General features: G+C 46.1%; 1 protein-coding gene and 1 long non-coding RNA gene across 9 annotated transcripts; both read right to left on the bottom strand.

The window, feature by feature from the left end:
• Window positions 1-3,073: 3,073 nt before the first annotated feature.
• On the bottom strand, window positions 3,074-13,612 carry LOC118848977. Its single transcript, XR_005010275.1, has 3 exons — window positions 13,511-13,612; window positions 8,494-8,733; window positions 3,074-3,445 (listed from the first exon to the last, which is right to left on the bottom strand). It is a non-coding gene; the product is annotated as an uncharacterized LOC118848977 (long non-coding RNA).
• Window positions 13,613-75,318: 61,706 nt separating this feature from the next.
• MEF2D (myocyte enhancer factor 2D) lies at window positions 75,319-121,453 on the bottom strand. 8 transcript variants are annotated; one of them, XM_036754249.1, is made up of 13 exons: window positions 121,107-121,453; window positions 98,699-98,912; window positions 96,220-96,423; window positions 95,361-95,498; window positions 94,077-94,211; window positions 92,574-92,784; window positions 91,897-91,953; window positions 89,227-89,417; window positions 88,647-88,667; window positions 86,622-86,751; window positions 80,942-81,188; window positions 80,350-80,659; window positions 75,319-79,939 (listed from the first exon to the last, which is right to left on the bottom strand). In XM_036754249.1, exons 2-13 carry the CDS (start codon window positions 98,750-98,752, stop codon window positions 79,928-79,930), a joined length of 1,710 nt encoding a protein of 569 aa, XP_036610144.1. In that variant the 5' UTR covers window positions 98,753-98,912; window positions 121,107-121,453; the 3' UTR covers window positions 75,319-79,927. The 8 variants fall into 8 exon arrangements, with proteins under 8 accessions (XP_036610144.1, XP_036610150.1, XP_036610145.1 ...); XM_036754255.1 differs by lacking the exon at window positions 80,350-80,659; XM_036754250.1 differs by lacking the exon at window positions 88,647-88,667.
• Window positions 121,454-144,179: the final 22,726 nt, after the last annotated feature.

Below are 144,179 nucleotides of genomic sequence, written 5' to 3'. Positions count from 1 at the left end.
TCTCACCCTTCCCCTCTTTTTCCTATATCAAACAGTGATGTATCTCCTACAATTAAGTTTCATCCTTCCTGCTACAGAGCTGGTGGCCCTTACTCTACCCTCTTTGGAAGGGGAGACATTTTAGAACTCCCTCCCCTCCCTGCCTGGCTCTGGGGCCCTCCAAAGAATGGGGTGGGGGTGGGGGGTGAAGAAGGGGTCCTAGATGGGTGAGCTCTATGGTAACCCTGAGAAGAGAATGCCCCTTGGTCTCATTTGCATACAGACAGGTCTAATTTGCATACAGACGGGTCCCATTTGCATACACATGGTGGGAATCTGGGATCTGCATTCCAACATGTCCCAGACTTCTCCCCCTGTCCCTTCTGGAATTGAAGCTCAATGGGAGGGGGTGGGGCAAGGCCCCATTGACCCTTGTAAGTGCTCCTAAGGACACCTAAAGAACCAGTTCTTCAGCCATCAGAATTAACGTTAGGACCAGAGATGGAGGGGGAAGGGTAGTAGAAGAGGAAGGGATGCAGGGAGCAGTCCAAGACCCAGGCTTCTCACGCAGCTCATTCTCATGATTTTTAGGCCCAACTCTCTCCTCCTCAAAGTGGTCATCCAGATTCCCGTTTGTGGGGTGTGTGTCCCTTTACCCTCCTATCCTGTCCTCAGGGTCCCTAAATTTGGGGGGGGGCAGGGAGGTTGTACTGGAAAAGGTCCTCCCATGGGTGTCATAAACTCCCTTGTGGAGTTTTGAGGATTTAGACCAGATACGGGATCTCCCCTTGCCTCTTGACTGACTTCACAGTAGAGCAAGGTTCTCAGTGGGAGGGACTAGTTCCTCACAAAGCTTCCCAAAAGACTCCTGGAAAGAAAATGAGATGGGGTTGAAGGTGGGGTCCTGGGGATAGGAAAGTAGGCCCCAGTGATGCCTGGGATGGGGATTTTAGTTGGTCCTAACCACCTTTAAGAATAGCACCCCTAATTCTTTGTGACAGCTGCTGCATCCTGGGTATTCTGGATTTAGGACTGGAATGAGACCTCAAGAAATTAGACGATTTATCCAGGGTCATAAAAGATAGTTGGGATTTGAACCTAGATTTTTTTTTTTGGCACCAAATGAAGCACTCGCTTTATTCCACTGGCCCCTGTTAGAAGACCTGGGTTCCAATCACACAGGTTTTGTTCTGTGACTTTAGACAAGTCAATTAGTCTCTATTTCCTCCTCTGTAAAAGACAAGGGTTTGGATATGATGTTCTTTAAGTTCCCTTCCCAATTTTTGGAGCTCCTTCTATCTGCTAGACCCCTACCCACCACACACACTGGCTGAAGATTGATGCTCGGCTGAACAAAGGGTATGTGTTGCCGATGACAGACGGTCAGGCCAGCCTGCAGCGTTGGGATTCCGGCACATTTACACTCTGGCCAGACACTGCCCAGCCTGTCTGCCCTCCCTCCTTAATTAGCACCCCCCTGGCCCTGCCTGACTCTCCGAAGTCAAAACTCCTTGGCTCCCTGGGGCTTTGTGCCTGATGCTTACCCTCCACCCCCATCCCCTTCCCACACATCCCAACCACAAATCTGGAGCTGCAGAGCTGGAAATTAGGTCCTGGCTAGGAGAGCTTCAATTGTGTTATAAATTCAGTCTCCAAACCCACCCCCAAAAGAGTGGGGGAAGGAAGGGGATGGCTACCCTCTCAGGTAGAATTTGGTGATCTGGCGTACCATTTCCATCTCCCCTCTTTATGGTTAGGTAGGAGGAAGGACTTCTTGAAGGGTAGATGGAGGTCCCTAGGAAATAGAGGCAGTTTAGAATCATTATAATCTTCATCATCATCATCATTGTAGGATTTCCAAGCACCTTTTCTTGGCATGGGAGGATTTCTGAGGCTTTTTTCTGGAGGGAGGGGAAAAAGTAACTGGAATATCTTGTAGGTATATTATGATGTAGCTAATACAAGTGTTATCTTTGTTTTAAGGAAATTCTCCCTCAGAGGGGTTAAATAGTAGCTAATATTTCCATAGCCCTTTAAGGTTGGCAAAACCCTTTACGTATATTGTCTCATTGGATCCTCACAACAGCCTTGTGAAGTAGATGCTCTTGTTAACCCTATTTTATAGAGGAGGAAACAGAATAAAGCAGGAAAACGGCTCATTTAGGGTGAGGGAGGCAGGTCTTCTGGTAGGCAAACCAGTTTTCTTTGAACTCCACCAGTAAGTGTGTAGTTTCAGAAGCCCTTCTCTCACTGCCACCCCTTCCTCCTTTTCATGCCAGTCCCCTTTTTCAAAGTGTCCAGGTGAGATTTCTCCTATTTCTCCATTGCTGGCAAGCCAGACCTGCAATCTAACCCCCATCCGTTTTACTGCAGAGTCAGACAACGCCCTCTCTGATTTCATGGGGGTAGGAGGAAGGAGGGAAGCACATTGATGCTTCAGCAGGAGAGATGTTGGTTAGATTGTGGGGAAGATTTCCTGATCACGAGGGATGAGGTGACTTAGTACCTGTGGGACTGTCTTGTCTCTGTAGGATCGTTCACCCTAGGAGAGTTTTTCCTATGTGGATCAGGTAAGACATATTCCCCTAGGGAGGCAGATGGCTGGTGTTCATGACCTTCTGAACAGGAGGCCTGTATCCACACCTCTTTTCCTATTCTTTTGATCCCAAGGAATGGTATCTAGTGCATTATGGATTCTCAAGGCTTAGATTCTCCTGGAAAAAGGAGGAGTTTTTTTGGCAACCTTGACATGAGGGACCTAAGGAGGGAGGGTGATGTTAATTTTTCTACCATCCAGCACTGTCATGAGTAAGACCCTCTAATGTCTAATATCCATGCTCCTCCAATAGGGTCAGCTCCTTCCACTAGCATCTTCATAGAAAAGTAACTCAACACACATTCCCTCTACATTCCTCTTTAGAACCAGGAATGTTCCCTATTCTCCCAAGACTTTTCTTCTCTAGGCAGGGTCCTTAGCCCCTCCTGCCTCCTTTCTTTTCTTCTTACCCCCAGCTCTGAGTCTCTGGCCTATAAAACCTTCTTCCCCAAGGACACTTTACCCCAACCCTGATCCCAATATAAACTTCATCAGTCATCAGGATCTAAGAGCTTTTATTCAACACAGACTCAGTTCCTGCCCCCATGGGGCTCCCAAGCTAGTAAAAATATGCAGAAATGGGCAATGTGTAAAGTTCAAGTACTCCTATCCCAGACAGGAACTGGGCAATTCAAGGGTTGGTGTTCTAGGAATCCTGAAAAGCTTCCCAGAGGAGGATGGATGTCAGCTGATAGGGTGACAGGAAGATCTCTTCTCTTTCTCTCTCTCTCTCTCTGGGGTTGAGTGGCTGCTGTTACCTGTCCTCCAGTCAATCCTGGAAGTCTGCTTAAGGGATGTGGAGGCCAATTGTGTTAAGGCTTCTCCCCACATATGCTACTGACTCCTTGCCCCTCAAATCCTCTTTTTGGTCTGAAACAGAGAAAAGAGACAGTTGAGAAAAGCACCACTTGCAAAGAGAGAATTCAGTAAGGGAGATGGAGGGCAGAAAGCAGGAAGGACTTCCTGGCAATTTCGGAGGAACCTAGCTCCCATGTCTGAGGTCCCTGGCCATTTTCACCTTGCCCATCAATGGATGGATCGGTAAACATTTATTAAGCATCAACTATGTGCTAGGCACTGTGCAAAGTGCTGGGGGATACAAAAAGAGAAAAAAAGATTAATCACACACGATGACAGAATCATTGAGTTTCAGCGAAGGAAGAGATTTTAGAGGGACGGTGTGGTGGGGAACAATCTCCATGGTCTCCCCCCACCCCAGTGAGAGGGGTGGATTGGATGGGAACCCCTCCTGCTCAGAAGGAGCCTCCCAGGTTAGGAAGAATGCCTTGGGGACGGTGACCTTCGATCTAAAGCATATGAGGGGATTAGATCTAAGGAAACAACTCTAATGAGGCGGCAGAAGCTTAATTCCCTTCTTTTACAATTCCCCTAACAAGGCTGTAACAAGGCTGGCTTAAACACGGAGCAGGGAGAGCCAGTAACTGGATGGGATTGTAGGGAATTTAAGCAGCTCCCACTACTGCCCTTTGCCCCACTTTCTGTCCTGGACCTGCCTGGGGACTTTGACAATTCGCCAAGAGTTCCTGCCAGGAACACAGTGACAATAATCAGGACAGCTCATCTCTATACAGCCCTTTAAGGCTATATCCAACGAGGTAGGGAGCACAAGGAGTACATGTGTTAGTACACCCATTCTGTGGAGGAGGGAGATGAGGTAATAAGATTTTAAGTGATTGGCCCAAGGTCACACAGCTAAGAAGGGTTGAGGGCCCCAGAATCCAGGTCCAGGGCTCTCTCTATGCTACATTATTGCCTCCCGAAGGGGCACACCTTCCTCATTTCGACCATGGATCAGAATGTTTCCCTTGCTGGTGGTTCAGCCTTTCTATTGTCTAACCTTAGCCCAGCGGTGGGGAACTTTCGGCCTCAAGGCCACACGTGGCCCTCTACCTCCTCAAGTGTGACCCTTTGACTGAATCTCCTTTGAGGACCTCAAGGCCTCAGGTCATCCCTGCCATAGTCTTTCTTGACAAAATTAGAAATTTTTGTTTCATAAGAATTGTAGGGATTTAACAGCTAGAACCTCTCTGCCTCTTAGAAGCTCTGATTTCCTTCAAGACTCAGTTCAAATGACACCTCCTACATAAAGCCTCTCTTGACATGCCTAGATGTTAGTGCCTATCCCTGTCTCTATCCCAAAATTAACTTTGTAGATGTTCACACACACACACACACACACACACACACACACACACACACACACACGCATACATACATCTTATATTCCTGTCCCCCCTAATTAAGATGTAAGCTTCTTGAGGGCAGGGACTGTTTCATTTTTTGAGGCTGCTGGTGCGTACAGTGGACAGAAAGCTGGGCCTGGAGTCAGGAAGACCTAAGTTCAAATCCAGCCTTAGACACTCATCTGCTATATGCCCTTAGACAAGTAATTTAGCCTCTGTTTGCCTCAGTTTCCTCAACTGCAAGATGGGGACAATAATAGTGGCTACTTCCCAGGATTGTTGTGATGATCAATTGAGATAATATTTGTAAAAAGTCCTCAGCACAGTGCCTGGCACATAATAAATGCTGTAGAAATGTCATTTATTCTTCTTCTTCTGTAGTCTCTGCATCTCCATTACCTAGAACAATGAGTGGCACCCTCATTATCGGATGGATTCATTCATCCATTCTCTATGACCATAAAGTGTTACAGACATATGAGCTTTATGTTTGGGGAAACTTGGGTCTGGAATTGTTGGGTGATTTGTCCAAGATCATTCAGGTGGTCAATTTCCTCATCTACAAAGTGAGGGGGTTTGGAAGATCCTGCAAATTATAGACCCTAAGGGGCTCCATCTGTATTCAAACCCATATCTTTGGACTTTATATCCCATGTTCTTTCTACACTGTCACACTGCCTCTGTCCAGCCTCTCCTTCCCATTCACAGTATCTATTCTGTGTTCTCATCCGAGCCTTTCCTGCTCCCGATTTGTCCCTCCCTCTGCAGTAGGTCAGTAGAGTAAGGAGAGGTGAAGACAAAGGTGGGGGTGATGGTGATGGAGGGGAGGGGGGAATTCCTGCCTCAGTTCGACTAGAACCCTCCAACATGAACCCAGACCAAATAACGGGACTGCAGAGAAATCAAGCATCAGAGGAGTCCTGTATTAAACAATTTCAGACCTCAACACAAAGGTTCCCCAATTTCCACTTCTTGAAGCCCAGGAAGTAAATTGGGGAGTTTTGACATTTGCACAAACTCTACATATCCTTAAATCCCTCCCTTGGCCTCTCTCTGTCCCCAGTGGGAACACATCTGAATGAATTTAGAGGTGGAGGCCCCTCTCCAGTCCGCTCTCCCATGACTGGGGTGGGGTGAGGAGGGACGAGTCCAGATGGAGTTGTTTCTGCCTGTTACCACTCCCTCCCTCCCCCCCAACCCCAGCCATACATAGTGAGGATCTCCTAGCAACCATACAGTAGCAGGGGGCTGGGAAGGGGAAAGGGAGTCAGGAATATGGGGAAAGAGGAACAATGATATCATAAATTATCCCCCTGTCCTTGGGCAGCAGGGGAGGGCTGAGGAGCAAGGTTTCTTTCTCTCTTCCCTCCTCCCAGCTTTCATTTTGTCCTGGTTCTGAGAGGGCTTGGAGAAAATTACTCTTCCCACCCGCCCAACTTGTGAGAGCCTTCTGGGGTCATCACAGTGCTCACTTAGCTTACCTGCCAGACCAGAGCAAGGCCTATAGTGTGCCAGACTATAGTGAGTCCTAGAGACATAGTCAGGTGGAGCAGAAAGAGATTTGAATCCTGATTCGGTTACTCTCTGGCTGTGTGATCTTGGGCAAATCCTTTCCTCTCCCTAAGCCTCTGATTCCTCATCTGTAAGTTGAGGGAAAACTCAAATTATAGATGAGATCATCTCAAAGGTATATTTCAACTTCCAAATACTATGGTCTGATTTCATAAGGACTTTCTGTGGCAAATGGAGAAATCCTTGCTGACATCTGCCCTCCCTTTCTTAAGATGGAAAGTGGCCATCTCTGGCTTCGTCAGGACCTGCTTCCTTTCCCAGACAAAGTCACTGGATGGTCCTGTTCTCTGACTAGAGTCTTTACTTTTGAGAACTTTCAATGGTGCCTTCTCCTCCCAGAGGCAGAGAGAAGTGGACTTGACTCGGTACCCACATGCCCTAAAGCCTGGGCTCCAGACTTCCACAGCAGAGCCGAGGAAGCCAGCTTCACAGATGGAGGCTGGACTGATGGGGTATGGGATCCACTCCGCCTCTTTCTCTTGCTTGGTGAAATCAAGATCCAAAGAACTCAGTGCAATAGAAGGGCTTTGGGCTATATTCTTATTGCTGCCCTGAGTAATGTCATGAAATCACCTGGCTTGTGGAAAGCAAATTCTGCACGGATGCAGGCAGGGGGATGGAATGACTCCTCAAGTTTCTGAAGCATAATGGTTGATCCTGAGTTCATTAGAACTGAATATACATATGAATGCATGTATGTTTAATAGTAATATATTCAGTGACTACTAAACAGTACAATAAGTAGCAATGGTGACAGCTGTTAAATATTTATAATGTATAAATGTTACACATATACACACACATATATATATATATAAATGTTGTGTAATATTGATATTATTGTTATACAAAAATGGCACAGAGGGTGGATTCCCAGGTGTCTTGTCTCCCAGCCTACAGGAACCCCATGGGAAGGTCCAGGCAAAGACAGAGCCAAGTACAAGATGGCGGCCAGTCACCATAGCAACAGTTCAAGAAGGGGACTGGTTGGTTAAAGAGAGTGGGGGGCGGCACAGGAGAGCCAGCTGGTCCCAGATGGACAAAGCCAAGCAGATGGCAGCCCCGCCCGGGTGAATCCCATGCCCCCTGTGCCCACATCTCTCCTTCCATATGCCAGTCCTAGCCTAGCCCTCCCCCACTAGGCTCAGATGCCCCATTGCTATCTATATGGTTTGATGCCAAACCCTTCCCCCTCCCAATCCTGGCTCTTGAAACCACATGACATGGGGTTCCTGCTTAGAGACAAAAGACCATCCATATCCAACTCCCTTGGCCCAGGGTGCAGAAGGGATATGAATAGATTTGAATTCAGTTCAAATCCTAAATGAGCCATACACTCAACTCCTCAGAGTCACAAAATGGCCTCCTGGGCCTACAAGACATGATTCTGAGGTGCCATCTTGGATCTCTTCAAAATGGAGGCTTAATGTGTTTCCTTTTTCCCATGGCTTCCCCTTCTCCTCCCCTCTCCCTACCCCAAAAGGCTTTGGATTCCTCTGAGAGTACAGAGATGAAGGACTTGTAGGAAAGGAGAAAATCTGCCCAGATGGGATTAGGGGTGGGAAAAAGGCAGGAGAGGAATACCCCACTGCTGTATTCTAATATTCCTGGCCAACTTCCCAACCAGCACCACCATCACTACTACTAATCATTATCCCTCTTAATATAAGGAAAGATGAAAAGAGCTGGAGTAATGAACTCTGGAGATTGGGAGTGGGACAAGGAAAGGAGGAAGTAGACTAGGAAGGACCAGAAGGGATAGAGATAGAGCTGGTGAATGACTTCTTAATTTCCTTTGCACAAACAACTGAAATCCTGTCTCTTTGATGGTCTTCATTCAGCTCAGTCCCATCTCTATCTCTCTAGTTGCTAGAAGCAGATCTTTCAAACACTGTTTTTATCCTGTTGCTCAGCTACTCAATAATCCCCCAAATGGTTGTAGCCCACCCATCTACCACTCTGTCCTTCCACCAGCCTAGAAGCTCCCTGAGGGCAGCAATCGAGTCTCAATCATCTGACCAGGATTTCCCAGAGGGAATTCCAGAGGCCCATATCTCTCCATCACACAGGATAGGATCCTGTCCACAGAAGTTACTTAGAACAAAGAAGAAACCAATGGACTAATTTTCCCTTCACACATACCTTGTCTTAGTCAAGACCTCCTGTTCTCTGGTCTGCATGCTCACTGTATTTTTTTCCACTCATGATCCTTTATACACACTGCTCCCGCCTGGGTCTCTCTTCTTTTCTCCACCAAATCATGGCCCTCACGTGGTCTTATTCCACGTGGCCCTCGTATGAGTGGGATGATATCTGGTCCCAGCTTTGCTTGTGTGAGCCCATGTCACCCACTAGCACATGTCACAGCACCTTGTACAGGGCCTTAGATACAAAGGGAAAAAAGAAACCTACTCTCAGGAGGACATAGACACAAAAGTCTATGGGAGGAGGGGGTGGTTTGGCAAACTTCACCAAATCACTAACCTTTTCCTTTCTGAGCCTTGGTTCCCTCATTTGTAGATGAGATTAGAAGGGAATAAGCATTTATAGAAAACCTAGTATGTGCTAGGCACTATGCTAAGTGCTTTACAATTATCTCATTTGATCCTCACTATAACTCTGCAAGGAAGGTGCGGTTATGATTTTCATTTTACAAATGAAGAAACTGAGGCAGACAGCAGTTAAGTGACTGGTCCAAGGTTATACAGAGGAAGGAGGGAAGGAAGGAAAGAAGGAAGGAACTGATAGGTTCTCCCTACACACACACACACACACACACACACACACACACGGGGGCGCACACGCGCCTCCTTCTCAACCCCTTTGTCTTACATTTGGGGTCCTCATGAGAGCTGACTGTTATCCACAAGAGACTATCACTCTGGGCTAAGGACAGGAATCGCTTTCTGACTCCAGTTGAGTCTCCCTTTTCTTCAGGTGGGCAGAAGGTGTGCAGGGAATACGTGGATAGTTAAATAATAGGAAGATAATTAGAGATGGAAGGTAGCTGGGTGGCTCAGTGGATAGAGTGCTAAGCCTGCAGTCAGGAAGACCTGATTGCAAATCCACCTTCAGACACTTACTAGTTGTGTGAACCTGGGCAAGTCATTTAATTCTGCCTCAGTTTCCTCATCTGGGAAATGAGCTGGGAAAGGAAATGGCAAACTACTTTAGTATCTTTGCCAAGAAAACCCCAAATGGGGTCACAAAGAATCAGACACAACTGAAACAATTGAACAACAAGAAGTTAGAGGTGGAAGGGACCTTAGAGATCATTTAGTCCAATTCCTTTCTTTTACAGCTAGAGAAACTGAGCACCAGAGAGGTTAATTCATTTGGGGTCATACAAATAATAAACAGCGATGTAGAGACTTGAACTCAGGGCCTCTGAGAACCAGATCTTTATTAATGAGAAAATCCACAAATACATAATGGCCTGTGTATAAGGGTAAAGGAAGCTGTAGAGTACAGTGGAGAGAACATTCAGGAGGCCTGAGTTGCTGCTAAAGTTCTATGTGGCTTTGAGCAGGTTGCCTGGGTATCAATTTCTTCCTCTATAAAATAAGAGAATTGAACTAAATAATCGGGTCCCTATCATTTCTAAAAGAATATTCTGTGTAGTTCTATAAATATAGTGAAAATGTAATGTGTAAGTGCAAAGGGGGCAGAGAGGAAAGGGGTCTTGAGAGTGAGGGAAGGGTTCAGGCTTCCTAGAGGATGGCACAGGGTTAGGAAGACTTGGAGAGGGGTTGTCCAGGGAACAGCCTGCGTAGTCACCCTAAGGGAGGAAATATGGCCACAGGCCAGTTCTCTGGTTGGTGGGACCATCTGAATGGGCAATCCTGGGGGAAGAGGAGAGTCTGTGACCTGTGAGCACAGGACTCTCACAAATCCCTAATAGTCCAAAATTTGAAATGTCAGAGGAATTTTTTAAATAATGGTTCCCATCCTCATTCTTCCCTAGGCTTCCCTCTTTGTTCTCTCCTTCTGCGCAAAGTCCTGCCTATGTGAGCTACTCTCTTGACTCTCTTAGATGAAAGTTTTGGCAGAAACTGTTAGGTGAGATGGAAAAAATGTCGACTCTGAGAAAGGATGGTAGAGTGGAAGGAACCCTGGATTTGGAGTCAGGAAGACCTGAGTTCAAATATAGCCTCCAGCACTTACTAGCTGTGTGACCCTGGGGAGGTCACTTAACCCTGTTTGCTTCAGTTTCCTCATTTGTAAAATAAGCTGAAGAAGGAAATGGCAAACCACTCCAGTATGTCTGCCAAGAAAACCCCAAATGGGGTCACAAAGAGTCAGACACCACTCAACAACAATAATTCCTAACTATATGCTTTTGGGCAAATAATTTGGTTTCAGTGTCCTCACCAGTAAAATGAGAGGCTTGGACTTCATGGTCTCTGAGGTCTCTTCCAGATCTATGATACTGTGATCTCCTAAGATCTCTTCCAGCTCTAAAGATTATTCATTCTTCAAAAAACAAAGACTTCCCTGATCCACCCAGCCTGAAATGATTTTTATTTCCTCTAAGCAACCATAGCATTATGTTTCTGCCTTCGTTGTGGTCCTTGTTACAAACTGCCACACGTGATAGCTATTTGTGCACCTTTTGTCTTCCCTACTGGACTATAAAGTCCTTGAGAACCAAGGCTGTCTTATTGATCTTTGTATCAGTGCCAATCATAGGACCTTGAACAAATAGCTCACATTTATAATAGACACTTAATAAGTACATGTGTTTTTTGAATGAATCATAGAATCTTAAAGCTGGAGGAGACCTTTAGAGACCCAGCCCTTACAGGTGATTGATTAGTCAGGGTGACAAAACTAGATATCTGCCAAAAGTTCGATAATAATAAAAGACAGCATTAGAGTGAATTTCAAATGAGAGACAAAAAATTGCTCTAAACTCAGAGGATGTTCTTTGCTTGGAAGAATCAGGGAAGGCTTCATGAAGCATTAGAACCATAAGGGACCTGAGAGCTCTTTCAGTCATAAAATCATAGATTGAGATTGGAGAGGGATGTCCAAAGTCATTTAATCCTGTCCTCTCATTATATAGATAGGGCTCAGATGAAATGACTTGACCAAGGTCACATAATGAGCAAGTAGCACAGCCAGAATTTGAACCCAGGTCTCTTGATTTCAGATCTGTTTCTCAAGGTGGGGCTTAAGCTTAGATTTGAAGGAAGGGTAGGACTCAGCTAGGTAAGTGGGATGGGAAGGGCATTTTAGGTAGGGGGCACTGTGTAAACAAACATCTAGATGTGGAAAAGGGGTAGGACTTTTTGGGTGAGTTAAATGGGAAGTTGGAATGATCCCCACCAGTAGTTAGGATTCTCTCTCTGATCTTATGATCCTCTATCTACTTATTTGTGCACGTATTTCCCCAGAAGAATATAAGTTCTTTGAGGCCAGGTACTTGTACTTAATAAATACTTAATAAATGCTGGTTGAACTGAATTGCATTGGGTAGACTGGTCTTTCTGGAATATAGGCTTCATAAGAAGGAAAGTTGGAAATAAAAATTGGGGACAGACTATGGAGGACCTAGAATGCCACGCTAAGGAATTTGAACTTAAATCTGTGATTCCTGAGCAGGAGAATGACTTGGGGAAGATAACTGTGATAGCCTCTGTGAGATGAATGGTAGGGGAAGAGACTAAAGGCAAGAAGACAAGCGGGGAAGTTATTATAATAGTTGAAAGGAGAGATGACAAGGAAGGTTGGCATGATGAAAGTGAGGGTAGAAAAGAAGGAATGGACACCAAAATATTCATGACAGTACTTTTCAAGGTAGCAAAGAACTGGAAACAAAGTAGATGCTCATCTGTTGTAGCATAACCAAACAAATTGTGGTTCCATGAGTATAATAGAGCATCACTTCTCCATAAGATGGATATGAAGAACTCAGAGAAACAGAAGACATAAATTGAAGAAGGCTTTAGTCAGCAGAACCAGGAAAACAATATACGAGGGACCACAATAATGTAAATGGAATAGATAAAAGAAAAGCAAAATGGAATGTTATGTAATTATAGTGATGAAGGTTGGCCCCAGAGCAGAGTTGAGAAAATGTACCTGCCCCTTTTTTTTGGCAGAGGTAGAAGACCATGGAAGGGGAATACTGCACATGAGGTCAGAGCTGATGTGAAGGTTGGCTTTGCTTAACTGCCTTTTTTTCCTCTTCTTCCTTTTAAAATCTTTGTTACAGGGATGGTTCTCTGGGTGGGGGAGGGAAAAGGGATATACTTGGAATTCAACATGATATAAAGACAAAATGCATCAGTAATTTTTCAAAAGAAAAGAGGAAATGGGATGCAAAAGGAGTTATTTGTTCAAGGGGCTTAGTGGTGGCTTAGAGTCCAAGGAAGAGAGAGGAAGTCAAGCCAATTGAGGTTTCAATCCTAGATAACATATCAAATGGTTATGGTATTGATAGGGCAGGGGAAGTTAGGAAGAATATCTGGTTTGGAAGAAAGGATAATTTGCTGTTATGAACATATTGAGATGGAAGTTCTAAATAGACCTCTTTGTGGAGACAGCAGGGGGAGATGTAGGTGTGGTGCTCAGCAGAGATCAGACCTAGAGAGGAAGTCATTAACATAGAGGTGGTTGTGGAAACCATAGAGGTTATTAAGGTTGCCAAAGGAGAATGTAGAGAGACAAGAGAAGAGTAGAGGGGACAGAGAGGCTTCAAGGGATAAAGACACTTAAGGGACGGCAGGGAAGAGGTTCCACAAAGGAGCCAGAGGGTCAGTCAGAGAGGAAGGAGGAACCTCATGATAGTACATCACTGAAAGCTTTTAGAAAGGAGGAAGTGGTGAATAGTATCAAAGGTTGAAAATCAAGGATGAGGACTGAGAAAAGGCACCTGTATTTGGCAATCAGGAGGTTAGTAGTGATTTGAGAAAGAGTAGGGTCAGCACAGTGGTAGGAGATTTCAGGGAGGTCCAAAAGTTGTAGGGAGATGGAGGCAGTAATGAGTAGACTGAGTATTCATTGAAGAATCTTGGCAGAGTCACTTCTGCTTATCCCATACCCCTCACTATTCTTCCTAACCCACCCTCAGTCCATCATATGGGTACCCAATACCAGCTTCTCTCCTGTTGGACAAATTCAATTCAATTCAATCCCACATTTATTAAACTCTTACCTACAAGACGCAAGATCACTCTTGCCCACACCACACTTCTACCATTCCTGTGGCCCAGCTTCACGTGGTCTGGATCACTCGTTTTCTTTCTTCCTCACTTGTCTTCTCCAGCCTCATCTCTCCCCATCCTCCCAAAGATACTTCTCTTCCAGGAAGTCTTTTCTTGGGTCTGTTCTTCCAAATCCCTCCTCAATGTATAGAGATCTGGCTGGCCAGATGGAATGCCCTTGTCTTTGTGTCTTTCTTGCTGTGTTCTGGAATTGGGGGAAATGGAGAAGGTATCCTGATTTCCCTATCGGACTGGAAACTCCCCTTGGTCCTCTCCTCAGTATGATAGTACTTTGAAAACTACACCCTGACTACATGCTACAATCAAACCACCAGCCCCTAGGGTGTCCACAGTTCTCTTAGCTATGAAGTGATGGTATTAAATGACCAAAATGCCTCATTAACTCTTCTGAGAGTAGACATTCAATTGTCTTGGCAGCAAAATATAGTGTGAAACAATAGGTTTGTCTATTCCTTGCTTCACCTAGATGGAGAATCCCCTGTTTCTCTGCTCTAAGTCTAGCTTCCTAGCTCCTCTCTTACCCACCCCTCCTGGATCCTTTCTCCTTTTTCTCCTCATTTTCCTTTAATAATTCTTCAGTCAGAAGGATTGCCAAAAATTCCCTCACTTCGGGGGCTTCCAGAAGGTCCTTCTCATTGTCCTACCTGCATTAGTTAGGTTGAAAACCAAAGCCTCCTTGGAGACCCACACCCACTCACAGTCGGCCATTTTACAGTTACCAGCTGTCTAAGATGGTGGCCTTCTGCCCATGTCTTCTCTCCTATCTCCTTGCCCTCCCAAAAGACCTCTAGCCTTCTATTCCTGCCCATTTCTTCCCCAGCTCTGCACCCATCAGGGTGGGAGGGTGGCAGTGAAGCCAGGGCTGCAGGGGGGAAAACAAAAAGGGAGAACAAAGTCGGTCCCTTGGCATCTCTATTTGGTGTTTGTGTCCATCAGAGGGAGGGAGGGAAGAAAGACAGTAGTGTGAGTTGTTCTCTCTGCCTTCTCCCCCCTCAGCTTTTATAAAACAAAATCTCTCCCCTTTTTTCTCTACGATACAACCCCCCACCCTTTTCTGGCTCCCACTATGAGCCTCCTGGAATGCAAATGAGCTTCATTATGCAAATACATGCAAATCAGGCTTAACGAGCGGAAGGAGGGGGCAGAATGCCTAATGAGTGATGGCGGTGGGTGCAGATGGAGGGCGGAGAAATGGCCTCCTCTTCTCTTTTCCCACAGCACCCCCCCTTTTTTTTTTAAAGGAGGTGTCCACCATGTCTGGGGAATATGAAGTTTAGGCCTCAGCCTCTCAGTGGAGAAGGCGCCTTGGGTCTGTACTTGGGGCTACGTGCTGAGGATGGGGAACCATTCACACAGACCAGGGGTTTGGAATGGCATAAGTCCTTTCCTCTAAGATTAAGCATCTGTGTGAGTAGGGGACTGAGCAGAGGAACGTGGTCAGGGAGGCGTACAGCCCCTCGTTTTTATTGGAGAGCGCATTTTATGTATGATCATATCTCATATATCAGAAAATATGGTAGCTAGAAGCTCTTGATTTCCATTGGAGGATTCCATTCAGGCCCAATTCTCCCATGGGATGGGATGGTGTGTGAGGGGGGTGGGAGTTTTCTCTCTTTGTGTATGGGAGGGCTGCCATGGCAACAGGGCATGGAATGCCCAGCTCCTTATTCCCCCAGAGGACATGGGCATGGAGTTCCGGGGGAGGAGGGAATGCCACCCCACCACCTGGCACTGCCAGCCGGAGACGGCTGCGTCAAATCCTGGAGAGAATGGTCCTTTGTTTCTTGGCTTGAGGTGGAAGGGGGGAGGGAGGTCAGGCAGGCCCAGGCACACACAGAGGCCTCCCCTCGGCTCTATTCCAGCCTGGGTGACCCCCTCCACCCCCACCCTGGCATCCTTTGCTCATCAGAAAATCCTTTGGAACTTCCCTGGCAGTCCCCCTGCCTCCAAGCTCTGCCATGTCACAATATTATTCTCCTTGCAAGGAGGAAACTCTTAGATACTCCATGGGAAAGAGGTTCTGCAGTTCCCCTGCCCTGTTCTCCACTCTTAGAAAGTTTCATCTCTATCCTTCCCACTGAAATGATCACCAAACCCTGATTTTCTACCTGTCTTGTGGAAAAAGAAAACAGTTCTAGATATTGAGATTGTAAGCTCTGTGGGAGCCCAGTCTGTGTCATATCTATCTTTGCATACTCAGTGTCTCACTCCTTGACTAGCCACACTTAACACACATTTGTGTGTGAATTGAATTAAAATATTCTCTCTCTCTCTCTTTCACACACACACACACACACACACAGAGTCCTCTTTGAAAAGGTGTGTGTGTGGATCCTTTGCAAGGTCTTCTTGTCTGGGGCAAGACTGCCTCCCTACATCCCCATGCCAGAGGAAACTACTAAGTTGATTAGTTCCCAAGGAAGGAGATCACCCCAAAGATATCTACAGCATAGAGCAGAGGAAAATCTTTGTATTATGTCAGCAGTCCTGGGTTCTAGTAGTGGATATAATACTAATCTACTGTGTGGCCTTTGGCAAATCACGTCCATTCTCTAGGAATCAGTTATTTCATCTCTAGAATGAGGGGGTGGACTGAACGATATCTAAAGTCACTTATGGCCCTAACAATCTATGATCCCAGGGTCTCATACTCTCAGAAAAAAAGTTTCCCTAATATAACCCCATTAACTCATTTTTTTTTCATTCAAAGCCCCACTTGGTACATTTCCCTTACATGGAACCTAGTTATCTAGCACTAAGAATGACAGTACCCACCAAACCTTATTTGCATAGAATTGTAGAATCACAAAAGCTCAAAACTGACATTATTTGACAGACCAAGCTGAACACATAAGTACTTGGGCAAGAATCCTCCCTCTCTTACCTTGGAAGGGGAGAAAATTGTAGTCTCTTCTCAAGGACTTAGATCTTTAAAGTCCCTTCCAAGGCTAAAATTTCTGGGAGAAACCAGCATTGGCTACAAAACGCTTTTCTCAGATTCAGAAATTTATGGTCTCAGCCTTTGATTAAATAGAGACGTCCTCCCACCCTAGCTCTCCCCATCAACTCCACAGTCCATGGACTCACCACCCTAGTGCTGTCCAAAGTGCTGAATCCTGATCCAGAGTTTGTGCCGCAGAATGAAGAGAAGGAAGAGCAATGCCAAGGCCAAATCAAATAGGAAGCTAGAGGGAGGTAAAGAACGAAGGTATTTGTAACAGGCAAGGACTGAGGGAAAGGATACAAACAATTCTCCAAGTTTTTTCTTTAACCTTGGCCGAATTAATAGGGAGACAGGACCACAAGCTTCCCCTCCCAATATAAACAATCCCCATTCCAATTTGCCTACAGGTCCCTGTTTACTCCCTATTGGTAGAGCTTTATTCTTGGCTCTGTTTTAAGATGAAGAGGGAAGAGAATCTCCTCGATTGATCAGGAAGACACCTTCTTCCTTCGGGAAGCTCCAAGTTTGATGAGGGAAAAACAGTACTTGCCCTCTCCAGTCTGGTGAGAGAAACAGGACATATAACCATTACCACTCCTTCCAGAAAACAGATCTCTAAGGTTCCTTCTAGTCCTAAATTTTATGGCTATAAACAAATCTGAATAATGGGCATGAGATAGAAGCAGATAGATAAACACAGAGAAAGGTAAAAAAGAACAGAGGAAATTCACCCTGATAGAACTAGAGCCATCAAGTACTAGAGTAACTGGGGCTGTGAATCCTTCCTGGAGGAACTGGGGGATTTTATGGACCAGGTGTTCGAAGGAAGGGTAGGTATTGAAGAGTGCCTCAAGTAATCTGCCTGGATGAAGATTTGAAGCTAAGAAAATATGAGAGTGGACAGAGGATAACTACAGGTTTGTCGTCCTATATCAGAGTCTAAAAGGGGGGGGGTGAGGCATAAAATGAAAGTGTGTAATGAGAAAGTGAGAAAATAAAAACTGAGGGACCCAAGCTCTGTCTCTCCCTTACTTCCAAATTTCTCCCTAAACAGGATCTATTCAGATAGCCTGGTCCAGACTGGTGGATCATCCAAGGTGAAGGACTGCATTGTCTATGGGTCATAACCAATAGGTTGTGAGTACTTGCTCCACCAGTAGCAATAAAGTTGGGCCATCTTCTCATGTAGGTGCCTAGCAGGAAGGCAAGGGAATGGGTGCAATGACCCTGCTGGGGCTCAGCATCAGCCTTCACCCCTAGAGGTTCCCAAAGGAAGGTAAATACAGTAGTGACAATGATCCCTTTCAGAGTGTCCAGACTGGAGTCCTTCAGCCCAATTAGCAAACACAGCAAACACATCAATTCAGCTGCCTTCAGCTGCTGTCATAACAAACCCAAAGCCGCCTTAATAGTGGGGATTAGGACTGGGGGAGGAGAGGAGGGGGCCATTCTGAGACCTAGGAGAGAGAGTGGAGTGGGGGCCCCCTCTCTTCCTTCATACCCTCTTCTTACATAGCTTTCCCTTGTTCCATTAATCTCAAAGCACTAAGAATGATAAATTTTTTTAAAGGATTTTCTCCCTTCAGACAACAATCTCAAAGCACTCACCCAACTTGAATTCATTCAACCCTTAGTGTGATTAGCTTTGGCAGGAAGTAGAATTGTCAAAAGTCAGAGTGTCATAAAATAGTGGGTATGAAAGGGAGCCTTACAAGATCATCTAATCCAATTCTTTCATTTTTATAGATAGATGAGAATGAATTCAAGAGCAGAAGTGACTTACCTAAGGTCATACAGCTAGTTAGGTATTCTATCCATTCCCCTGCCTCTAGGTATAAATCTTTTTAATCAGCAAGTATTGGAATGCAGCAAAGGGTAAAGAAGAACAATTCATCCCCATGGTAATGAGAATGGAGATGGAAACATGAATACCCAGAGTTCCAGTGCTCAGAGCCTAGTAACAAGGGAAAGTAAAATGGAAGGGATTAAAGACAGACTTCAGGAAGCATGCTTTGACAGAGAGGGGTGCAGACAGAGTTTCAACACCAAGAATCTGGACTTTGAATCAAAAGAGGAGGGTTCAAGTCTGAACTCTGACACTTACTAGCAATGTGACTTAGAGCAAATTAATTTTCTGGACCCTGGTTTTTTTCTTCTGTAAAATGACCTAGATGCTCTAGATAGTCCTCAAGATTATCTTTAAGGTCTGTCACTCAGATTCTATGAGTCTCATCCATGGGTGGGAATGGTTAGGCAATGGTAGAACTAAGATAACTTCTCATGGAATTCAGTGGTGAAGAACAATCCAATTGCTTATGGTTACGTCCTTGATTGTTTCTTTTATTAAATCCACCATAAAATTGGTTCTCCCACATAAAGAACCATATTTCTAAAAAACGCAGTGACTTCAAAGCAAAAATTGGGGATTTTCATTCACACACATTATATTTCACAGAATTTCAGAGTTGGAAATAACCTTTAAGGTTATCCAGGCTAAGCCCTACATGACCAGGGATATTCTGTACAATATTATGACTGCTGCTAATACTTGCTGTCTCTTCTGGGAGATGTCCAGTACTGGGGACCCCACTCTCTCCTCAGGCAGGTCATTTGCTTTTTAGACAGGGCTGATTGTTAGGAAGCTTTTCCTCACATGTAGCCTAAGTCTGCCTTATCCACTCAATCCACTCATTACTTAGCTCGGTCCTGATTTACATGCTGCATTTTTCTATACACAAATTGAAGCTCTAAGCAAATGGGGAGAGTGGCTGTTAACAGCAGAAAGTAATGGTAAATCCCAAGTATCCCCAATTCCTTTCTCCTGGCTAAAAGACATTCTTTTCTTCAGGTTCCTTCCTCCTCACCAGGGACTAATCCCCTTCAGCTGAGGATGCTAGTCTTCTCTATCCTCTACTGTTCCATTCTTGTGTTCTAAAGAACACTCCACTGAACTCTCAGGGCTGGTAAGGAACAATAAAGCATGTTTATGCTAAGTGCTTTGAGATCTTCAGACTGACACGAGGTAGGCGATGTGATTTTCCCAAGACAAAGGGATTAATATCTGGCACTTTGTCTCCAATTGTCCACACCCTGCCCTCTCCTATACTCAAAATGCAGCCTCTTCTTCACTTTCTCCAGCCAAAGCAAAGTCATCACCACTCCAAATGTCTGTCTCCCTCTCTGTGTTGGTTTTAAAAGCCTTTCCTCGTGTATGAGTCTGAACACGGGGAGCACATATAAAAACTTTTCCTCCCAGCCCCCAATTATCCATAGCAGAGTCATCCATCAAAGATGGTGATTTTAGATAAGAAATTCAGGTAATTGAGGGACAGAAAACTTCTCAAAGAAGATAAAGTGGAAATGTTGTGGGCAATGCAGAAATTGCATTTAATACCATTATACCAAATCTTAGAGGCTCAATTTTTTGTCCTCAAAGAGAAGAGGCCACCCCCTGAATTTTTTAATGCTTATTTTACCTCATATCCAGGAATATAGTTCAATAGCAAATAATATAAGACCTTTCTTTAAAAAAAACCATACCTGTCTATACTTGCTTGAGGCTGCCTGGCAAGCCTATTTTAAGTAGAAGACATGGTCTTCAGAATCTGTGAGCATTCTATCCTGGGGGCCCAAAATTGGTCAGAATTTGATAGGAGATTGGAAAACTTGAAAGGATGAGGGAGTCAACCTAGGCCTACTATTTGATGGTAGATGGGATAATAGTTAGCCAGTCATTGTTAAACTCGAAGGACAGAACAGGAGAGAAGAAAGTGCAGTAAGAGGAATTGAGATTCAACTGTATGAAGAACTTTCTGATTTGAAAGGGTGTGAGGCCAGCGGTGGTAACTAGAAGAGAGGCACCTTTCCATGGTGCTTCTGTCATCAGGTTTGGCTGAGGGAGGAGGTGTCTGAGGGATACCTGGGTTCTACACACTGCCTTGATCCTTGGTCCCATGGAAAGTTTCTCATAGGAGCCTCTGGCTCCAACTCTACTGGTTTAGTATAATCTGAACCTGATGGGAAACAACAAATCCCTGGCAGGGATAGAGTCATATACACAGAGCATAATAATAACTCACATTTCTAACATGATTTAAATAATTTAGAACATTTCAAAACAATTTTCTTAAAACAACCCTATGAGGTAAGTAGTATTGGTGTTATTACAAACTCTATTTTACGGATAAAGAAACTGAGACACAATGATTTCCCATGGTCACACAGCTAGCTAAATGTCAAAGACAGGATTTCTTATTTCTTCCCAGGTACAGTATTCCTTCCATTGCACCATGATGCTCCTCTATGATAGTACACCATAAAGTAGTCACATAGTCACACACTATACAGTCATACAAATAGTATCACTATACATATTACACCATGAATAGTCCCAAATTGAAATGGAAAGATCACTGAACGTGAGGTCAGAAGAATCCAGTTCAAGTGGGCAATTTACTTTGCCTGACTATGCATATTTGTTACAAGGGTTTTCTTTTTCTTTTTCAATGGTGGGGATATGAGAGGTGGATTTTTGTTAATTAAAAAAAAAATTTTAAAAAGATGATGGCCCAAGACTTTATTCTAACAGTTACTAGTACAGTTACTAGTTGTATGATTTAGGGCAAGGGTCTTCATTTCTTGACCATCTGTAAAATTGGGATAATAAGACTGCTCATGTTACTCACCTCACAATGTTGTGAGAAGAATGCTTCCTAAACCTCAAAGTGCTACATAAAAGTGAACTATTATAATTGTTTCACATCACATACAGCCCACAATCACTCTCATTCCATCTCACATCACACAGTTTCCTACCAAAATTACACTCACAGTCAATATGCAATAACAATCACCTAGACCCTGATATTCAGGGTCGTATCTACCCCCTTCCCTACAGACAGACACATACAAGAGAGAGACAGACATATAACTTATTCCCTCAACTCTTCTATTCTGCCTTTCTAAGGTGATTCTCAATAGGTGTCTGTTTGAGACCAGGGGTGAATTCTCAGACCCTCTACTACAGGGATAGGGAACCTGCAGCCCTTGAGGCCATATGTAGCCCTCTAGGTCCTCAAGTGTGGCCTTTTGACTGAATCCAAACTTCATAGAAGAAATCCCTTTAATAAAAGGATTTGTTCTGTAAAACTTGGACTCAGTCAAAAGGCCATGCCTGAGGACCTAGAGGGCCACGTGTGGCCTTGAGGCTACAGGTTCCCCACCCCTGCCCTATTCCTTTTCCCAGTGCCTCAGGGCCTTCACAGTCCCAGGCTTTGGTTGTCTTCATGAGAACAGAGCCTGCCCGGGATGATGAGAGGATATGTAACCTAACAGGAGAACTAAGGATTTACAACAACAATCTAGGTCCTATAAACTTCATTGCTTAAGTATCTGTGATTTCATCCATGAGGATATGATTCTTCATCAAACCTTAGTAGATGATGAGTCACTTTACTTCTTTGTGCCTCAGTTTCCTCATCTGTAAAATGAGAGGTTGATCTAGATGGCCTCTGAGATCCCTTCCTAGCTCTGAATCTATGATCTTATAGTCTCTGAGAGTTTCTGTGACTAAAAAAATGCTTCTCTCCATGGCCAACCTGGCGATGAACCTCTCAGAACTTAGCAGGCTGGTCCTTGAGAAAATAGACATCTCTATTTATCTATCTTCCAGCTTTAAAGCCACGATCCTATGATGCTATCTATCATAGCAATAAAAGTTTACCAGTGCTGAGTTGAGTCTGAGCAGATTCCAAAGATACGTTTATAGCCAGACGTATAACAAGGTCAAAAGATCTCAAATAAAAAATAACCCTTCTTTCTTGGCGCCCCTTTGCCGAAAGCCTTCACCTCACCATCTCTGCCTCTGGCATCCTTTACCCTCCTGATGCCCAAACCTGCAGTTACTCTAGTCACCTCTCTTTCACTCCCACTTCTCTAGTCTGTAACCCAATTTAATCTCCAGTGTGGTAACTTTCTCTGGCCTTTCACATCTCTTCTTGTTTTAATTCTTCTCTCCTTCCATGCTCCCCTCCTTCAAGAAACCTGATTTGGCTGCAGAAGGATGAAGGTTAGATAGCATTAAAGACTTCCCAAAAAAGAGACCCTAGAGTAGAGGAATAAATGCTAGGAGATAAAGGGAGGCCTTGCTGAACACTATCTAGCTAGAAAAAGAAAGGACTGGGTTGCAAGTGGCAGAATGGAAATTAGATATCAGGAAGGACTTCCCCAGTGAATAGAAAAGCAGAGAATATCAGAAAGCCAAGAGACCTTTTGTGATTCAGTGATTCACATTTCCTGGGGCCCCCACTACCAAATTTGTTTCTCATACTTCTCACTATAATAGAAAATTAGTTGGCTAGGAAATAAATCTATGCCTTATGATTTCAAGTGAGCCACAGAATCAACTGGGAACCTGGTTATTTCCTCTAAATTCTTCAGTTTCCTGGGCAAATACGGATGCCAGTTGGGTTAATTAATTCACATTCATTTTTAAGCCTTTCTTCTCCCCCTGTATCCATTTGATTTTATCTGGATGTGACTTCAAAGAAGGAAGGGGAGGGTGGATTTTAGGTCAGTCAGTTTGGTCCACAAAGTCCCAGTGTTTCTATGGCAGATTTCAGGCCACAATCCGGATGGACAGTGTTTTTGAGATATCGACCTGGGAAAAGGCAGGGGACCTGAGTTGGAGAAGGTGCAGTTCCCATTCTCACATAGACCTGTCTCTAGGAGACACCACAAAACAAAAGGAAATGTGATATAATGAAAAGAACATTGAACTAAAAATCAGAAGTCTTGGGTTTGACCTAGCCCTGTCACTAACTAGCTTTGTGACCTTGGGCAAGACACTTCATCTCTCTAGAACTCAGTTTCCTTATTTGTAAAATTAGAAGGTTGGATTAGATGATTTCTAATATCTCTTCCACAAACCTATAAATCTTCTTTTGACCCTTCATCCACCTTGCTGGAAGACTGAGGGGGAAAAAAACTTCAGATCTTCAATGACCTTCCCTCAATTAACCATCCACCAATCATTCTTCGTTTTTGCATCCACTCTGAAAAAGAGTGGATGCTGCTAGGGAACAAAGCAAAGGCTACTCTCCCTCCCAACCCTATTGAAGTCCATCCCAACTTCGCTGGGTCCCCATTTTTATCTTTGCAGGATCCCGAGTTGTTTGGAATTTGGGGGACATCATTTGGAGCCCCAGTTCTGGGAAGCCTGCCACTTTGGGGACAGCAACTAGAGCTAGGGAATAGCATCCTGGAAGTAGAAAAGGTTTGACCCTGAAAACTGCTGTTTGAATAAAGTAAACCCTTAGTGGGATCGCTTTGGGATTACAGAATGGAGATTTAGACTGTCAGAGCTGGAAATACCTTAGAATAAATACCTTTAGAGTGCTAAAGCAGGAAGAGAAACAGAATGTCTATTCTAGTGCTTTCATTTTACAGATGAGGACACTGAGGCCCAGAGTGGGGAGATTACTTGCTTGAGCCCACACAGCTATCTGTAGATCGAGAGCTAAAAACCCCGACTCCTGACTCTCAGGCCAGGGCTCTTTTCAATACATCAATGAGGATATTCTCTCATCATCTCAGTGTAAAAAGAGCTTGCTGCAGTAGCAGAAGGGTCGAATGGGACAAGCTAAAGGAAGAAGGGAGGTCGACTAGAATGGCTGTTCCACAAGATGCAGAGATTGCCAAAATTCTGGAAGATTGTAGATACAAGAGTGACAAGGAGAGGGGGTGAATCCTACCTTGGAGATGGGGAGGGGGGGACTGGGTGGCTGCCATCTCGGAAGTCCCACTAGAAGCAAGACGTTTTTTCCTCCTCTTCTTTTCCTTCAGATTTTCCTTTTTCGTCTCTTGGCTCTTCCTTCGGTTTTCCTCCCCTCCGTCCCCTCCCTCCCCCCAGCATCAGCCCGGGGGCGCCTAGCTCCGGCCCGCCTTCCCTCGGGCTCGTGCTCCGCAGTGTATGGGGTTATTTTTACTTTCGGTTATCTAGCTTTATGAAGACTCGACACCACTCATACAGCTAGATAACCAAAGATAACAACCAACCCCGCCTCCCGGCTGCAGCCGCTGTCAACGCCACCGCCACCGCCACCTCCAAGCAGACCCCTGGGCTCCACCGCTACCACTACTTCCGGGCATTCTCCCGGTTCTGATGGTTCCCGGCCCTGGGTGGGTATGTGGGGGTGGGGGGAATAGGAAGAGAGAAAAAAAAAGATAGGGGAACAAGAGATATGACAAAGCCCTACTCAGCTCTGGTACAACTCGCAGCCCTCCGTCCACTCTCTCATCCCCAATCCCAGTTTCCTCTTCTGTAAAAATAATGGTTTGAACTAGAGGATCTCAAAGGGCCCTTTCAGCTCCTGAGCCTATGTTTCTATCTCAATCCCGAACCAGGAATGAACCTGGCTTGAAGAAGCGGGGAGCTCACGAGTGCTGGCTTGGAATTTCGATTTAGCAGGCAGGCTGAATGAAGGAGTCACGACGGAGAGGTCCCCACTGTGCCGGCTCCTTCCTCCTTCTCCCCTGAAAAAAAGGGGTGACCCTGGAAACCTGCACCTTTGCCTCGGTCAGGAGCTGAGACCAAGATCTCAGACCTAGTGAGGACCCAGTGTTGTACCATTGGCCCAATGAGGCGGGAATTCCGATTCTGAGTTGAGCCCTAAAGCCGAGGACCAGCGAAGCCTGGGGGAGAGAATAAAACACCTGGGATTGCTTACACCCACTCCTCACGCATGCAGAAGAATCAAAGGGAGACTCTGAATCCCAGCGAGGCACAGGCAGGCCCGAGAGGTCAAAGAGTCGGGAATGGAAACGGGTATGGAGATGATGATGACTGCGATGGTAGGGACGGGGCCGAAATTGGAGATCCTGGGGTTGGGAACGATAAGGGTGGAGGCGGGAATAAGGATAGTAGGGAGGAGGATGAGGATGTTATCTACTATAAGCCTTGCATATAGTGAGTCTATAATAAATGTTTGTTGATTTGAACGGCAAGAGCAGGAATAAGGATACGGTGGGGAAGGAGTGGATGGGAAATGGAGATGAAAACAAGTAATTATCGGAACCGGGATGATGAGGGTGATGGAGATGGTGATGGGGTACGGGAAGACAGGAATGGGAGGAAGGCCGAAAAGATCCGGCACTAAACTGAGAGGTGAGAGGCAGCTGCAGAAGTCGTGGAGAATAAGGACCTTGCCTCCAGGGGAGCAAGAGAATCGGAAAGACGGAGGGTTTCGTCTATATAACTGCAATCCCTCACTAAAGCCACGTGTGGACCGTTGCGGGACGCAAGGACCTAAATAAAGAGGAGTTGGACGGGATTGATAGTCTCCTGGGTCAGAGGGCCGCCGGGGCCAGACAAATTCCCCACCTCTGGCATCCGTCCCCAAGTCTGTCCCCTGAGTCCACCCTGCGCCCAGAAAGACCACTTACTCTGTGCTCCCTCTCCTGTTGATGGCTTCTCTTCTGCAGCGTCGGGTTCTCCAACCCTCCTTCTCTACGCCCCACCCCCAACACCGCGCACGTAATTCGAAGGCTCTGGGGTCGCAGAGGGGTGTCCAAAGCCTAGGAGAGGTGTATAAGACTCAGGAAGAGGAGCGTTGGTTCCCAACCCCCTGCAGTCCCCCAATCCCCTTGCCTCGCCTCTCTGCTTGCAGCTTCTGTGCCCGGCGCGCTCTGGGCTCGCGACTTTTCATTCATCCTTTCACACTCCCTCCCGAGGTTGGCCTCGGATTGGCTCCATTCAGCCTGACGTCACCACTCCCTCTTTTCCCTTCTCCGCCCCTCTCCCCTGCAGCGTTCTGGACCAAGGAGTGCAGAATTGAGTTGAGGGGTGGGAACTGGGCTTTACAGAGGGGTTGGAGAAGATGAAGATCCGGTCTCTCATTACCTTCTTCCACTCCCAAGAAAACCCACTCCTCACCTCCAAATCAAAAACGGTTGATCGCACAATGGATCTCCAACCCTCCCTGTATTTTTGTAAGAACTACCATTTACATTTGGACTCACGGCATTTGATGTAAGATCTTGACAGGACTGGATAAAAAGAGGGAAACAGGGAAAGTTGAATTTTTATTCAGATAACCTTTCCTCTACTGTCACAGTCTACACCCCTGCCCGCCCCGCCATTCCCCACCAACACAACCAAACGCCTGTTGACTCTGCCAAAACACCACTCCACCCCCATGCCCACAACACACTCCAATCTAAGGAAATAAAGATCTGCAGGTTTAGGGAGCACCCAGACAGCAGTGAAAAGCGCCGCCAGCCCGCCCCCCCCCACCCCCATCCTTTGGTCCCTGACTGAGCTTCTAACATCTGTTTTTAATGGCAAGCACTGGAGAGAGAGGGATATGAGGAATTTGGATTTAATAAAGAGCGGAGAGAGATCTAGTAGGGCAATCTGGGAGGTGGGGGAGGTTCTTTGGAGCTAAACTGGTTGATAGCTAGCGGGCTAGGGAGCCTGGCCTCCGACTTTGGAATGGGTACTGGCCCTTGTCCTTTCTCTACGGGTTCTAAATGTAATCCCCAGCTCCAAGGCCTAGCTCTGTTGTGTTTCTCGCCCCCTTTTCTTCGGATTCCTAAATTTAAATCTAAGGCAAGCCTACGGGGAGGGTAGTGAAGGGAGGCTATAAACCACTTTCTGGAACACAGAAGAAGCCAAGACCTCAGACGCCACTTCGGCCCCGGCACAAATCTGTCTTCCCGTCACCCTCAAATGTTAAAGCTGCTGATAATATGCCTAAACGTTGATGCTCAAGCCAGGGCCTGCCTGGGCCTCTCCAGACAGAAATAGGACGCAGGGGTGGACGGTTGACTCCAGCTCCGGAAGAACTGGCTCATTTCACACACTCCCCTATCCTTGGGCCCTCTGCACCACACCAAGGGTCAGTAAGGGCACAGGGCCACTCCCCCTCCCCTTCGGCCAAGTCCTTCCCGCCCTTCGGATAATCCACCCCTCTAACACAAGCACACAAAGGGGATGGGGGTGGGAGCGCAGCATCTCTTAACATCATCCTGGTCTTGTCCGCTGCATAACAGAATCCATGTCTGGGAGATTCGGCAAGGTGAAGGAAGGGGAAGTCGAAATCCCCTGCTAGACTTCCTTAGGGAACCAAGAATGGAGGGGAAGAGGGTGTCTTGTCCTACTCTCCGCTCCCTTTCCTCCCACTATTCATTCCCACTATTCATTTCCTGTATAATAATGCGCCTCGTCCACACCCGCGCGCCTCAACCTCAGCCCCAAAGAAAGACGTTGCTGGGGACCGCAGTTCTAAAATCGAAGCCCTGGGCTCGAACGCCAGGAGGTTCTCCCCCTTCTTAATCCCTCCTTCCAGGACCAGGACTCCTGTGGACTCTTCCTATTTTTCCGGAGGCAGAAAACGTCGGCCAGAATCGTTGAGGCTTTGGCTCCGACATTTGGGTTGGGGGATTGTGAATCCCTCCCCCACTCCCAGACCCATAGACGGCGGGTTTTATATTAAAAATGTCACTAGGTTCGGCGGATTCTGCTTCCTACTCTGAGGGCCCTGCATTACACAGCTCTCCACTAGACCTAGCTTGGGCAAGAAAATGATTGCTTGGATCGGTGTAGGTGTTCAATTCGTTTTATGTTCATACAAGCACCTCACCCGGCACCTCACGAAGGTTTTGGAAGATGCAAATGATGAGCAATGATGGCTGAGGAGCAAGCAGCGAGAGGCACGACTAGGTCCTGTAGGTCTCCCTACCATAAAAACGAACCCTGGGCTGGGCTAACGAGTATCTGAGGCCCAGTGCCTTTTCCAACCCCCGGCCCAGGCTAGGAGGAACGGAGCTGTCCCTCCGGCCCCGTCACATAGCCTAGGTATCTTTGTTCCTCTCTCCACGAGGTTCAGTCCTCTGGCAGCTTCCCACTGGGAAGAGGCAACCTGAATCTCACTCATTTTTAGCCCTTGCCGAGCTCCCATCGTGGAGGCAGAAGAAAAGAAAGAGGAGGGCGACAAAAATAAAAACGTGAGGGGAGCTGAGGTGGGAGTGAAGAAAAACAGGGGAACCTGTGAGACGACCTAAGGGCCTCACTCGCTCATCCTTTATAATCGCGCTGCGTTTGGCCTTTCTCGCCCAGGCCTTGGACTTCTCTTACCCCCTACACTTGGCTTTCTTCCACTAATTCCCTGAAACCTACAGCTCAAGCCTGGAATTGGGGGCCAGCAGCCTTCGGTCCCATTCCCTCCCTTAGGGCTTGGCGTGGCAGCCTATTGATAAGTCCTGGACTTTGCGCTGTCCTCGGTAGCAAAGACCTCCTATCCATCTTTGCAAGGAACCTTAACTTCTATGCCCAAATGCTTCCGTAAATACCCTTCATTACTGCCTTTGAATGCCTCCAAAATACTCTTCCCCTCCTCCCTAGAGGACACAAACACCCTTCACACAACACACATACATATGTACATACATTTACATACACACATACATGTATGTATTATCTCCTGTTACACACCCCAACACCACCTTTAATGTCCAGAGATGCCCCTCCAAAAAGTCTATTAATGCTCTGGATGTCTACTTCAAAATATGCTCTCTATATTACTTAAACACCCTCATAGGTAACTACTCCCCTCATTTCCTCCCCAAAACACCCCACCCAAATTTGGCAATATTTCCTTAGATACTCCTTCTACCCTTCCTCTCTCACATTCTTGGAGGCTGGAAGAGGAGTTCAGTAATAAACTATCTTTTACCATCCTTGGGAATGTATTTCCATTGCAAAACCTTGCCCGCCATCTTTAGAGGGAGAATGGTGAGAGCAAGGAGCTTCCCACTCCTTCTGCATGTCCATTGACAAAGAATCCTATCAATCCTTCCACATTCCAAGGCAGTGTCTACATGGGCAAGAGGAGAGTTAAGCTGTGATTGGCATGAATCTAGCTACTTTAGTGACTTTTCCATTACCTCATCCTCTCACCACCTTTGTAGGTGGTGGGGCAATGGGGTAGAAGATTCAAAAAGGGATTATTTCAATTTCCAATGGCCTATGGACAGACATAAGCAAATCTCAGTGAGGTCCAATCTCTGGAATTTTTTAAAAGGGCACATTTTGCCTGCAATCTGGATTTTTCTAAATACCTAGATTTCCTCCAAATAATCCAGCTGCCACATTTGAAGGCTTTTAAATAGATATCTGCTTTACAATGGCCTCAGGATGAAAGGTAGTTCAGACTAGAATGGGTGGAAGCTTTTGGCAGAAATATCCATAGAATCTGGGCTCTCCTTTGGATCTATTAGTGGAGAAAGTCTCTTCATCTGGGGTACATTTTTGAGGCCTGCCTCAAAAAAAAGGAATACAAAAATTGGCATATTATACTGACTCCAGGCCCCTATCATAGTCTCCATTCCCAAATAAGTCTACTTTCCACTTGGCCTTGTGTGGACAGATGCTACTCACTATCTCAAGGATGAAGGAGAAAGAAATGTGCCTTCATTTTAGAAAAAGAGTAATGACTACTGAGTCACAGGTCATGACTACACAGCCTTAATGAAGGGAAGATCTGCCAACCAAATGATCATTTGCTATTATGTTAGGTTAAAAATTCCATTATTTTGTGGAAAAAAAAATAAAAATTACCTTGGGTCCTAAAACATCAAGTATATTTGTGTGTGTTTGTGCATCTGTGGTGTGATATTGTGAATCTACATTTTATGTATTGTGTTTCTGTACACACACACACACATACACTATGTATATATATATATATATATATATATATATATATATATATATATATAGTGTATGTTTCTGCATATATGTCAAATGTATTTGTATTTTATGTTGTGTAGGAGAGAGGAGGGATGGTACTTGAATTACATTTTCCAGTACTTTGTACTTTGTTCTATCTCCCCTTTACTTTGTGTAGTGTAAATACGATTCTTTCTTTCTGTGTGTCTAGGCTGCTGTGTTGCTGAATAAATGCGTTATTTAGGGATTTGCACAGATTTCAGGATGGTGTGGTGTCTGAGCTCTCTCTTCTCCATAGATTTCCTTGTCTAATGAGACAATATTTGACATACTGGCACTTAAGATCACGAACCTTTAAATACCCCACACTATCAAACTATATTTCCAATAAATGCTCCTTGGATTAGATAGTTACATCATTCAAAGGAGACATCGAAGATCAGGGCAGATAATTCAGTGTTGATTCCTAGTCTCAATCCTTGAGCTTCCCCAACAGTGAACACTCTTTTTGACCTCTATTCCTGATGTCCACCCATTGTCTGTGTTCCTGCAGAATAACATTGCTGTCTAGGTGCAGCTTTCATCCAGGTCTATAGACATAAGTCATTGAGGTAGATCGGATACTACTCCCCCCCCTCCAAAAAAAAGCCACACACACACACACACACACACACACACACACACTTTGGTCTCATGCCACTCTCTCTTGAAATATTAGGGTACTTGAAGCAAAGATGTATTTTTTCTTGCCTCAATTAATTAGGTTGATTTGAGCCTATGTAGTTGTATTTAGAAGAAAATTGTCACCGGAGAGGGATTTGTGTTTATCTGTGTTATACATAAACCACTATCACATGTATTAACATGTGCTAAGCTAAGAGAAAGTATATAGAATATCTATGGGTTATTATTAACTATCTAGGATTGCTGTTGGTTAGCTGCAAAAATCTAGAATGAAAGCTTTTTGAGACTCTAGAGTGGAGCGGAGAACTGAGATGTAATGGGGATAATTTGACTCTTGTAGATGCTACCCTTTCTTCCCCTAGGGACATTTTTCCCCTTAGCTGCAGAATTTTGGAGTCTGACTTATCCAGAGAATTCCCTCTGCTTGTTCAGACCCTTCCCCATGCATCTAGGTCTCCAGCCTTTTGGACTAGGTGTCCCCATCCTCCCTTCCTTCTCCCAGTTCCATATTGCAACATTCACCAAAACCTGAAGCATAAGAAGAGGTCAGCAAAAGGTAGAGGACAATGGCTATAGGATGATCTAAGGACCTCTCTGACTCTTTGTAATTGCATCTCCCTTCAGCCTCTCCCACCCAGACTTTCTTTACCTTAGTCAGGGATGGCTGGTTTGGGTATCAGTCCCTCTACACTCTCAGCAATCAGTGAAACCATCCCCTTGAGGGGCACATATACTCAGAAGCTCACACACAGCCACATACATCCCACACTCATGTAGACAGGAGCACACACACACATAGACAGAGAAACAAGGCACACACATTTAGACACATAAAACATACCCTTACAGCTACATGCAACATACAAACACAGACAAATGCAGTTATCCACACAGATCAATAGAGTAGCATACAGACAACCATCCACACAACCAACAATAATCCACCCCAGATATACACATCCTCACAAACACACTCATTCATGTATGACAGCCTTTCAGCACTTCTAGATTCCTGTTCACACCACCCTGCCTTTCTCTTTCTCTCCCAGTTTGGGTTTCTTAACCTCCCTCTCTATAAGCACATCCCTTCAGGAGGGGAGGTAGATGGGGAGAAATCTAAGGGCTTTATTCACCACAGCAATCTTTCTTCTGTTTCCTAGAAAGCTAGACTTCATTTGCCAACTGCCCTTTACCTCTGTACCCCATACTATTTACTGTATAGATCCTAATGAAAATTGAGTTAGCAAAGGAACAGAAGCCAGAAGATGGAAAAGACAGGGGTTGGAGTGAAAGTGGGGTTGGACAGTGTGAAAGGCAGAAAAAAATAGGAAATGTTGACTAAGTCATCCTTCCCCTCACTTCCCTCCATTCCCCCACCCTAAAACCCCACAAGAAGACAATAAATACCCCAGCTGGAGAGCCGCCTACAGTGGTATCAGAAACAAATATGGTTGCTTCATCTGGGTGTTGGTCCCCTGTCAAGGAGGAGAATACAAAGGTTAATCAGGCTCTCTGGAGAGGCTCTCACTCTCATGGCCCTTCTGGCTCCCTACTTCTCTAGCCACTCCCTTTCTCCCCACTCTGATGTCCCATGGTCACCCCACCCCCATCTTTTTGCTAATCTCAGCTCTCTTCCTCAGATCCCACACTTAAAAGAACACCAAATTAGGTCTCCTGACAGAAAAAACCCTATGGAGACCAATAAGCCAACCCAACCCAGGCAAAACCATGATCCCATGCCCCTTATCATAGCTTATTTCCACATCCTTCCCAACACTTCCTACACAGAACCACAAGGAACTTCCTTGGACCTATTGGTTTGACCCCATAGCATTGATTCCAGGCCTACAAGATCCTGCTTCTCCCTCAGAGAAAGGCAATCATTGACCCCTGGAACATCTAGAATAGAGATTCCAGAAAGGGTAGGATGGTAAAGCTGGGATTAAGGTTGCATGCCTGTCTGTCTATCTGCCCGTCTCTCTCTCTTTTTCTACCTATATATCTAATCTATCTTTTTCTATGTCTTTCTCTATAAACACATGTATAGCCTATAAAAATAGACCTCTATCTATTGATGTATATTTTTCTTTTTCACATACATATACCCAAGGCATGACTACAAAGTAAGAAGACTGATTTCTATGTGTGGTTGACAGAGAACCAGTCTCATTACTTTATAGACATGCTGCCTACATTGCCGACTCCAGGGTAGAGCTGGTTTGGGATTAGGACATGGATTCCAAAGATAACTCAGCCCCCGGAAAGAAAAAAAAAAGAATAGAAAACAAGGGAGAATAGGACTGGATTAATATCTTTGCTCTTCCCATTACCCCAATCTCAATCCCACATCTGGGATTTTTCAAATGAGAGACCATTTTATTGAATGTGGGGGAAGAGATAGGAGGCGGGAGGTGGAGGGCAAGCAAAGGGATGTAGCAAAGGGATGAAGACATTCCTAGTCCTACATGAACACATGAAAGGAATGAAAGAGAGCTTGGAACAGGGGCTTATACCCAAATAAATATTAAACCTGCTTCTTCTCTGGACCTTTGGCTAGGGATGGAGGGCTGATGGGTAGGGGTGCTCTAAACTCCCACTCCCCCAAATTATCCAGTACCTTATCTCTCACTTTTGCTGACCTATCCCTCTTACAAAGGTATTTCTCAATCTGAAATTGAGGTTTTCACCCCAAAGGAAGTAAGGGGAACACCCCCCACTCCCATCTGCTGACATATTGGAAAATAGAAACAGAGAGAGCTGGAGAGACATCTCCCTTCCTCCACCCCAATGCAGTGTCTAAAGCAGATTCCATCAACCTCCACCTACTGCCCTGACTCTTCCCCAAGACAAAATGATTTTTTAATTGTAAAATCCTAGATATGGGATTGAGATTGAAGTGGCACAGAGAGGATGAGGGAAGGGCAAGGAGATCAGGTTTGCCTTAGCTCCCATTTTTTCAGGTCCTGGGGTGAGAGGGTGCATCTCTATTGTTATCAGTTTCCCACATGCACACATGCACCCCCAATATGCCCTGGGTACCATGCTACTGAGAAACATGAGTTAGGTAGCCATGTAGCATACATAGACATATGTGATATCTGGCATCCAGTGCCTCTCTCTTATCTACACCATTCTGAGGTCCCAGCAGCATCTTATTAAGTTCCTTATTCCCCCACCCCACAAAGGTCTGATTCTCTGCTCCCAGCTTAGGGGAGGTCATGTCTCTTGATCAGATCTCCTAGTCCCTAAGAAAAGACTATTGGATGGGCCTTGAAGAAGCCCTATCAGCCTCTATTTCTTCACAATTCTTAGCTTTAGCTATTCACCCCCACCCTCTCTGCTGATGAGCTCCCCTCAGCTCTGGGTAAGGGGGATGGAAACAGGGATAAACCCAATGCTGTAGGATTCTTTCCTAATGCTTGATTCTACCTTTCTTGTAAAACCCCACCCCCACATTCCATCGGAGCCTAGAATCCACGACACCTCACATTCCCCCTAAGGTGGGGGGAGGAAGAAAGAGGAGAAAGAGAGAGAGAGAGAGAGAGAGAGAGAGAGAGAGAGAGAGAGAGAGAGGATTGAAGACAAGAGTCCAAATTCTGACTCTGTTCTTCCTCCTAGCTCCTTGACAATCTCCCCTCCTAGCCTCCTCCAGTGGGAGCATTAAGATGTTCACTGTCTGTCTTGGGTGGGGGGTGGAGGGAGAGAGAAGGAGGGGCAGATTAATAGGATCAGTAGCACCGTGACCCTAAAGCCCCCCTGAATCCGGTTGACAAACTTAGTAAGCTGTCGGCCCACTGTTGGGGGTTGGAGGGGAGGGCTGGGTTACAGAGGCTTTCTGAGTCGTCTGGGGAGGGTGGTTGTACCTAGCCCAATGCTGGGAAACAGGAACCAGGCGACAAAATTCTATAGGTTCATCGGCTGCCCATCTCACCTAATTCTTTTGGATTCCCCCCTCAAATTATGGACCAGCATTTCCTGTCTGTCACCCCAGCCCCCATCAACCTCTGGGAAAAGTGGGGAGGGGTGGAGTGGGAGCTGATTAATTTTAGAGGATTTCCCCTTCCTCTCCCAGTCCCAATTCCTGAGAGAGATGGATTTTTCCAGTATGGCAAGGGTCACTTACCCAGTTCCTGTGAAGAGGAGGTGTCTGTCTCTCAGGGCCCCACGGCTGGTCTGCTTCTCTTCCCCCCCAGCTCCTAGCCTCTTGTGGAGTAGAGGCTGCAGCCCTGATGACGTAGCATCTGTCTATCCATTCAGGAATTTCGCTCCCCTCTCTTTCTTTCTCTTGCAGCTCTCCTTGGCAGATAGCAAAAAGGGGGTGCTGCCCCTGCCTGAAGACCTCCCCCCTTAAAAAAGAAAAGCCCATCCCACTCTGCCTTATTGAAACCCCTTTCTCCTCCCTTCCACTACATGGTTGAGAAGAGATCAGTGTCACCTCCACCCTGCTACCCCTTACCACCACCCCACCCCAACACAGCCCTTTCCAACCTGAGGCAGGAGGATGGGGGAGCGGCGCAACAACACAGCTATTGTTTCCCCCAACACCTCCCTGCCAATGTAAAAGTAGTCAGATAAGGGGTACCCACTCTGTTTCTGCCGCCTACCCCCAGGGTCCTCTTCAATTTTTTTTATCCACAACAGACTTAAGAGATGAAAATGTGGTGGTGATTTGGAGGAGCCATGAGGACAGAAGTGCTTTGGAGATTTGGGGGATTCCCCATGGCATTCAGAACTTGACTGTGAAGGCGAGGGCAGGGAATAGGAAATAAGTAAGCTGGGTAGGGAGAAAATAAATTTTCATCCAAATCCTCTCTGGTGTGTGTGTGTGTGTGTGTGTGTGTGTAGATGCAGTGTGCACAGACAAGAAAAAAGTCTAGACAAGAAGTGGGGCCACAAATTCAAAGTAGAAGATAAATTATCTTGTTCTTGTAGGAGGGAGTGAGCTTTGGGGGTTGGTTTCCAGGGCTGGGGTCCCAGGGCTTGGTGGAAGCTGGGGACCAGAATGGTACAATGGGCCGGTCTCTTTTCTCTTTCTCCTCTACCTCCTCAGCCCCTCCCCTTTTCTCCCTCCCTCCCTCCTTGGCCTGCATGGGAACTCGGCCGGGGCTCAACTTGACAGACAGCAGGCCTGCATGCTAATGAAGTCTGTCTCAAGTTCATTGTCAACCCCCCCAATCTCCCCCTAATGCCCCCTCCTTGTGGCCCCCTCCTCTCCTCTCCCACACACAAATCTCCCTCCAACTTTTGTCCCACAGACCCGGAGGCCACTTGAGCCTCTGCCTGCTCCCCTCTCCCACCCTCCCCCACAACCCTCAGCTCCAGACTCCCCCCCCACCCCAGGGGCTCTCTCCACTCTCCACCTCAGTCCCCTTTACACCACCCTCACCAATACCAGGTTAAATTGAGTTATTCTGAAGGAAATCATACAGAATAAGGCCTAAGTCTATAAATCTGACCCCCCCCCCACACACACTCTCCTCCCTACCACAAAATGAAGAGAGTCTGGGGAGATGGGGGATAAAGAGAGGGAGAGGAGGTCAGACTCTTACCACTCCAGGTACTTTGCCCCCCAATTTTCTGTCCCATCCTGTCTCCTGCATTAACCTTCCTCCCCCCCAGTTCCTTTCCATTATGATTATTTTTTGCTCTCCCCTTGATTACATCTGCTTCACTAGCTCAGAAATAAAGATCCTTTGAGACTAATTTCCCCCCCCTTCCCAGTTCCCCACCCCTTCCCTCCCCCCCCTTCCCTCAGACTAGGGCTCCTATTTGCTCCTTTCTCACCGACTGGAAGACATTGAGTTCCTTGTCTAGGGAGCTGGGGGGCTGGTGTGTGGAGGGGGGGTGTCAGTGAGATGAAGGGGGGGGGTCTCTCCAGCTCTGGGACGTGTCCAGCAATCCAAACCTGTCCCTCTTTTGTTCCTGCAAATCTCTTCACACTGTCACCTCCCTTTGGAGTCTGCCTTTCTCCCAGCAACCATGGAATGGGAGGGGGGAGAGAAAGGGGAGGAGGACCCTGTGCTCACCCCCATTCCACCCCCAATTCCAGGGGAAGGGGGAGGGGGAGAAAAGAAAATTTTTTAAATCCCCCCTCATTAGCAGAAAGGAAGCGAAAAGGGGATAATTATAATTAAAAGCAGACAGCTGTAGATTGCATCTTTTATGTTCTTCATAGCTCCTCCCCATCCCCCCCAACACCCCCACACAACACCCTGCAGATCTTCCTCTATGAAAAATGGGATGGGTGGAAGTATTGGGTGCTTAGGGTGCTAGAGGGGATGACTGAAAACACTGTATAAGGGAAAGGGGCCCTGGCTGCAGGAAGGCCCTCCATTACTTCTCCCCATTGGGATGCATGGTCTTAACCATTCCAGTAAGCTATTGGAGCTCTGCCTTCTGTTCTTATCCCTCCCACCTGTACCCCAAAGTGGGGGCTGCAGCTGGGCTAGGGAAGTGAGAAGAGCCAATTATCAAGCTCTTGGGCATCTCTGGTTTTCCTAATAGCATTAAGTAGGTTATTAATAATCATTTTAATACTGTGAATTAATTATAGCATCATACATACATCCATTCACTCTTCATTTTCCTTAGAAGTTTCATGGAAACACAAGAGTGAATGTCAGGAAGCCCAGAGACTAGGTTTTAGAAAAAATCGGGGGAGGGAGACAGTCTTAATAAAAGGACAGTTTGGATATAGGCAAGAGGCAGGCACAGCACGCCAGACTTGAAAGCTTAGTCCATACACTATTAGAGCTAGATGGAACCTTAGAATTCTCAAACATAATAGCCAGTAAGGTCCGGATGGGACCTTGGAGCATGGAATAGTAGATCACAGGATAGCAGAACTTAGAAATCATAGACCAGTCTCCTCGCTTTGAAGATATCTATATGTGCACATATAGAGAGCAGGTGTAGTTTGTTGGGGGAGGATATGGGGTGTGTTGCTAGGCCCAGATATCCTGCCCCTATATATTTATAGAACTTGATAGTAGGCCAGAGCAGCAGGGTAATTATGAACTAATTAGCATATATGCAAATGAAGTAACCTATATACACTGAATGGAGGCAGATTATTATTTATTTCTTTTTCTTTTCTCTCCCCCTCTTCCTTCCCGGGCAACAGCTCCTGCTCCTCTGAGCTCATACCAGCAATTATCTGACATTATAAGAGAGGCTGGAGTCCGGGAGGAGGGAGTAGGGACAGAAAAAAAAAACCCAACACTCGATTTATCTCATTTTACTTTATGTCATTCTCAGAAGAGTGGGCAGAGGCTTAGTTAGAAGCCTCTGCATAAACAAAAGGGGAGAAGGGTCAGGGGACTCAGGGGTGAGGTGGGAGTCAGAGAGATAGAATCGAGGATAGAGGTGGACAGGAAGACAGAGACAGAAAAACCCAGAGACACGAACAGAAAGGAGAGACAGAGAGACAGGAGATCTAGAGAGACATGGAAATGGACAGTCTACAGATTTGGAGATCACCTTTCCAGACTAAACTCAGGCTGAAAGCAGAGGAGTGTGAGGGATTGTGACCCACTCTATCCTTCCTCCTAGGCTGGGGCTCCTATCTTTCCATACCTTGTCTCCACCTTCCTTTTATCTCTACCCACAATACTCCCACCTATAAAACCACTATGGGATCAACAAAGCACTGAGGGTGAAAGTGGGCTTTATTTCTCTCCCATAGGGCCGAGCTGGGGAGCTTAGATTCACGGAGTACTAGTCTCATTTGCTTCCCCCACCCCCGCCAAGGCCCCTCCCTACATAAAGAGCAGCTTCAGGGCTATGTCCTTCCCTCTGTCCGTCTTCATCTCTGAGCCTCTGAATGTTTTTCGGCCTCTAGGTTGTCTTTTTATATATCCCTGTCCACCTCTCCTCAGAAGGGTATTGATCCCCGCTCTTACGTTGGGGGCATGGAATCTTTAAACTGTCAGCTACTCTTCCCACCACCACTCAATTTAAATAACAAGGAAAAAGACTCGCTGCCCATCTCGTGCCTGCAGATCCCACCGCCCCCTGGCTTGAACCTCTGAGCCCTGGTCAGCTCCCTTGACTGAGACTCTGAAACTAGTGACTGGTAGCCTCTGCTTCCCTCTCAGCCCTCTGACTCCTACGAAGCTCCCCAGAGATCTTTTCCTTGTGGGGACTCTTTGGGGGAGGTAGTGAGGTAGAAGGAAGAAAGGATCCCCATTATTCCCAACCTCCCCCCCACCCTGCACACATATTTCCTCCCTCTCTAGTTGATATCCTCCCCTCTTCTGTCGTTTCGAACCCGTTGGGTCTGTGTGTACGTAATTTGGGACAGAACCCTCACCGACCGGATCCCTCCCCCACAAAAAAAAATCCAATCCCTCCCACCCAAACTCCAGAGAAGTGAAGAATAGTGCGGGAGGGGGCTGGGGGCGCTGTGGCAGCAACTTCGTGCCGGTCCCGGCCAGAAGGACCACATTAAATAGTAAACTTATAGAGGAGGATTCCTAATACAGCTCCCGAAATACTGACAACAAGGAGACAGTGACCCGGTCCGGACCCGGATAAGCCGAAGCAGCGGCTGAGTCTACGTGGCGTCAAACTTCCTCGGCAAAAAGGACATCTTTGGACAGGGGGGAAAGAAGGGAGCGAATCGATAGCATTATTCTTCAATATCTAGATGTTCGACACCCGCAGAGACGCAACTCGGGCTAGGTAGGGCTAGACTACTTGAACCCGAATCAATGCGGGTGAATTGAACGCTCTGGGCACCTATATTTGTTTATGAGTGCCGGGTACTCCAGAACCCTTTCGAGAGTTAAAATTCTCCTTGGGTGTCTATCTCCCACTTCAGAGATCTGGATGCAACCTGGGTTTGTCTCTTTGCTCTGGACGAGCATTTTCGTACTGTTATAAGTGGGGCATATTAGCCCCTCTGGACTTATGGGTCGCTGCTCCTAATGATATAGACATCTGAATATCTTCGTACAAAAGATCTACATTCTGCCCGTTAAGAGATTCTTTATATTCTCTCTCTCTCTCTCTCCTTCCAAACATACATACATATAGGTACATCTAGGAGGACATCGAGAAAGATACACATAGACGGAAATAGAGTAAGACAGAGAACTAAGTAGAAAAATAAAATGATAGATAAATGATAGAGATGTGTGATACAGTATTCTAACTCCCCCCCCCCCAACTCACACAACACTCGTCTCCACATGGGTAAACTGTCTGTGTTTGTACATATAGCCCACTTCCCACAGTAGAGACTCACTTGGGTTCCTATCTATATTCATATACAGAGATATTTTCTATATTTCCTCCCCTCCCCCTCCCAACCAAACTCCTCCACAGAAGTATATCTCTGAATAGATGCGACTAGGTGGTTATTTAGAGGTCCACATCCCATCTTCTAGATAAGGAATGGTTTGAATTTATATAAATAGATCTATTTCTGCTAATGCCTCTCCTAGATAAACACATCTGCATAGAGCCAAAGCTTTGGTAACTAAAGATTCCATTATTTCATGAAGTCTAATTATCAGGACCTTGTCTGTACATGCTGTGTACGTGGAGTATGTATATGTTTGCATTCCCCACCCCTGATTCCCCTACAGATGAGCGGCAGAACTACTACGGGGGCAGTAGGAAGCTGTCGCTTTAGCCATGTGGCAGGCTAAAATGTTTTTTTCTCGGCGTGATTTTCTGGGGAGGCCAGCTTGGTCTTGTGAGTGAGCCAGGCGCATACTACCTTCCCCTCCTCCCCCACCCTCGTGTGTCTTAGGACATGACCGTAATATCTGTGAATTCCGTGTATATGTGTATATATGGAGGAAAGAGGTGAAGTCTTCATGTAAACTGATCATTCCTCTTCTCTAACCAGGGCAACTGATCTATTCCCTGCTCTGTGGCTGTCCCTCCAATCCAACTGGCACCTAGACTTTGTCACATCTGACCGAATAATAGGTGGTATATATACCCTGCACACACCCTCATCTCCAGAGAAATGTCCACAGGCTGAATAAATCCACATATATCACAATCTCTTTATCGCATATGTGAAATATAATATATTATTGTATACTATATGAAATATGTGAAAATATACACTTATTTCTCCACCTCCTTAAATCTGCTTTGATCTTTATAACCCCACCTACTCTCACAAATACAATTGTCTCTAGCTATATCTGGAGAGATATTTGTGTGTCTTCTATATACAGTATGATGTGGTAGCACACTTAGATATGATGTAATTATGTAATGATTATATAATTTCCTCAATGTAGCTCCAATGTATGCTTATGTTTATGAGTCCCACATCAGTTTCACGTAATTGTCTCTAGATGTAAATCTGGACATAGTTATATATGCCTCTCTTCTTTCCCATTGGCACATTCTCCCCTTAATGCAGAGATGACTTTCAGAGAGGGACACATCTGACAACAGCCAGCAATCTACTGCTTCCCTGGGTACAGACACCTGTATGCGATCTTTGGTATTCAAACACGGAGACAAACTATAGATATCTTGGGTATTCCCGGCTCAGAGCAACTGCTATCGCTCATCCACATTATATTCTCTTCTCTCTCCTTTCTCTCTCTTTCTCTCTCTGTATGGATAGTAACATACATCTATATAAGTGTATATGTAGCTGTATATATTTACATGTTGATATTCGCATATACGCCCGGAGTGCAGGCTTACTTGACGGTAACTCTTGTCCAATCTGGACATCCTGAGAATACCACTGGTCTGCTACATGCTTTTAAGAATGGGTTTATATACTCACATATGCATGCATATGACTATGTGTGTGCGCTCTTCTGAGGTGAAGTATGGGGTTAGGTTTGTGTGAATGTATGTGTGATTATGCATTGTGTAAATGTGTGTCTAGGTGTCTGTGATTGGGTATGTATCCCTGTATTCCTAAGTATATATAATATGCATATACACACGTACATATATATGTCTCTGTGGCACACGGTGGGGGGAAGGAGAAGGTGAAAGTGTACCTGAGGTACTTAATGTGCCTATAGGTGGATGCATATGCCCTCTCGGTGCCCAAACACTTTTTGCAATGGCTCGTGGGCTAAGTCCTGGCATTAAGTTTGCTCTCCTTGTCTCAGCTTCTGTCTGCTCCCTCCAGCTTCCTTTATCCTCTGTCCTCCTCTCAGTCTCTTTTTTTCCTGTTGTCTTTCCCTGTCCCTGTCCCCGCTTCTAAGAGTGCCTTCTAAGAGAGTCACGCCGCAGCTGCCCGGCTGCCCGCGTCGGACAAAGTGAGACCGATTCGCTCGGTCCGGGGTTTGGTCAGAGTGGTTGGGCCGGGGGAGGAAGTAGAGGCAGGAAGCGCGGACACTTTGTGGGGGAGGGTTGGCATAGAGGAGGGAGAGCAAATCAATGGAGTGCTGCAGGGACCAGAGTAGGAAAGAAGACTAGAAATAAGGTAGGGAGAAAGGGAATAAAACCGAACGAATCTCTTAAAAGCAAAACAACCCCCACCCCCCAAACTCGAATGAGATAAGCGTGCAGAGAAAACAGTGAAACGAAATCCAGATGAAATGAAATGAAAACCAAAGAAAGAGTCGCATGATAAATCTGAAGGGAGAGAAGCGCAGGAGAGCCAACCGAGAAAGCTGCGGGAAGGCAGGAGGCAAACATGCCGGGGTTGGAAGCTCCAATACAGAGGGTGGCAAAATTTAGCCAGAAATCCCGGCGAATCGGGAAACCGAGGGAGTTAGGGTAGAGCTAAGGGACTCTACCCAAACCCAAGCCCAAGGCAGACAACCCGCCGGCAGTTTCTAGTAGACCTTTTTGTATTGGAGGTGGGGGGGGGGGGTCGGGGTTGGGAGGGGAACTCTGTAAGAGTCCCAGAGTTCTAGGGTGCTGCACCTGGATCCAGCAGTGGTCATGACACAGGATTTCCTCCATCCCGTCACCCTTAAGTGTGGCCACTTTAAGCCTTGTTCTTCCCCTCCCTCCACCCCCGGTCCTGCGAAAAAGTATGATTAGTAGGCATTTTCTGAGGATTTATGTGAGATGATGCCACATTTACAAAAACACCCAGCACAGAGGCTGGAACATGAGTTGCTGCGGCTAGGCAGACTACTTGTGTCTTCGGCATCCCGACACTCATCACTGCCCTCCTAAACCGGACTGTTGTAGGCCTTAATTTCCCCAGAGGGCTCATCTACAAGGGCTATTGGTAAGTGTAGACACCTCCTCTAGGCTGTGAGATTAGAGCTGGAGCCCGGGAAAAACTAAGCTGGCTCTGGCCCGAAGGACTCGGGTTTGATGCAGCCTCACCTGTAGGTAAACTTTCGGCTAACCCCAGAAAGAAAGGCAGAGGTTGGTAGGCGAGACGGCAGTTCCATAATTTCGGAACCTGCCTCGCCCCTTCTAACAAACCCTGTTCCCCCTTCCCTGCCTGGACAGAAAAGATGGGGTGCAGCTTCTGACGATCCTGGTGAGGGGAATTGTACGGAATTGTTAATAATGAGATATGCCGGGGACCGGGGTGGTAGTGGGGAGAAACAGAGAAGTAAAGAAGAGGAGAAAGAGGAGAGAGAGAGAGAGAGACAGAGAGAGAGAGAGAGGTCAAGAGAGGGAGAAGAGACAAAAGGAAACGAGAGAGGTCGAGAAAAAAGAGAGGAAAGAGACACAGAAAGCTAGAGACAGAGAGGAAAGAGTGACAGAAAAGAAGAAAGACCAAATGTAGTCAGTGTGGGATTAGTAGATAAGGGTACTAGGCTTAGGATCAGGAATACCTGGGTTCAAATTCTGCCTCAGGGGCTTGCTAACTGGGTGATTCTGGTCAAGTCACTAGGCCCCTGTGCCTCAGTTTCCTTGTCTGTAAAATGAAGGAATTGGCGTTGATGGCCTCTAAGATCATTTCCAGCTCTGATTCTCCTTTGAAAATCAGAAACCTAGAAGAAAGACAGGGAAGAGATAAAGACATGGTAGAGAGACAGAGATAGGAGAGAGAGTAACAAAAAGAGAGGAATCTAAAGCAAAAGGAAAAGATAAAAAGAGAGGCACACGCTGAAATGGAGTGGGGGGAGAATGTTGGCAGGGAATGGAGAAATTAGAAAAAGAGGAGAGGGAAATCAGAGGATATTGTGTTGAGTGCCCCCCAGCTGATTTCAGATGTACTGTAAGAACCCTAATTGCAGGAGGATTCAAGCCCCAAATGCAGAGGAAACCCCAAAGCATGAAAATTCAGAAACAGTTACAACCTGATGGGCCAGCTGGCATCACTTCCCTCTGCGGCTATTTCCTTTATTCACTCCGCGTCTGGCAGGGCACTTGCCCGGCCATCAGGAAGGATGGATCCTGAGAATCTACCCATAGACCAGTCTTTGCTTCAGAGGACTAACAGAAAAGATTGGGGGAATGAGGAGGACTTGGGTAATCTCTGATGGGGAGAGACAAACTTGGACTGAAATAGGGCAAACACAGACTGAGAGACCCAGAGACACCAGAAGAGGGGAGAAAAGGGGGAAGGCTATACTTAGGGATAAGTACAGGGTAGGGGAAATGTGGGGGGAATGGCTGAGTCTGAAGAACATTAGTCTTCAAAGAGTGATGCTTTGAAGCCATTGCTACCATTGGGGATGGCAATAAGCATTTCTTTACACGAATTTCTCCTTTAAAGGTGTTTTCCACCTTTCCAAATGTACTTTCCCACTCACCCCCTTTTCTTTTCCTGTGACACAGATATTGGGCCTTGGGGTGGTGATAGCAGGTCTGTACTTGGGGAAGAGGTAGGATGAGAAACTGTTACCAAGGGAGGGATAAAGGGATAAAGGAAGAAGTAAAAAAGAGGACAATTCAGGGGGACAATAGGTCCCTGATTCATCTTAACTCGTGCTGAACTGAGGGCCAGTGTTATTAATAACTTAAAATACTTATACATTTTAAATAAAATCCTATCAAACAGACAACAATGACTTGTTCAAGAAATCATTCTTTATGATCAAGTGGAATTTATACCAAGGATATAAGGGTGGTTCAACATTAAGGAAACAATCAACATTATTAATCATATTAAAACCAAAACACCCCAAACCACATGATCATCTCCATATATGCAGAAAAAGCCTTTGACAAAGTACAATACTCTTTTATGCTAAAAACCCTACAAAGTATGGGTAGAGAGGAATCTTTTAAAAACATAATAAAAAGCATTTATCTAAAACCAAAAGCAAGCATCATATGCAATGGGAATACACTAGAATCTTTCCCAATAAATATGGGAGTAAATCAAGGATGCCCACTCTCCCTACTATTATTTGATATAGTCCTGGAAACGTTGGCAACAGCAATCAGACATGAGAAAGAAGTTAAAGGAATAATGATAGTAAAGAAGAGATAAAGCAGTTTGCTGATGATATGATGGTTTGCTTGGAAAATCCTAATGAATTAGTAAAGATATTAATTAAGACAATGATTTAAGTGAAGTTGCAAGCTACGAAATAAATCCTCAAAAATCAACAGCATTTCTATATAGCAACAAAACACAAGATGCAATAATAAAAAGGGAAATCCCACTCTAAATAACTACAGAATGCATAAAATATCTGGAGATCAACTTATCAAAGCACACAAAAAACTTGTATACATTGAACTACAAAGTTCTCTTTAGAGAAATAAAGAACAACTTAAGTAGCTGGAAAAACATTCAGCGATCATGGTTAGGTTGTGCCAACATAATTAAAATGACAAAACTACCAAAATTAATTTACACTTTTAATTATATACCAATCAGATAACTAAGGGATATTTACAGAAGCTAATAAAATAAAAAAATTCATTTGAAAAAAATGAAAGATCTAGAATATCAAGGGAAATTATGAAAAGAAGCAGGATGAAGGGAGAATAGTACTTTCAGATCTCAAATTATATTATAAAGCAGTATCATCATCAAAACCACCCAATATTGGTTAAAGAATGGAGAGATAGATCAATGAAACAGAATAGACAAGAGAGCATCAGAAATAACAGAACTCAATAACTCATTATTTTATGAAGCGGAAAATATAAATCACATAGGAAAAAACTCTTTATTTGATAAAAACTGCTGGAAACACTGGAGAGCAGTCTCGAAGAAATTAGGTTTAGACCAACATCAATACTACCTTCCACAATACATTCTAAATGGATATGTGACCTTAATATTAAAAACCATACTATTGAAGAAAATTAGAAGAGAAACAGATCATATACCTCTCACAGTTATGGGCAGGAGATATATTCTTAAGAATAGAAGAAATAAAGGCAATTACAAAAGATAAAATAGAAAACTTTGATTACTTAAAACTGAAAATCTTCTGCATGGACAAAATCAATGCACCTAGGATAAGAAAATTCAAGTGGAAAAAAAAACTTTGTATCAAATTTCTCTGATAAATGCTTGGTATTTCAGCTATATAAAAATATGTATATACATATATATATAATACATAAGATTAATATCCAGTCCTCAAAAGATAAATGGTTAAAGGATATGAGCAAATAGTTCTAAAAAGAATTGTATTCACAACGACATGAAAGAATGCTTCAGATCATTAATAATAAGAAAAATGCAAATCAAAAGAACACTGAGATTTTACCTTACACCTTGAAAATTGGGGGGAAAATTTTAAATTACAATAATCAGTATTGGAGGGATTGTGAAAGGTGGTGGAGCTATGAAATGGTACAACCATTTTGGAAAGCAATTTGGAATTATGCAAATAGAATTAATAAAATGTCCATACCCTTTGAACCAGAGACTCCATTACTAGGATCATACTACAAGGATACCATTGATAAGAAGGAAAATTGCCTGTTCTTATCCTTTGACCCATTGTCAATTGGGGAATGGCTCTTATTTTTATAAATTTGGCTCAGTTCCCTACATGTTGAGAAATGAGACCTTTATCAGAGAAACTTGCTATAAATCCTCCTCACCCCCAGTTTCCTGATTTTCTTCTATTTTTGGCTGCATTGGTTTTGTTTGTGCAAAACCATTTAATTTCATGGAATCAAAATTATCCATTTTACTCCCAGGATCCACTCTATCTCTTGTTTGATCATAAACTTTTCTCTTATCCATAGATCTGACAGGTAATTTTTTCCATGCTCCTCTAATTTGTTTATATCATCCTTTATCTCTAAATTATGTACCCATTTTGATCTTATCTTGGTATATGGTGTAAGATATTGGTTTATGCCTAGTTTCTGCTTGACTGCTTTCCAGTTTTTCCAGTAGTTTTTTGTAAAGGACTTAGTTCTTGTTTCCAACGCTTGGATCTTTTATCAGACACTAGATTACTGTGGTCATTTACTTCTCTATTTTGCTTACCTAATCTATTCTACCAGTCTACCACTTTATTTCTTAGCCAGCACCATATTACTTTGATGATTGTTACTTTAAAATATACTTGGGGGTCAGCTAGGTGGCACAGTGGATAGAGTACTGGCCCTGAAGTCAGAAGGATCTGAGTTCAAATCAAATCTTAGACACTTACTAGCTGTGTGATTTTGGGCAAGTCATTAACCCGGACTACATTGAAAACAAACAAACAAACAAAAAAAAACAAATGAAATATAGTTTGAAATCTGGTACTGTTAGGTCACCTTCCTTCACTTTTTTTCCCACTGATTCCCCTGATATTCTTGGCCTTTTATTCTTCCAGAAGAATTGTTATTATTTTTCTTAGCTCTATAAAATAATTCTTTAGTAGTTTAATTGGTATGGCACTGAATAAGTAAATTAGCTTCAGTAGAATTGTCAGTTTTATATTGGCTGGGCCTACCCATGAACAATTACTATTTCTCCAGTTGTGGAGAGGTCTTTATTTGTACGAAGTGTTTTGTAATTGTGTTCATAGGGTTCCTGGGTGTGTCTTGGCAAGTATTTTATACCACTTGCAGTTATTTTAAATGGAATTTCTCTATCTCTTCTTGTTGGTAATATATAGACATGCTGATGATTTATTGGCTTTATTTTATATCCTGTAACTTTGCTAAAGTTGTTAATTGTTTCAACTGTTTTTTGGTTGATTCTCTAGGGTTCCCTGAAAATATACCATCATATCACCTGAGAAACGTGAGAGTTTTGTTTTCTCATTGCTTATTCTTATTTCTTCAATTTCTTTTCTTATCACTACAGCTAGCAAAATTTGAACAATAATGATGATAATGGATATCCTTGCTTCACCCCTAATATTATTGGGAAGGCTTTTGTTTATTCTCATTGAGGGCCACAGGAGTTGTACATTGCGCATATTTTCAGATTTTTTCAACGTACTGATTAGTTGTGCTGATAATTTTACCTTTCTAAAAAACACTATTTGTCATATGAGATGATTCTCTTGGGAGGTGCAGGGTAGGGAGAGTTAGGACAACTATGGTGATGTAAGAAACAGGAACTATAAATTAAAATTTATTTTAAAATAAAATACTTTTAACAGTGTTTCATAAATGGTAAAATGCATCCCTCATAACAACCTTGTGAAGTGGCTATAATAAGGGGATTAATATTCCCATTTTACAGATGCAGAAATTGAGGTTTGAGCAAAGAAAGTGACCTACTCATATTTTCTTAACTAACTTAGGTTCTCTGACTGGAAGTTCAAAGTTTTCTACAGTTCCAGGATGAATTGGCCTACAGTTCTGAAATGATTTGGGCAGTAGGAACAAAAGGACGCCATTTATTAGGCTCTCTTTGTCTATTTTCTTTACTTCCACTTCCCTTAGTACCAATCCCATAGACTGGTATGGTGGAAGGAGGCCTCAGCTGGGATTTAAGAGACTGGGGTTTAGTCCTGGTTCATATACTTGAGGGAAGTGTGAATTTTAGCAATTCAATTTGATATTCTTTAAAAGTCTACTGTGTTCAAGGAACTGTGCTTGGAACTAGCAATGCAAATGTGAAAAATTGTAAGTTTTGGCATTACTATATCTACATGTAGCATATATGCATCTAAACTGTATAACTCTGAAATGACTTCCAGTGCAATAGCAGCAAAAGAAAACCATGGACAATATGCTCTTAGAAAACTTGAGAATGAAGAGGTTATTTTTAGCTGTGGGGATCAGCGAAGACTTCATGAAGAAGATGGCACCTGATACTGAATGAGAATAATTTCATGTTGTAGGTGTGGAAGGAAAAGGAAGGAAGGCCAATCTAAGCTGTAGACTCCCTGAGATTCCTTAAGTACTAGAAAACAGCTATCATCTATCTTCATAAGTTTTCTCTTATCCAAGCTAAACACTTCTAGGTCCTTCAATTAATACTTGCATAGTACCATCTAGAAGTCTTTCAGTGTCCTGGTTGCCTTTCTTTGCGTATTTTCTAGCTTATCAATATTCTTCCTAAAATATGACAACCGGAAATACATTCATATATATTCTGAAGAGAGCAGAATACAACAGGAGATAATAACTTCCCTGGCCCTGGACACAAGGTCCCTCATAATTCAACCTAAGATAACACATACCACACTTTTGACTCATTGAGTTTGCAGGTCCCTAAGACCTCCAGATATTTTTCAAGTTGGTAAGCCACACACCACCCCCCAACCCAGTCTTGTAGTTATGGAGTTATTTTTCTTATGACTTTACATTTATCTCTATTTAATTTCATTTTATTTAATTTAACCTGATGTTCTAGTTTGTCAAAATATTTTTGGATCCTGGTCCTGTCATTTAACAAGCATGCCATCTTTGCCTTTATCCAAGTCATTGATAAAAATCATAAATGGAGGATTGGATTTGATAGGGAAGAGAGCTAATGATAATGTCACAGAAAATAGAACAATAAACAAGGTTCATTGAAGGATCTCAAAAATTCAGAGAAGAAAAGAGAGGAAGTTCAGAGGGAAACAGACAAGTGGGACAACTCTGAAAATAAGTTGAATTTATTATACACTTTTTTAAACAGACATAGAAGTTGAGGCACAGAGAGTGGAAGTGACTTGACTACAATGACATGGCTACCAAATGGCAGGACTAAAAGCCCCAACCTTCTGACTCCCAGGCTAGTGATATTTCCCTTATGCCAGGATACTTTTATTTGCTACACCATACCCATCCTTGAGATAGGACATATTATTGGGAAAGGGTTGCCATAATTCCAAAGTCTTGATTTTCCAGCTGGAGCACCTCTGAGGCATTAGAAAGGGGGAGGCATCCCAGTCTTGGGAAACTAGGATCTGGAAGGTTCACTGACCACCTTTAGGGTCTCTGTGTCTCTTTTTTTCCCTGCCCCTCCCCAATTAACACTGTCCCCCTACCTACCTCTGTAATAGCTCCCTCTCCCATCTGGACTTCAAGTTTCTGGAGAGTTCCTTTCCTCTGGGATAGGCCCTGTTGGGCTCTATCTCCACAGAATGAGAAAAATGGATTGAATTGAAATGGCCTCAGGAGAAATGAGGCTCAGACTCCAAGAACATTTTTATTGGGTGGGAGGGAGGAGAGAAAAGAAAGAGATAGGATTGAAAAGATGTCCCAGTCCCAGGGGGATGAAGGCATCAGGGACAGTCCCCTTCCTTTTTCCAGGAGGAAAGAGAATAGGACAGGTGGAAAGGGATAGTCCCTGTGCAGAGACAGAGGGATGGCTTTGATGATATACACATAGCAGGGTGTTTGTGAGAGTATGGGGGAGGGGAGTCAGGGGGTGCAGGAGAGAGCATTTTTACTTCTTCACTCTCATGGGGAGAGGGGCCAGCATCACTCAGCTAACGAACCTCCTCCCAAATTCTCCAAGTTGGATTTGGCCTGTCCCAGAGGGGGGTCTTTTATAACAAGGTGCCCCCCCTCCAGCCTTGCCCCTCCTTCCTCAGGAGCTGAAGCGTCCAAAGGTTCCTGGAATATAATGGATCATTTTCAATTTACCAGAGTCTTAGAGATTACGCCGCTAATCCCATCAAAGACCATCTGCTTACATTGTCCCTCCCGAGCCAAAATAAATAGATCCTTTACTCCCTCCACTTCAGCTCCTCTGGGGTATTGTCAGGGAGAAAGTTCGACAAGGCCCTACCCATTTCCCCCTCCCTCCTGCTGGGGGCTGGACAGAAAGGGAGAAAACACACTTAGCTAGTTGGAGGTGTGAAAGGTCACTTATGCCCCTGACCCACATTCTTCTCCAGGGCAGAGATGATGGGAATGGGGAGAGGGGCAGACCAAAGGGCTTTGGGGGTCTCTAGGGCTCAGTCCCCTGCCGAGGCAAAGGGCAGGACTGTTTATGAGATGAGGTATGGTTCTGCCATTCCCCTGCCTCTGCTCTGGGGCTCCCTTTCCCCCAGCCCTCTCCTGGGTCCTCTCTGCCTTGCTCCCACACCTTTTCCACTATTTCCCAGCCCTAAGTGTGGGGAATTTTTTTCTGAAGTCTAACCTCCATTTCTCTGTTAGGAGAAAGCGTGTGGCTGTGAATGGAGAGTTGTACAGGATTTATAAGGAAAGCAAGATAAATATCTACACAGATACCAAAAGATCATAGTTTTTAAAGCTGGAATGATCCTTAGAGATCATCTAACCCTCCATTTTAGAAAAGAAGCTAAGGCTCAGAGAGGTTAAATTGCTTTCCAGGTCACACCAGGTTGTAGATGGCAGAATTGGGATTCAAATCCAGGTCCTTGGGCTCCAAAACTATGACCCTTTTTACCACACTGGATACCTATGATTTTGGTTCCAGTTTGAGGTCATTTGGTCTATGGGTCCATAGGTTCTATAGGATTGTGGATAGAAGGTAAATGTTGAAGTCAGGAAAATCCAGGTTCAAGTCCTGCTTCTGATCTGGCTATGAGATCATGAAGAAATCATTTAACCTCTTAGTACTTTAATAGATGGAGTTTCCACAATGGAAGTTCATATTGATCACAAGGTCACAGGTCTGGACATTAATGTCCCATTAAAAAAAAAAACCAAGATGATAACTACACTAAATCACAGAATATGTCTGGAAAAGACCTTAGAGAGCTCTTCAATTTCTTTATTTTGCAGGTGAGAAAATTGAGGCCCATCACAGTGACAGAGTGAATGAGTTTCAGAACTGGACCAATATCTAACTCTCCTGACTCATACTGTGAAGGAACGGCACAGAAAAATAGCTCATGTTAGTTTCTTTCCCTGGATTCTAAATGAGAAGATGAAATCTGATAGTGATAAGTATAAAATCCTGTATTTAGCTTCCCCAAAAGCAAGCTGCATAAGGAAGAATGGGGGACACCCAACTCAACAACAATGCACTTAAAAAAGGATCCAGGGATGTGAGCTGATCTCAAATTTAATGTAAACTATCATTTTGATGAAGCTGCTAAAAACATTTTTCAATCTCAAACTGCATGTAGTTAAAAGGATGGTGTCCAGGCCAGGAGAGGTGACACTCCCACAGTCTCTGCATGCCCAGGCCACATCTGCAGTATTATGTTCAGTTTCTGACATTATGCTTTAAGATCTAAGGAGATAATATGTGTAAAGCACTTAGCACAGGGCCTAGCACATGTTGTTGTTCAGTCATTTTCCATCATGTCCAACTCTTCCTGACCCACTTAGGGTTTTTTTGTTTTGTTTTGTTTTTTAGCAAAGATACTGAAGTGGTTTGCCATTTCATTCTCCAGTTCATATTACAGCGGGGGAAACTGAAGCAAACAGGTTTAAGTGACTTGCCTAAGGTCACACAGCTATCAAGAGCACCTGGGTCCCCAAGCACCCTAGCTGGCATATAGTAGGCACTTAAAAATTGTTCTCTTTCCCTACCCCCAAGAGGAAAACAGACAAACAGAAAAGTATGGAGAAGAAGGAGGCAGTCAACATGGTCACACAAGGTTTAGCTGGAAAAGCTAGGGATAGTTTTAGCCTAAAGCAGAGGTTCCCAAACTTATTTGGCCTGCTATCCCCCTTTTCAAAAAAAAAAATTACTCTGCACTCCCCTGGAAATCTACTTTCTTTAACCCTTTAACAGTTGTTTTTTTTTTTCATTTGCATCATTTCAAAAAAATGTAAAATATTTTTTTAAAAATGGCACATCTTAAATTTAATAATTTATTGTAAATTTGTGGGGCTTTTCCTGCATTGAAATTTTGATGACGAAATATTGTGTCAAGCAACCATATGTTGTAAACAAGCCATTACATGCATATCACATGCTGGACTGCCCAACAATACACAACATGCTCAACACCACTTTTTCAGGAAAGTAGTGGACCTAGGTTTGAGTCCAAACTCTTCTATTTACTACATGGATGACCTTGGACAAGTTGTTTAACTTTCTTGAATCTCAGTTTCCTCATCTATATAATGAGAAACTTGGATTAAATTATCTCAAAGCGGAAACAAAGTAGATGCCCATACTTGCTTGTTAAGACCTGTCAGCAAACTTGACCATTGATCAGCTGTAACTGACATTTTGTGTGTTTATTTGGAAAATAACATAATCACTATAACTTTAACTGTTATACAATAGATGAAACATGAACAAATGGTTTTTCAAAATTTTCTTCTCTTCTTTCCTTATGCTTCCATTGCCCCCTTATTTTTATTCAATGCCCACCACCACCCTCAATTGCACCAAGGCTACTACTGCCCTCCTGTATCATTGCAGCTACCCTCCCCCCATGTGGCAGTATCACCCACTTTGGGAACCTATAAGGCCACACAGTAGTTGCCTCAGAGTTTATGAAGCATTATAAAGGAAAAGAAGAGTTCAATTCATTCTGTATTGCCCCACAGAAAATGAGGGTGCTGGATTAGCTTGTCTCAAAGATAACTTTCACTTTTAACTTCTATGAACTAGAACTGATACTGTACTGGGATAGCCTGCCCCTGAGGGAGTAAGCCCTTCCAACAGTGAAGGTATTTATGCAGATGCGATATTCCAACACCGGGTGAGTGCTGGATTAGGTAACTTCAAAGATTTCCTTTAGTTCTAAAATTCTATGTATGTAATAGACGCCTACAATATGTATGAGATGCAACAAATATTTATTCAGTGTCTGCCATCTGTAAGACACCAAGTTAAGCAGTAGGGTTAGTATAGGCACAAGGAGCCTTAGGGGAATGGTAAAATAAGAAGCCATTTTTTGAAGTTGGATGTCTTCTCTAACAAGAGATTCATGTCCATCTCTTCCTCCTTTAAAACCTGGCCAATCCTCCTGACCTCAGGCTATCTTCCCTGATTAACCCCACCCAAATCTTGATGGAAAGCTCCCTGAGCACATGGACCCTGAGTTTGTCCTTTATTCTTTTGAACTTTTTGGAAATTGCTTTGTAAGAAGCAGCATGGTTTAGTGGAAAGAGCACAGGATCTGGAGGATGATGTCTCCCAGTAAGAAGAAGAGTGGAACTCCGGGACAGGTGAAGTAGAAACTTGGTAGATTTTTTCAAGAAAGTGGTGGACCTAGGTTTGAGTCCAAGCTCTTCTATTTACTACATGGATGACCTTGGACCTTGGACAAGTTGTTTAACTTTCCTGGATCTCAGTTTCCTCATCTATATGATGAGAAAATTGGATTAAATTATCTCAAAGTGGAAACAAAGTAGATGCCCACAAATTGGGGGAAGGTTAAATAGGGTTACATGAATGTAATGGAGTATTACTGTGCTGTAAGAAATGAGGAATGTGATGAATATAGAGAAGCATGGGAAGATTCACATGAATTGATGCAAAGTGAAGTAAGCAGAAGCAAGACAACAACATACATAATGTCTATAACAATGTAAATGGAAAGAACAAAAAAATCAAAAGTGAATGATGCAAAACTACAAAGAACAAATATGGTACAAAAGAAGAGCTATGCAAAGACACTCCTTACCACCCATTTACAGAGGTGGGAAGCTCAAGAATATGGCACACTGCAGATATTTTAGACTTTTCTGATGTATTGATCAACTATGCTGAATTATTATTATATTAGTATTATAAGGCCTTACCTGGAGCCATATGGTATAACAAGGAAAAAGAGACATCCCTCCACCCCCACCCCACCTTCACTGAAAGCCCAATTGTTTCTTCATTGGTAGGGAAGAAATCAGGTTTTTGGAAAGGTCTCCCTCTCTATCAGCATGAGGCTAACAGATATTGGGGAGAAAATGAACTTATTACCATTAACCCAACTACCTAGTTTGTTTCACCTAAGGAGAGAGGATGAGAGGTTGCAAGCTATGTTGAGAAAGGCAGGAAGAATTCAGCCTTGAGACAAGAGATGAGAATTTCTTCTATCTCTACAATTTTCAGCCAAACTCTTGAGGTCTAGTTAAAGTGGATTTAGCCTAGCTTTCTTGAAAATCTAATCTCTATCCTGCCTGCTCTGAGAAAGTTGCAGAAAGGCAGATTTTTACTCAATATAAGTAAAACACTTCCTAACAATCAGAGCTGCCTCCAAAATGGAAGAGATTGTCTCATAAGGTAGGGAGTTCCCCATTACTGGCGGTGATTAGGGGTTGGAGGAGGAGAGTCTTTTATCGGTAGGTGAATGACTGCTTGTTGTAATGTCACAGAGAGGATTCTTTTCTGGGTATGGGTTGATCTAGATGGCCCCTGAGGTCCCTTCCAACTCTGAGATTTCACTATTTTTTATCTTCCCCTCTGGCAATATTCTCATCTGTCTGGAATGGATTACTATCAGTCTGGGAGTTCTTTCCCAAAGACAAGAAGATGGATGGATGAAGGCTCTATTCTTCAGGGAGCCAGCTCCTTATATGCCTTGTAGTTTGTAGCTCTGGACTGCCCCCTAGTGTCCCAAGACTATTGTCGACCTGTCCTACAGAGAACGACTATTTGTATCCCAGAATCCTCAAGGCCCAGGGAGAGGTCCTATGGTTTCTTCTCACAAAATTACAGAATATGAGAGCTGGAAGAGTCCTTGATACACAACCTTTACACAACAGGAATTCCTCACTATAACATAACATACCTGATAAGTGGTTGTCCAGCCTCTGCTTGAAGAACTCCAAGGAGGGAAACCTGCCACCTCTCAAGGGAGCCCATTCCACTTTCGGACATCTGTAATTGTTAGGGGAAAAAATTTTCTAGCTATTAAGCTTGAATTTGCCTCTTTGAAACTTCTACCTATTGTTCCTCATTCTGCCTTCTGGGATTAAATAAAACAAATCTGATCCCTTTCCCAAACGACAGCAGCTGAAATGTTCCCCTTGAATCTTCAATCAATCAATAAACATTTATTAAGCACACACTACGTGCCAGGCACTCAGCTAAGCAACTTCTTTCAACTAATTCTCCTACATCACGGTCTTGGGGAACTTCACTATAGTGGTTACCTACTTAGGGACATTTTCCAACTTATCAATATCTTTTTAAAATGGTGCTGCACAAAACTGCAATATACCTGTGTGTGTGTGTGTGTGTATTATCTCAATTATATTATATAGAAGTAACTGTTCCTGTTCCTGGAAGCTGTACCCTCTTCCAATGTATCTCAGATTGCATGAGCTTTTTTGGCTGCCTCATCACACTGCTGAATCACATTGAGCTCACAGGCCACTAAAAACCCCGATATTTTTCAGAACTGTTGTCTATCCAAGCCTTATCTTATATTTCCGAAGTTGATTTTTTGGTACCTAAATGCAAGACTTTACATTTTGTTGTTCAGTCACGTCTGACTCTTCATGACCCCATGGATCATAGCATACAAGGCTCTTCTATCCTCCACTATCTCTCAAAGTCTAAGTTCATATTAGTTGTTTCCGTGATAGTATCTTTCCATCTTGGGCAGCTAAGTGGCGCAGTCGATAGAGTACCAGCCTGGAGTCAGGGGGACCTGAGTTCAAATCTGATCCCAGACAGTTATGAGCTGTCTGACCCTCCAGCAAGTCACTTAACCCTGTTTACCTCAGTTTCCTCATCTGTAAAATGAGCTGGAGAAGGAAATGGCAAACCATTCCATACCATTTAATTCTCTGCTATTCCTTTTGTCTTCAATCTTTCCCAACATTGGGGTCTTTTTCAGTGAATCCCATCTTCTCATTATGTAGACAAAGTATTTAAGCTCCAGCTTCAGTATTTGACCTTCCAACAAATAGCCTGAATTAATGTATTTAACTATTGACTGATTTGATCTCCTTGCTGTCCAAGGGACTCTCAAAAGTCTTCTCTAGCACCACAATCCAAAAGCATAGATTCTGTGGTGCTCAGCTGTCCTTATAATCCAATTTTCACAACCATACATTGCTACTTTACATTTGTCCCTATTGAATTTCATCTTATTCTAGGCAGCCCAGTGCTCTTGCCTGTCCAGATTTTGAATCCTCACTCTGCCATCCACTGAGTACTATGCCTGCCAGCTTTGTGTCATCTGCATTCTTATCTATGCCCTTATCTAAGTTATTGAGGAAAAAATGTTAAATAACCCAGTCCCAAGCACTGATCCCTGCAGTATTTCACTGGAGACCTTAATATTGAGTTATTATAACTATTCTTTGAGTCAGGCTATCCAACCAGTTCTGACCCTATCTGATTGTATTATCTATCACCCAATTCATATCTCTCCATCTTCTCTAATCTACAAGACTGATAGGAGAGATTTTTCAAAAGCTTTGCTAAAATCCAGGTAAGTTATATCAACAGAATTTCTATCATCTCACTAGTTTAGTAACCCTGTCCAAAAAAAAAAAAAAGAAATGGGGTTAATCTGGCATGAACTATTCTTGAAGAAGGCATGCTGGCTCTCTATCAGCACTGCTTCTCTTTCTAAATCTTTTCCAAACATCTCTTTAATAGTCAGTTCTAGAATCTTCTCAGGAACTGAAGTCCAATTCTTTGGCCTGCGGTTTGCAGACTTAGTAGGACATTTGCTTTTCTTTATATTTTTGTCTATACCACTATCTTCTTCTCTGGAGGCTAAGAAGTCATATTTAAAAAGAAGAGAGTCTCATTAAACAAGAGGCAGTAGAGTAGTAGTAGAAAGAGTACTAGGTTCAGAGTTAAAAGACCTGGACTCCAACCTCTCCTTTCCTTAGAGAGGTGAGAGTCTATGGGTATAGAATGTTGCATACTCCACCAGACACCATGTTGGAGCACCTCTTCCATTTTCCAAGACCTTTTAAATATCCCTGACTCAGCAGGCTCAGCAATCACATCTTGCCCATTTCAGGACCCAAGGGAGAGTTCATCTGACCTAGGTGACTTGACTTCATCAAGGGCTGCTAGATGCTTTCTTACTATATCCTTGCTTATTTTGGGTATCAGCTCCCCTGACGGTTATTTTCAGGACAAAGGTCATTCTCTTTTGTAGAGAAAATAAAAACAAAAAGAAGATTGGAGCAGCTCTGCTTTCTCTCTGAGGTTAGTTATCATCATCCCAAGCAAGATTCTCATGTCTTCTTTGATTTCCCTAAAACTCTTTTTATTGTCCTTAGCTTCCCTCACCAATCTTGCTCTTTCTGAGCATTAGCATTCCTGACACCATTTTTACAGGACTGTGCCACTCTCTTATGTTTGTCCTCTGTTACTTGGCCTTGCTTCTATCTTCTTTGGGTTTCTTTTTAAAATTTCAGTTGGTTAGTGAGCCCCCTGTGCATCACATAGGTCTCTTCAGACAAATCTCAAGTCTGTTGGCTTCAGGTGTCAATGTCCTCAAACTATATATGTTCCCTCTCTCTTTTTTTTCCTTACCCTGGTCCTTCTCTCCTTCTCCTTCCAGAGCTCCAGGTCAGTCTAATTCTAATTCATCTGACTTCATTTGAAAGTCATTCCTTCTTGAAAGTAGAGCCAAAGACTAACTGTTGTATGGTCCCTTCTCAAATAGGTTTCACTGTCTCCCTCTGAGGTCTGGGTTTCCAAAAGAGGGAAGAGGGAAAATGTATTTCCAATCTTCAAATCACTGTAGAGTGATCACATGAAGGCAAATAACTTCATCTCCACTGCAAAAAGAACAAGATAAAGAAAGAACTGACAGCAGAAAGGCAACTCATATTTTGATAGTTCTTCACCATTTACAAAGTTCTTTCTTTATAATAGCCTAGTGAGATAGTACAGAACCAGAATCATTTAGGAGTATGTTGATAAATGTTTCACAGCTGGCTCCCCAGGGGGAAAATGTACACCGGAGAGACTTTTAAGTTTGATCTCATTATTAACATTTTCTACATATTGGACTCCATCCTTTCCTTTCCTTACAGAAGCGAGGAACTATGGGTATGGAATATTGCATATGTAACCAGACACCATCACTGTGTCATTGGTTTTGTTTAACTTTTTTTCTGTTATAAAGGAAGACTCGCTGGGGGAGAAGAAATGACAACAACATAAAAAAAGTGGCATCAATAAAACTTTAAAAATCAAACATTCATAATTATAAAAGATCTGGGTTCTAGTTCCAATTACAACACTTACTAGCCATGTGACCTTGGGCAAGACAATTGACCTCCATAAAGGGAGAATAATATTTGCTCTACCTACCTGAAATGGGTTATTGTGAGGATCTAACAAGACGGCATGTGTAAAGTGCTCTGAAAATGGTAGTAAGCCTATATAAATGCCAGCTTATTCACTTCCCTGGGACTCAATTTCCTCATCTATAAAATGAGGGTTGGAAGAGATGATCTCTAAGGTCCCTTGTAGATTACACTTTATGATTCTATTAAATAATTCCTACACTTTCAGATTCTATTAAGTTAGAAGAGATTCTGCATAGAAGCTGGGCTACAGAAGAGAAGACCCTTACCCTGAAGCATCTGTAGCTCTAAGGTTTGCAGATCAGGTCCCAAGGGGCTGAGACCAGGTACGTGACCTTTGACAAGTTGCCTCTCTGGGTCTCAGCTCCCTCTTCTGTAAGATGAGGTGATCAGGCTAGATGTTTTTTTTTTCCCTGGTCTTTTTCATAGTCCTAAGAACCCAACCATCAAATGCTGTCTTCTGTGGCAACAATGCTCCCTCTTGTGGCCACAGGGTGTCACGGCAACATGTCATTTTTTTCTTTTCTCTTTCTTCCTTTTAAAAAGACCAAGTGGCAATGTGGGGCAATGGAGTGAGTGTTGAACCAGGAGTCAGGAGATTCAAATTTTTTGTCTCAGCTCAATCACTCAGTTGTTTTACAGTTTTTGAGTTTCTTTGTAGCAGGAGGGAGAAGAGAGCCCAGGGAGGGAAAGGAATAGGGACAGGGAACAGTGGAGGCTACTGAAGGGAAAAGAAAGGCTTTGAAGGGGCTTTTCTAGGAGTGGAGAGCCCAGAGCTGTCCATTTCTGAAAATAGCAGAAAGTGGGGAAATAGATTGACATAGCATAAAAAGTATGGAGGTTAGCAAGCAAGAAAACCTTTCCAAATGATAAAGGGGTTAATTGACATGAAGTGGTATGAATTCCCAGAAGGTATGCCTAGTTAAGCAACCATGTTAAATATGTACATCTGCTCTTGTTCTTGAGGACTTCAATATTTAACACACATATTGATGTCCCTTCAGATGCTCTAGTGTCATGGGCATCAACAGGTGAAGCCCCCTGGGAAGTAGTAGCCCATGGTCCAACAAATACTGTACTAGTACTGTACTATTGTAAGGAGAGGAGGCCTTTTATTTGCCCCCATTACACAGGCTTCCTAATTTATTTAACCTCTTTAATTCTCATGGCCCATGCCTTCATTCAACTCATTTACATACGGGGATGGCCATAGCCTTGATCACACACACAAGCATGCCATTGTGAATTCTGAAATCCCTCTTTTTGACTGTAATCTCCTACCCATTTCATCTCTTCCTGTGCCTCACCCCTCGTAAACCTATTTTTTCTCCTCTCTGCAACCTCTCCGGAAAACTCTCCCAGTTTTCCCAGTTACTCTTGCTCTAATCTTACTTCCTCTTTTAAATATTTGGAATAGTTCAATTATAGCCTGTTTTCTACCTTTGGATCTCTTTCTAAGCCTAAACTTTGGATTAACCCCATTATCCATCTTCTCAGATCCTAGTCACAGGTCACTAAAAGTACTGGAGGAAATGACAAAACTGCTAACTGGGCCCACTATAAATTTATGTTAATCTCAACTTTGTCCCTCACTGCTGCTCCAGAATGCTTTTTACTGCTGGACTGCCTATCTCACTCCCCACATAATCTGTTCCAAACCCTCAATTTTTCTCCATAAGCCTCCTCTGCCTGCCTCCCTCCCTCTCAGGACTTTACCTCACATTTTATTTTACAAATTGAGACCATCCATGAAGATTCTGTCTTTGCCCTAAATTTATACCTCAAAGCCATTCAACATCACCCACTCTCTCCTTCTTTGCTCCATCTTGAAGAGAAGTTCCTTCTCCCCAAGTCAAGCCTTCTACTTATGCTCTTGATCCCTTTTCCTTCTGCCTCCTCAGAAGCTTAGCTCTTCTTCAATCACCCCTCTCTCTTCATCAACTCGCTGCTGCCTCATCACCTAAAAACATGCCCATCTCTTCCCCACCTTCCTAACCTTACCCACATTTTCCCACTCTTTAATGAAGCCCTCCCTTTCTTTCACTTATGCTTCTTCATCCTAATTCCTCCACTCCTCCTCTTCTTCCTTTTCCTCCTCTTCCTCTAGGACCAATTTTCTCAATTAATCTCTAGGAAAAGGTATAAAAACTGGTTTAACCATTCTGGAAAGCAATTCGGAGCTATATTCTTCCAAATCACTGAACTATACATATCCTCTGACCCAGCAACACCATTGCTAAGTCTAATATACCTTAAGGAAATTAAAGACATATGTACAAAAATTTATAGTAGCATATTTTGTTGTATTAAAGAACTGGAAACAGAGCAGGTTCTCTTCAGTTTGGTAGTGGATGAACAAATTGTAGTAAAAGCTTTTGCTTCTTTTCTGACAGATTTTCCTCCACATCAGTATTTTTGAGTTCTAAATGTCATCTCACTTCCACCAGAGATTCATTTTTTTTTCTAATTTTGTAATTGAGCTTTTCAATTCTGGATCTGGAGCTCTAAATTCTGATTTATATTTATTCCTAATTTCTTCTTTTATGGATTTTTTTCCCTTTTGCATCATTCTGGAGTTCCACATTGTTTTATGTCTTCTTGGCAGTACATGGATTTCTGTATTTCACCAAGAATTAATTTACTTTTGTAGTATTTTCTAAGATCATTGTAATTTTTTTTGAGGATTTAGTATTTATCCTTTCAAGATTTTGAGATCCTCTTTATTGATCTGCTTGTGCTCTAGGTTTTTTTTTTATTGTTTTTCCTTTGACGTCTTTAATGTTTGTTTTGTTTTTTTAAGAACACTTATATCACTCACTTTCTAACTCATCTCCTTTTATCGGTGGGTATACATACCCCTTAGGCTAGGCAGACACTTTGCAATTTCAGGACACAGAATTCGCTAACAAGGGTTTCTGCTATGAATACTCTCTGAGAGGACAGCTATGTTCCAGCCCCCTTTCCTTCAGGTCCAGTGAGGTCCGTCGCAACTCAATTAACCCCTTGGCTCTCCTCTTTTCCTTCTTGTGGCTAGACTGAATGAGTATTTGTTCACTTTAGCTCCCAAAATAGAGGGAGGGTGGGGAAGATGTTTCTGGCAGAGTGTCTACAACCTTGCCTGTCCCTACTCTAGGTCACAGCCCCAGTCAGAAGGCAGCAAGTTTTCAAACCCAGCCCAGCTGTGGCTAGGCAGAATTAGTGTCTGCCTAATACTTGTTTTAGAGTGTTGGGAGAGTTGAGTCTCTGTAGCAGAGAGATGTCACATGATGGGTCCCCTTAACAAACCTTTGGGCCAACTCTATCACTAACCCAGTAGTGTGGAGGCTGGTGGGAGCAGGGTTATGAGTACTTTCAAGGATTAGAATTCAATGTTAATGCATAAGGATTTTATGATGTTGATATTCACACTTCACCCTGAAACTGCCCTGGGTTCTAACAGGGGAGTTTTCCTCCATATCTTGCCTAGAACCAGGTGCCCTTCCAACTTCCTGGACACTAGTTTTGTAAGTCCTGCTCTCCAGCTTCCACTTATGTCTTTTCTCCCCCCCTAAAATGTAAGCTACTTGAGTTAGGGGTGTCTTGCTTGCTTGTATTGTATCCCCAGCACTTATCACAGTGCCTGGCACATATTAAGAACTTAAAAAATGCCTTATTTTTGTCCTGTGGATTCAGCTGTAATTGCCCTAAATCTAGCACATAATTCCCCCCACCTCTTTTTTGGCAAGTTGAGCAATAAAGGAATCTGGAGAAGGCTTCTATTCTGCTCTCTTATTAATTATATCATTCAGAAGCCCTCAAATTACGTAAATGTAATGGAATATGATTGTGCTGATGATAAATATGATGGGCTCAAGGAAACTTGGGAAGACTTGTGTGAACTGATGCAGAAATGACCAGAACCAGGAAAACAATTTAGAACAATTTATACAATATTTCAAAAGATAGTAAGTTTGAAAGACTTCAGAACTTTAATTTAAAAAGTAACCAATAATGATTTTAAAAGACCAGCAGTGAAGCATACATCTTACCTATTGCCATAGAGATCATAAACTAGAAGTGTATGAAACATGTTTTCAGATGTAGCCAAGATGTTACTTTGTTTTGCTTGATTATATGTGTTACAAGGGAGGACCTTTATTCGGAAGAAGCATGAGTTAGTAGGTAGTGACAGATGAAAAAACCATCAATAAAACATTCAAAGTATACAGAAGAAAACAGAAAAATTGATAAGGGCATAAGTGCAATGTTGTTACTTTTTTGTTAAGTTTAATATACATTTAATATACTCATTAAATACACGTTAAAAACAAATTTCACATCAGAAGTTCACAATTTAATACACTAACCTTATTTTTGTTCTTTATATATTGAAATGTTTGCTGATAATTGCTAAATCCACAATTTAAAAAAAAAAAGATCTGAGTGAGAACTTCTTTCCTGGGGATATCTTTATGGAGAGGATTCTTATTTAGGTTTGGGTTGGACTAGATCTCCTTTGTGGTTCCTTCCAACTCTGAGGTTCTGTGATTCTGTAAGTTTTTTGATCTAGTCAGTCTCCATTTTCAAATGAGGTGAGATCAAAAGGATTCAGTAACCAAATTTTGATCATAGTGTCCTCCCTAAATTTCAACTAAAGAAAAGTTCTATTTTCTAAATTATGTCCCTAATCGATCAATTAACAAACATTTATTAAACCCTATTATCTGCCAGATGAAGGTCAAACACTAAACAGTTCCTGCTTTCAAGAAGCTTACATTCTATCTGAACACACAGGACGGGCATATGTGTGTGCATACATTTTTTTATATTTTGCATAAATACCACACACACACACACTCCAAATATAAAATAGGGGATAACATTAGCAACTGGGAAGGAACAGGGAAAGGTTTCTTGTAGAAGGTCACTAGGGCAAAATTTTGAAAGAAACAAAGAATTCTAAGAGACGGAGGTGAGGCAGGACTGTATTCCTGGGACAGGCACGGGCACAGCCCGCACAAAGGAGCAGAGACAGGAAATGGGGTGTCACGTGAGGACAGCAAGAAGGCTTATTTGAATCTTCCATTACCTCTCCGCCCCCTATACCACCACATCACTCCTTCGCTATCAGCAGCTGGTCGAGCTGGGGCAAATCACTCTACCTCTCTGGGCCTACGTTCACTCACCTCTAAAAATGAGATAACAGTAAGATTATCGACCACAAACGGCTGAGTGGGGTGAGTTGGGGACTTTGATAACCTTAGAACGCTTTAGAAAAGATCGTCATTATGGTTACCGGCGAAGACTTGTGAGCACGCATGCGCCTTGCCCCGGCTCCGGTTGGTGGGGGAGCCCCGCCCCTTGCCGAAAAAGCCAATGGAGTGGGGCGAACGTGCCTTGCGTCCCCGTGCTCGCTCAGTAACGCGTGCCGGCGGTGGTCGGTTGGGCTTGCTGGGTGTTGCGCTGCGCCCTGGCGGAAGCCCGGCCCCACTTAGGGAAGCCTGTAACCTCTGCCCGTCAGAAAAACGGTTTGTTAGTGGGGAAAAGAGGCCGCGGGGCCATTTTCCCTGGAGACTTGTCACTCCGCCGCCTCACCCCTTACCGTGAGGGCTTTAAAAAAAGTATTCCTCCCTGTCGGCCTCCTTTTTCCATGCCTCCTAGGCTTGCGTCACTTCCGTCCTCGGTCCCCATGAAGAGGGCGGGGCGCAGCACGCGCTGAATACCTCCTCCTAGTCCCTGGGGCTGGGGTGCGGTACGGTAGCCGAGCGGCCCCGCCGAGCCTCCAGCAGGGCGCGGCCTCAAGTGAGGTAAATTACTCTCGGGCCGCGGGCCGCGGGCTCACAGCCCCCGCCCTCCCGGACCTCTGGCAGGCGTTGCCTACTCACGTGGCCTCGGGGCGGGCCTGCCTGGAGCACGTGCGTAGCGCGTCACCACCGAGGCGCCTGTGAGCCGAGAGCGGCCTGGCCTGGGCTTGAACGATGAGTGAAGTCCGGCCTTAGCGGCGTCCACCGCCCCATTTTTATGGAATATGTGTTGTCCGTGACGCTGTCAACCGCCGCGATCGTGGGAGGTTACGCGGCCTAGGTGGAGACGCGCAAAAGACACAAAGTAAACAGTCGGAGCGGCCCTAATCGAGTGGTAAACAAGCGAGGCCAACTGCGAAGCAAAGCAAACATCCACCAAGTGCCAACCAATCCGGGGGCAAAGCCGAATGCTGAGGCAGGCTTCAGTTGGGGGCTGCGCGATCTGTGCCCGACGCGGGCAAAGAAGGCCTCTTGGGTGCTTTGGAAAAAGCCTTGACTTTGCAGTCGCAACACCTGGGTCCCGGCTCTGAGGCCCGCACACTTAGTAAACAGCTGTGTGACTAGGAATGTTGTCAACCTTAGAGCCTCAACTTGATCATCTGTGAAGTGGGCATGATGATGCTTGCACTACCTGCCTCAGTCCCAGGAGAAAAACGCTTTTAAACGAAAGGCCCAGAGGCTTCCTTATTAGCAGTGTTGGTTACTGCACCCCTTCCCACACAACTGGCATTAGTGGTAGGCAGCTACCCGGGGTGTCATATGGGAGTGATGCATAGTAGAGATAATGGTTCGTGTTTTTAATAAGCATATTTTTGAATTCCTGAAACCCCCATCCCCTTGGCCCTTAGTATTTATTTTCTGATTAGTCATGGCTCAAAGCCTCAGGTGGGTGATTCAGAGACAGAACAATTTTCAAAACTCAGGATGGGCAATTTATCCTGGCTTTGCTTATACACGTGCTGTATCTGAACTGAGATTTTATAATCACAGATCTTGGGAAAATGGTTGGGCCTTTGGGGACACAGGGCTTGAGTGTGTCTTTTCTCCAACCAGACAGCCCCAATTACCACCAACATCATTAGAAGCAAAGACAAAACCTGAAGAGAAATATTCGTGTGTCTGCTCAGGTCACTTATGTAGATGAGGAGAATACCATGTCTCCTACCCTTACAGCTTCCAGAGGATCCCCACCTTGAAGTTGGAGTCTTAGGAAAGAAAGTGTAGCAAGGAAAACAATATACACAATCGCTACAACACTGTAAATAGAACTGCTATAAAACAAGTGAAATTACAAATAATAAACTTGGTCCCAAAGAAGATAGGAGACAACTCCCCTCCCCTGCTTTGCACTTAGCATTGCATTAAGTGCCAGACTTTTTCCATTCATTGATTGGTTTTACTGAATTTTTTTCTATTGAAAGAAATTGTTTTAAGGAATAGCTTTTTGGGGATAATTATAGGAAATGTAAAAACATCAATAAGAATCTATTTTTAAAATATAAAGGAGTAATTAACCACAAAAGAAATTTTAAATGGCGGTTGCGTGGGAGTAAAGAAGGCTCAGATTTTTGGAGGGCTGTGAGGTAAAAGGTGATGGGTGGGGTATGTGGGGTTGCTGCCAATCCTAAGGTTGAGTACACCATGTTGTATGTGGGGCAAGTAGTGCAAGGTGGAGTAAGATGATTTGCTATCTCAGCACTCCCTGGACAGAGGTTAGATCAGTCACCGAATCCCTTGGCCGAAGAATCACTTAACTCACTTAAGTTTCTCTGCTTAGGGTGGTGAATGGAGGGTTAGGGATGTCTGTGGCTCAGATTAGTCTGCATGCTGGAAGAGCGTAGCAATTCTTAGCTGGACTGGGTCTGAAGAAGACTGGAGTGATAAGATAAGTACAGAGGGATAGGTAGGCAGATGTCAGATTTCATTGTTTTTTCTTTAAAAATGTTTTATTAATGCTTTCTCCCCCCCCCTTTTTTTTTTTTTTACAAAACTGCCACTTCCCAATGACTCCCTCTTCTACCACTAAATAGTAAATCCCTTTAAACAGATAAAGTACAGTCAAGAAAAACAAACTAACCTTGGTCATATTTGAAACTATATTCCTCATTTCACATCTATAATCGACCACCTCTTAGACAAGAGGCAGGGAGGCACTGCATTAAGCAGCAAAGAACCCTAAGGAAGAAAAGGGAGGTAGCATATGTCAGGCAATTGAAATTACCATCACCACTTTGACCACGATCTCCCCTCAGATTGATGGAGACAGCCCAGGACCCTCAACCCAAGAGTCTGAGGAATAGCATTGCCCCACAAACCACCAGATCCATTTCCAGCCCATAATTTAACCAACATTGAAGGGAGGAATAATCGTGCAGATTGGGCCCGCTTTCTTCATCACCACTAGTAATAAGTGCTAACCAAGTGCCACCAATAGTTAGGCACAGCAGCCTTAGAGTTGGCAGCACTCCCCAGACCACCAGTCCTGCTTCCAGCCCAGCAGTAACAGCCAACATCCAAGGAAACAACTCCAGTGGGCAAGGGATCAGCCATTCCCACCAACTGCTAACAAGGCTGGCTGGCTAGCTACCCTACCTAACACAGCAGTGTACCCTGAGGGAGAGAAGAGGCAGCCTGTGTCTGGCAAATGAAACCACCACCACCTTGACCATCATCTCCCCTTAGTCCATAATGTAGACGGGCCAGGACCCTGAACCCAAGAGCCCTGGGAATAGGAGTGTTTCCAAACCCATGTCCATGGCCATTAGACATTGCTGGAAAACGACTTATGTAGAGGCAGCCCGACAACTGCTCCTGCAGGTGCTTCAGCCACAGCTACTCAAGACCCAGAAAGGAAAGTTCTTGCCACCAAAGTCCTTGGCACTGTCAAGTGGTTCAACATCAGAAACTATGATTTTATGAAAAATACGAGTTTATCAATGGAAAAGACAAAAGGAGGAGCATTGGTATCTGCTTTGTCATGTACTCTAAGGACCACAGGATTTTTCCATTTAATTTGCAACTCAAACTCTTCATACATGTTGTCCCCTCCATTAGAACGTGAGCTCTTTAAGGGGTACTGGTCTTGTTTTTCTATTTGTATCCCCAGTGTTTAGCACATAGCAAGCACTTAATATGTGCTTCATGCATTCATTCACTGATTCTTTCATATCTGTTCTGAAGTCTTTTAATGGTCAAACCTCATTTTAAGGCTCTAGGAACCCTGTTGAGATTTGTGGCTAATAAAAAGGCACACTCCATTTGACTCTACATAACCAGGAGGGATTCTAACAGTTTATGATTTAAGAACTGTAACTAAGGAAGAAGAGTCCCTGTCAGGGAAGCTCCACCCCTACCCCTTGCATACTCTTTAGCCTCTGGGTTGACAATGGGAGATGGAAAGGTTCCTGATCACTGGCTATGTTCCTTTTATGAAATCCTTTCCTCCCACTGGTATGGAGTATTCAGTCTAGCCTTGGTGGGCAAATGAAAGACATGTGGGGATTCAATAAGTTCAGTAAGGGAGGGGAAAATAAAGATAAACAGGGACACAAGAAGGGAAAATACCATAGGCCTACAGGGCTATGGAAAACAATATGTATGTGGTGAACACCTCTGTCACTCTCATGTTTCCTCCCAGTTTGCAAATAAACAATATATTAGAGATGAAAGGGGAAGGAGCATAGAAAGTATGTGAGACATATGAAGAAGAGCAAGGGAGAGCCCAGTAATTCAAGGAAATGATACCTTTTTAGGAGGCTTCATGGCTTCAAAAAGGGCAATGCGGTAGTGTTGAATATCAAAATACACTCCTGTGAGATTAGTGAATTTGGGGGGAAGGGGAAAAAGCATGATTGAGGGCATCTAGGTGAGGGTCAGCAGAACAAAAGTTGTTTCGTGGTGGGAATTCACTACATGTCAGACTCAAGAGGGGAATGGGTAATGGGTTCCAGAAGCAGCTCATAAAGCTGGCACCGAGGGAGTGGTAATGGGGGGCTTCAACTATCCATGCATCTGTTAGAGCTCCTTCTTCTAAAGTCTGATGAATTCTGCACTTGTTTTAATAATTAAGTTCATCAAAAGGTGGAGGAAGTGACAAAAGGAACTCATTCTGACCAAGTGCCAAAGAAGTGATGGGAACCAGAGAAGGAAAATATCTTAAGAGGACATCATAGACAGGGAGGAAAAAGCCAGACCTAGTCTGATGAACACTGTATTTTAGAAGAGTTGATTTTAAAGAATCCAGAGAAAGGATAGATAGGATCCCTATGGCCTAAGATTCCACAGAGGAAGTCAGTTTGACAGGGATAAGGATGTTCTTAAGAACGAACTCATGAAACAAAAATAAATTCAATGAGAACGAAAAAGAGGAACCACCTAAAGAGACTAGTATAAATGCACTGGTAAATCACTGACAAAATTTGAAAAGACGTGCTCAGAAGATGGGGGGAAAAGGTCAGGTAACTGAGGATAAAGACAAATGACTGGCACAATTCTATAAGGATAATACCTCTAAGTTTCTAGTGAATGCTGATGACAACACAAAAGGGCTCTTAACGATGTGTTGGGGGCAAAAGGAAGATTAAAAAAGATAAAACTACAATTCGAGGTAGATGAGATTATACTGGGTGACAGAGAAAGCAGAATTCTACCCATTTTTACTTTGGTTTTGCTTTCTTCGTCAAGAGTAGGAAGTACAGAACAAAAATGTTTAGCAGGGAATTTAAAAACCAAGCTAGACCAGGAGATGAGAAGAGTATCACCTAGATAACTTCAATAAATACAAGTCACCAAGCCAAAAGGAACTATGTCCCAGGGTGCTGAAAAAAATTTCAGATGTGATTGTTAAGCTGTCATTGATCTTTGAAAAATCAAGGTGCCAGAGGACTGGAGGTGGGCAAATGTTGACCCAGTTTTCAAAGTGGCAGAAGGTAGGTTTTTAAAAACTATGAGCTGTTGAGCTTGACTAATTCTTGGCATTATTAAAAAGAGGGTTTGGGAACATTTGGAAAATGATGACAAAAGGCTGCACTGCTCATCAAGGGAAGGTCATGCCAGACTCCATTTCTTTTTTTGATGGAATCTCTAACCTGACAGATCACAGAGGAATGTTGTAGGCACAGTGTAGCTGGATCTCAGTATACTTTGGAGAGGCAGCATGGAGTCAGAATGATCTGGGTTTGAATTCTTCCTCAGATACTAGCTGTGTGACTAGGGACAAGTCACTTAGCTCAACAGCTGCTTCCTCATCTGTAAAATGTAATAACCGCAGCTATTTCAAGGGGTTGCTGTAATGATCAAATGAGATGATATATGGAAAGCAGTTTGCAAATCTGAAAGTGCAATATAAACTTCAGTTATGATTAGTATTAATTACTGCTACTATATTTCAGCATACCGTAGCAGGTGGGAAGACTGTTCAAGTCCTGCCTGTGTTCCATAATGGCTGTGTGACTCTGGACAAGTCACTTAACCACTCAGTGCTCTAGGCTATTCTCTAAGACTGTAAGTTTCTGAGAAGTTACCAACTTGAATTAATTAAGAGAACTTCCTTAGTCAGGAGTTCCCCATACCAGTGAAATCACAGGTCCTATTCTTATTCCGCATTTCACCAAGGCATTTGAGAGTCTCTCATAATATCCTATGAGCAATATAGAAAGAAATGATTGAATGATAGTCTTCAAGTATTTAAAGTTAGGTGGATTCAGCATTAAAAAAAGCTATTAGTTGATTGTTGTCAAACTCAAAGAAGTCTCTACTCGTCTGTCAAAGGGCTTTAACTCTTAGCCTATCCTGTTTGAATGTGAAGTCTCTACTCATCTGTCAAAGGGCTTAAACCCTTGGCCTATCCTGTTAGAAGGTATATCTAACATGCTTCTCAGTTTTCAGATGATATAGCACTAGTAAGGATAGCTAACATTCTGGGTGGCAGAACTATGATCTACAAAGACCATCATGACAAACTAAAATGATGGCCACACTGAATAAGATGACAATAGGGAGAAACTTCAAGTCCACCAATGTGCAAAGATCCAGGATGGGGGTGATAAGAGTTTATGTTTTAAAAAAAAAAGGCTTTGAACTCAGCATGAGTCCAAATTGTGGCATGGCACCCTCCAAAAAAGCTAATGTGGTTTTAGTCTGCATTAACAGGAACACAGTGGATTGTACCAGATGATAAGGCATGGATGGGCTGAGATCTGCAACTGATAGTCTCATTGTGCTCTGTCAAATTCAGGCTCAATTTGGAGTACTGTATTCAGTTTGGGGTATCGCTTATTAGGCAAACTGGACTATGTCTACAAGAAGTGACCACTATAGTGAGAGGACTCAAAATCACAACACACAAGGATCATTTGATCATTTGAAAGAACAGGGAGATGTTTGGGTTGGAGAAGAGAAGCCCAGAGGGGAATACATTAGCTGTCTTTTGTCAAGTTTTTGATGGGCTGCCACAAGGAAGAATTAGACTTGTTTTTGCTTGGACCCAGAGAGCTGACCTGATGGAAGATAATGAAAGACAAATTTTGGTTCAGTATAAGGAAACATTTCTTTGTAGATCTGTCCAAAAACCAGAACCAACAATCTTGTATATCTAGTGCTGGGTTTCTCAGCAAAGACTAGATGACCAAATGCCAGAGAGGTGGTAGAGGAGACTCCTGGTCAGGCTGAACATATAGAATAAGCAGTTTTCAAAAGAAAAAATCCAAGCTATCAATAGCCATATGAAACATGTTTTAAATCACTAATGATCAGAGAAATGCAAATTAAAACAACTCTAAAGTTCCCATCAGATTGGCAAAGATGACAGAAAGGGGAGATGACAAATGCTGGAGGGACTGAGGAAAAACAGGTGTGTTAATACACTGTCAGTCGAGCTGTGAACTGGTCTAGCCAATCTGGAATTACTAAACTGTACCCTTTGAGCCACTGATACTACTACTAAGCTTATTCCTCAAAGAGATGAAAGACAGAGGAAATTTTGCAGACAATATGAGGATTTACTTAGACAATCCTAGAGAATCAAGTAAAAAACTACTTGAAATAATAAACAACTTTAGCAAAGTTTCAGGATATAAAATAAACTCACATAAATCCTCAGCATTCCTATATATTACTAACAAAGCCCAACAGCAAGGGACAGAAAAAGAAATTCCATTTAAAGTTACTGTAGACACTATAAAATATTTGGGAGTCTACCTGCCAAGACAAACCCAGGACCTATATGAACATAATTACGAAACAGTTTTCACACAAATAAAGTCAGATCTAAATAAATGGAAAAATATCAGTTGCTCATGGTTAGGCCGAGCTAATATAATAAAAATGACAATTTTACCTAAATTAATTTACCTATTCAGTACCATACCAATCGAACTACCAAAAAATTATTTTACAGAGCTGGATAAAATAATAACAAAATTCATCTGGAAGAACAAGAGGTCCAGAATATCTAGGGAATTAATGAAAAGAAATGTTAGGGAAGGTAGCCTAGCCATACCAGATATTAAACTGTACTATAAAGCAGCAGTCATCAAAACTACTTGGTACTGGCTAAGAAACAGAGTCGTGGATCAGTGGAATAGGATAGGTACGCAAGATGCAGTAGTCAACGACTATAGCAATCTACTCTTTGATAAACCCAAAGAATCCAGCTTCTGGGCTAAGAAATCACTATTTCACAAAAACTGCTGGGAAAATTGGAAAATGGTAGGACAGAAACTGGACACAGACCAATATTTCACACAGTATACCAAAACAAATAAAGGCTGATGCTATATGCAATTTGGGAGAGCAAGGAATAGTTTACCTATAAGATTTATGGGAAAGGAAAGAATTCATGACACAACAAGAGATAGCCTTACAAAATGCAAAATGGATAATTTTGATTGTTAAATTGAAAAGTTTTTGTATAAAAAAAGCCAATGCAACAAAGATTAGGAGGGAAGCAGAAAACTGGGAGAAAATCTTTATAACTAGTGTCTCCGATAAAGGCCTCATCTCTAAAATATACAGGGAACTGAGCCAAATTTATAGGAATACAAGTCATTCCCCAATTAAGAAGGGATATGAAAGGATATGAACAGGCAGTTTTCAGAGGAAGAAATTAAAGATATCTATAGGTATATGAAAAAATGCTCTAAATCACTATTGATTAGAGAAATGCAAATCAAAACAATTCTTAGGTACCACATCTCTCCTGTCAGACTGGCTAACACGACAAAACAGGAAAATGATAAATGTTGGAGAGGATGTGGGAAAATTGGAACACTGTTACATTGCTGGTGGAGTTGTGAACTGATCCAGCCATTCTGGAGAACAATTTGGAACTATGCCCAAAGGGCTACAAAAATGTGCATAGCCTTTGACCCAGCAATGCTACTTCTAGGGCTGTATCCCAAAGAGATCACACAAGTGGGAAAGGGTCCTGTATGTGCAAAAATTTTTATAGCATTTCTTTTTGTGGTAGCAAAGAATTGGAAATCAAGGGGATGCCCTTCAATTGGGGAATGGCTAAACAAGTTGTGGTATATGAATGTAATGGAATGCTATTGTGCTATAAGAAATGGGGAAGATATGGAGTTCATAATCACCTGTAAAGACCTACATGATATAATGCTGAGTCAGCAGAGCAGAACCAGGAGAACATTATACCCAACCACAGACATATTGATTCTGTGATGACTAACCCTGACAGACTTGGCTCTTCTCAGCAATACAAGGTTCAAAGACAACTCCAAAGGACTCATGATGGACAAAGCTATCTACATCCAGAGAAAGAACTGTGGAGTCTGAATGCGGATTGAGGCACACTGTTTGCTCTCCTTTTTTTTTCTCTTTTTTTGGGGGGGGGGCGGAGTTTGTTTCATCTTTCTCATGATTCATTCCATTGGTCATAATTCTTCTTTACAACTTGACTATTGTGTGAATAAGTTTAATGTGAAGTTATATGTAGAAGATATATCAGATTCCATGCCGTCTTGGGAAGGAGGGAGGAGGGCGGGGGGAAGAAAATCTGGAACTCAAAATCATGCAGACCTGAGTGTTGTAAACTAAAAATAAAAAATCTTAATTTAAAAAAGCGAGGAAAAAGACTAATTATTTTAGTTAGACTGGATGCTGTCTCAGGTCTTAAATGTTAAATTCTATGATTCCATGACCTCCGAAGTCCTCATTTTTTGATAGCCTCTTTCTTGCCTTTCCCCATCTTTTGGAGGCCCCTCCCCATCAGTACATAACAAAACAGATACCAACTCCCCACCAGAGACTGGACACTGACTAGGTCACCTTGCTGGGCTCCTTAGAACACAAGGGATGCATTAGGAGAGGCACCAGAGTGGGTTCTGATTTAATACACAGGGCAATCCTCAGTCCCTCTGGAAAAGAAGGTGCCCATTTTGTTAGATGCTTTCTCTCACCATAGGCCTATGAAGTCTAAGTCTGTCCTAACACCACCAGGTCTCACGATAGGGGGCTACCCAGCCTCCCTATCTTCCCTTGTAGCCTCATCCTTTCCTTCTGACTCTTTTCTACTGGTGTCTCCAGTCGCCCCTTTTGTGCAATTCAAAATCACAAACTCCCCCTAGTCTCCTTAAAGACTCTTTGCTCCAGCCGGGTGCTACTGCCACATGTCCCCATCTTCTTTTTATTCCTATAAGAAGCATCCCACAGCCCTAACAACCACTCATTAGAGCTGACACGTAGCTGGGTAAGGCTATGAAACCATCTATTAAGGGGACACCAGGATGCATCAAGTAGTTGAAGGACCTATGATGATTTCCTAAATCAGAAGTAAAATCCTGAGCTGGCTTCTCTTCCAAAGAAGTATTTCTTATATTCCTGTGTGATCCAGTTCTTCTTCTAGCTGCTGGAAAAGCCCAAAATATTAGAGATAGAAAGAAGGGATCTCAAAGTTCAACCATCCCTCTCCCTTCCCTCCTCTGCCATTTGCAGATGAAATAATTGAGATGCCAAGAGAAAAAATGACTTACCCCAGGTCACCCAGAAAGCGGCAGCAGCAGGATTTGAACCCAAGTCTTCTGATCCAGAGGCTCCCATTTTGGACAACCTAGACATTCTCTTGCCATCTAACTTCTGCCTTTTCTGCTGCAGTTGCACCACTCTCCCCAGTGGGGTGGAGGCCAGGGAGCTTGGGCCAGAAGGGGCAGCCCTCAGTAGTTTTAGAAGGGAAGCCCAGCATCCGATCGAACCAAATAAGTCAATGAACCAAACCAAAGTTATCAGAAACGTGTATTTTTTCTTTTAATAGTAAACCTCTTTACAACAAATATAGTGAAAGAGTTTTCAAACAAAACTCATAAGAACTTGAGGACTTTTTTGTCTTTTCTTATTGTGTAGAATACCAAGAAAGCATCACCATACAGCACGGAAAGAAATATTGAAAACAAATCAACAGCCACACGCTTTCGACTCCCCCCGCCCCCAGGACCCAGGCAGAGCCACAGGGGATCGGGTGATTGTCAGGTTTGGGAATGGGGGGGAGGGTCGGGGGGAGGATGGATACCTCCTTGAGCTTTCCACTCCCCTTCCTTAGACCTGGGCTGGGGAGGGATGCAAGAGAATCCAGATTCTCCATCAAAAATGATCCAGCCCCACCCAATCCCATCCCTCCTACCAATGTTTCCATGGAGGGGGGCAGAAGGGAAAGCTAGGAGTTCCCAGGCTCTGCTCCCTACTTATGGAACTCTAAACTCACCCCCTAGTCCCCTCAAGGGATCCTGAAGAGTCAGTTAAAAATATATAGTGATATAGATATTTCTAGATACACTTTTACATCATCTCTGTCTTTCCAAACAAATAAATAAACAGTAAGAGAAGTGCATTGCTTCCTTTCTGTCCAAGGTGGGGAGGATTAGGATTGGGGATCGGTCTCGCCGCTCTATTTAGTGCACTGTTGTAAAGGGTGGTGGTGTTTTGCTTGGGGGGGGGTGGGGATTCCTCTCACCCATCATCCCTGATAGCTGTCTAAAAATTGGAGGGTGGAGGTGAGGGGTGTTGGCTGTCTCCAGTGGTTGCTTTGGCAAATGCCCAGTTCTAAGAGGAGGGGCTGGGAGGAGGTGTGAGTTTGGCTAGTGAATAGGAAGGGGAGTCACCATGTCACCAAGAAGGGCCAGGCTCCAAGGGGGATTAATTATCTAATTGGAAAGCCCTGTGATAAACCTTGGGATACTGAACTGCAGAAATGTAACAGATACACACTCATATAGCATTCTGCTCCCCCCCTTAAAAAAAAATCTCCAAACACACATTGACACACACACACACACACACACCCGATAATGCAGTGAGGCACGCAAGTGCACTCATGTACATACCCAGAGTTATCCACCATCAGAAATGCTACTGTAGGACAGAAAGCAAACCTGATGAATAACTATACACACTCAGGGCTCACATACATAAAAAGGGAGGGGGGGGTAAGGGAAGGATTCCCCTGGGGTATTTAGTGGTACGGTGGCTCAGCCAAGGAAAGCTGGATGGAGCCAGGTAGGAAGTAAGTCTGGCCAAAAAAAGGGGAGAATTAGTCACCTGCAAGTGTTTATTGACCACCTACTACTGTGTGCTAGGTACTGTGCTTCTGAGTGGAAGAGGAGGGGTGAGTGGGCAGGGTTGGACATAAAGATGAATAAGACAGAGTCCCTGCCCTTGGTTGGGAAGATGGGCATGCTGGAGGGCCAATATGCTCTAGGCCAGCAGTTCTCCAAGTGTGGTCTGGGGACCTCTGGGGCCCCTAAGACCATCTCATGAGGGATCATGAGGTCAAAGCAATTTTCATAATCTTACGAAGATGTTTTAATTTCTAATGTGGTAAATATGGATAGATATAAAACACATAGACAAAAACTCTTTGGAGTTCCCAATAATTTTAAAGAGTCCTGAGACCAGAAAGTTTGAGAACCACTGCTCTATAGGAATAAAGACTGAGACGTGGACTTATTCAAGGAGGTAGGACTGCATGTATCTGGGCTTTGGAGGAAAAGTAGGACTTTGGGGGAGGACAGAACATTCCAGGGATGAACACAAGTAGAGAGGTAGGAAAGTCCAAGGCATGCTGGGAGACAAGAAAGAGCCCAGTCTAGCTGGAACAAGACAATTCCTTTAGGGGGCAAGGTTGGAAAGACAGGACCAAATGGGAGAGCCAGGCGGGACCAGCCGCAAAATCCCCCTTGAAAATGGACATAGAAAAATAATCAGTGTTTTAATTTAGCAAGTAAAGATGACTCTCTAAGTAGAGAGAATGTGAGGTCCATAAAGACAGGGATCTTGCCTTATTTAAACTTTGTATCTCTCCCAGCATCTGGCATTAATAAATGCTTACCGAATTAATAAATGAGTGGGTGAACAAAGAAGGGAGCTGGATGCAGCAGGAGAAAATGTCCATGAAGGACTTTTGGGAGAACAGAGTTGGGAAGATCAAGAAGCTGAAATGCTGGACAGCTGTTCACTTTATAAACACACAAAGACAGATGCATGTGCACACATGCATACAAACATACACACACACACACACACACACACACACACACACACACATCTCTGCTTCAGGTTCCTCCCCCATGATTAAGTTTCAGAATACTGCAAATGGCTAGGTCTCTAAGGTGGGCAAATACAGTCACTTACAGAACTAGGCCTCTGCTACCTCTAAGTTTCAACTGTGATGTGAGACCTAAGACGAAGCCCCTAGCCCTAGGGCACTGGGGACACAAGCCAAGCATCAAGGTCTGAAAGGATGGGGGAAGACAACCCAGCCCTCCCCACCGCCCCCACCTCACCTCTGTGAGTAAGTATGGAAGTGGGGGATGCTAGGGGACTCCTCCCAGCTCCCTAATGATCTTAGATACAGCCAAAGATCTAAGGGCCTCAGGCTTTGGCTCCCTCTCTGCCCCCCCTCCCCCCCAGCTGCACACATCTGGGGAGAAAATGAAAGGGGCAAAAGTGGGGCAAGGGGAGGGCAAGAACAACAGTAGAAGAAGAACAATCTCATCTGTACACTACGGGCCATTTCAGAGTCATTATTATTACAATATACTTTGACAAAAATAGAATTTCATTTCATATCAATACAACAAAAAAACAGTTTCCTGGACTGTTACATAGCCAACATTTCCAAAGTTGCTATTTACAATTACAGTAGCCGAGGGAAAGATGGGGTGTGGTGGTTGAGGGGTTGGGGGAGAGGAGGCGGTGATGATGGTGGGGAGCAGGAGGTAGCAAGCTGGTGGGGATGGGGAGGACCAAGAGAAGGAGAGGTGGGGCTAGGGAGAGAGGAGTGGGCTGGGGTGGAGCAAGGCCGAAAAAGTGGGCCACCCTAGGATATAACTAGTGCTGGACGTGAGGCCTGGCAGCTTTACTCCATCCTACCCCATATCCTGGCTCTGGGAACTGTAGGCTCCTCCGAGACCTGTGCCTCTGGTGTATAATCATATGTGAGCAGGGGAGTGGGCATGTGTCCCTCCCCTTTCCATGACCTCTATGATAAAAGAATATTCTGATTCTTCCTGACTTTAATGGATCTCCCACCCCACAATGTTTGCAATGATGCCCAGGTCCTCCCGAAAAGCCTAGTGCAGTCTTTTGGTAAGCCAGTCCAAGTCTACTAGGGTTAGGGTCCAGGTGGAGAAGGAGGAGGTGTAACAGGTGCTCACCATCCTCAATTTCTTTCCCACGTTCTACCATCATAATGAAGACTGGCTCTGCCCCACCCCCTCCAGGTTGAGGCTTAATTTGAAAGGCCGGCACCAAGGGCAGAAGGATGGAGTTGGGAATTAGGGAGCCAGAGTGAAAGGGGTGGGTGAGGGAAGGGATGCTATTGCACTGTATATTTTAGAAGAAAACCCCAGGGAGGGAAAAGGAGCACCTCTACTCTCTCCACTACCAGGATTCCCTCTAATGCCTAAGCAGGGGATACCCCACATCTCTACCCGCCACACACTGTGCTATGAGGTGGCCCCCTATTTCATCCCCACCCTCTTCCATTTGGAGAGAGAGAGAGAGAGAGGGAAAGAGAGACTGCAAAGTTCCTCCAGGTCCTGGGGGAAGGGGTGTCTTCACCCCACCTGACACTAGTCTTCCCAGTATGTGAGAACATATCTTCTCCAGGATGCCAAGGCCTGCTGTCCTCACACTACAACTGCAACTCTACCCCTTGCCCCTTAGTTTTGGAGAATGCAGCTTCCACATGATTCTTTTGGAGTTCCAGGCTTGAGCACTCACCCCACACCTAAGCAGCCTAGGTAACATATGAATAGCACTGGAGAGGCAGAGGCCCATGGGGATTTTAACCCCAACTCCAGGCAGCCCTCCTGAGGCCCTGCAGCACAAGCAGAACAGTGTTGACCCAGGCACCCAGCCGACATCCCCCAGGTCCAAACTAGGTTCTAGGGTTTCAAAGTCCATTTTATGGGGTTTTTTTTGGTTACTTCCTCTCTCTTGGGGATGGGGGTGAAGGGAGGTTTCCACATGCAGGGCTCGGCTTCTGCCCCATCCCAAAGTCTTTTTGGGGTCCCCCCTCCCCCCCTGCAGCATATGTGTACAACGTGCAAATTGTCCCCCCCCAAAAAAGAGTGCCCCCCCATGAAAACGGAGGGGAGAAGAAAGAGAAGGGGATGCTTCCCCCTCCCAGAAGCGAGAGTTCAAATTAAAAAAATAATAATAATAATAATATAATAATAATAATAATTATACACAAATGTAACCGTCAACAGGACACGGAGCACGAGAAAGGGACGAGGGGGTCGAGCGGGGAGGAGCCCGGGACTGGGAGGGGCGGTGAGATTGTCAACTCTTCAAGAGGGAGGTTGATAGAGGAGGGGGAGATTCATCACTTTAATGTCTGTAGAGAGAGGAGATGTAGAAGGGAGGTATGAGGGAGCGCTGGGTCTGGGAATGCCCCTTCCCCAAGTCCCCACCCTGACTCCTGGATGCGACCGTGCCTCTTGTGGAGAGGTCAGCTCTGAAGGGAGGGAGATTAAACCACAAGAGTTTTCTGGGCAGGAGGGGAGGGAGATGAATTTAACACACGTGGGGGTGGGCGGGGCAAGCAAGGAGCTAATGCTTCAGTGAGAGGAAGAGATGGAAGCTAGATTTCAAGAACTTTCAAAGGGAAATGAGACAGGGGCAAAGAAACAAAACTCATGAGGTCCCTGACATGACAGGAGGGAATGGGCTAACACTGCAATGGGGGGGGGGGGAGGGTAGAATGTTGGGAGGATCGCCCAGATGAAAGGGAAGAGGTCACGTTACCCAGGTGTCCAGCCGCATCCGCTTCACTGCTGAGCTCTCAGTGTCGGGCTCTGGGGCTGGACGGAGCAGCCCCAAGGTAGGCCCGAAGTCACCCCTCCCGTCATCCCGCTCCCCAGCTTCATAGGATGCACTGGCAGGGCTGCTGAGGCCATCCCCGGGCTCAGGCCGAGCAGGGGCTGGGAAGGGGGCAGGGGCTGGTGGTGCTGGGCTGCGCTCTCTGCTCGGGGACACCGGCTCTGACTTGATGCTGATGTGGGGGTGGGTAGTGACGGTGAGGGCTGCAGCAACATGAGGCAAGGGACTGCCCGGGCTGAGGGCCGGAGGGGAGGGAGGGAAGGAAGAGACACAAAGGGATGAGGAACAGAGAAAGATGAAGAGGTCGAGGGAATAGAGTTAGGAAAGGATGAGACATGAGGAGGATGGGACACACAGGGAAGAGGAAGGAGAGACAGTTGGGAGAAGGGTCAGGTAGGGAGAAAAAGTAAACAAAGATTAGTTTTCTTTCCAGTCAGGTCTGGGAAGTCTGGCTCTGAGGACAGGCATGGGCCCTCTGGGTGGTCCCCTCCCCAGATCCACACAGAATGATACTCACATTAGGTTGCTGAGAGACACAGGGACCAAGTGGGACTGCTGCTGCTGCTGCGGTGGTGGCGGCGGCGGTTGTTGCTGTTGGGGCTGTGGCTGTGGCTGTGGTGGTGGTTGTTGTGGTGGTTGGGGCTGTTGCTGGGGTGGCTGTGGCTGCTGTTGCTGTTGCCAGGCAGTGACGTTGCCTAGCGACAGTCCCCCAGTTGAGCTGAAAGCCGGGAGGGAAGAGAGCTCTGCACTGGTCAACTGATAATCTGCAAAGAAGAAAAGAGCAGTGAGAGCTGAGCCTGGTGGTCAAGGGGAAGAGGTGAGCAGGGAGCCTGGCAGGGCTGTCAACCAGAGAAGAGAAGGCAAGGGGGCCAAAGGGCTAGCTGAGGAACCCACAGGAAGTGTGGGGATGGGTCACACCTGTGGAACGAGCGCTATCAGAAGACGAGTCAATAAACCCACAAAAAGCTCCCCTTTGGGTCTAGTGCGCTGCAGCCACCACATCTCCAAGGAGCTTTGGAGGAGACAGAAGGCGCCCATGATAAAAGCTGTAGGTAGCTAAATCAGCACTTCATGTGTCTTCTTCCTTACCCTACCATCCTTCTTGTTGCAATGTCCCTATGTCTCCTAAAAGCTGCCAATGCAGCAAATAAATAGGAAAGCATGTGTATGAAAGCATGGCCCCTCTCCCCTCCCCAACCTGCCCATGCAAACATCCAACTTAAGAAATGGATGGGATCTCCATAGCAGTAGTAGCTGAAGTAGCAGCGACTTACATTTCTAACGCACTCAAAGGCTTATAAAGTGGCGCTAACAAGCAGCTGCTGATTGATAGTTTCCCTCCTAAACATCCTGAAAGGTAGGCAGTGCAAATATCATTTTCTCCACTTTATAGCTGCAGAAACTGAGATTCAGAAATGTTGCCATTGTCACACAGCTGGCTAAGTACAAGAGAGGAGATTTCATTTTCATCCACCTCACAGGATTGTTATGAGGAAGGCTGTTTATAACTATTAAAACACTATGGAAATGTAAGTCACTATCATCACCCTCTGGGGTGCAGCCCCTCACCTTCAGGCATGTAAGGTAGAGAGAGCTCCATTTTACAGATGAACAGACCACATGATCTCCGTGAAGACAAGGGAGCTTCGCTGTCACCAAGCACACTACTTTTGCCCAGTAGGTACTTAGTAAATGCTTGTTGAGTTGAGTTGAATTCGGTAATGAAGGTCTGTCCGAGGCTGGAGAGCCAGCAAATGTGTGTGCCAGCTCAGAGGTAAGGGAAGGGCCAACAAAAGTCTCTTGATTCCCAAGGATAGCACTCTGAACACCAGAGGTTTTCAGATTTGCTCCCATGTAAACAAAAGCTCTTTGATGAGGAGGGTGAGGGTGAAAATCCTTAATATTTAAGAAGGTAAAGAGATCCTGAGACCACAAAGTTTGAGAAACACTGCTTTACACTATAGTATACAGATGACCGATGTCCACAATCTGGCCTACGTTAACATTAGCCAGACAATCTTCACATCAGCCAGAAGGTCTGTGCACTGTTCGTTCTTACAGACAACAAAAGATAGCGTAATTAGTAAGATGTGTATCTCCATCAGGATGTCCTTTAGATACATCAAACTCAACATGCTGGAAACAGAATCCACTCTCTCTCCCCCTGAACTCATCCTTCATCTAATCTTCCCTATTTCTATTGAGGGTCTCAGTCACCCAGATTCACCATCTTGGAGTTGTCCTTGACTCTTTCTTCTTCCCCAGCTTCATGTTATCCAGCCAGCTGCCATGTCCTCTCTATTCTACTTCCACAATACCTCTTCTATCAGCCCCCCTCTCTCCAATAACACTACGACCACCCTTACCTGAACAACTGCCAAAGCCTCCTATTTGGCATAGAATGCACACCTTCTTTACCGCTACTGCCCCTTAATCGTCTGTGTTCGTGTATGGACTGATCCGTTTTTGTTTTGGATCACTGTCTTCTGCAGCCCCTAATGTAAGATCCCTGAGGGCATGGGCAGTTTTCACTTTGCCTTTGTATCCCCAGCACCTAGTACCGTGCCTGGTATACGGAAGGCTCTTAATAAATATCTGTTAAACGAATGGCAGCTGTGCAGTTCTAGGCTTCAAAGGATCAGCCACATAGTTTGTTTCACAGGCTAATAAACAGAACTGGGAGCAACGCCCTCCTTTAGGAGAGACCCAAAAAGCAACGTGCTCTAGTTAATTTTGGTCCATTCTCAGAAGATCTATCTGTCTAATGCTGAGTTCTGTTGGCTAATGTTGACATGGACGAGAATTTAGGCAAGACCTGAGGCTAGAACTTGAATATGGGCCAACGTTTATAAACAGGGAACAACTAATAGCAAATTCAGTGGAGTCTTGTTTACACTTCTGCTGCCGATTAATTCTATCTATTGTTTAACTGGAGTCCTCTTAAGTATATATCACGATCACTCCCTTTCCCATATACATATGTGTGAAATTTCTCATCTCCGAGCAGGGAGAAAGCCTGAGTTCTTCTTACTTATGTCTACACATTCTTCTTCTTCATAACAGAATGAGAGACAAGAGCTGGGAAGGAATTTGCTAAATGCTTTTCCTGTTTGTTCATACTAGTTAATATTTAGCCCCATGTTACATGGAGGAAAAAAAGAAGGCGAAGAAAAACAGAGATTTTACGTCTAAGGTCTGGATATAAGCCTAGTGTCTCAGTGGAGAAAGCCATGAAGACCTGGGTTCAAGTCCCACCTCCAAAGCAAACTAGCTGAGTGACCTTGGGCAAGTCACAGAGCTTATCAGTGCTAGTCTAGGCAACTGTCTAAGATTGTAAGTTATGGATAAGGAGCTGATCTGCATTAGTGAAGGGAATTTCCTCCTCAAGGAGTCCAGCCTCTATCTCCATCCCTTACTCTGAAGTAAACCCTTATATATGAAAATCCAGAAGGACAGAATAAATAAATTAGGGAACCAATCATTAATGTTCCCTAGCCTACTAGAGTGGGGAGAAGTCCTAGATTAGGCCGAGGAAGATGTGGGCTCCAACACCCACCAGCTCTTACCCTCAACAGCTGGGATGAAGCACAGAGCATGGGCACTGCAAGAGTCCTTAAAGATCAGCTAACCCAGTGCCCTCGTCTGACAAAAGAGGAAACTGAGGCCCAGAGAGGTGGTGGTATACAGGGACCCCAGGCGTCAGGCCTTTTAGGCCCGAGCTCCGACTGCTGCTGCTTCACTTTTCTGCATCAGTATCTTCAATTACAAAACGAGGGCCCTCCCAACTCCAGCATCCTGTGACTCTCTGGGTCCCTTCATACCACCCAGCCCTTCAGCCCTTTGAAGATTTTGGCAATGCGCCCATTGGAAGAGCAAAGGCCCACCTTCAGGGCTTTCAGAGTACAAGCAGTCACAGTATAAAGGTGCTGCTGCTTGTTTTAGGAGGTGCACCAACAAGCTGGGTGCACCTAGAGCTCACCTAGAGGGTGAGCTGTGAGAGTGTACTAATGCACCCCTCATGAGTGTATGCACACGCAGACACACACACACACACACACACACACACACACACACACACACACAATCTACAGATACCCACAATAAGAGGATTTGGTCTCCAACTCTCATTCAGATCTCTGCCTCTAGGCCCTTTCCTCCCAGGATTTCAGTCGGAATCTGGACATGGGGCCAGACTAGCTTACATGGAGGAACCTTACAGAGGGTGTCTGCACTACAAGAAGGGCACTGTTATTTAATACTTCCTGGGGTTTTATTATTATAATGAAGTACTTTTTTTTTCTTTTACTATACAGGGTACCCAGTGTGTACTGGGGTCCTGAGAGGCTAGAGCTGGGGTTGGCAAACTGGCCTTCAGAGTGAATTTGCCAGGCCGTCAGTTTTTGTTTACATCCTTTTTTTTAAAACACATTTTAAACTGTAAAAAGCAGTCTTGGGACCCCAGACATAAAAAACAATAGGCAGTGGGCTGGGCTAGTGTTGATTGATACCCCTCTCCCCCACAGCTGCCCCTGGATTTGAGCATTGGGCTGAATCTTATAAAATAATAGGGATAGATGTAAAATCTAATACTGGGTTCAAAAAAATCAACTCCAGAAGGGCAAGAAGAGGGAGGTAGGAGTAGACGGACGGCAGTTATGGTGCAGGCAAGGAAGCTTATTAGGCTTGATTACAAGAAGGATAATGTCCAGCTTGAGAGTAGTGGTCCCTTTTTACTCTTAACTGGGTCAGACCACTTCTGAAATGCTGTATTCAGTTCTGGACATGACATTTCAGGAAAGGGGAATATTCAGAGCATGCCTACTATGTGCCAGACGCTGTGCTAAGCACTTTACAAATATGACCTCTTTGATCCTCACAACAACCCTAGGAGGCAGGTGTCATTATTATCCCCATTCGACAGTCGAGGAACCTGAGACAAACAGGTGAAGTGACTTGCCCAGGGTCACACAGCTAGTGCGTGTCTGGGTCAGATCTGAATTCGGCCCAGTGCTTTGTCTCCTGCATCACCTCGATGCCTCTCTAACACTGATAAAGTGAAGTGTTCAGAGGAGGGCAACCAGAAAAGTGAAGATGCTTGAACTTCTGCCAAGCGAAGCTCACGTGAAATAGGGGCTGTTTAGCCTTGAGATGAGGAGACTGAGAATGGCCGTGATAATTGACTTCCAGTGTCTGAAGGCTCCGGAGTGAGGGAGACGTTAGCTTTATTCTGTTTGGTGCCAGAGGGCAGAGCAATAGGTCTAAGTGGCAAAAAAAAAAAAAAAGCCCACCCCTTCTTGCTGGAGCCTTTTGAAGGTGAAAGCTGCTGCCTCAGATGGGAGTGGGTCCCTCTTAGTCCTGCTGCAGAGGCTGAACAGCCCCTTGTGGGCTGTGTCATAGAGGGGATTAGTAAGCTCAGGAGGAGAGGGTTACAGGCCATCTGGTCCAGCAGAGCCTGGACAGCCCTATGTGGGTATAAGAGTGGTGGGGGAGGGGGCCTCTTTTAATTTCCCAGATTTACTATCTACCTTCAGTCTACTGGGATAACAACTAGACCCTTTTCTTACTAGGAAGCCTCAGTTACTCATGCAGCAGAGAGAGAAACAACAACAAACCCTCCATGAGAAGACGATAGATGGATTTCACAATCTATTCTCAAATGTGGGCACTAGAACAGTTGGGACCAACATAGTTCTGGAGGCAGGGTGTATCTGCCTATTCCTAATTCCACCCAGAGGCCTCTACCAGCATCCTTGGGGCCTCCAGGCCTTCAGTCACCCCTCCCTTCCAATCTCACTCCCATCATTTTCCCTGACCCCTTGGCCTGAACTTCCCAAGGAAACTGGATAAACCTGCCCCCAGCCCTGCCCAGGCCTCGCCACACAGCCCTGCCCCATCACTCTGCTCCTCAGAGAAGCTCCTTTGGTCTGCCTTCTTCCTCTGCTCACTTCATGCTGTCCCTAACTTCTCAGCTGGACTGTAAGAGCTCTGTTCACTCGGATCATGCATTTTTGTTTGTGGCTCGTTTTCCCCATCAGGCCAAAAATTCTCTGAAGACAGGGACCATGGTTCTTTTTTCCCCTTTCAGTTTCTCCAAGGTTCTCAGCACTCAGCTCTGTCCCTGCTTCCTGAAAGGACCCCCTAAGCCCTGTTGGATGAGGGCATTTCTGTGCTGGGCTAGGGCTTAGGTGTACACTCACCTGTGTTGTAGGCGGTGGGCATGGAGGAGAAGGGAAGCCCTTGGCTGAGTAAACTGGGTGTTGCCACAGAGACCACAGGGGTGGTGAGTGAGTGGGTGGACTGAGAGACCCCAAGACGCTGGGCATTGTTCTGTGGAAAGAAGAGGTCCATCAGAAGGAGGGCATGATGATGGGAGCTGTTCTTCTACCCAGCCCGACCTCCACCCCCCAATCATTGAGTCAATACCAGGCCCTGTGTGGGCACCAGGGTCTCTGTGACAAGATTTAGTGATGAAAGGAACCCTAGAAATCATCTAGTCCTACCCTCTTCCCCACCTCATTTTATAGAGGAAGAAAACTGAGGCCCTGGTCCCAGAGGGGTTAAGTGTCAGAATTATAGGTATTCAAATTCAGCTTGTCTGACTCCAAATCTCAGGTTCTTTCCACTGCCCCATCCTGTCTCATGCCACCCCCCACCCCCAATTCAGGTCCAAATGGGCAGGGCCACCCACATGGTGGAGGGTCATCAGTCGGTGTAAAGGGAGGGCCGCACATAGCACATCTCACACACAGAAACAGAGACACACCCACACTCAGAGACACAGACTCAAAGTTACATTGTGATCCTCCTGGCCAGAGGAGGTCTGCTGCTATCTATCTCCTCAGCCCCTTGGGAAAGGCTAAATCAGATCTGAGGAGCATCCTGTTCCCTTTGTCTTGTCCAGTCCTTCTCAAATCTACCCTTAATCCTTCACACGGCAACTTACACCTAGCCAGAAGGATGCTAAAGTTTTGTGAGGGAAAAGGGTGTAGAACAATGCTGCTGGGGTATGTGTGTGGTTATGTATGCATATGAGTGTGTGCACGTGTGTGTGGTTATGTGTGCATACGAGCATGTGTGCGTGTGTGTGTTTATGTATGCATACAAGTGTGTGTGTGTGTGTGTGTGTGTGTGTGTGTGTGTGTGTGTGTGTGAGCCCGAGTATGGGGCTGTCAGCTCCATCTGCCGCTGAGTCACTTGTTTATTCCAGCTCCACGCTGAGGCCGAAACTGCCGCCGTGTCGCCGCCAAAGCCTGCCTGCCTTTTCCAGCCTCCTTTGGCCCCGAGTCAGGAGCTGGGGAGGGAGGAAAGGAGGAAGGGAGGGAGGGAGGAAGGAAGGAGGAAGGAAAGGAGGGAGGAGTCAGCAGCCCCTGCCCTACTCCTGGCTGTGACAGAATCTCTGTGTATGTGTCTGTGGACATGTATGTAACTGCCTGTATGTATACACATACGAGCTCGCGTGCGTGCGTGCGTGCGTGTGTGTGTGTGTGTGTGCGCGCGCGCGCGCGCGCACGTGCCCAAAACTGGGGATGAGGGCTTAGATGGCTGCACTCCCCTGGGAAGGGGAGAATCTGCCTCTGGCTCTGGTCCCCATTTCCCTTATTCCCTCCCCCTGCTGTCCCCATAGGAGGGACATGCTTTTTGCTAGGGATGGGTCAAAGGTGGGTGGGGCATACAGTCTATCCACTTTAATGGTCTGCTTCAGGTGCTCCAGGACACAACCTCAGGGATGCCTGAGGCTGCTCAGTAGCAGGGTTTCTACAGACACCCCACAGGGAAATCCACGGAGACAGACACATTTCCTAACAGTAGAGAACCATTTGCACAAAAGCAAACACATAGAGACCAACACAGCCCACCCTTCCATATAAACACATGTGCACACACATATGTACACACACATGCGCACAGATGCATGCATGCCTGACCCTCATTATTACATTACAGTGCTCCCAAAGGGCATATCTTCAGTATCTCTGTTTTGTGCACCAAGTTATACATATAGTGGGCACATATAATCAATATTTGTCAAATGAAGGAATGTCCATATACATGCATAGCACACACACACACACACACACATACACACTCACTCACATCAGCCCCAGGGTGCACATGCATAAACACACTCCATGCTTGAGATTCAGCTGGCAGTATGCACCAAGTCAGAATGGTAGTCTAAAGTCATAGGCACCATCTAGGGCCCACACAGAGCCAGTACTTACCAGATCTAAATGGTCCTCAGTCTGGGAGCAGAAATAAAACCAACAGGGCTAGTTCAGTCTCTGATCACTGCCCCCTTCCTACCCCCTCCTTCCAGCCTCAGGGTAGGACAGCCTCTTCTCCTCCCTTCCCCCCACCTTCCCCATCTCCTAGACAGAGATCTCCACTCTGATGGCTGCCTTTCAGGAGCTGCAGTGCCCTCCATTATTCTTTATTCTACCTGGGCCCGTCAGGAGGTCTATCCAGGTTCTGTCCCTCCACCTCTAACATCTATCGCCTCATATCCATCTCCACATCCGGCAGCATCCGTCTCATCTCTACTGATATCACCCTTGTTGGTTGTATCGGTACCTAGGGCAGGTCATTCTTTGAGTGAACCTCTGGTCAGGGCCTCTTTTCTGGTGAGAAAGAGTCCTTGCCTACACCTCCGCAGAGAGATGAAGTCCTGACTTCCCTGATTTCTCCCTCAGACATCCTTGCTCTTGCCTGACCTCGATCCCTCCTGCTGAAGGAAGGGTGACACTTTCTTTTTCACCTCCCCTCTCATCCTTGTCATCCCCGACACTCCAAAGGCCAACTCACCAAGTGATGCATTAACCCCTTCCCACTCTGGGATGTGATGACTCGAAGGTCTGGCTTTCTGCTGGGGGCCCCAAGCTGGGCACTGTGGGTGGGTGGGGGTGGAGACTTGGCCGGGATGACTTTGCTCAGGCTGTTGCCATTGGCGACAGGGAGGAGGCCAGGGGAGGCCCGGGCACTGACATAGCCATTACCTGGAGAAGGAAAAGATTCAAAGGATGAGAGAGGCTTCCCTCTGCCACAGGTCCCACAACATCCCTTATGTCCATATACTGGCCAACTTGCTCCCCTGCCCCCCCCTTAGTGCCAGCTCATCTGGGCTCAGGAAAGGGCATCCATCTGATCCCTTTCCTGGAACTTTCTTAGCCTTGGGAGGAAAGGCAGAGGGAAGAGAGGAAGAATAATCACATCTCCATTTCTGTAACACTGTGCCTCCCATGAGACAAATCTATGAATGGCTATACAGAATGCTGGGCGTGGAGCCAGAAAACCTGGGTTCAAATCTCCTGGTTCTGCTCACTGACTAAGGTGTATGACCTTGGGTAAATAACTTAACCTCATTGGAACTCAGTGTCTTCATCTGTAGAATGGGGATAATAAAACATACCTCATAAATAGAAGGATCAGAAGTGTTAATGTCCGTAAAGGGCTTTGTAAACTGTTTTTAAAAGCTATATAAACACCAGCTATTATCATTATATTGTTCATGCCCTTGCCACAAGGGGTGGGGAGGAATGAAATTTGCTAGGGCAAGGGAGTGGGGAGGGGAAGAGATCACTGCTGTTTTCCTGCTGCCATTCTCACCCCTCAGGCCACTCCTGGTGCCCACAGGTAACAATACTAGTCAAGGAGGCCTTCCTGCGTTTTAACCTTCATCCCCTTCCCTGCTGTACCATCAGGCTCTTTTTTTCTTCTCCTACAGTGGGGCCTCAAAGCAAATGGAATCCAAAGCCCAGCCCCACTTCCCTCTGCTATCGGCCCCATGACATCCCCTATGTCCTCCACTATGGTGTCACCATCCACGTTTGGGGTCAGAGTGGTGGAAGGAGACCAGGTCTTGGAGGGGGTGGTGGTGGACACAACCAGGAAGACGGTGGTTACTGGGCAGGGCCAGCTTTGAGGCGTTACCTGGTGTCACTGAGCATCACAGAATGTCATTACTTGAAGGGACCTTACTGTCCCATGTTCTCATTTTACAGAGGAGAAACTAAGGCCCAGAGAAGGGAAATTACTCGGTCAGGGGTCGGATAACTGGTAAATGATTATGCTTTGGCCATTGAAGGGGTCATTCTTTGTCACCAACCAGCACTGGTCCTTCCCTTCCTTTCACTACAAGCAGGGAAAACCAGTCATCCATGTCCTCAGGGATATGGACCATGTATCAGTGCAGCTGTGGGTTTTCATGGCGCTGAAGATCATTGCCACCAACATATGGGGGACAGACACTGTTCTGAGACCTCCCTTAGCATGGCGACTGTGCACTCAGGCTGGAAGCCAAACAATCCCCATAGGCCTGAGTATTCTTATCTTCAGCCCCCAGGTGCTGCAGGACATCCCAAGCGAGGTCCGGGTGGTGGGGTCTCAAGGCTAACTAAGGGATTCTCAGATAAGAGCAGAGACAACGATCAGTCCTGCCCTGGGGAACACTATCTCCCCGCTGCGCCCTGGGTCTCTCCAGCTGCCTCTAGCCCAATTCTCAGGGAGGCTCTGGGAATGAGAGGAATGTGGAGGTGACGTCAATGGTGACATTCGTAGCCACAGTCACAGAGCCAGCCGAGGGGATGGCCCCAGCCAGGGCTGACAGCTGATGGAGAGAGGGTGGGGGAGGGTAAGACCTCCCTCTATGTCTTCCAAACATGTATTCTTGTGTTCAGCAGAGCCGATCAGTGGGATACACCTGTGAGTGTGGCTGTGGACACTGTGTTTGTGAGAAGGTCCATCTGTCTGTCTGGGAGAGGGTATGTGCATCCTTCCATTTCTTTCTTTCTGTGAGATTGTGTGTCAATGGGCACCTGCTTGCCTGTATCTCTCAGTGTGACCTCTCTCTATATTTGTGTGTGTGTGTGTGTGTGTGTGTGTGTGTGTGTGGCATATGTGATGATACTCTCTTCTTCTTTACTCCTTTTTCCACCTGTTTCCCCCAAATTCCCTGAACACAGATTATACCATTTTAAAGTCGGAAGGGACCTCAGACATCATCTAATTCAATTCCCTCATTAATAATAATAATTATATTTTAATTATTCTCATAGCTGACATTCAGGTAGTACTTTAGGGCTGATATTAGCTCCTTTGTCTCCTATTATAACTCCATTAGTACCATCGGTCTTATCATCATCCCCATTTTACAGATATGGTAAATGAGGTTAGGAGAAGTTAAATGACTTGCCCAGGTCATAAAGCACTAAGTGAACCCAAGTCTCTCCCGATTCCAGGAAATGAGTGGACTGATCAGAACCAGAAGATGCCTAGAGACCATAACAGACAGAAGCTCTAAGGATGGCACTCCCTACCATGAAGCACCTCAGACCCCCAGGATCTGAGCTGTCCAGTTCAGCCCTTAGCTCCCTGTCCCATCTCTGTAAGTACTTGTCCCCCTCCTCCAGTTCTCTTCTTCTCCAAAAGAAAACCTTCCTGAACCCCTGAGACCTAATTCTGGGCAGAGACACTCACCAACAGGGCTGGGACAGGCTCCATTAGCACTATTAAGGTCTCCTCCCAGCATGGCCCCTAGGGAAAGAACAGAAATATAAGGGAACTGGAAAGACTCGGGCCTTGGAGTAAAAAGTGTGTGTGCTTGTTTGCATGTGTGTGTGTGGGGGGATGGGGTGGAATTTCAACTCCACCCCATCTAATGGGACTTTTCTCACTCCCCTCCCCCCACCGACCCCAGACAGGAGACAAAAAGACAGGAAAAACAGAAACACAGAAGCGAGGGCAGAGGATTCGGCTGGTCAGAACTCCGAGCAACAATGCTGGGAGGATGAGAAGGGGTTGGAAGGAAGAACCCCTAGGAGGGATGGGGGCTGGGGGCTTGGAAGAGGGATCACACTCTGGCTTGGGAAATCTCCCTAGACCACACAAATATGAAATGGATCCGTGAAGGGGAGGAGGACCAGGGCAGGAGAGGGTGAGGAGGAAGTGATTGAGTGCGTCTACAGATGCAAAGAAGCACAGGTGGGGTGAAGAAGCCATGCCCACCCAACTCCAGCAGTGAGTCGGAGCTGGGGAAGGGCTCATAGGAGATGCTGAGAGGGCAGAAAAGGGAGGCTCTGTGTCTGAGGGGAGACTCAGGCTGCAGAAAGATCAACCCCAAAGCACTTGGAACTATCCCCTCCTCCTATACTCACCAGCACTGGCTGGCCGCTGGGGCAGTCCTGGTGATACACTGTTCCTCTGCAGGGCCGGCTGCTGGGGGGACAGGAGCCTCGGGTCTGTGAGGGATGACGTAACCAGTGATGGGGTCACCAGGGAACCCCCGGGGTTGCTGAACTGAAGTGAGTTCTGATTGGACACAGGCACCGTGACCGGCATAGCGAAATTTGGGGCTGGAACTGCAGACTGGATAGAGAAAAGGGAGGGGAGATGGGTGTTAGAAAGATCATCCCTTCTCATGGCCCCATCTCCCCAGAGTGCCCCTCTGAAGATGGTGATGCTGGTGAAGATACTCCTAGCTAAATCCAACAGAGCAAGGATGATACTAGATAGCAAGGTGACAGGTAATAACGTCCGGATTGGAGCCCTAGGCCCTCGCCAGGAAAAGGGCCTTCTAGAGACGGGAAACAGTCCCCTGCTGTTCTCATCCTCCCTGAGCTCAGGGCCCGGGAACTGAGGTGGGTTAGGTCCCCAGCCAGGCAGGACACACAGGAAGCTGGTTAGGAATCCCAGGTTGAGATCCAAACTCACACACGCAGAGCTGTTACTGACTGGGACTGGGTGGTGGGAGGGGAAGCGTTTCTCCCAGCCTCACTGCACAGTCTCACCACCTTCCCCCTTGCTCCCACTCTAGGTCCCCACAGACACTGAGCTTATAGCTGTGGGAGAGGTCTCTGTATCAGAGGATATCCCACAGGAAGATTTCAGCATATCCCTATCCAGGGAGCTGGGGACAAAGAGTTCTCTCTCCTCAGGGTCTGATTTCCATCCTTCACACCTTCACACACACACAGACACACACACACACAGACACACACACACACACACACATATCCTTTGCACCTTCACACCAAATCTCTCCCACCCAAATTCTGCCTAAGATGGGCATATCTTGGTATCAGTTATGGCCAGTAATGACTAGCCATTATCTGAGAGCAGAGATCGAAGCTTCTAACAAAGGCCCCTCTCAGAGAGCAGCTTCCATAGGGCTTCCAGGGTCAGAAGCTGTAGGTCAGGACGGTAACTTGGGTTATCATCTTAGCTCTTCTACTAATTCCCTTCGTGACCCTGGCCAAGCCCTGTGACCACTCTGGGCCTCAGTTTTGTAGAATCACAGAACTTGTGAGCTGGAGAGAGAGGCCTTCGAGGGGGCGTCCAGTCCAATCTCTTCATTGTGAAGAGGAAACAGACTCTGAGAGTGCAGGTGACTTGCCCAAGGTCACCCAGTGAGTTAATGCAGAGCTCAGAGCCAGAACCAAGTTTTCCTGCTGCTCAGTGAGGTCCGGCCAAGCTTCCTTATCTGTGAAATGAGGGGTATGGAAGACAGGATCTCTAAGGCCCCTCCAGCTCCAAAGTTCAACAATGCTAAGAACTGGGGTGACCATTCCTCACTTCTGTTTGGGGGAGGGGATTGGGGGCTGCGAAGCCACACCATGCATGGGGGGAAAGCTCCCCCAGCTCTCCATGCGGCTACTCACGGCCAGTCTATAACTCTGCATCATTTTATCAAACTCCTCGTCTATCTTTTTATATTTCTCCTCCGTCTGGGGGGTCAGGGCAAACACCTCGTCCACCTCGGGGCTCTCACACTCCCTGTGCTTCTTGTGCAGCGCCTGGGGGCAGGGGGTGTAGGGAGGGAAAGGAGAGGAGGAGGGACAAAGGGGAAAGGGAAAAGAGAGGAGAGGGAAGCAGGTAAAAGGGAAGGAGGGCCCGGGTGGCAGAGGAGGCCAGGGAGGGACAAGAGAGGGATGAAGAGGGACAGAAAAGGAAGAAGAGAGGGATGGAGAGAGAGAGGAAAGGAGCAAGGAAGAAGAGAGGGATGGAGAGAGAGAGAGAGGAAAGGAGCAAGGAAGAAGAGAGGGATGGAGAGAGAGAGAGGAAAGGAGCAAGGAAGAAGAGAGGGATGGAGAGAGGGGAAAGGAGCAAGGAAGAAGAGAGGGAGGAGAAGAGGGGAAAGGAGCAAGGAAGAAGAGAGGGATGGAGAGAGGGGAAAGGAGCAAGGAAGAAGAGAGGGATGGAAAGAGAGAGAGGAAAGGAGCAAGGAAGAAGAGAGGGATAGAGAGAGAGAGGAAAGGAGCAAGGAAGAAGAGAGGGATGGAGAGAGGGGAAAGGAGCAAGGAAGAAGAGAGGGATGGAGAGAGAGAGGAAAGGAGCAAGGAAGAAGAGAGGGATGGAGAGAGGGGAAAGGAGCAAGGAAGAAGAGAGGGATGGAGAGAGAGAGGAAAGGAGCAAGGAAGAAGAGAGGGATGGAGAGAGGGGAAAGGAGCAAGGAAGAAGAGAGGGGTGGAGAGAGGGGAAAGGAGCAAGGAAGAAGAGAGGGAGGAGAAGAGGGGAAAGGAGCAAGGAAGAAGAGAGGGAGGAGAAGAGAAGAAAGTGGAGGGTTGGAGAGGGAGAAAAAAGCCAAGAAAGAGGGAAGACGGGAGAGAAGCAAGGATGGAGGAGGATAGGGCAGAGGGAAGAGAGGGGCCAGAGGAGGAGGGAGAAGGCAAGAGAGGAGAAGTTCAGGGAAGGAGAGGGTTTGCAAGGAAGACCAAAGGAAAGGGTTGAGAGGGAGGTGGGGAGGGGGCAGGGGAGGATGAAAGGGGAGGGAATGGGTTTGGGCATGAAGAACAGGAGAGGCCAGGGAGGGAGAAGAGGGGAAAGTGAGAGGACAGAGAAGAGGGCAGAGAGGGATGGAGGGGGCAAAGAGGAGGGTGGAGGAATGGGGAGGAGGGGAGAGGGTTGGGAGCAAACAGAGAGAGCAGTGAGTGGGCTGGGCTCACCCCATAGCGCCGGAAGAGCCCGTCCAGCTCCTCACTGGCCGGCCGGTACTTGTCCTCCAGCAAGGGGCTCTGCTCCAGGGAGTCCTCCCCATCGGGTTCGGGGCTGTCACAGCCATTGAAGCCTTTCTTCCTCAGGGTCTGCAACAGGCAGTGCTCAGGGAGGCCCAGGGCCCCCAGACTATCCCCCCAGCACCCCTACCCCCCACAGGGTACTCCACCCAGCCATACCCATTCAGCCCACATAGTTCTGGGCTGCAGAGGCCACAGGAGAAGTAAGCACCATGGGGACCCTAACGTCTGGGCCAGGCCCCATTTCTCCTGGGATCCAAAGAGGTTCAGAGATCTCTGGGTGAAGGTAACTAGGGCGAGATTGGCTCATGTACTTTATCTTGACTTTGAGGACCTACTCAGGGGTCCGTGGGTCTCCCCCAAGTAGTATAGGTCTGGGGGCCACTCAGTAAAGGGGGGGAATCTGGAGAGAAACACAATGAGACAAAGACAAAAGGGGAGATGTGTACACCATGAGACAGAGGAACAGAGACAGGCACAGAGAGGGAGGCGGCAGAAGAGCCTCACGGAAAGACGGGAGCACTGGGAGAGGGAGACACAGACAGGCGGAAGAGCCCCAGGGATGGCTCCATGGAGAGAGCAGAAGGGGAAAGACATGGATAGAAGGAGAAATAGTGATAGAAGGAGATGACGAAGATGAAAGATGACCATGCAGAGAGATGGTCACAAAGACATTGAGGGAGATGAGGGAGGGAGCCCACTAAGAGGGCCTCAGAAGGATCCAGAAGGAGAAGACACCACATGGCGCCTCCCACGCCCTGTGGCCCATGTGGGGTGCTCATGGGCTCACCTCAATGATGTCTGCATTGGTGCGGCTCTCGTGGGGCTCATTGTACTCCGTGTACTTGAGGAGGACTTTGTCCATGTCAGTGCTGGCGTATTGGAACAGCTTGTTGGAGTGGTTGAAGATGATGAGGGCAATTTCACAGTCACACAACACACTCAGCTCATAGGCTTTCTTCATTAAGCCAAACTTCCTTTTGGTGAATGTCACCTGGAGGAGAGGAGAAGGAGCAGACAGTCAGAGTCATTCAGGAGCTATCTGACAGTGGGGCAGGTCACAGACCTCTCTAGCCTTCGGTTTCTGCATCTATAAAATGAGGATATTAAGACCATCCCTACTGACCTCCCAGGGCTACAGGGAGGGTCAAAGGAGATAACGCATGGGGCATGAAGGAGGAGAGGAACTTTGAGTAAGTGAAGAAGCGATGAAGGTCAAGGAACAGAGGCAGCGAAGCGTCCGTCCTACAGCACAAGTGAATTAGGAGTGGCCTGTGGTCTCTTTGGTTTCTTTTGACGTTAAAGTAATGGGAGCACTGTCTGTACTTTTTCTTGTTTTCCCTCTCTAGGACAGCTCTGTCTAGCAATGCAATGCAGTAATGGCCATATCAGCATGCAGGGAGAGAGGCAGTACCTCATAGTGGACACAGGGCTAGCCCTGGACTCCAGAAAACCAAGAGAGGCCTGGTTGGAAACCTACCTCTTACATGGACCAGGTCTCTCCTGACTCCAAATCCTATACTCTTTCCACTGTCCCACACTGCCCCAAACAGAGAAATGAGAGGCCAAATCGAGATGGAGCCTCCAATTAAGAGGATGGTGAGAGATCTGAGTGGGAGAGGCTTGTGTCTTTGTTGAAGTTCAAAGAGCCATGCAGGTGGAGAAAAGAATAAAGGCAGAAGCTCTGGGGCCGAAGGCAAAGGTACACTGGAATCCCCAGGAAACAGAGGGGGCAGCAAGGCTTAAGGCCCAGGGTTGGATATTTTCATGGAGTCACAGAATAATAAAATGAGACTCTCAAAAGTGGAAAAGACTTGAGAGGCAAGTTAGTTCAGCCTGAGCAGAAATTCCTTTGCAATGTCCCCCATCAGCAGTCACCCAGTCTCCTAAAATTCTCCAGGGAAGGGGAGCCTACCATCTCTTGAGGCTACTCATTCCATTTTGGAGCAGCCCTACAGCAAATTTCTCCTTACATTAAGTCTACACCTGCCTCTCTGAAACTTCTACCCATTGCTCCTAATTCATCTTGGCCCAGGGAGAACTACTCCTAGAACTCTTTTCCAGAGGATATGGTCCCAGAAATGAAGACAGTGAGAAAACATGGAAGGACGGGCTCACCAAGAAAAGGGGGTCTTCAGGAGGAGAACAGATGACTTCTTTTTGGGATGGTTTTAGAGGAAATTATTTTTTTCTTAGGTGTTGGGTTGGACTTGACTTTTCAATCTTAACAGTCCTCTAAATACTTGAAGACAACAGCACATTTCCCCAGCTGCCCAAATAAACCTACTCTTTTCCAAGCTACACTTTCCTGTTCCTTCATCTGTGTTCTTTCAAAAATGTGGCACCCAGAACTGGACACAAGAATCTGGATGTGGGCTGAGCAGGGCAAAGTTCAATGGAACCATCACTTCCCTGGTCTGGGACACCAGATTTGTATTATTCCGGCTCAAGGAGGCACTGTGGTACAATGGCTCATGAGCAAGAGGCCCCAAGGTCAAAGCCTGTCTCTGATGCTTAACCTCTTTAGGACTCAGTTTCCTCACCTGTAAAATGAGATGGCCTCAGGGGTTTCTTCCAGCTCTAGATCTATGATTCTATGATCCTAAGATTGCCCTGGTGACATAGGCTACTGTGTCACACTATGGGCTCCCAGGGAGCTCCAGTGCACTAAAACCTGTAGGGTTGTTTTTGTTGTTGTGGTTGTTTTCCCCTAACAGGTAATCAGGCTGGGAAGGCTTCCCAAAGGAGAGAGTATGATATGAGTCAGAGGACTGGGGTCAAATCTCAGCTCTGCTGCTTACTTCCTATGTGACCTTGGGTCATTTCACCTTTGATGGCCTCACCTTATCTGTAAAATTGATGGGTATGACTTAGAAAATCCCTTCCCAGGTGTAAATCCGATGATTCCAATGACCACTAGTTCAGATGGAAAGAAAGGGAGGAACGGGACCTAAGTGATTAGTAAGGGGAAGGGCAGGTTTTGGAGTGGGCCAACCTACCCTCCCAAGCCAGCCTTTTCCCATGTGGCCACAATACTCTGGCTTACTCCTACGTGAAAGCTTGGGGGTAGGAGCGGGGGAGAACCTGGAAACCCAGAGTATCCTAGGATTTAGAATGAAGGGAGATAGTGACCAAATGCATCTTCTCTAGGTAACCCCACCCCAAATGACACCCCCCCCCCCCCCCGCTTTCCACCGCACCTTTCCCCAGTGCTGTCAATGGCCTGGTCCCAACCTCCCCCTCTCCCTCTACCCCACTCGGGCCCTCACCTGCCGGTTCCGCTCATCTGTGATCCGCTGAATCTGGATCTTTTTCCGCCCCATCTTCTCCAGAGATCCTCAACCCTGGGGAGAGGTGGGGAGGGGAAGGCCTTGCTGGGAGGTGGGTCCTCAACCGGCGGTGGTGTTAGAGTGTGCTCATGAAAAGGCTCGTCCCAGCAGGAGATTAGTTCATGGTCCTCAAGGGCAGTTCCAGCACAGCCACCTGGGCAGGCAGAAGGATGGAGAAGAGAACAATGGGGCCAGGGCTGGGAGCGAACAGCCAGCCTAGCTTGCAATTATGCAACAAAACTACTTCTTACATGCAGTAAATGCTCAATAGGAAAAGAGGCTTAAATCCCTCTACTCTGCTTGAAAATTTCCTGGCCCAGTGCTTCTCCGGACAGTTTTACAGAGAGTCACAGGATCCGAGGTGGAGGGAACTTGGAGCTACTTAAATAACGGCCACAACGGTAATAACTGCAGCTGACATTTACATAGCAAGATGAGCGGCCGACTGAGTAGAGATTCAAACCCAGGGCTCTCCTGATTCCATGGTTGGCACTCCTTCCAATACTCTAGACTGCTCCGTGAATCCTGCTCATGAATCTGATCTACGACATCCCAGCATTACCAGGCTTCGCTTCTTTCCCAGGACAATTGCTTAGAACCCTGAGCCCATACTACAGCAGCTCTTGGCCACTGATGTGCTCTAGGTCACACAAAGGCTATCATTGAATGGATCCCAGGTCTAGAACCAAAGCTTGGGATCTCAGACTCTCAGAGCTGGAAGAAACATCAGGGGGTCAGGCCAAGCAGCTAAGTGACAGGAAATCATCCCTACAACCCCAACAAGTAGTCACCCAGCCTCCACCAAAACACTACCAGTGACGGGCAGCTCCCTACCTTACCCACTCAGCTCATTCATTCCATTGGTGAACAGCTCTGTTGGGGACCTTTTGGCAACAATCATATACTTATGTTCCTGGCTGTCCCTGAGGCCAAGCCAAACAAGGCTAAACCCCCTGCCACCATGCCTCCTCCCCCCTCACAAAAGACAGTCCTTCAAAAACCTCTGTTCAAACACCTATAGTCATGGGGAACAAACTTGCCCACAACTGAGAGGAGGTTATAAGCACAGATGTACATAGACTGATTGGGTTGTAAACAGGGTAACCTCCCTCGCCTCCAGGCTTCAAACAGTTAATGTGTCTTTTTGCTCCGGCATCTCACTCCACTTCTGACTCAGCTACCCTAGCCCTCAAACAGATGCAAAGAGCTAAGGTTTGACTCCTGGCCACTAGGGGTAGAGAGGGATTCAATGGAGCAGAGGCCATGGAGTGAGTCTGGCTAAGGTCAGTATTATCTACGCTTGCCTCCCCCAGGCTACACCACTAGGGCCTTCTCCTTGGGAAACAGCACAGCCCCCACTACCTACTCTAAAAGTCCCTCCTGTGGTGTAATCACCACCTTTTCTGTTACAGGGTCAGCTCTTCTAGGGCCCCACCTCTACATACTCCAAAGAACTGCAGCGCAGAGAAGGGACAAGACAACAGACATTCACTAAGTCCCTACTATGTGCCAGGCACTGTGCTAAGCACCCGGGATACCAAGAAAGGCAAAAAACAGTCTCTGCTCTCAAGAAGCAGTTTACTAAGACAGTGTCTCAAGGTTGGGTGAGTCAGGAGACGCTGGCTGGGGTGGCTGAGCTGTGGGGTGGTGTCTGGGGCTGTTATTAGGACCAGTGTCTTGGCTTTCAGCCCCATCTGCCTCTCTGCTGCCGATACCATCTCCTCCTCCACAACCCCTCCTCCCTCATTCCAGTGTTTCGGCTCCCAGGGAAATCACCCCTACAGGTTGGGGGGTCCTTCCACTACAGCCCAGGGAACTGTCCCCCCCGAGAATCCCTCTTCTGAAGTAGTAGCAGCACATCCCTTGTCAAGTCTACGTTTCTTGGATCTCAGCTTCCAGCCCCTCCCCCTTCACTGTGCTATAACCTACAACTACAGCAACCAGAGCAACCTCCCAACCACACCCCAGCCACTACCACTGTTTTATCCTCTTCTCCCATCCTCTCCTCTATCATGATGGTGTCAAAGAGGGAAAAAGGAGCGCTGAAATCTGAGTCCCATAACCTGGGCTAGAATCTTACATCTGTAACTTATTACCCGGATGACCTTGGAAAAGTCATTTCCTTTCTTGGGACCTAAGTTTTCTCATCTATACAATAGAGTGGTTCATCTACATGACCTCTAGGGGCACTTTATGACCCCCCCCAGGATTATCCCTGACCACATCTGCTCAAGTCAGAGTTCCTCAGATCATTTGAAAGGGTAGATAGGGATCCATGCTTGAGCCCTAACCATCTTCTGAACCCAATCCAAGATGGTGGTGATCCCCTCTCCAGAAGGACCGGCAACCATGCCAGTTGCAGGAACTGGGAGTGTTTAGCCTGGAGAAGAGAAGACTTAGGGGAATATGACATCTGTCATCAAATATCTGGAGGGTTGCCTTTTAAAAGAAAAACTAAATATGTTCTCCTTGGCCCCAAGGGAGGCAGAACTAAAAGAAATGGGTAGAAGTTCCTCAGAGGCAGATTTGAGTTTACTAGAAGGAAAAATCTCCCAACAAAGCTATTCAAAAGTGGAGTAAAATGAGAGCTCCACATCACTGGGGGTGTCCGAGCAAAGACTAGATGAACACATATTGAGCAGATGTCAAGGGGATACCTGGAAGGGTACATGTTGAACTCAAAGGCCTTTGGGCTCCCTTCCAAATCAGTGTCTGTGAGGTAACCATGGGGCTGGACATCAGGATACTGAGGATAATGATGATTATCATATAAGCAATTAGCATCTGTGTAGCATTTTAAAATTGGCCAAATGCTTTCCTCCCAGTAACACCAGGTGATGGCTAGTACAAGTCACGGGATCGCAAATTTAGAGCTGAAAGGGCCTCACTTTACAAATAAGGAAAGTGAAGTTCCATGAGATGTGACTTGCCCAAGGTCTCACAGGTAGCAAATGTCTGAGGGGAGATTCAAATCCAGGTCTCTTGGGTCCACAGCTCAGTCAACTCCAAAGCCTCTAAGCCTAGAATCAGGGTAGTAGAAATGCAAAATTTTTTGAATGTAATAATCTCTTAGGTATACAGGGCCTAGAGGGCTAGGAACTTGGAACTTGGTATAAAGGAGTTCATCAGATGGAGGAGGGGATGGATCCAAGAGCAACTGCCTTAAGTGAGACTCTCTCACTCACTGAGGCCCCCAGAACCATAGGAAGAGATGAGTAAATGTAATTATCATACACACACCAGCCCACTCGAGTGTTAATGACTTACATTTCAAAAGCGCTTTAAGGTTTACAAAAGCTCTTTCCCCACAATAATCCTGTAAGGTGGGGAGTGCAGATACTACTGCTCTCATTTTGCATATGGAGAAACTGAGGCTCAGTGAGGTGAAGTGGCTTACTCACAGATTCCAATCAAGTATTCAGAAGACAAAACTGGGCACCCTTTCTGCTCTCCCACTGTCTTCTTTCCACTATCCTACTGCCTTAGAAATTGTTCCCAGTAGTCTAACCTCCATCCACAGCAGATGCAGAGAGAGCCCATGCCCCTTCACCGATTCTCTTATCTCGACCTTCTGCACTCTCCGAAGTGAGTCCCTCCTAAAGTCTAACCTCCATCCACAGGAGATGCAGAGAGAGCCCATGCCCCTTCACCAATTCTATCTCAACCTTCCACACTCCCTGAAGTGAGTCCCTCCTAAAGTCTAACCTTCATCCCTCCCACTGCAGAATGGGTGCTCCCCCCACTACCCTAGGGAATTTCCCTTTGGTGGGCCAATGAATCCCCTCTCAGCCTTCTCTTCTCTGGCCCCAGGGCCCTTCTCTCCTCCCTGCTCCCAGGGTGGATAGGGATCTAAAGCCATCTAAGGAGCAGCCCCTGGCACATGGAGATAGAAAGGATGGGGTTGCCATGGTAACGGCTGCCTGGCAACCAGCTCCCTGGCTGGTCTCCTGCAACACCACCCCCCCAACCCCCACCCCCGCCTCCTGTCAGGGGGAGCTGGGATGGGTGAGGGATCAGCATTGGGAAAGGAAAGGGGGGTATGGGGGTGGTGTGGGGGCCAGATAGGGAAATAAAGACCTAAACATAACTAAAAATAAAGGGTTAAAGTGACTTGTTCCCATCCCCACCCCTTAGATCTCAAAGTACTTTATAGACCCTGCTCTTCACCCCTCAAAACCTTCAGCCTCTACATACTGGGCAGTCCTTTCTGCTGTCTAACCTCTCTGGCCTTCCTACTTCCTGGGACCATTCAAACTGTTGCAGAAGAATATCTGGGGGCACTTTTCTTTCAACCCTCCCCTCCACTCTGATCAGGCACCAGTTACGTGGCTTCCTGCTCTCCTGCTGGGAAGTTCACCCTCAATCCCACTTGTTTCAGCACCTCCAACGTCAGCCATAGGGTCGGGACATTTTGTTGATGCCTGGGAAAATTTGAGGAAGAACTGGACCTTGAAAATTCGAGGTGGGAAGGAGATAAAGAAGGGTTCTAAACAGCCCTTCTGCAGTAAGGCCAGTCTTTCCAAAGCCCCCTCCCACCCAATTAGAGAGACTTTAATGAACACCTGTGCTTGCTTAATTAGCCCTCTGTTTAATTACCTAATCAACTGCCAGAAGCCAGAGGCTGACATACATGAGCTCCAGATGTGAACCCCTCTCCCCTCTCTTCCCTGCCTTCCCATTCTCCTCCTCCAGGAAGCCTTCCCATCCAGACCAACCACCCCCACTTCCATCTCTAGCCCAGGCTCTCTGGTCCCCAACCCATGGTATCCAGAGCTCTCCCTGACTGGGTCACCCACTCTCTGCTTGGAAGGTGGTGATGGAGGGACAGATTGGAGGTCCATGCCAAGTTTCACCTCCCCCTTCCTGCCAGGATCTCTTCCTTCCTCTCACCCTTCTCTGTGCTGTGACCCTGGTTCCTCAGCCACAGCTGTGACTCTCGATGCCACCTAAGAGTCACGCCTCAGAGTGAACTGCTGATTCATTCACTCCTGGGGAGGGAGGGCACCAGTGGGGTTTTTTTCGGGGCGGGGGGGGGGCAGTGCCAAGAAAAAGAAGACTTGGAAGAAATTTTACATGGGACTGGGCAAAAGCACAAGGCACAACCTGTTTACAGGGCAGAAAGGCTGATGTTAATTAGCAGAAGGTCAGAGGGTAGATTGAAAGATTGCCCTGGGACACTGGTCAATGAGAAGTAGTGAAGGGAAAAGGGGAAACTTGGTATAATCCCCAGAGATGACCCTCAGATCAAGCCCAGAGGCCACCAGCCACAAGAGACTGTCCAGTGAAATTCACAGAATGTTAAAGCTGGAAGGGCTCTCAAAAGGTGGACCTGGGGGAATGAACAGGAATGTCAGTGTGAAAAGGGACCTTTGAAATTGTCTTGTCAATCCCCCACCCCATTTTACAGCTGGGTAAAGTAAAGGCCAGAGATGTCGGGTGACTTGCTCAAGATTACACAGCCAGTCAGTCACTGAGCTAAGACTAAAATCTAGAAGACCCAGAGAGACACAGACACAGGTAGAAGTTGAGACAGTGACAAGGAGGTAACCTTGGTTCTGCCTCAACTCAAGCACGGCCAGTGTTGGGGTGGGTTTTTTTTTTTTTGAGGGATGGGAAGAATGTGCAAATCTTGTTCAAAAGGTCTTGGAGGGAGGGGTTCCAGGCAGATGGTGTGATAAGGAGAAACAGCCCCCCCCCTCCCCACCCCAGTTTAACACCTCTTGGTACCTAAGCAATATTCAAACCTCCACTTTCAGAATGATCACTGATGATATCTTGGTTCCTGCGGGGGGAGGGGGGAGGAGAAAAGGGAGGTAGACAGAGACAGCTCTGCCGGCCAAAGCTTCCCCCATAGTTGGATGAGCTCCTCGAGGCTGAGGCAGGATAGTCAGACCACAGGTTGGATTTCTTCTCTCCCACCCCGCCCCCCATCTCTTCAGAAAGATTAGGGAAACTAGGGAGTTCTCTCTCCTGGCTAACTCCCATCTCTTCCTGAAATTGCAGATGGCAGAAATTAATTGGCTATCTCTGCACCCCAGAGTGTATCCACATCCCCTGACTTGTGCATAGTAGGTGTTAATGAATGTTTGCTGAATTAAGTGATGAGATCTCAAAGCACCTCGTGTTGTGTAGAGAGGTGGCTTTTCTCCAAGCCTCAGGAGCTCCCAGGGCTAAGTGATAGCAACCCATCCTGGGCTCAGGAGGGGAGGAGCATCCTCCCTCCCAATTCTAGGGCAGAAGGGAGGAGAAGTGGAATTGAGTCACAGGCTGAGTGACTCAAAGTCCCCCAGCAAAGGGACTCAGACCCAACCCTCTGGGATAAAGAGAAGGGGTGACTGCTCTCTCTAAGCCTGAGTCCCATCACAAGAGGAGGTAGAGTCTATTACCCCCTCTCCTGCCTGCCTATTCCCCTTGGCTGGGCTGCAGGGCATGAAGTAAGGAGGGAGGGGAGAGAGAATCACAGTCAGATCCACCTGTCACCCCCACTGCCAGGCTGGGCCTCGTTAGCAGCTAACAAGGAAAGGGGGGGCATGGCTTAGGGAGAGCCCTCATCTTTTAAAGGAGCTGAGAAGCAGAGTGAAACATGGAGACAGAGAAAGAAGGCAAGCTACAAGGACAGAGAGAAGCAAATACAGAAACACAGAGGAAGACAAAGACAGAGACCAACCCACATGCTTAGACAGACTGACAAGATACAATTGGTATGGCACGGTAGTACAGTGGAAAGCGCCCTGGATTGGGAGTCGGAGGACCTGGGTTCAAATCCCAGTTCTCCAATTTACTACCTGTGTGACCTTGGGAGAGTCTCTTAAATTCTCGATGTCTTCATTTGTAAGATGACAGGGTTGGACTGGATGGCCTTTAAGGCTCTTCCAGCTCTTAAATGTACGATCTTGTGTCACCGTTCCCATCCCCCACCAACTTCTTCTAGAGACCACAAGTCCATCTCTCCCTAACAGAGGATGTCACCCCAGCTTCTCTTCTGGGGCCTAAGAGCCCTCTCTTCCCAGTCTCATTCTCAGTCCCGAGTCCAGCAGAAAAACTAAATGAGTCTGATCGGTCCAAAGGGATGAACAAACATTTGTTGACTGGCTAAAAGAAGTCCGGTTTTGGGCAATGAGCATGTTAATTTGTTTTCTAACTGTCTTCTCTACAGGATTCTTATTCTCTCAATGCACACCCAGCAATATAACTATCCTTGTCATTCGGTTCCCCCAACTCCCATCTCTCCCCCTAAACCTTATCTCTGCCCCTCTATCTCCTGGGACCCCAAAGGGTTCTCCCTCTTCCAACAAATACTTGGAAGGCACAAGGAATTCAATGACTCTGAGTCCGGTACCCCACACCAGTCACAACCGCTACAGAGCCATGAAGGGTGAGGAGGAGAGATACTTGGCAGGGGGAGGGGCAGCTGACTCTTACCATCAGGGAACCATTTCCCCAAGTCTTCCTCCCCCTCCCAAGGCTTTACTACAGTGGTGGGGAAGGGCAGAATGGAGGTGAAGGCAAAGAGAGCCATCACAGGAAAAACATCCCAGCCTCCCAGAAATCAGGGCTTGTGTCCTTGGGGGGAAAGAAGGGGAGGGAGTAGAAGTGTTGTAGACATTTGGGAAGTGATTCAGACCCACACTAGTCTCTCAGCTAGAAGGTGAGGACAGTCATTGAACTTGCAGCCCGGCTGGGAAGGAGGGAAGGGGGGGGGGGACGAAGGGGGGGGGGACTGCTTCTAGCTGGAAGGCTCCAGATTAAACTTCTAAGAGCAGGGGGCCAGGACACCTTGAGCCTCCCAGCCCCACTTCTCTCCTCAAGGGCTCTTCTTGTTAGTGAGGCCAGACTCCTCCACCCCTAATTATCAGCCTCCCCCCTAAAATGGGGATTCAGGAAGGTACTGACCACTTTCCCACTAGCCTCCAAGGGCTCAAAGAGCTGGAGGTTCCCACCCCCACCCCCAATCAGGGCCCCCAGGCCTTCCTGGCCGCTCTCAGGCAGCCCAGGGCTATTTTTATGCCCCAGGCTGGGCTAATTTTAACTCACCAAGGAGGCCCCAGGAGGGAGGGCAGGGTGAGGGAAGCTAGCTCCAGGGGAGGCCTGGGCTGGAGTCGAGGGTCCCAGGCGTCTGGGGGACAAAGCCAGAGGGAGTACGGGGTTCTGGGGAGTCACCACTACTGTGGCTTAAGGGACAGGAACAGATGTGAGAAGGATGGGGCAGGGAGCTGGGGGAGGGGACAGGGAGTACTTGGACTGACAGACACTCATGGTGGCTTCCCACCCACATATCAGCTAGCCCCACCCCCTCTCCCACTTGGTCTGAAATTCGATTCCTGGGGAAGAGGGAGAGAAGGGTCATTGCAACCATCCCCCAGACTCTGAGCCCAGGAGTTCCCCGGTATTCTACCAAATAGGAGTGGAACATCACACACACACACACACACACACACACACACACACACACACAAACTCTCTGTCTCTTTCTCTCTCTTTCTCTCTCTCTCTCTCTCTCTCTCTCTCCCCTTCCACTTCTGGAGCTGGGAGCTGGACAACTTCATCCTTCCTCTTCTCTAACCTCTATCCCTTCTGCTGCTATTATGGGCCCTCATAGCCAAAGAGGCCAGGTTGCAAGAACCTGAGGCCCCCAGCATTGGGAGACCACTGTTGAGAAAGACTCTACATGTTGCTTTATCTAGAAAATGAATGGATTGGACCAATCTCTGAAATCCTTTCTAGTTCAGATATTCTACAGTTCTGCCTCTATATTTCTGAGAAGGGGAGGGGAAGAGGGGGAAAGATGAAGTCTCAGAGAAGAGAAATCTGATTGGGGATTTCCAGGCTGTATAGGGGCTGGGGGAGGCTCAGGGAGCAGTAGCCATGAAGCTATGACAGTTGGAGGATAACGTGGGGCCAACATTGCAATAGGAGGGATGGAGATTAGATTCCAGAAGGAACTTCCTAAGGGGAAGCTCAACAGTGGAAGGATGAGGAGATGCAGGCCTCTCCTCACCAGGACACCTGTATTGTAAAGAGAAGAGATGTTTACTGTTGCAAGGCTGGGAGGTCGGAAAGTGGGCATGGGGAATTGCCAATAAAAAGAACCACTCTGCCCCAGGGAAAAAGGGTGGAGGTGCCAGAAGAACCTAGTGTGGAGGGCACCAACCAAGAGCAAAAAGGCAGAAGAATACAAAGGTGACCAAGGGCCTCTGGGGAGGGCCAAAGGCTGGGAGCAGAATGGAGCTCAGGGGATTAGAGGATCAGAGATTTAGAGTTGGATGGGACCTTGGAGGTCATACAGTCCAGTCCTGTCATTTACAAATAAGGGAACTGAGACCCAGAGGTAAAATACAATTGGCACAAGGTCTCAGGCAGAAAAGCTGGGAGCCCTCTGAACCCAAGACTGCCAAGCCTGCCCTCCTGCCCTTAACTCAGCTTCATACACAGTTGGAACCAGAAGGACCCTTAGACACCAGTTTGTCCAAACCCCCATTTCACCCAGGAAGAAACTGTGGCCCTGTGTGGTTCTGTGGCTTCCCCAAGGTCAGACAGCAAGTAGGTGGCAGGACTAGACACCAAGTCTATGGCCCCCTGGCCCCCTGTGCCATTTGGCTTAAAGGAAGCCCTGCTGATGACTCATCTGCATGGTCCTCACTCATCTGGGTTCTGGGGTCCCCTAGAGAAGTGAATTTGGGTTCTCCCTTTGAATGTCACCTCATCTCCAACATCAGAAGCAATATGACTTTGAGTAAATCACTTCCCCTCTCTTTGCCTCAGTTTACTCAAATCTAAAATGAGAGAGTTGAACTAGATGAATGGTCCTTGTCAGAGCTAACCAGATACCATATGGTTTAGGACTAGAAAAAAAGCCCTTAGAGATCGCCTAACGCAGTAGCTTTCAATCTTTTTGGTCTCAAAATACTATTCTAGTCTTAAAAATGATTTAGAAGCACCCCCCACCTCCCCTCCCAGAGCTGTTGTTGATATCAGCTATATCTATCAATATTTATTGTATTAGAAATTAAAACATATTAGTACTAGTATGAAAGTGGTTCAGCGCCCCTGACTCAGACACCCAGACTACACTCTGGGCACCCCAAACCCAGTCCCACTACCTCCTTTTACCAATACAGAAAATGATGGATGCTCAGGTCACAGAGGTAGCAAGAAACTGAGCTGAGATTCAAACCCAAGGCCTCTGACTCCCAATCGCATTTCTAGATGTAAGCTTTACTGGATTTAAAAATCAGGTTCCAATCCCACCACCTATCGCTTAGGGCAAATCACTCTTCCCTGGGAGACTTCTCCACTGCAGTCCTATTCTCTCCTTCCCACTGAACGGGCAGTCAGGGCCTCAGCCCTCTAGAGACCTTTTCTCTGGCCCGGGAAGTCCTTTCTCCCATCTCACTTCCATCCCTCCGCCTGTAAAGCCAGCCTATTTCCTCCCATTCTGAGAAAACTCAGTCCGTTGGGACAGTTGGCCTCATTACCCTCATCTCCCTGCTTGACTTCCCTCTAGGGTCCCAAGGCAGAAGTGAAAGTCCCAGCTGGGCCTGGAGAAGCCTGAGAGCCGTTGGTGTGGGAAGGGGTCAGGGTTTGGCTCAGCCCAGCCCAGGAATAAAGGGAGGGGAAGGAGAGAAGGAGGGGAAGGTAGAGGACTCCCTTCCTCCACAGACCTTATCAGTTGCCAAGTTCTGCCAATTTTACTTCCACTGCGTTTCAAACCCATTCCCTCCATCTCACGATTACCATCATCAGAATACTATATAGCTTCTCATCATCACTCCCCTGGACTACTATGATAACATCCTACCAGATCTTCTACCTCTAGCTTCTCTCCTCTTCGGTCCATTCTTCATTCAGCTCCAGAATAACCTTCCTAATGCATGTCTGACCTTGTGACCCCCCTGCTCAAAAATATTCAGTGGCTCCCTATTGCCTCCCCAATAAACTGCTTGGCTTGACGATCACAGCCCTGTTCAACCCAGCCAAGCTCATCTCCTACCACTTCTCTTTAGTTATGCTACATCACAGCCAAACTGGACTATTCCAAATCTCCCCTAATTATTCCTGTGCCTTGGCTCAACCCTGCCCTACCAGTAGAAAAGCATCCAACAACCCTGCCCCTTCTCTTCTGCTTGAAATCTTTCCTTCCCTCTTTTCCAGGCCCACTCCCCCCAGGAAGACTTCATGAGTGACAGCAGGGGCCCCAACCTCCCATCTATCCTCGGAATAAAAATGATTTCTCACTCCCTGAATTTTTCACAGCATTTTGCCTGGTCCTCACCCTTGCACTTCGTCCATGCCGCTCCCCGCTCTGTCTTACTAGTTATTTGTGTATATGTCTTCCCCCAACAATCATTCTGCAGACTGCTAGAAAGCAGCAATGGTGTATACCAAGCACCTTGCACACAGTAGATGCTTAATAAATGTTTACTGAACTGAAGAGGAAGAGAGCACTAGCAGAACAGTAGGAGAAGAGGGAGAGGTTGAGGGGGGAGAGGAATGGGGAAGGACAGACACAGACAGAGGCCTGGGCTCAGACAAGGGTGAGAATGACTAGCAAGGTCAGGCCAAGGCGGAAGGTGATGATGGGGAACTACAGGGCACAGCAGGAGGGACTATGTAGTAGCTGGAGTGCCTTCTCTCCTGGAAGATTCAAGTGAGATCCCAGTCTGGCTGGGGGCTAGGTAGCCTAGAAGCAGAGGGCTCTGGCCACAATGACTCTGAATGGTGAGGGTGAGGAAACAATCCCAGAGATGGGCACACTTTGTCTCCCCAGATAAAATGTAAACTCCTTGAGGGCAGAGGCTGTTTCTTTTATTTATTTGTTTTAATTTTTAATCCCCAGCACCTAACAGTGTTCATCACTTGTTGGTTGAGAGATCCAATGGTATTTTTTTTGGCTGGGGAGTGATGAGGATTTATAAGAGTATGGATTATATGCAGCAGGCTATATACATGAAATTATGGCAAGGGCGCAAAGGAGGCCAATCCAATCAGGAAGAAGCAAATCCTCCCAGAGAAACAGGGTGACCTGGTGGGGAGTCAAGGAGGATTTAAAGGGCCAGTTGCTGGTCAAACCCAGTTCTTGTGCACACAGCTCTCTGGGTCCAGTTCCACACACTAAGTCTGGCAGGGATCAGGGATAGGGCCAGCAGGACCTTGCCAGGGTCAGCTGGGAAGCCAGTTTGTATAGGATTAGCATGCTGCTCTGGGGGAAGCTAAGGGTGCCACGATACAGAAAAAAGCAGGGAGGGTGGGAAAGAGCAGGGGATGAGGAAGGGTACAGCAGACAAATCTATTCCTCATTCACCTGGCTATTTCTCTCCTACCCTTTTTCTTGGGGACCCTCAGCTGTGAGATGAGGCGGTGAGACCCATATGGTTCCCCCACCTCCAGCCACCTCATCTAGCCTCCCAAGCCTTCTCTAGTCCCTTCTGTCCCAGGGCCAACCTTCTTCCTGCTGCAGCTGCTCCTGGTACAAACCCCCATGTGGTCCCTCGCATCTGGAATATACCCTCTACTCCAAGCCTGTCCTGATCCTGCCAGTGCTTAGTGCTGACTCTTTCTGGAAACAATTTTTTAGTACCTTGTATTTTCTAATCTGGATCTCGGTTGCATCCCACCCAGCAAGCTCCTTGGGGACTGGGTCTATCTGTTTTCTGTCTCTGGACCCTCGGCATCCAGTAAGTGTCTGACCATAGTTGGTAGCCATTAAAGGCTTGAATTGAATTGAATGTGGCCAAAGCACTATCCAAAGGAGATGGGGCAGGGGGTAGCTTGTTCTCTTCTCCCTCCTCCCCCTCCCCTCCTCCTCTTCTCTGCACTCTCTGAAGCTGACAGGTGGAGGAGACAAGAGTCACCAGCTGGGACTGAGACACCTGTCCTTTACTGGTAAGACCCACACCCTCTCTCATCACAAAGACAGCTGTAAACCATATCATCTCTTTGTGGGCCCCTCTGTCCCCCCAAATCATAAAGAGCCTGGGGACCAAAAGGGAGGGAGGGGAAGTTAGAGCTCCTTGAAAAAGGGTGACTGGAACCTGTCCAACAGTATCTTTTTGGGGGGAGGGGAAAGAAGCTTGAATGAACTGTCAAATATGGGACCCACTTCCAGCTATGTCACTAACCATGTGGCCTTGGGCAGGTCCTTGGTCTCTCTGGACCTCAGTTTCCTCATCTATGAAAAGAAGGGAACAGACTCCAATAGACTCCAACTCTAAGGCTTCCTCCAACTCTGACCTTCTCTGAATCTATGACCTGCTTCTGTGTTCCTTGCTTCCCATCGTACACCATAGTTCCAAAGGGTTAGAGACTAACTCTGGAGCGGTTCTCAAACTTTGTGGTCTCAAAAAAAGTCTCCTTTACACTCTTAAAAATTACTGAGGAACTCCCAAAGAGCTTTCGTTTATGTGGATTATATCTATTGATATTTAAAATATTAGAAATGAAAATGCCTTAGTAGTATTATGAAAATGGGTTTGACCTTGTGGACCCTCTGAAAGGGTCTCTAGTAACCCTAGATGTCTCTGGGGGTGGGGGTGTTGAGAACAGATGGGTTAGAGCATTACATCCATTCCCAGGTTTCCAGCCTAAGAGGTAATCAAGGGAGGGGGTGGATTTATCTTCTGGGAAGGCCATCCCAGAAGATAAATCCACCCCCTCCCTTGATTACCACTCTAACATGTCTCTTGACAACCTGGAGGCTGGGTAGTCCACATTGCAATTAACCTAAATCCCTCCTGTTGCAGCTATGTTTTCTTTCTTCTTGATGAAGTCTTTCCTGTCCTTCAAGGGCCAGCTTAGGTTTCCTTGCCTCCACCACGATGCTGGGAACCCCATCTCCCCAATCTCTCTTCCCTCTCCTATGTACGTATCTCATTTTCTATGGAATCAGAGTTAGCTGTGTTCAGGTCTCAATCCCATCCCCCCTGCTCCCCCCCCAACTGTAAGCTCACTGAGGACAAGTATTGTGTTTTATTCATATCTATATCCCAAGTACTTCACACAGTGCCTTCCTATAGTAGATGCTTAATAAATTGAACTGAATTGGGTTTTTGGTCCTTTATATGAAATTAAATCTAGGAGCTAGAAGAGACCCTAGAACACAGAATGTTAGAGCTAGAAGGGACCTTAGAATTCATCTTGTTCAACCCTTTCACTTTATAGAAGAGGAAAATGGAACTGAGAGAAGTTAAGCAGTGAACAGAACTAAACGCAATCTGAAGAGAAGATTCAAGGGGAAACTTTGGGGTCTGAAGGAGCCAAAGTCCAGAGATACAAAAAGCGGGTGTGCCAAATGTCCCATCCCTCTCAGGTGTCTGGCCTAGGATCTGGGGTTCTCTGGCAGAACCTAGGTATGACCTCAGCAGTCTCAGCTGAGGCCCCCTCCCTAAGCAAACAGCAGATATTTCCACCCCACTTCAGCCTAGACTCGATCTCAGTGTACAACTAGACACATCTGGCAGTGACAGTGTTTTCAACACTGACCAATCCTCTTAATACCTAGGTGACTATGAGCAAGTGACTTCCACTTTCTGGGTCTCAGTTTCCTCAGCTGTAAAGTGAGGTTGGAATTAATGATCACTGTTTCCTTCCAATTCCCTATGTTCTTGAAACTTGTCCCTTCCCATCCCTAGCTCAACAAAGATGGAGAAGACAGCAGCTCTCCATAAAACTCATAATCTAGCCAGCTGGTAATTCCTCAGATTCTCAGTTCAGAAAGGCCCAAATCTGCCATGCCTATACTTCACCTTTCTAGATGAAAAGAGGTCACTGTGCCCCATCTCAAAACTCTGAGGGGAGGTCCTTCCTTTAGACTAGCTTCAGCCCTTCCCCTGTAGCCTGCTCTCCTCTTATTCAATTTAGAGAGTCCTACTCCTGACCTCATGGCAGAATAATGCCCAGTAGCCCTTGAGAGGTCACTGTGTCCTTCCCCTACCTCAAGACCCCTTTCCTGACCTGGATAATTAGGCTGCTCATCTTTCCTATCCCCTGAGATTCAAAGGCAGACTCTTCTAGCCTCCACCAAAAACCCTCCCTCCTGCTGCGCAATCCCCACTGCTACAGTGTCAATCAAACACCCAATCCACATTCATTAAGTGCCTCCAACAGTGTGCCAGGTACTATGCCAGGTGGTAGGGGTACAAAAATGAGGCAGGCCTTGCTTGACCTTCTTCCCGGAAGCGGTGGCACAATAAGCACATACAAAATACAGCACAGGACAGGAACTGGACCTTTGACTTCATTAGCATAGGGAAACTTGAATGAAGTCAGCACTTTCTCTGTGATTTGCTCTCTTGAAGTTACACAGAACGGGGTTTCTCAAACTTCTTGGTCTCAGGACCCCTTTATGTAAATTCTTCAACAATATTGAAGACCCCAAAGAGCTTTTGTTTATGTGAATCATATCTATCAATACTTACCATATTAGAAATTAAAACTGAGAAATTTCCAAAACGGTAATTTATTTACAATAACAATAAACCCATTACATCCTCATACAAATAACATTTTAAGGAAAAATAACATCATTTTCCAAAACAAAAGAATTAAGAGTGGTACTGTTTTACATATTTTTGCAAATCTCTTTAATGTCTGACTTAATAGAAGACAGCTGGACTCTCCTATCTGCTTCTGTATTCAATCTGTTGAGATATGGTGTTTTGAAGTATATGAAGAAAATCCGGTCTCACACAGTTGTGTAGTTGGAAAAAGGAGTATTTTAATGGGCAAATAACATCTTAGCATTATAGAAACAGTTTTAACTTTGAAGACCCCCCCAAAAGGGGCTCAGGGACCCCCAGATTATACTTTAAGAGCCACTGGCCTAGAGAACTGAAAGGTTAAGTGATTTGCCTAAGGTCACACAGCCAATCTGTCAACATAGAACTTGAACACAAGACCACCTGGCTTTGAAAGCAGCTCTCTAGTCACTGTATAAAATATATTTACCAAGTAAATGGAAGGCAATTTCTGGGGAGATCAGGAAGGGCTTTATAGATGGTGCTCGAGCTGTGCCTGGAAGGAAAACAGGCTTCTAAGATATGGAGGTGAAGAGGAAGGACATTCCAGGCATGGGGAGGGGAGCGGGGGAGGAGGGGAGAAAGGCAGCCTGTGCAAAGACATGGACACAGAAGATGAGACGTCATGTGTGAAGAAAAGCAGCCAGAAGGCCAGTTGGGCTAGACCATGGAGTTCGTGAAGGGGAATAACATGTAATAAGCCTAGGAAAGTAGGTCAGAGCCAGAGCTTTAAATGCCCAACAGAGGAGCTTGAAATTCATCCTAAGGGTCCCTTCTCTATCTCTACTACCACTTTACTCTAGAGAGACCCAAATGAGGACCCCAAGAATCTCCTCTAGAGTACAACAAAAACACCACTACCATCATGCCCTCAATTTTTCTTCTGTGGACTAATTCCTTCTCTAGAGCTCACCCCCTTCCCAGTCTCCAGGGGCAAAGGGAAACCATACATCTCCCACCTTACCCAGCGCTGAAGAGACAAAGGGTCGTATTAGGACTTGGAGATCATTAACACCCAAGAAATTCCAAAGCACATCTTTCTATCTACCTAGCTCTGTGGCATTCACAGAGAAAGAACAGAGAAAGACAGGTTTGAATCCTGGCTTTGCTGTTTACTACGTGACATCAGACAAGGGCCCTCTCCTCAAGTCCATTTACCAAACATTAATGTTCTACATTCAGGATACTGTGCCAGCCAGAACAAGATACAACCATAAAAGCAAACCAGTACCTGCCATCATGGATGTTATGTTCTGCTAGTGGATAAACATTTATACAGAGAAGTAGATAGGACATAATTTCCCTAACAGCATGGTGTGTAAGAGAGTACAACGGGGCCACAAGGGAAGACATCAAGATGGGCTTTACTCAGGGGGCAGGATCAGAGGCTTGAAGACAGCCAGAGATGTTGAGAGGTGGAGATGAGAGAAGGAACAGAGGCTGGACATGGCATTTCTTGTAGGAGCTAGTGGACCAGTTTAGCTAGAACACCAAGTGCATGAAGGGGAGTGATATAAAATAAGTCTGGAAAAGGTCTTCAGTCTCTTTGACTGTAGAATCTAGGGGTTGGACTAAATGCCCCTTAAGGTTCCTTCCAGCAGTTCTCTGGGTCAGCCTTGGGCCAGTACTGGGCCAGGCTTCAGGCCGAGCTGCAGCACAGATACTCCTGGGTTTTGAGGAGGTTGGGGGATGCGGAGGCTCTTGTTATCTTCTTCACTGGCATAACAGACGCTCCACAGTGCCAGTCTGGGGAGGAGGGGAAGCTCTCTGGCCAAAAATGGGCCCAAGGCCAATGATAGGATCTGCTGCCCAAGGTCCCCAGGAGGGCAACTTTAAACTGGTAAATATGGTCACTGCCTGGGTGTGACCCAGGACAGGTGGAAGCCCTTCCCAAGGTTCTGCAGGAAGGCCAACCTGTTACAGAACCACAGACTGAAGGAAGGGACCTTTGAGATCATAGTCAAGTTCAGCCCCCACACTTTATATATGAAAAATAGATTTGTCCAAAGACCTTGTAGCTGCTCAGCTAGTAGGGTGGAGAAAGGATCTTATACATACACTCATCCCTAACAGAAGGCAAGGTCACTCCTATCTTGCTTCTGGGAATGAAAGGTCACTGCCCAGCCCCTAGCAACTAGGAAGTCCCATCTATGGTCTAATTTCCATCATCCTGCGACAGGGAGAACCCACTGCCCTAGGGTGATTCTTTGTTGAAAGCTCAGTCTTTCCTGACCCCAGCCCTCCCCCATCACACCATCTCCAATCCTATAATCATCTTTATGGTTGTGCCCTGCAAAGAACCAGCTCCATCCCTGAGATGAGGTCAGCCACTATTCCTTTGTCTACAAAGCCCTGCTTGGATATGGCATGTCCTTGTTCATGAACCCAACTGAAAACAAGCAGGCTCATGCACGTACACATTTCTACCTGTTCCTGAACTTGGGGACAGAGTTGCTATCATGCAGCCCAGACCAACAGGCATCCATTAACCCACATGTATGCACATATTCCCCTCCCTTCCCCCACCCCCAATAAGTTCCCAATCAGCTTCCAGCCCTGGGGAGAGGTGGGGTGGGGGTGGTAAAAATAAATATATCAAGGATCAAACAATACATAGATTACACGGGCAAAGGTCAAGGTCTTCCAAGGGACACTGTCTGTCCTTGTGCTTCCATTTCCCTTCTTAGGAAAACTGGGAGGAAATAAAGGGCTTTGAAATCCTCCAGCCATGCCTTCAATTCCTTAGTCAGAGATATGTCCCTCATTAACACCAGAAAAAAAAAAAAAGTAAAGTCTTCCTGCAGTCTCACCTAGATCTCTCCTGCTGCAGTTGTGATCCACAGCCTCCACAGGAGCATCAGCCTGAACCTAGTCAGCTCTGGACTCCCGGGCCAGAACTCTTGCCACTGTCTCTTCCCTTCCCCCACAGACACTGGGGGCTACCTGGACTGCCATAGGCCAGGCCTAGTGAGTAAGCCACTCAACCCCAGGAGGACTGACTCTGGCCCTGAGCAAAGTGGGGGCTTGTAAAAGCTACGGGCGATTACAGTGACGCTGAGACTCCGCCACAGGCCCTGGCCAGCCAGTTCCTAAGACCCACAGCCATCACCACCCCCTCCCTCCCTTCCCTATAAAAGGGGGATAATAACCCAGGGCACTTTGCCAAAGAGTGTTTTGCCATTCTCTAGCCATAAAGTGCTTCAAGATCTCTTGACAGTCAAGAAGTAGTGAGAGAGCCCTAGCCCCTGGAATAGAGATCATAGATCAGCGGATCTGGCACTAGAAGGGAACCTGAGAGATCACCTGGCCTAACCTCCTTATTTTACAGATGAGCAAACAGAGAGCCTCCAAGTGGGGAAGTGACTTGTCCAAGGTCACATAGGGAGCAGGTGGCAGAACTAAAACTGAAATCCAGATTTTCTAACACCAGATCCAGTGTTCTTTCCATGACATCACAGGGTCTCTTAAAAAGGTGCTTGGAGATCGCTAACAAGTCAGGAAGTGCTCAAAGGCCCTGGGATAGAAGAAATGAAGGTCCCTCCAGGAAGCCTCATCATTCTGCCCCACACTCATATCCTCCTCTACCACATTTCCTTCCAAAAATGTTTAGCTATCTCCATGACAATGAGGCAGGGCATTTGAGATGAACTGGGGGGAGATGGTATGGTCTCTCCTGTCTAGTTACTGAGTCCAGGGAGAGGGCGTAGGAGCTGATTGGCCCTAGGTCTAGGAAGGCCTGATTCAGAACAAAGCAACTGGGAGGGTCCGATCAGGAGCTCCAGAAGTCTGCAATGTGCAGGGGGAAGCGAGGATCTGGAGGCTCTAAGAAGGGTGGGCCCGGCTTATATTCTACATTCTGAAGAGGGTTTCTCTGGGGGCCCCACTGAGGTCTAGCTCTCCAGAGGGGAGAGTAAACAGGACTGACCCTGCAGCAGGAGGGAAGGAGGTTAGACTTAAAGCAGACTTCCCAGTGGGCAGGAATAGGAAGAAGGCGATGGCACAGAGGGTACCCCTTCCCCAGCAATATGGGCCAAGGAAGGGCTGCCCTTTAAGAAGCCAGAGGAGGGAGGAATTGACACAGTGGTCTTGCCCCCAAGTCCCTACTACCTCAGAAAGTTCCATACCCTCTCTGGGCAGCTGACCTCAAATCCCCCTGGGGCTTAGGGCTCCAGAGGCCAGTCTGTCCTTGTCCCTGTGTCTCAATACTGGCCAACATACCTGGGGGCTCTTGCTGCCAATCCTGCTCCTATTCCTCCCCCCTCACACTCAGACAAGGCTTCTGGTGGATAAAAAAAAAACAACCAAAAAACCCTGCAGGAGAGATTATATAACAGCAGCTGGGGAGACTACCGTACCTCCCTGCCTATGAGCTGCAAGAGGGGCTGAGCAGGGGAGTCTGGCCCAACATCTCTCCAACCCCCACTCTGAAGAGAGGGAAAAAAGGGTAGAGCTGATAGCGTCAGCTACAGACCAGATAACATCCCTCAGGAGGAAACTGCTATTCAAGGGTTGTGGGTACAGTATAGCTAGAGGTGAATTAGTTGAGGTCCATCCCAACCCACCTTCAGCTCTGCTCCCCCTGAGTCCACCCCCCTCCAAAGTCCTGATGTCTGGAGTTCTGTCTGCCTGGATCATCTGCTTTTGTCTCAGCATTTATGTCTGGGGGAGAGTTCCTCTTTTCCTACCCCCACAAAGGCAGGGACCTCATTTCCACCCCCTTCTAGCTCCCTCAGCATCCAGGACAAGGCTCTGCTGGAAGGACTAGATGGATGACAGTTCTGCCATAGATCTTCTGTGTGACTCTGGGTCAAGCACTAAACTATTCTGTGCTCCCAGTAAAGTGGAGAGACCATTAATGGTCCCTCCCTTCCCAAGAGAAGTCAGAAATCGGTCCTCCTCTGTCCTCTCCCCTCGGGGAGGACGAATACACCATAGACTAAATGGATCATGGGTGTTCAGAACACACAGGCCCACACGATTCCTACCCACACAGGGCAGGTTTGAGAAGGCCCTCAGATACCAACACCCTGATCCCAAGCCACCTCTCCACTTCCTGCCCCCAAACAGTATTTTTTTTCCCAGGCTTAGAAGGCAAACAGGAAGGAAGTTCATTCCCGATTGGAATCATTGGGGCCTAGAGTAGCCTGTCCCTAGGGGTGGAGGAGGTAGAGAAGGGAGGAAGGAGGGTGTGTGTGGGAGGTGGGGGGGGGCTCATCACAGCCTCCCTCCCCTACCCCAGCCTCACAGTCTGTCCATCAACTACCAAATTAGAACCTGACTCCCCTTAGCAACAAGACCCATGACATACATGCATAATCTCTGTATACAGTAGCATGTGCGCCACCCTACCCTCACCCCCCCAAAAAAAGAAAAAGAAAAATCTCTGAACACAGTTGGGGTATGAAGAGAGAGGAAGGAGTAGATGGTTTCCTTGCTCCTGGACTTCCAATTTCATTCCTCTCCAGTCTACCCTCCCCACAGCCAGCCTCCAGAGGCCCAAGGTCACTGCCCCAGACGGTGAACTTCCCATCACTGCTAAGTCCTGCTAGGTTCCACCCCCTTCCCCAGGGATACCACCACCACCCGAGAATAGTTCCATCTTCTGCCCCCAGCATAACCTCCCCCCACCCCTCCAACTCAATGTGGTAGCTAGAAAGATCCAGGTGAGCCTACTACAGGAATTGGCAGAACCTGCAGAGAACTTGGGCAGGTATGTATGCTTTGTCCCCGACCCCCTTCATTGACCTGAAAGACGCCAAAGGCATTGAGAAGGAAGTGCTAGGAGAGGGGGAAACCTCCTTTCTCCTTCCCCTGGAGTTCCTAAAACAAGGAGGCCGAGGGGCCCCAAGAAGACCTAATTTTTTGCCCCTCCCTATCCCAGCTCTAATCACTCTGGGTAAGAGGGAGAGAAGGGGGCAGAGAGTGCTCTCCTGTAGCCCCCCCCCCACTCCCCAGATGTTGTACAGATGCAAACTCTGGCTAGGAGTTAGTTATCCACCCAAGGGTGGGGCTGTGGACAACCGAAATGAGGGTCCCCAATCAAGCTTCAACCTGGAAGCTGGCACTGGGGTCAAGGTCCGGGTCTGGGGAGAGAGACCCGGGGTGGGAGGTCAGGTCCTGAGAGACAGACTCTCCTTCCCGGCTTGTTTGTCATCTCCAGCTTTCAGCTGTCACAGAAGCCAAACTGGGCCCCAACACACAGAGACAGAGCAACCCACCCACCCAGCCCGGGTGTCATCTGAACAACATTCCTCCCTCCCTCCCCCTTTCCCTCCCAAACAGCTGCAGCTCCCCCACCCCACCCCCACCCTCCAATCACCCTCCCAGGCCCCCTTCTGCACCATTTTGGGCCAAGGAGGAGGGAACAGGCGGCAGGGAAGGGAGGGCCGGCTGTTAAAATGTCAGTCGCTCCAGGCTGTCACCCTGGTACCCCTCCTTACACTCGGGGTGGGGGTTGCTCTCCCTCCAGGCCCACAGCCTCAGGCCCTACGACCCTCTCCCAAGCCAAGGTGTCAGCACCCACCACACTCCGCCGGGACACCCCCTCCCTCCAGGGGTGTATGCCGCTTGGCGTCCCTGTGGTCCCCCACCCAACACACCTGGTCAGCCTGTAACCCCCACTGCCGCCCCGCTTCTGGCTTCCCTACCACCCCCCCCCCGCCTGCTCCGCCGGTCCCTCTGGGACACAGCCGGCCAACCCCATCCCACACGACAGAGGAATGGCCTGGGCGCCCCCTCCACCCCGGACACCCCAACCCGGGGTGGGGGGAGGAGAGGGAAGGGAGGGGGAGGCGGGTCTCTTAAAGTGACAGGCGCGTTATTTCTTTTCTACTCACCAACCCCCGTTGGGGGAGGGGGGTGTCGCGGAAGGGGGTGGGAGGAAGAGTGGTGGTCCTCTCTCCTCTCAGATCTCCAAGCGCAGGAAGGTGATGGGTTTTTTTCTTTTTAGGGGGGAGGGGATATCGAAAAATAACTAACGAGACAGGCGTCTGCCCGGGCCCTGGGTGGAGCCGGGAGGTCCCGGGCCCCTGTCCTGGGGCCGGGGTAGAGGGGAGGGAGGGTCCGGGGCTGGGGCTCCCGAGCCGCCGCTGTTGTTGATATATTTTCTTCCTTCCTCCTTTTGGGCTCCAAAGGTAACTCCTCCAGTCCCCGGGAGCCGAGGCCAACGTAGGCACAGCTCAGCCTAGCTTGGGGGGGGGGGGAGCAGAGGAGGTGGAGGGGTGACGGGCAGCCGGGGGGGCCAATGGGAAGGCCCCATGGGGGCCGTGGGGCGGGGCCAGGGGAGGGGTGGGCCCGGGAGCCGGGGCCCGCCCCCTCCCTCCTCCGCCTCCTCCACCCCCCTCTCCGGCCCAGAACGGTTTCTCCCCCTCCCTTCTCCTCCTCTTCCCTCTCCTCTCCTCCCCTCCCCTCCCCGCTAGTGCGCCTACCGCCCTCCCGGCTGCCTCCTCCCCACCCCAAGCTAGGCTGCAGCGCAGGCAGGAGCCGCGGATCCCTCCGCCGCCGCTGCCGCGGCCGCCAGGAGGCAGGGACATGGAGAGCTGAAGCCGGGCGGAGGTGCTGTTAAAGGGACAGTAACCCACCCACCCCAACATACACAAGCACACGCATTTCCTAGCTCCCCGCGCCCCGGGGGAGCACGGCACGCGGGGCTGATTGCCCGCGCGGCAACTCGGTGACTGGGGCTCTGCCCGGGGTGGGGTGGTCTCAGTGCCATCCCCTTTCCCCGGGGAGGAGAGTTAGAGAAACTTGGGGGGGGGGTTGAGGGGGCGGTATTTAAAGCTCCAGGCGCCTCCTCTCTGGGGTGCATGGGTCCCCCACCCAGCCCTTGCCTCGAGAAGGCATGGAGGAAGGCAGCCCGGCTTAAAGGGGCAGGCTTTCTGTAGAAGGGAAGGGGGCTGAGCGGCTCCCCAGGCTACCTGTGACAGGCGGTCCAGCGCCCCTCCCCCGCCCGGCTCCGTAGACGCCTAGCAATTTAAAGCTACAGGCTCATAGTTCTTGAGTGACCTCATCCCCGGAGCCTGCAGCCCACGGAGCGCAGCCAAGGGGGCAATTTAAAGGGGCGGGAACCCTAATTTCCCCCAGCACAGGAAACACCCTTGAAAACATCTTATTAAAGGAGGACCGGCCCTTTTTGTTTTGTTTTGTTTTAAATCCGGCTGCCCCAGTCATGTCTTCCAGGGCTCCCGAAGCAGGCATTAGCCTTGCGAATCCCCCCAAACGGACGGGAGTGCTCAATCCTGTATGCTGGTCCATCAGACCTGACTTCAAGGGAACAGATATCAAAGCGTTTCCGTATAGAAAAAAAGTAGCTGATAGTGGTTTAGGTCTTTACTCTTTACAAAGCTCTTTCCCGGTCCCCCCCCTTAATGCCTTGCTTCTGTGGATTATCTCCGGTTTATCCAGTCAATATCTTGTTAGTTGTTTGCATGTCTTCACCTCCATCAGATTATGAGCTCCTCGAGAACAGGGACTTTTTTTTTTACCCTTTTGTTTGTATCCATAACACTTAGCACAGTGCCTCTGGACACATAGTAGGTTCTTAGTAGGACTTAGTAGGACACATAGTAGGCTTATAATAAATGCTTGTTAACTTGACTTTACACTCATTATCTCATGTGATCTTCACTACAACCTGGTGAGATAAGTATTAGAGGTATTATCTCCTTTTTACAGATGAGGAAACTGAGGCACAAAAAGCTCAAGTCACTTGTCCAGGGTCACACGTCTAGTAAGTGGCAGAACTGCAACTAAAACAATGGGGATCTTTCAGCCCTAGTTTCTTCTGATTGGGTGTAGATAAAGTCCATTTCTCCATTTCTTGGAGAAGAACTTGGACCAGATTGTGGAGTCTGGAGGCAGGAAAAGGAACTGATTAATCTCTCCAGGTCCTTCCCAACCCAAACAGGAGACATCAGAAAGACTGCTTTGCAATTAGGTTGGTGGCTCATCTTGTAGTACTGTAGATCAAGTAATACAAAGCCAACAGGCTCTTATTTCCTTGGCCTCTTTCTCCAAACCCTCCCTCCTGGGCCCTCCTCTAGGAAACCCTCCAGGATTAAGCAATGTCCCACATGGTCTTCTTACGGCTTGTCAGCTCCCCAACAGGTCTGGGCTCTACACACTTCAAAGATTGTACCTACACCCTGTGTAAGCCTTGAGGAATAGAGGCTAGACCACAGGAAAGACTTCCTGACAGTCAAGGGTAGAAGTCTAAACTGCATCTTCCCTGGGCATTCTCAGGGTTCAAACAACTTCTATTTGGCTTTTAGGCCCTTTGCGGAGGTGGGAGGATGGATGAAATGACCTCCCCTCTTCCCCAACCCAGCAGTGGGAAACCTCCCCTCATTTGATGGGGAGGTCTATTTTTAGGACTTCCTTAGGCTCTAGCTGGAGAAACCGTTTAGTCATCAGGGTGTTTATTTTCTGGCTGTTTCCGTCGGGAAAGCAGAATGTTGAGACTGGAGGGATCAGCGGTTGCTGGAAAAGGCTTTACAGGAAGGGGCCTGGGAAAACTAACCTGGACAGGACATTGCAGCTGAAAATAAATAAGGAAAGGGGATAGGGAAGCCCATCAGGGAACTGGAAGGATAGACGCCCTGCCCCTTGGCCCTTCTATCTATAATCCCACTTTGAAGCTCTCCAAACACTCCTGCTCTCCCTCATGCCTAGCCTTAATGGAATGATGATTCCTAAGCTATAGAAACAGTCCACAAGGCCACTTCAGTTTTGAAAGCAAAAGATCCAGGTATCTTCTCTTCCCTTCACACATACCCCCCCCCCCAACTTTGTACCAGCTCCTAGCCCCACCCTTTAAAAGACCTGCAGGGTGAGCATCCCGCTAACTAAAGATCTGACCAATCCTGAGCCAGGCTGGTACCCCTCCAAGTTTGTTATTGGCTGTTGGGTCCTCCCCAGCTTGGAATGTGGGGCCCAGAACAAAGGAATGAGGAAGGAAGGTGAGTCACCTGGGCTGGTTATTAAAGGGCCAGGAGCCAGAGGATGACTGATGATGTCATAGGAGGGGAGGGATATAATCCCTGGGGGTCCAGAACTGAAGAAACAGCTAAGAAAAGCATTTTATCTTGGAAGATGAAATTCTGAAGGGAGACTCAGGACCTCACTGAGCTCCATGGAGAGCATATTGAGGAGGGACAGACAACTGGAGCAGGAAGGGAGGTTATACAGCATTGAGACTTTATGGAAGGGGAACTGAGTAGTAGCACATGTCTTCCTCTGGACTTCATCTCCGTAAAACAAACAAACAAAAGAGTAAGGGATGATATTATAGTAGGAAGGATTCCAATTAGGCAGCAGGGAGGATGTCTTGACAGTGCCCCCTCTAAATTCAAGATGCAAAACTGTACTTCCAACCATTAAGCCCAAGGCCCACAACTGCCTCACCAAGTCCTCAGTTCAAAATATTTGTGGAAGCTCTGACACCAAGGTCTTGTTTCCACAGGGGGATAAGGACTGTGATTTCAATAGTATAAGATTAGGATAAGGAAACCACCTGTACTATTGCAAGTCAGCATCTTCTCTGCAATTTATGGGTGTAAACTATTGCCTAGAGTCATATAGTACATATGTGTCAGAGTCAGGATTTGAACCCATGCCTTCCAGGATCTGAAGACAACTCTCTAACACTGCCTCTCACTTATAGAGCTTATAGGATGACAGGATTTAAAGCTAGAAGAGACTTTAAAGACCCAGTTCAATCCCTTGTTTTTTTCAGATGAAGAAACTGAGACCCTGAGAGATAAAATTAATCTCTCCTAAATTTTAAAAAGTGCAGAGCTGGGATTTGGATCCAGATTCTCTGATTCCAAATCCATTACTCTTTCCAGGAGTGCTTTTCTGGGCCTCCATTTCCTTATCTGTAAAATGAGGTTGGTCAAGAGGATTTCAGGTCTTTTCCAGCTGGTGTGTGTGTATGTATGTGTGTGTGTGTGTGTTCAAGCGCACACATGTGAGATTTAGTTATCAAATTAGTGCTGACACACTCTGGGAGACCTGGTATTCAGTTTTTCCCTCCATCCCTTTGAGAAAGAACAGCCAAACCTCTCAAGAATATATCTAAGGCCTCTGGAAAATTAAATCCCTTAAAATTTCTGTTGTGGTTAACAAGGTAATGCCTCTTTCCAAAAAAGCTGCCTAGCACACCCAGCCTATTTGAGAGAAATGCCCCAGTGCTAAAGCAAAGGCTTTTCCCCCTCTAGCATGGCCCACAGACCTCTAACTAGGATCATAGGGTCAGAGACAAAGAACTGGAAGAAAACTTAGAGGCCATGCAATCTCCTCCCCACTCCCATTTTACAGGTGAGGAAACCAAGCCCATAAAGGTTGTTACTTGCCCAAGGTCATATAGCTGGCAGGTGATAGACCAAGGATTCACACCTAAGCCCTCTGACTTTATACATATCATTTCCATCAAACCACATTCCCTTTCAAAGGGGTTTGGGTGTGGGAAGGTGGCATGAGATCATTTTGTATAGCCCTTTGCCTCCATGCTCCTGGTAGATCTAATACATATAGAACAATAGTAGCCAATTTTACGGGCTAGATTAACATCCATATCAATAGAGCCCAGGAGAAGTTTACTTTCCCTTCCTTGGCGTCAAGCTCATTGGAAAGCCCTTTCTTCTGCTGTGGCAATGGCTCACACTTAGCCTTCTGCCTCCCACTCCTTCCTCACTGCCTTCTGGAGAATACTGTACATCCTTTTTCCTCTCTGGATCTGCCCCACCCGGCACTCCCCTCCTCTGCTGCTCTGCATACTGGAGACTCTCCTCCTGCCCCATTGTCCTAGCTGAGGCCACCTTCAGCTCACCAGTCCCCCACCCTCATCCCATCTGTCTGCTCTGGATGAAGAGGAGGTGTGTTGCCTTCCTGTGTGTCTGTCTGTGTGTGTCCATCTATGTGTATGCATGATTGTGCATCTTCATAGGCAGTGACCTTTTGAGGAAAGAACACTGGAGCAGGAGTGAGAAGACTTGGGTTGAAGTACCAGCTCTGCCACTTACTGGATTGTGACCCTTCCTCTTTCTGGGCCTCAGTTTCCTGATCTGTAAAATGAGGTTAATGGAGTACAAGGGACCACTTAGAGTACAGAGTACTTGGAGTGCAGTAACCATCTTTATGTCATGGATCCCTTAGGCACTCTTCTGAAGCCAATGGACCCCTTCTCAGAATATATTTCTTTAACAATTCATAATGGAAGGAAATGCCAAATTTTAGAGATTAGTGAAAATAATGATGCATTTTTTTCTTATCCAAGTTCCCAGCCTCCATGGTGGGGGGGGTGGGGGAGGGGTGTGGACAGCTTTCCCATGGGGGATGGGGGCGGCTTGTCCATAGACACCAGGTTAAGAATCCCTGCCAGAGTGAGGGTCAAATGAAATAATACAGGTGAAGACACAGCTAGATAAAGCATTTATTGTGCCAGGCACTGGACTAAGAGCTTTGTAAACGCTGCTATGTAAATGTCAGCTGCTTATTACAAGTGTAACTACCCCGGATAGATTTGCCTGTATGTATATATACCTATATCCCGGTGTGCATATTGGTATATGCCCGCGAGTATAGCACGGTAAAGGCGTGTCTATTTCTCTCTTCTCCTGCCCTTTGCCTCTGGGGCGAGGGGTGGGGAGAAGGCTTGGAAGGGTGCTTTGGACTGAGTGGCCGAGTTAGGCACTTCGATGTCCAAGACTGGGAGGGCAGAGCTCTCTTCGGTGCCCAGGCTGGTGCCAGAGGCCAGCGCACGGAGGCAAAGGGCAGGTACCACGCCCTGGACCAGAGGCTGGGGTGGGGGTGGGGTGGGTGGGTGGTGTATATGTGGTGGGAGCGAATCCTGGGTCCTCGGTCAGTGCATCCCCCCGAGCACACCCTGTCCCCCCTGCCTGGGCAGGATGTGGTGGCAGCTGCTCAGAGGGTGGGCAGGATGTGGGGGTGGGGGCAGCTGCAACACAGCCTGCAAGAAGAGCCTTCTCGACTCCTCCCTCTTTCCTTCTCTCCGCTCCCTCCTCCTCCTCCTCCTCCTCCTCCTCCTCCTCCTCTTAGTCACATGGTCCCAGCCCCAACAGCGAGGGACTATTTTCCTTTTCCCTCGGAAGGACACTACTCAAGCATTCGAACTTGTCTTGTGCAGTACCTAGACCTTTTCCAACTCCGCAAAAGACTTTCAGCTCTCCACTGTCCTGGAAGAAAAGTCCAAAGCCCATCCCTTCCCTCCTAGCCTTCTTAACTCGGAGAAGGTACTACCCCTTTAAATGCAAATGAACCGCCTTCTCCCCCCTCCCTCCCCCTTTTTCCCCCTCGTGCCCAGTCTCCGCCAGCTGCCATTGACGTCACATGTGCGTCACCGTCGCCAGCCCAACCAGACAGCACGTGGGGGAAGAGGGTGGCCTTAAAGGGCCAGGCGCTGAAGGCCTTCAAGACAGCTGCTTCTGTCCCTGACCTAGGGAAGAGAGAGTGTGGGAGGGAAAAAAGAAGAAAGACGAAGAGGAAGAAGTGGGGCGTGGGTATGGGTGTGGGATGAAAAAAATTGTCCTATGGAAGCTTGAGCTCTAGCAATTAGTATGAAGGGTAGATGTGAAGTGGGAAGCACTAGAGGGGAGGGCCTATTCTCAGGACTGTAGACTTCCCAAAAGGAGAGATTGGGGAAGGGAGCCAGGATAAGTGGGGTGTGGTGGTGGGAGGGGCGAGGGGAACGGGAAGAGTGCCAATCAAAGCTCTCTACAGTTTGGTCCCTACTTCTATTTCCTGCCTTATCTCCAACTACACCCCCTACCTACTCCAGCCAAATTAGGGCTCTGTACTTGGAGAAGGGCGGGGGTGGGGGGGAGGGGGGAGAGGGTAAGTAAACAAAACAAAAACAAAACCAGAAGCAATTGCAGATCCAATCTAATAGTAAGTATTGAGTGGGCCAGACAGAGTAGAGTCTAGGGTGGGAAAAAAAACTAATGACAATCGGTATTTGTCCACTTTCCCTCGAATTTAACCCACCGTCGTTGCTTCTGCTGGTGAATTTCCTAGGAGGGAGGCTTCTGTTATTCAGTGGGAAAAGTCCTGGATTTGAGGTCAACAGTGCTACCCTTCTAATAAAAGTTCGGTTTCTTCGGTGTCCTTAGGCAAAGGTCTGGATCTCCGTTTCCTAATCTGTAAAATGAGGGGTGTGGAGTGGATGGTCTCTTGAGTTCCTATCTCAATTTAAAACCTATGCTTGCTTTCTGTCAAAATTTGAAGTGACTGTTCCCTCTGAGCTCCTCCAGCATTTTGCCCGAACCACTCCGATGGCACTGACTACATACAGCCTATTCTGGTCATAGTCTACACACATACATGCTATTCCACCACTCCATCCCCATCCCTGCCAAGATACATGGGGGGAGTGGGAGGGGGCGGGGCGGACGACGACCGGGGCGAGGGATATGGAATAGTAAAGATAGGATAACGGAGCAAAGAACCTGAAATTGAAGAGACTACTGAAGTTGTGAACCAAAAGGGTAAGGGAGATGAAGAAAGACCTGGAAGTCAGAAGAGGAGAGTTGGGGCATCATTTTCCTGGAGAACCCGTAATAGGTCACATTTCTATAGCTGTTTAGGATTTGCAAAGCACTTTGTTACCCCATAACAACTCTCAGAAGGGCGCACAAGGATTGTACTCTTAGCCTTTGTCCAAACATTCCCAAACTCCCCCCGCCCCTACCTCTACCCTCTCCCACCTTTTCAGTTTCTCTCTCTCTGGTTTGGAAAGATTGGCAGAAACAGACACGATTATTGGGACTTCTTAGGGTCTCTTCCAATTCCCCTAATCTGTGATTTTTAGTCTCTCAACAGGAAGGAGAGTGACCCAGATCACAGAATGAAAGGTGAGAAAGGAGAATTCAGAACAGAGAAAAGATAGGGAACATATTTTAATGGGGAGAAAAAACCCCAAACTTAAAACGTCAAAAGACCTGAGAGTGAATCTTCAGCTCGGTTATTGTCTACGTAACCTTGGCCAAGTCAGTCTCCGGGGCTCAATTTCTCTTCCGAAATAAAAAGGGGCTGGACAGGATGATCTCTAAGGTTTCTTTCCCGGTAGGTTGGGCTTGGGGGGTGAGGGTCCACCCTCTCTGGTCCGATTGGTCATTTTGCCCTTCTTCAGACCCATGAGACCTGAGAGCTGCTCCAGGCCTTGCCCACCCTTTACTATACTGCTTGATTGATGTCAGACTGCCCCTTGAGACAGAGGCCTGAGAGTGTGCCAGGGGACGGAGGGATGTTGGGAAGAGAACCAGAAGACAGGGTGGAGTTGGAATCAGGAGGAACAACACTATTCAAACCTTCCTTTCCTAAGGCTCTGCCTTCTGAGCATTTCAGCCCTATATAACTTCTTCCTGATACCCACCAGACAGCACAATATAGTGCAAAGAGATCCGGTATAAGGGCCAGGACCCTGGGTTTGAATCCTGACTCTAAAGCATCCTAGTTGTGTTACACTGGGCAAGTCATTTCACTGTGCTTTGCCTCAGTTTTGGTATCTGTGAAATGGGCTTAATAATACTTGTACTACACACTTCATAGGTTTGTTAGGAGGACTGAGTTGTGTCATCATAAAGTTCTATAGAAAGGGAGCTATTATGAGATCTCGATGAACTGACGTCCCATCTCCTTTTCCCTTCTCTTCCCCCTGCCAGCTTTTCACCTCCCACTGAACTCCTTATCATCTCTTCAAGGACTGCCCCACCCCCACCCAGGAATGTGCTGAAGCTAGCTTATACCAACTTTCCAGCCGATTGTTAAATTTTCAGACATGAGCCTTTACACTTCAGAATTTGGCAAACGCTGCAAATGAGAGCTTGGTTTAGTGTTTTGTTGATTATCTAGACTTAAGACAGTGATGAAGAAAATGTTAACAATGTAGCTCAAACTTAAAAGTGTGTCTTCCATACTTTCTTCCTTCAGGGAGACAGTGTTACCAGCTCTTCCTTTGCCTCTGCTACTTACTATATCTACAACTGTGGGCAAGTAAGTCACTTTCCCTCTCTAGACCTTTTTTCCCTCCGCTATGATTGGGGCAGAGTAGATTAAAATCTAGGTCCTTACCTCTTCATGGGGGTATATGGATGTTCAGGAAGGACTAGCACCTCTGGTGTGAGGGCTTGCTGAGCCCAAAGGGCTGCTAGTCCACTTTGGGTGTCCACCTGGCACTCGACTCTCACCTGTGGCTCCAAGAAGCTACAGAATGTGCAGTGGCCATACTCCGGTAAACTGTCTGGGCAGGTGGGTCAAACCCGTAGATGAATTGGGGGAGGCAGGGAATGTCTGCCCCAAGCATGTGATTTCCCCCAGTGGAACAGGCAGATGAGAACGATTTGTTCTAATGGCCTTGAAAGAGGCTGAAGCAGGTGCTGCGGAGTGCTTAGAGCTTGGTCAAACATCAAAGATGCCAAGGTCACCAACTGCATTATGGGCCATCGCCAGTCATCCTGACTTTTGTCCTGCCACTGGACTTCAATGGTTCTGGAAGAAAGAGTGAGGCTAACAACTTTGTGCAACCTTGACTCACTTAAATCCTATTCATGCATGAGGCAAGACATCACCCTGTGACGCCTTCAAAAAATGAAGGACAAACAACCTCTTCATGATTCCTATTTATGCTTTTATGCCTCAAACCTTTTATCCTATCACTATTCTCCCTCTCACCCCCTCCTTACAGCAGAAGGGATCTAGGCTAGCCAGCAGGACTCCTCTTAGAAAAGGGAGCAAGAAAGAACTGCCTTCTCCTCCAGAGACTGGGCAGAGGCACAGAGGCCCCTGGTGGAGTTGTGTGAAAGGGGAATGGACAAAATGAGAACTCAAGAATATTGAAGGATAATAGATTAGAACTGGAAGGCTGGGTGGTGCAGTGGATAAAGTGCTGGGCCCAGAGGTAGGAAGATCTGAGATCAAACCCAGCCTGACACACTTATTTAGCTGTGTGACCCTGGGCAAATCACTTAACATCTGTCTGTCTCCATCTCCTTAACTGTAGAATGGGGATAATTACCTATTTTCAGGGTGGTTGTAAGGATCAAATGAGATATTTATTTAAAGTGCTTAACAAGATGCCAAACACTGGCTCCCTTCCCGTGGAAGGTACTTTGGAGGCCATTTAGTCTAACCCCCTCATTTTACAGATGAAGAAACTGAGTTCCACATAGGTAGGAAATTAACAGAGGGAGTATTTGAATCCAGGACATCTGACTCCAAAGCCAGCACTGTTCCCACTGTACCATCATGCCTCTGAGAGCTAGCAATGCAGGTGAATTTAGTCCGTCCGTGCTTTGGGATCACCCAGCCCATATCCCATTTGACTGGCCAGGTTCCTGGACAATTGTCCTAAGGGTTTTTGCAAGGAGAGGGTGAAGTTTCCCACCGTGGGAATCTCCCATCAACCCCAAAACTGGCCCTGCTCCCTGTAGGGGTGGGAGTAGGGTGACGTAAACGAGAACTCTGTGTTCCAGAAAACCCCAAAATAACCCACCCACTCCGGTCCAGCTGCTATTTCTGTCCATCTCGTTTAATTATTCAAACCCCCTTTAGGGACTGAGCTATAAAAAGCTCTCTTACTTGGGGACCCAGGAGATCTGGTCAATTAGCCAGGCTGCTATATCAACAATCCAGGAGGTCCTTGTGGGGTCATTTAATCCACCCACTTTCACAGACTAGTGAGACAAGTGCTCTCCCTTTCGTCTGTTCTATTCCATAGGAAGATCTGGAGTCCTAGAATCCAGTGCTTCCCATCCCTAAAGGCTCTGACTACTCCCTCATTTCATCATCCTTCCTATCCCTGCCCAGCTTCCACCCTGGAAATTCTACGTGCCTGCAGCCCAGCCTCTTTACAGGGGTGTGCTGGTGAAGGTTTAACAACTGGCTCTCCAGTTGAAAGTACATCATTAACATTTTCTCAGTCACTTTCTTAAGCAATACAATTCAAAACAATAAATGGAGCCCTGATTTATAGCATTTGCCAAATTTCTGGGGTGAGAATTTAGCACTTTAAATTGAACAAGTTAACAATTGCCTCTCAGGAGCCTGTATGAGCAGGCTCCCACACACCCCTGAATCTAGCCTTTGTTGCAGTAATGCAGTGCCTACCCTCACCTCTACCCTCCTAGATCCCTGTTTCCTGTGTGACTTAATGGGAAAAAAATGCTGGATTTTAAATCCTTGGATGAGGGTTCAAATCTAGGCTCTTCTACTTACTCTGAATATGACCTTGGGCGAATCACTAACAGAATCATAGGATTTTAGGAAGGGACTTCTCTGACCACCTAGTCTAACCCATGCCCATATAGGAATCCCAGCGATCACACCAGACAAATGATCATTTAGTCTGTGCTCAAAGACCACTTGATGAGGGGGAACTGATGACCTCCTAAGGAATCCCACTCCACTGCTGGAGAGCTCTCACTGTGGGGAAGCGTTTCTCACATTAAAGCCCAAATTGACTTTTTTTGCAACTTCTATCTATTGCTTCTGGCTCACCTGGGACCAAACAGAAAAGTCTAATTCCTCTTCGAGCTTCTCAAACATGTATTAGAAAATCATGGACAGAGACTTGGAAGGGGTCTTAGAGACCATCAAATCTAACCTCATTTTACAGATGAAGAAATTGAGAGATGTTACATTGACTTGACCAGGATCAAACAGTTACTGAATGTTTACAGCAAAATTTAAGTTTTCCTGACTCCAGGTCTGACTCTATCCACTGTACCATCTACCTATCTTGAAGACATCTACCACATTTCCACACACACACCTCTCCTCTCCTCTTCCCCTCTTCTTCTCCCCTCTTCTTTCCCCTGCCCTCCTCTCCTCTTCTTTCCCCTGCTCCCCTCTCTTCTTCCCATTTCTTCTCTCCTCTCCATCCCTCATCTCCTCTTCTCTTCCCTCTTCTCCTCCCCTCCCCTCTCCTCCCCTCTTCATTCCTCCCCTTCCCTGTCCTCTCCTCCCCCCTCCCTTCCTCCTTTCCACTCTCTTCCCCTCTCCTTTCTTCTCCTCCCCTCTCCTGTCCTCACCTCCCCTTGTCCTTTCCCTTCTCTCTTCCCCTTCCCTCTCCTCCTCACCCTTGTCCCTCCCCACCTCTCCTCCCCTCCCTTCCCCTCTCCTCTTCTCCCTTCTCCTCTCCTCTCTCCTCCACCTCCTCCCAACCTCTCTTCTATCCTGTCTTCCCCTCCTCTCCCCTCTTTCTTTTTCCTCCTCTCCCTTCCTCTTCTCTCCTCTCCTCCCCTCCTCCCCCCTCCCCTCTTATCCGCTCTCCTCTCCTCTCCTCTTGTTACTTCTCTTCTTTTTCCTTTTCTTCTCAAGTCCCCAGAGCCTTCACCCAGTCCTTTTATGCTATGGCCTCAAGGTCAAGGTCTTTCATAGGCACTGATTGGCAGTCTGGCAGTCTCTGGGCATTCTTAAGCTTATCAATGTCTTTCTTGAGTTATAGTACCCAAACTTTAGACAATACTACTTGAGATACCTAGGAGGATTGTAATGGAGAGAATACTGGACTTGGAATCAGGAAGACCTGAGTTTGAATTCTGCCACAGTTACTCATTAACTGTGTGACCCTTGAGCAAATCATTTCACTGAAACCTATTTCTTCATCTCTAAAATGGGGATAAAAGCACTTACCTCACACAGTTGCTATGAGAATCAAACAAAATAACTAACATGTGTAAAGTGCCTTACAAACCTTAATGTAATATATAAAAGCTGGCTAATATTATTATTATTATTTTCATTATGCTTCTCCTCCTCTTCCCCCTCCCCCGTCCCCCCCCCCCCCCCCCCCGCCCCTGGGCAAAACACAGAGGAGCTATCCTGTGCTTCCTCCAAGAAGCTATGCCTCTTAATGCATTACAAGAGCAGCTTAGGTTTTTTTTCTGCCTCTTGGTAGTGCTGACTCATGTTGAGCTTACAGACCTTTAACCCCCTAGATCTTTTTCAAACCAAAACTGCCGGCTGCCCATGCCTCTCTATGAGCTTGTGTTTGTGAGGCTATTTTGTTTGTTTGTTTCTGAACCTACTTGTAAGATTTTATATTTGTCCACATATTTCATCTTATTAGATTCAATCCAGATCTCTAGCCTGTTGAGATCTTTTAAGATCCTGGTGGTTCGCCTAGCTTTGCATCATCTGCAAGCTTAATGAACGGTGAGCTTGCTGTCCATACCTTTATCCAAATTATTGAAAAAGAAACGTAAAAGAGCATGAGGTCAATCACAGATCCCTGGGGTTCTTCACTGGAGACCTCCTACCAAGTTGGCATTCAATTGACCTTCAACCTTTCAAGTACACCTAATTTTATTTCATCTAGTCAATCAATCAATAAACATTTATGAGATGTCAGCCATGTGTCGGACTCTGTGCTAGGTGCTAGAAAAACAAAGATAAAGATGAAACAGTCCTTCCCTCAAGTAATTTACATTCTCCTGGAGGAGGAAATAATATATACACATATAAGTTGTTGTTTGTCCTTCATTTTTTCAAGAGGACCAGTGACATCACAGGGTGCTGTCTTGATTTGCCTGTGAATGGGATTTAAATGAGGCAGGGTTGCACAAAGTTGTCAGCCTCACTTTCTCTTCCAGAGTCATCAAAGTCCAGTGGCAAGACAAAAGTCAGGACAACTGATGGTGGCCCAGGGTGCAGTGGGTGACCTTGGTATCTTTTTTTTTATGTTGAATTCCATACTTTACTATTTAATATTTTTTAGTTTTCAGCATTGATTTCCACAAGATTTTGAGTTACAAATTTTCTCCCCATTTCTACCCTCCCCTCCACTCCAAGATGGGATATATTCTGATTGCCCCATTCCCCAGTCAGCCCTCCCTTCTGTCACCCCCCCTCCCCCTCCCCCCTCCATCCCTTTTCCCCTTACTTTCTTGTAGGGCAAGATAGATTTCTATGCCCCATTGCCTGTATATCTTATTTCCCAGTTGCATGCAAAAACAACTTTTTTTTTTGAGCATCTGCTTTTAAAACTTTGAGTTCCAAATTCTCTCCCCTCTTCCCTCCCCACCCACTCTCCCTAAGAAGGCAAGCAATTCAACATAGACCACACATGTATCATTATGCAAAACACTCCCATAAATAGTCATGTTGCGAAAGACTAACTATATTTCCCTCCATCCTATCCTGTCCCCCTTCATTCAGTTTTCTCCCTTGACCCTGTCCCTTTTCAAAAGTCTTTGCTTTTGATTACTTCTTCCCCCTATCTGCCCTCTCTTCTATCATTCCCCCTTTCTTATCCCCTTCCCCCTACTTTCATGTGGGGTAAGATACCCAATTGAGTATGTATGTTGTTCCCTCCTCAAGTCATATCTGATGAGAGCAAGATTCACTCATTCCCCCTCACCTGCCACATTTACCCCATTCTATCTTTCCCTTTTTCCCTCTCTCAATATATTCCTCTCTCATCCCTTAATTTTATTTTATTTTTTAGATTTTTTTCCCTTCATATTCAACTCACCCTGTGCCCTCTGTCTATATATATATATATATATATATATATATATATATATATATATATATTCCCTTCGACTACCGTAATACTAAGAAAGGTCTCATGAATTACACATATCATCTTTCCATGGAGGAATGTAAGCAAAACAGTTCCACTTTAGTAAGTCTCTTATGAGTTCTCTTTCTTGTTTACCTTTTCATGCTTCTCTTGATTCTTGTGTTTGAAAATCAGATTTTCTATTCAGCTCTGGTCTTTTCACTGAGAAAGCTTGAAAGTCCTCTATTTTATTGAAAATCCATATTTTGCCTTGGAGCATTATGCTCAGTTTTGCTGGGTAGGTGATTCTTGGTTTTAATCCCAGCTAGAATACCATATTCCAAGCCCTTCAGTTCCTTAATGTGGAATCTGCTAGATCTTGTGTTATTGTGCTTCCACAATACTCAAATTGTTTCTTTCTGGCTGCTTGCAGTATTTTCTCCTTGATCTGGGAGCTCTGGAATTTGGTGACAATATTCTAGGAGTTTGCTTTTGGGGATCTTTTTCAAGAGGTGATTGGTGGATTCTTTCAATTTCTATTTTACCCTCTGACTCTAGAATATCAGGGCAATTTTCCTTGATAATTTCTTGAAAAATGATGTCTAGTCTCTTTTTTTGATCATGGGTTTCAGGTAGTCCAATAATTTTTAAATTATCTCTCCTGGATCTATTTTCCAGGTCAGTGGTTTTTCCAATGAGATATTTCACATTGTCTTCCATTTTTTCATTCCTTTCATTCTGTTTTATAATATCTTGATTTCTCATAAAGTCACTAGCTTCCATTTGCTTTTATCTAATTTTTAAGGTAGTATTTTCTTCAGTGGTCTTTTGGACCTCCTTTTCCATTTGGCTAATTCTGCCTTTCAAGGCATTCTTTTCCTCATTGGCTTTTGGGAGCACTTTTGCCATTTGAGTTAGTCTATTTTTTAAGGTGTTATTTTCTTCAGTATTTTGGGGGGTCTCCTTTAGCAAGTCATTACTTGTTTTTTGTGATTTTCTTGCATCACTATCATTTCTCTTCCCAGTTTCTCCTCTACTTCTCTTACTTGCTTTTCCAAATCCTTTTTGAGCTCTTTCATGGCCTGAGACCGGTGCATATTTTTCTTGGAGGCTTTTGGTGTAGGCTGTTTGACTTTGTTGACTTCTTCTGGCTGTATGTTTGGATCTTCTTTGTCACCAAAAAAGATTCCAAAGTCTGAGTCTAAATGTGTGTCCATTTTCTCTGCCTGTTCATGTTCCCAGCCAACTACTTGACCCTTGAGCTTTTTGTCAGCGTATGACTGCTTGTAGAGTAGAGAGTACTTTGTCCCGAGCTTTAGGGGCTGTGCTACTTCTACACGGCAAACTCTGCCACACCAGCGGTCTTCCTCCCCCAAGAACCACCAACCAGGACCATGACCCAGATCCAAGCAGGCTCTGCACTCCCACTCTGATCTGCCACTTAATTCCTCCCACAGGGGCCAGAAGCAGCCACAGCTGGAGCTCTGGAAGCAGCCCCAGAGCTGCACCACTTCTTCGCCCCCTGGGGCTAGGGCTGACCACACACTCCTTTCACTCCCATCTAGAATTTTTTCCACTAACCTTCTCTGCTGTCTTTGGCATTTGTGGGTTGAGAAGTCTGGTAACTGCCACAGCTCAATGATTCAAGGCCCTATCACCTGTTCTGCCTGGCTCTTGGTCTGGTTGGTCCTGGCATGGCCCATGCTGGGCTGTGCTCTGCTCCGCTCCCAGCTCCGTGTGATAGACCCTTCCCAGTGACCATCCCGGCTCTCCTGGCCTGGAGCCCTGCTTCCCTCTGCTATTTCGTGGGTTCTGCAGCTCTAGAATTTGTTCAGAGCCATTTTTACAGGTGTTTGGAGGGACCTGGGGGAGTGCTTAAGCAAGTCCCTGCTTTCCAGCTGCCATCTTGGCTCCACCCCCTGACCTTGGCATCTTTGATGCCTCATCAGGCTGTAAGCACTCCATAGCACCTGCTTCTGCCCATTCCACTTGGGGAGGTGCTTGGGGTGTTTACTGAGGTGTTGGTGCTGCACATGCTACAGCTTCTTGGAGCCATGGGTGAGAGTTGGGTGCCAGGTGGACACCAAAGGTGGATGGGCAGCCCTGAAAAGGCTCAGCAAGCCTTCACATCAGACACGTTAGTCCTCCCTAAACACCCTATATATCCCACACATATAAGAATACACAAAGTAAACACAAAGTCATTGCTATGGGGTTACACTAACAGCAAAGTACTCAGGTGGTGGCATTTGAGCTGTACTTTGAAGGAAAGTATGGATTCTATGAGGTGGTGGTAAGGAGGGATACCTTCTAGGCAGCAGGCTAGCCTATGCAAAAAAAAAATGGGAGTAGGAAATAAGCTGTGAGGAAGAGCAAGAAGGCTAGATTGGTCAGATCTCGAAGCTCATGAAGGGGAATAAAAGGTAGGCCCTGGCACTTGTGTTTTGTATTTTATTCTAGAGACAATAGTAAGCCACCAAAGCTCATCTAAGCAGAAAAGTAACATGGTCAGAACTGTTATTTAGAAATATCATTTTTCTAGCTGTGTAACTCCAAGATTTTGAACTGGCTATCTGTTCATGGTGGTACCATGAACAGGAACAGGGACATTAAGAAAGTATATTGGGGCAGCTAGGTGGCACAGTGAATAGAGTCAGGAGGACCTGAATTCAAATCTAGCCTCAGACACTTGACACTTACTTAGCTGTGTGACCTTGGACAAGTCGCTTAACCCCAATTGCCTTACCTTCCCCCCTCCAAAAAAAAAAAAAAAAGAAGGTGGGTTTGGGTTTGTCCGTATCTTTTCATCTTTTCCCTAAAAATAATATGAGATACTTTATCAAATGCTTCGATAAAAATCAAGGCAAACAATGTTCATAGTACTCCCTTGTTCTACTAGTTAAGTCATCCTGTCAAAAAAGGAAATAAGTTTAGTGTGGCATGATCTATTCCTTATGAAGTTGTGTGAGCTCTCTGTCTTCACTGTTTCCCTTTCTAGGGTTCACTAACCACAATCTCTTTTATGGTCTTTTCTAAACTTTTCCCAAGAATCAAAATCAAGCTCCCTGACCTATAGTTCCCAGACTGTTTTCTGCCTTTTTTTTTTTAAATCAGAACATTTGTCCTTCTCATGATAACTCTTCTGTTTACTAGATCTTTCAAATATTATTCAGAGTAGCTCATCGATCACATCTGTCAGATCTCTGGGGGCCCGAGGATGTAATTCATTTGGGCTGGGTGATGTGAATTTGTACTTACCCTGAGCATCAACACTGTTTTACGAGTTATTGTTCTGTTATTAATAGTATGAAGGCCATCCTGCTTGACCATTGCCAGTTATCATTGTCCCATCCACATCAATCATTAGTTCCATATCTTCTTTGATCCTCTTACTCCCCCCCTCCCTCAATAGAGCTAAAATAACCCTTTTGCAGTCCTTGGCTTTCCTCACTGCTCTCAACTGATCCTCACTTTTGCACTCCAGACACTTTTTTTTACATGTCTGTTCCATGCTATTTTATATATTTTCTAGTTACCTGCCTTTTTTTTTTCTTCATACATTTTAAAAATCTAAATCTGTTGGTGAGTTCCCTGTGCAATCACATTGGTCTCTTCAGAAAACTCCAGTTTTTTCTTCCTCAATGGAATTGTTTTCCTTTGTATCTTCAGCATTGCATTCTTGAAAGTATCCTACCCTTCTTGGACTGACTTCCCCTGCATGATTTTAATCCACAGATTCTTGCCTATTCTTCCTCTGAACTCTTCCAAAATCCAGAATGCAAATCCCACTTTGCCCAGCTTTCCTCTCGTCACTCACAAACTATAGGAGGAAGTGATTGCTTCCCCCAAGATTCCCATCTTTTCTACTCAGCAACCAGTTGCTCCCTGTTATTGAGAATCCAAGATAATCTAGAATTTCTTCTTTTTGATTCTTCCAAAAAGCTGGCAGATGAAATGATGAATAAAGCAAATCAAGAAGTTATCTACTACTTTGCTTTATGATAATAATGGGTAGCATTTATATAGCACCTACTACATTCTAGGCACTATGCTAAGTGTTTTATGAATATCTCATTTAAACCTCACAATAACCTGTGACACAGAAAAAATCCGAGAGACATAATTTGGGGGGTAGTTTTATTAATCATGCTAATTGATAAAAGGGGCCAGTGACACTCTTGAATGCCAAAGACCCCTCATGGAACCCACTCAAAGCTTAAATGCCTTTGGAAGAGTGGGTCTTCCTGAGGGTGGCAATTGATTCTGATTGGTTAACAAGTAATGAGAGAATGAATATTGTAATAAGAGATGGACCTATTCTAATGAGGGACTGGGAGACTTTGATCATGTCATCTACTTCCAAATCACCCCCAGCCTTGGGCAATTTAATCAAAGAGAGTTAAGTGACTTGCCCAGAGTCATCCAAACCTTTGTAAAACACAATGAGCTTCCCTGCCTGGGTAGGGTCTGAACAAGATTGAGGAGGAAGTTAACCCACCTCATTATCAGCAATGCCTTTCACATATTGGTTTGGCCTAGTAGTGAATAAGGTTCCAAAGAGGGATGAATCCTGTTTCTTCCCAACAGTAACAATTAGTTACTTAATAATCATTTCTCTCAGACCTTACGAGGTTTATTGCTCCCATTTTACAGCTAAAGAAACTAGGGCCAACAGAGGTTAACTGACTTTACCCAAGGTCACCCAGCTAATAAATGCCTGAGACTGGATTTGAACTCTGGTCTCCTTGACTCTAGACCCAGCACTTAAGCACAGTTTATGATAGTAGATATCTGGATAGTGGAAATCTCATCCTCCCACTGTATGGTATCTCTGTGCCAGGCTTATGATCTGTTTCCTAAACTCCTCCTCATCTATTTCCTTTTTCTATCAAGGTAATCTTTAATGCACACCAGTCACAAAATGTCTTTGTTTTTCCCTTTCTTAATACTCACCCAAATGGTCTTCACCTCTATTGTTCCTGGATTTCCTCACCTGAATATTCTTTCTTAATATACCATACTACCCTACCTCCCTTTTTCCTACCCTGTTTCTTTCGAAGAAATTAATGCCACCCGAAGCCATATTCTGGTGAGTTTTATCCCACCAGGTCTGTGTGATACCTACGAGACTGAGTTTGCCTCCTTGCCTTACAAACCTCTCATTTCTCTTCCTTGTTACCTAAACTTTGAGTGTTTGTGTGCAGAGACATTTAAGGCCACAGATTTTACTTCTGTCAACTTCTTTGAATTTTGAGAGTGCCTCCTTTGCTTTATTTCTTCCTTCTTTGTAGCTACTCTCTATATAGTATTTAATTTGGTGAATGTACAAAGGTAGTTAAATTTAGCCTCTCAAGACCTGTTTTCTTATCTGTAAATCAAGAGGTTTTACTAGATGACCTCCAAGGTCCATTGCAGCTCTGCATCCATGATCCTATGACTCAGTCGGTCAGTCTTGGCTGCAGAGAGAATGATTCCCAGACATAGTGATTGGTCATTGTTGTTCAGTCTCTTTCAGTCATGCCCAAATCTTCATGACCCCATTTGGGGTTTTCTTGGCAAAGATACCAGAGTGGTTTGCCATTTCCTTCTCCAACTCATTTTACAGATGAGGGAACTGAGGCAAAGAGGTTTTAAGTGACTTGCCCAAAGTCACACAGCTAATACATGTCAGAGACCAGATTTGAACTCAGAAAGATGAATTGTCCTGACTAGATCCTGGTACTCTATCCACTTTGTAAAGAGCCTTGGTCTTGGAATCAGGTGACTTTTGAGTTCCATCTCTAATATTAACAAGTCATTTAGCCTCTCAGACTCAGTTCCTCCCTCCGTAAAGTGGGTATAATAATATTGCCACTACCTATGACATAGGGTTGTTATGAGAAGCAGAAAATGAGACAATGGATATAAAGCATGTCTTAAACCCTCAAATGGTATATAATGCACTATTTTTATTATTATTTGAATGTAACAACAGCAAGGGTAAAGTTTAGGCCACAGGAAGGACTATCTAACTGATACAGCAGAATTAGAACTTCTTTAGAGTTATTGGAGGATTAGATTTGAAAATTAGTATCTTTTATGTGTTGCCTCTGGGGTCTTGGGCAAATTCCCTTCTATAAAACTCCTTTGTCTCATCTGTAGAAGGAGGGGGTTTGGAATGAACTCTGAGGACTTTTCTAAAACATAGATCTACAATAATATGACCTAGGATGTGTGCGTGTGTGTGATGTGAGATGTGTGGTGTGTATGATGTGTGTGGTATGTATGTAATGTGTGTGATGTGTATATGCATATGTGTACATATGTATGTATGTGTATTGAAAGGGGAAGAGCAATAAAGGACAAAGATTGGGAAAAGAGGCTTTCCACGTCTGGGAGGGTTGGGAAGGGTTAACACTATCACGATGACAGAGACTGGAAGTAAAGAAGGTCAGCACTGACTTTTTATAACATGGGTTTAGTTGTGGGCCTCTCATTCAACTTCAAACAAACATTTATTAAGTGCTGAGTGGGTATAGGACACCAGGCTAGGGGCTGGAGATACAAAGATGAGAACAAAGCATCTCCTGTCCTTAAGGAGCTTCCAGTCTGCTGGAAAGCTGCAACATATACATAAATATGAAAATATAAAGAATATACAAAGTAATCCAAAGTAATTTCAGGACTTAAGGAGCAGTAACAACTGGATGGATTAGGAGAGGTCTCCTATAAGAAGGGAATAAGCATTTATATAGTGCCTATTATGTGCCAAGAGCTTTTAGCAATTATTTTTTAAATAATATTTTATTTTTCCCAATTAGATGTAAAGAAATTTATTTTAAAAATTTATGTTCCAAATTTTCCCTTTTTCTTCCTCATCATCCCCTCCCTGCTCCCAGTAAGCAATTTGGTATAAGTTGCATATGCACAATCATGCAAAACATATTTCCAAATTAGTTATAAACAATTATTATCTCATTTGATTTTCACAACAACCCTGTGAGGTAGGTGCTGATATTATACCCATTTTACATTTGAGCAAATTGAGGCAGACAGAAGTTAAGTGACTTGCCCAGAGTCACACAGCTGGTAAGCCTTCCTGATTCTGGGCCTGGCCCTCTATCCAGCTGCCCGTTAGGGTCTCTTAAGCACTTGAGCTGGGCTTTGAAGAAAATTAGACATTCTATGAGGAAACTAAGTGGATAGAGCACTGGTTCAGGAGTCAGGAAGACTTGTGTTCAAATCTGGCCTCAGACACTTAGTAGCTGTATGACAGGTCACTTAACCTCTGTTTGCCTTAATCCCTTGGAAAAGAAAATGGCAAACCATTCCAGTATCTTTGCCAAGAAAACCCCATGGACAGTATGGTCTGTGGGGTCACAAAGAGTCAGAGACCACTGAACAACAATAACAAGCCATTCTACAAGGCACAGGTAAGGAAGAATCTCAGTCCAGGTGTGAGAAATAGCCTGAAAGAAGGATGGAGTCAGGAGATAGAATGTTTTGCACAGGAAACAGCTAGCAAGCCAGTTTGAGTAGAACAGAAAGTATGTGATGGGAGTAATTAGTTTGAAAAAAGACAGGAAAAGTTGGGGAGAGCCAGACTGTGAAGGGCTTTCAATGCCAAGTTGAAGAATTGTATTTTATATCAGAGGCAATAAAAAGCCACTGAAGATTTTTGCAATCACATAGTTGGATATGTGTTTCAGGAATTTTATTTTGGCAGCTTTGTAGTTGATGGACTGGAGGAGGGAGCTTCTGGAAGTAAGGAGGACAATTAGGCTATTTCAGTGGTCCAAGCAAGAGGAGATGAAGTCCTGAAGTATTCAAGAGGCTACATGGGTGTAAAGAGGGGAGAGGTGGGAGATGGGATGTGGAGAGAGGTAGAATGGATAAGGCTTGGCAATTAATTGGATATGGGGGAGGGAGGAGAGGAAGGGAAGCTTCCAGAATGACTCTAAGGTTGTGAATCTGGGTGACAGAGAAAGATGGTGGAGTCCTAAGCAGAAACAGCGACATTTGGAGGAGGGGTGGGTTTGAGGGGAAAATATGAATTCCACTTTGGACAAGTTGAATTTGAAATGGCTTTGTGAAGACGTCCAGCCATGAGTCGGTAATATGGAAATGCAATTCAGGAAAGAGATTGGGGCTGGATACGTACATTTGAGAAACATCTGAGTAAAGTTGGTAATTGAACCCATGGGAGCTGATGAAATCACCAAGGGAGAGCATAGAGAGGAAAGAAGAGAAAAGGGCCCAGGACAGAGCCTTGGGGGATGCCTACACTTTGTGGGTGGCAGAAAGATAATGATCAGGTAAAAGAGCTTGAGAAAGAACGATCCGTCAGGTGGGAGGAGAACCAAGAATGTCTCAGAAGCCAAGGGAGGAAAAAGTATCTGGGAGGAGAGAATGA

The sequence above is a fragment of the Trichosurus vulpecula genome, chromosome 4 (genome assembly GCF_011100635.1).
Source record: "Trichosurus vulpecula isolate mTriVul1 chromosome 4, mTriVul1.pri, whole genome shotgun sequence".
NCBI classification, from domain to species: domain Eukaryota; kingdom Metazoa; phylum Chordata; class Mammalia; order Diprotodontia; family Phalangeridae; genus Trichosurus; species Trichosurus vulpecula.
This window is presented reverse-complemented; position numbering and strand designations above follow the sequence as displayed.

Coding starts and splice junctions, on each gene's coding strand:
- MEF2D (XM_036754249.1), bottom strand. CDS start 98,752: ATGGGGCGGAAAAAGATCCAGATTCAGCGGATCACAGATGAGCGGAAC. Junction 96,424..98,698: donor CAGATGAGCGGAACCGGCAG/GTGAGGGCCCGA, acceptor CCTCTCCTCCAG/GTGACATTCACCAAAAGGAA. Junction 80,660..80,941: donor GTGTCTCTCAGCAACCTAAT/GTGAGTATCATT, acceptor TCCGGCCCTCAG/CCCGGGCAGTCCCTTGCCTC.